This window comes from Nycticebus coucang, chromosome 9, assembly GCF_027406575.1.
Source record: "Nycticebus coucang isolate mNycCou1 chromosome 9, mNycCou1.pri, whole genome shotgun sequence".
NCBI lineage: Eukaryota > Metazoa > Chordata > Mammalia > Primates > Lorisidae > Nycticebus > Nycticebus coucang.
The window spans coordinates 91,499,312-91,639,340 of record NC_069788.1 but is presented as its reverse complement, the minus strand read 5'-3'; the positions used below and the strand labels follow the sequence as shown (position 1 = coordinate 91,639,340).

At 40.9% G+C, this 140,029-nt stretch overlaps 3 protein-coding genes and 1 pseudogene across 6 annotated transcripts; 1 reads left to right on the top strand and 3 right to left on the bottom strand.

Moving 5' to 3' along the window:
* Window positions 1–7,192: 7,192 nt before the first annotated feature.
* On the bottom strand, window positions 7,193–47,969 carry LGMN (legumain). 2 transcript variants are annotated; one of them, XM_053600951.1, is made up of 14 exons: window positions 47,846–47,969; window positions 31,265–31,431; window positions 19,706–19,803; window positions 18,415–18,496; window positions 17,160–17,245; window positions 15,944–16,019; window positions 15,311–15,373; window positions 14,505–14,571; window positions 13,224–13,342; window positions 13,045–13,134; window positions 12,123–12,323; window positions 8,991–9,161; window positions 7,659–7,726; window positions 7,193–7,367 (listed from the first exon to the last, which is right to left on the bottom strand). In XM_053600951.1, exons 2-14 carry the CDS (start codon window positions 31,400–31,402, stop codon window positions 7,325–7,327), a joined length of 1,302 nt encoding a protein of 433 aa, XP_053456926.1. In that variant the 5' UTR covers window positions 31,403–31,431; window positions 47,846–47,969; the 3' UTR covers window positions 7,193–7,324. The 2 variants fall into 2 exon arrangements, with proteins under 2 accessions (XP_053456926.1, XP_053456927.1); XM_053600952.1 differs by having other exon boundaries at window positions 47,860–47,967.
* Window positions 47,970–69,008: 21,039 nt separating this feature from the next.
* LOC128594769 (40S ribosomal protein S16-like) lies at window positions 69,009–69,745 on the bottom strand (annotated as a pseudogene).
* An 11,865-nt stretch (window positions 69,746–81,610) lies between these two features.
* On the bottom strand, window positions 81,611–83,005 carry LOC128593602 (actin-related protein 2/3 complex subunit 2-like). Its single transcript, XM_053601712.1, has one exon. It carries the CDS (start codon window positions 82,953–82,955, stop codon window positions 82,053–82,055), a length of 903 nt encoding a protein of 300 aa, XP_053457687.1. The 5' UTR covers window positions 82,956–83,005; the 3' UTR covers window positions 81,611–82,052.
* A 4,203-nt stretch (window positions 83,006–87,208) lies between these two features.
* GOLGA5 (golgin A5) lies at window positions 87,209–130,992 on the top strand. Of its 3 annotated transcripts, none has more exons than XR_008382385.1 (14): window positions 87,209–87,551; window positions 89,305–89,429; window positions 90,029–90,605; window positions 99,895–100,119; window positions 101,439–101,658; window positions 104,770–104,893; window positions 107,588–107,791; window positions 113,325–113,495; window positions 115,579–115,707; window positions 118,060–118,158; window positions 124,923–125,148; window positions 125,909–126,030; window positions 126,679–126,784; window positions 129,019–129,035. XR_008382385.1 is itself a non-coding variant. In XM_053601710.1 (14 exons), the coding sequence occupies exons 3-14, from the start codon at window positions 90,059–90,061 to the stop codon at window positions 130,601–130,603; spliced, it is 2,196 nt and encodes a 731-aa protein (XP_053457685.1). In that variant the 5' UTR covers window positions 87,225–87,551; window positions 89,305–89,429; window positions 90,029–90,058; the 3' UTR covers window positions 130,604–130,992. The 3 variants fall into 3 exon arrangements, 2 of the variants coding, with proteins under 2 accessions (XP_053457685.1, XP_053457686.1); XM_053601710.1 differs by lacking the exon at window positions 125,909–126,030 and adding an exon at window positions 130,523–130,992 and having other exon boundaries at window positions 87,225–87,551; window positions 129,019–129,082; XM_053601711.1 differs by lacking the exons at window positions 89,305–89,429; window positions 125,909–126,030 and adding an exon at window positions 130,523–130,992 and having other exon boundaries at window positions 87,226–87,551; window positions 129,019–129,082.
* The last annotated feature ends 9,037 nt before the right edge of the window (window positions 130,993–140,029 follow it).

Below are 140,029 nucleotides of genomic sequence, written 5' to 3'. Positions count from 1 at the left end.
GAAGAGGGTCTCACTCTTGCTCAGGCTGGTCTCGAATTTCTGAGCTCAAATGATCTATCCACCTCAGCCTCCCAGAGTGCTAAGATTACAGGAGTGAGCCACCTTGCCCAGCTCACTACAAAAAAATTTTAAAAATTAGCTGGGCATGGTGGCATGCCCCTGTAGTCCCAGCTATTCAGAAGGGTGAGGGAAGAGGATTGCTTGAGCCCAGGAGTTCAAGGCTACAGTGACCCACAGGTGACAGAATGAGACCCTGTCTTAAAACAAAACAAAACAAAAACTGTTAAGAAAATGAATAGACAAGCAACAGAGAGAATGTATTTGCATAGTGCACATATGATAAAGAACTTGTATCCAAAATATACAAAGAACTCTTAAACCTCAACAATAAGAAAACAACCCAATTAAAAAATAGGCAAAAGATCTGAATAGACACCTCACAAAAAGAGATATACAGATGGCAAATATGCCTATGAAGAGATGCCCCACGTGATTTCTCATTAAGAAACTGAAAATTAAAACAAGATAGTCCTACACACCTGTTTGAATGGCTAACACTCCCAAAGAGACAAAGGTCAATGAGGAGGCAGGTGAAAGGAACTCTCATTCATTGCTGGTGCCAATTCAGAATGGTGCAGCCACTTTGGATGACACTTTGGCAATTTCTCACAAAGCTAAATAATCTTACCCTATGATGCAATAATCAATCTCCAAGGTAATTACACTACCAAGTTGAAAACTAAAGTGGACACAAAGGTTGGATTAGTTGAAACACAGGGAATTTTTAGGGAGTGAACCATGCAAACATAATGGTGGATACTTGACATTATGCATTTGCCAGAATAGATAAAAGTTTATAGCACAGAGAGCGAGCCTCAATGTATCAAAATTTTAAAATATTACATAGGAAGTTAAGTGACCCCAAGATGGAATGCAGATTGCAAAAAAGAATCAAAATAATCTAATTCCAAATGTTTGAAACAACCTTACTGAATGGGGGTGAGGGTGGGGTGGGGGAAGCTGCCCTAAGCAATTTGAGAAATGAGTCTGTAAAAGTAAAGGCAAACAGAACTACATTTAAACATTGTATTCTAGTCATTCCCAGTGGGGGACAATTCTGACACTGCTGTACAGGTATACTGGAATCAAATGATTAATTAAATGCATGGTGGGTGGCAGGTGTCACGTTTTTCCCTGATGGAGTGGGAGTTCACAGGTAAGAAAGGGCAGGAGGCAATTCATAATTGCTAAGTCCTGGAAGAAGCCCAAGTGCCCATCGACCCACAAATGGACTAGCAAATTGTGGTACATGAATACCATGGAATACTATGCAGCCTTAAAGAAAGATGGAGACTTCACCTCTTTCATGTTTACATGGATGGAGCTGGAACATATTCTTCTTAGCAAAGTATCTCAAGAATGGAAGAAAAAGTATCCAATGTACTCAACCCTACTATGAAGCTTAATTATAGTTTTCACATGAAGGCTATAACCCAACTATAGCACAAGAATATGGGGAAAGGGCCAAGGGAGGGGAAGGGAGGGGGGAGGTTTTGGTGGAGGGAAGGTAATGGATGGGGCCACATCTAAGGTGCATCTTAGAATGGGTACAGGCGAAACTTACTAAATTCAGAATACAAATGTCTACATACAGTAACTAAGAAAATGCCATGAAGGCTACGTCGAACAGTTTGATGAGAATATTTCAGATTGTATATGAATCCCACACATTGTACCCCTTGACTGCACTAATGTACACAGCTATGATTTAACAATAAAAATAAAAAATAAAAAAAAGAAAGGGCAGGAGGCCAGAATGATCCCTGTGGTGATGGATTAGAGTTGAAGACAGCAGTATGAGTTCACATTTAGCTTAATATAGATACATATGTTTACATATAGAAATATGTAACACCCCCAGGAGCACATCTAGCACTCAGATCTTGGTTTCTTTCTTTCTTTCCTTTTTTTTGAGACAGAGTCTCACTTTGTCACCCTCAGCAAAGTGCCATGGTGTCATAGCTCACAGCAACCTCAAACTCTTGGGCTCAAGTGATACTCTTGCCTCAGCCTCCTGAGTAGCTGGAACTATACGCGCCCGCCATGGCATCTGGCTATTTTTAGAGACGGGTTCTCACTCTGGGTCAGGTTGGTCTCGAACTCCTGAGCTCAAACTACCTGCCTAGGCCTTCCAGAGTGCTGGGATTACAGGTGTGAGCCACTGTGCCCAGCCCCTACATCTTGGTTTCTAATAGAAATTTTCCATTAAAAAAGAACCAGGCTCCTTGGAGAAACAGCTGATTCTAGGCCTGGGGTTGAAAATATAAAAGTTAAGCTTGGAGCATTTGTAGTGATAGATAGTAGGGAATTCCTCAAAGACAAATTCCCTTGCCTTGAAGAGGCTGGGGTAAAATGTCATAAAGATCCAAAAGTGAAAGACCTCCCAGTGGCCAAAACTGGAATAATTTGAGCAACAAAACAAAGTATTGGATTATAGCCCAAGTGTAAAATCCATACAGATAGGTACCTTGACCTGGGACTTTCTAGCCTCCAAACTATGAGAAGTAAATTTCTGTTGTTTATAAGCCACCTAGTCTGAGGTTTTTGTTATAGCAGCCTCGGCTGACCAAGACAGAGATCTAATAGAAAATGGCTCAATACAAGGGACAGAGAGCCCATTTCTACTGGAGCCTATGAACCGTTATGAAGGGGGAAAAAGCCATGGCCTTATGACTTATAAAATTGTCATTCATTAGAGAAATGAAACATAGCTGCTTTTAACCTTTTAGAACATTCAAGTTTCTATATTTATTAAATAGTTAAATATACTTTTGTTCTACTGATAGACAAATACAAAGAGAGAAGCAGGGCCATAGTTGTAGTTAACAGTTCTAGAAAACAGAGGAACAGATTTTTTACCAGCTGTATCTTGAGGCTTTTTAAGACTCTCCCTGTAAACCTTCTACTTTTCAGTATTTGCCCTCAGAATTGCCTACTGTTGGGCATTAACAACAGCGAATGCAGTTGCGTCTTGTGCTTACTGTCTAAAACAGGGGTCCTCAAACTACAGCCTGCGGGCCACATGCGGCGGTGTGATTGTATTTGTTCCCATTTTGTTTTTTTTTACTCCAAAACAAGATACGTGCAGTGTGCACAGGACTTTGTTCATAGTTCTTTTTTTTTAAACTATAGCCCGGCCCTCCAACGGTCTGAGGGACAGTGAACTGGCCCCCAGTTTAAAAAGTTTGAGGACCCCTGGAAAACCTTAGGCCTCCCCAAATCTGAGGACATTAAAGCTCTTTATCCCAAAGTCATTTGATTAGTCATATAGGGACCTCTTTGAGAAAGGATAATCTGTGCTGTGAAACAAAGGTGTCACCCCAAATTTGTCACAGGTGTGACTCTATTTACCTGTTTCTCAGCTAATTGACCCTAACTCCAAACGTTAAAGGAGTCAATCATTGCTAAGCAAGATAGGTGTTCCTAAAGTCAGGTGGTCGGAAGAGTCGGGGGTTCTGTGCTTTCTCCCTGTCTATCCAAAAAGCCATATAGCTATATGGCTTTTTTTTTTGTAGAGACAGAGTCTCACTTTATGGCCCTTGGTAGAGTGCTGTGGCCTCACACAGCTCACAGCAACCTCCAGCTCCTGGGCTTAAGCGATTCTCTTGCCTCAGCCTCCCGAGTAGCTGGGACTACAGGTGCCCGCCACAGCACCCAGCTATTTTTTTGTTACAGTTTGGCCGGGGCTGGGTTTGAACCCGCCACCCTCGGCATATGGGGCTGGTGCCCTACTCACTGAGCCACAGGTGCCGCCCAGCTATACGGCTTTTTAAAGCAACTTTCTATCATGTAATTCCCCCATTTAAAGTGTGCAGTTTTGTAGTTGTTCACTACCTATGGAGGGGCTGGCGGGAGTGGGGGTGTGGAAAGGAAACTCTCACACTCAGTTATTTGTCGTGCAATAAGTGATAAGTGCCGAGGTTCAGAGAGGCAAGCAATTCACATGCTCAGAAATCAGCAAGGAAATGCTGCACCAGTGAAGACCTCAGGGGTCTTTTATTGAGCATGAAAATTGTATACATGTAAACACAGCACAGAACAAAAAGTTAATTATAAACAAAAAGAAATTCTAACCTCATCACTCAATGTAAGGATAAGAGTCATTTTTTACCATGACAATAAAGAACAAGGAAGTGATAGGAAAAAGCAAATGAGAACATCTTAAGACTGTCACATAATCATAAGGTGGTCAGACAGTTAGAAAAGAAATGGGTACAATGCTTAGGGGGTAGACTTTGACTTCCTTGACTTTCCCTGGGTCCCATTCTATAACGGGAAATGCCCAGCAGATCTTAATTTCTAATCGCTAAACATTCTGTTTAAACCCCCAAGTTGTTCCCAACCCTATGCTCCATACAGCTCGGGGTGGGGCGTGGGAGGCTGAGGTGGGGGTTGGGGAGGGGTGTCTGAGGAATCCGGGATCTTGTCAACCAACTCTCTGGAATGTCAGTTTAAGCTATATTCTGGCCCTGATCTTTTGCCCATATCTCTAACTCACGCAATTTAATAATGTTTAGTATATTCAAAGTTGTATAACCATCACAATTGGTTTTTTATTGTTTGTTTGGGGAGTTTTTGGGTTTTGTTGTTGTTCGAGACAGAGTCTCACTCTGTTGCTCAGGCTACAGTGCTGTGTTGTCAGCCTAGCTCTCAGCAACCTCAAATCATGGGTTCAAGCGATCCTCCTGCTTTAGCTTCTGAGTAGCAGCGACTATAGGCCCCCGCCCAACCCCTACTAATTTTTCTATTTTTTGTAGAGACAGAGTCTCACTTTACTGCCCTCGGTAGAGTGCCATGGCGTCACACGGCTCACAGCAACCTCCAACTCCTGGGCTTACATGATTCTCTTGCCTCAGCCTCCCGAGCAGCTGGGACTACAGGCACCCGCCACAACGCCCAGCTATTTTTTGGTTGCAGTTCAGCAGGGGCCGGGTTCGAACCTGCCACCCTCGGTATATGGGGCCGGCGCCCTACCCACTGAGCCACAGGCGTTGCCCCACTTCATTCCTTTAATAAAAAGCAGTCAGCTGCACAATATTCCACTGCATGGATATGTGGTAGTCTTCTCTTATCCATAGTTTTGCTGAGGTTTCAGTTACCCAAGGTCAACTGTAGTTTGAAAATATTAAATAGACAATTCCAGAAATAAGCAGTTCCTAAGTTTTCAACTGTCTACACTACCCACCTGTTAGTCACTGGGTAGCAGTCTCAGCGACCAAATCCACTGTGAAGGTAGCACAGTCCTCGTGTTCTAGTCACTCTTATTTTACTTCGTAATGGCCCCAAAGGACCAGAGTAGTGATGCTAGCAATTCAGATAGGTCAAAGAAGCCATAGAGTGCTTCCTTTAAGCAAAAAGTCATACGCTGAGGTTGATAGGATCTATGGTAAAAATGAATCTTCTGTGAAATTGTGAAGAAAGAAAAAGAGAATCGTGCATAGTATATATAAGGTTTAGTCCTACCTGTGGTCTCACGCATACGCTGGAAGTCTTGGAGTACATCCCTGCTGACAAGGGGGATCTCCTGTAGGCAATGTAAGTACCTCCCTGGGGGATGCAGGGCCCAGGAAACACAAGACAGGCAGCCTCTGCCCTCACGGAGCCCAGAGGAAATCCAGTGAGATTTCCCCTCCTTGTCCTGTCCCTGCCCCTGGTAGAAGACCCTGACTTGTGTTGCTCAAGATGCAACAAAAATGCAAATGGACAGAGGAGATGGTATTTTTGTAGTGAATTCTTATTTTATGTTTCCCTGACATCTACTTTGAATATCCAGTAAGTTGGAAGGTTCTCAGTTACCCTTGACACAGTTCCTAGTTCTCATCCTCTTCCCAGTTCCTCAATGTGGCTTCCCCCTGGTGACCACCTTCCTAGGGGATAGCTTAACCCATCCCCACCCCCACCCCCACCCCCTCATATTCTGCATGGACTATACAGACATGTTGCAATGACCACCTTTTTTTTTTTTTTGAAACAGTCTCACTGTGTTGCCCTCCATAAAGTGCTGTAGCGTCATAGCTCACAGCAACCTCAAACTCTTAGGCTTAAACTATCCTCTTGCCTTAGCCTCCCAAGTAGCTGGGACTATAGGTACCTGCCAGAATGCCCAGCTTTTTTCTTTATTGTTGTAGTTGTCATAATTGTTTAGCAGGCCAGGGCTGGGTTCAAACCTGCCAGCCATGGTGTATGTGGCCAGCACTCTAACCGCACAGGCGCCAAGCCGTAATGACCCCTTTTCAGTCACACTATGACCTCCTAGAACTCACACCTGCTTGCTCTAAAACCACCAAGCAAAACCCCCATGGGAAACCTTTTTGGATAATACCCTGGACCCAATAAAGGCATGAGCCCACATAATCCCTGACCTGTGTGTGGCCTCCAGGTGTGCTGTGTATGCCCCAGGATGTGTAAGTAACAAACTTATTTCCATCTTGTGTCTCCCTTGGTCATTGAAGGGGCGCTCAACACCTGAAAGACCCTAAACTAAGACAACTTTTGATGAGTGAGGAGGAGAAGTTGAGGAAGGCTTGAGGAAAAGGGGGCACTTCAAGGTACACCCTGAGGATCTGTGGAGATGAGAGGAAAGGCATTCCAGGACAAGCAGCAAGGCCACAGGAGGCTGCAAGTCCAAGGGATGTAGAGGAGAAGAGAACATCAGAGCATGGAGATGAGGCTGGAAAAGACAAATTGGGGGCAGCTAGGAGGGACCAAGAGCATTCAGCCATGAAATCAGGGGCAGAAGTCAATACCCACGTTCCATTATAAATCTTTATTTTTTTAAGATTTGAACATAATTGCAGAATGATACAAAAGCAATCAAAAATCATAATTTTTCTAAAAATAGTTTTCCATTTGGAGCCTACAGTCCTCTTCACTAAAATCATTCTGAAGAATTAAAGAGGTTTTAGCTTCAAATTTCTCCAAAGATTCTTTCTGCGAGGGGCTACAGCAGCCTCCATCAACTTCTTGCTCCTTAAAACTAATGAGCAAAAAAAACCTCCTAAAAGCATATATGCGTTACTGTTCTCAACACGGCTTTACCCACCCAAATTTGTAGTATTTCCAGAGAAGACTGGGTAAGTAGGTAAAGGCAAAAAAGCCATCCTGTGAAAGGAAAGCCTGGAGTGAGCCTGGAGTGGGCTGGCAGCCTTCCCCAGGGGGCCTCGAGCAGTGGGGGCTTCCCTTTCACGCCACCTCTTCGGTCTCAGATTAGTACACATTCGAGGGATGGTGTTCACACTTAGAAAAGCACCCAGAAGGCAGATCTTCAGTAGTGACCAAGGCACACGTTGTCCATGGTCAATTTTATCCTGTAAGAGACAGGAAGAAGAATTTGGTGGACTTTGTCAACCCTGACGAAATGAAGACAAGAAATTAAGCCCTGCTCCCACATGGAGCAGGTGGTCATCCGGACAGACCCACCCAGCAACTGTCACTGAGAATGCAGCTTTTCTGGATTCCACTGGCAAATGCTTCCAGAACAAAGCTGGAGGTGGAGGCTGCCAGAAGCAAGACTGCCCACTTGCAGAAGAGGACAGCACTGCCGTCCCCTTCTCCTTTCAGAATGGCATGGACCTTTCCAGTGCCATGTGCTGATTTACCTGTGAAGTGGGTAAGGTTTTTCACAAAGGTTGACTAGCACGTACAGATATTTCAGCGCGTACTCATACTGCAAGAAAACAGGACAGAATCGGCCATCATTTCGTCATACGATCAACGCTTCACTTGGGAGTACTCTACTTTTATAATTACAGAGGCAAAACATCTTGGACAATAGTTCTCAACCTTTTTGGGTCCTGGATCCCTTCCTACCTATTGATAATCTGGTGATATTTACAGACTATCTCCCAAGAAAAATGCACAAGTGCACGGGTTCACATACAACCTTGAGGTTTAGCAGGCCTCCTAAAGTGCTCTTGATCCCAGGTTAGGATCCTGATGGAGGGCTCCCTGTGGCTCTGCTCCCCTCTAGTACCTGGGGCCCCTGCTGCGAGTCTGACTTTTGCTTGTAGGAACTTAACCCTGGAAGGGGCACAATGACATGAGAGACGGCTGCTGCCAGATGGGTTCACACCAGGTAAGACTGACATACCAGGATTTTTTTTTTTCCTAGTTTTTGGCTGGGGCCGGATTTGAACCCGCTACCTTCCGTATATGGGGCCAGCACCCTACTCCTTTGAGCCATGGGTGCCGCCCAATACCATGAATCTTTATCTTGAAAAAATCTTCAGGGAACCTAAGAACTCTTATGAAGATAAAGGAAGAGATTCACTTTGTGTGACTCCAAAGGGCAAAAAAAGGAAGACTGTGGAGAAAAGTACAGTTCTCTCAGCTGCTCAACTCTGCCCCAGGGTGAAAACAGCCATGGACAACAGGTTGCCAAGCAAGGCATAACTGTGTTCCAATTTTATTTATGAAAACAGGGTATGAGAGGGAAATGGGCTGTGGACAAGATTTGGTCTGTAGACCAGTCTGCTACCCTTTCTCTAGAAAGAGCTAAGCATCACAAGGTAACGACCAACCCTGATATTCCACAATCTGCAGAAACTTAGTATTTTCACAATAAATCTTAGGGAGGTGTCAAAATAGACGCTGAAGGGAGAAAATGAGCAGCTAATATGAGAGGTAGGAGGGAGGATGGAGTTTAGCAGGGACAGCAAAACTTCAAAGAAAACTAAGCTTCGAAGCAGAAATGAGAGCAGTCATGTAAGACTCTGGTAAACCCTCCCACCCCCTGGGACAAGAAGAGTGTTCTAGGGCCAAACTTATGGTCCATGAACTTGGACAACCTTCATGCTCTCTGAAATGAGCCCACTGTTCCCTCAGCCTGCATGGAACCAAATAATGCATTACAAGGTACTGCATCGGATATGATTCCAAGGGACGATATGAACTTAGCTGTTGGCCCCAGGAGCACAGCCTGGGCTACTCACCGTGGAGGAGTGCCAGTTGAAGCAATGTGTGCGGAAGTGCGCCAGGGCTGCTGGGTAGCAGCTGTGATCTGTGAGCGAAGCTCTCTCGGTCAGAAGCCTCTCCACCTCAGCTGAAGATTCTGCCAGCAAGGAGACAATCTTGTGCACGGACTTCTCAATGAGCTTCTGAGCCTGGGAGAAACACTCCATCAGAAAGGACCTTACTGGACCCACGGATGGTTTAAAGACTTCTCTCCACTCGGCCCCCACCCCAATAGATGCCAATAAATGTGTTCTGAGGAAAGCCAAAGAGATGTGCAGACATGGATTCCGTGAAAGCTAAAAAGATCTTGCCTCTCAGAGATTTTTCTGGCACGATAAAGATTGAGTTTGGCCGCTGTGAAGAAAGGAGGTTGGAGAATCTGAGCCCCAAAGCAGACTCCTGTCCCGTGAAGCCCACTGTGTGCTTAGGGCACATTTGCCCATTCAGGAAACCATTAAATGGTTAGGTGGCAGGGTACAGTGGGAGACATCTGTTTTCTTCCCAGTTGTGAAAAACAGCATTGTAAGAGAAAGAAGCGTCTATGTCACACAAGCGCTCTGTCCCACCCGGTCCAGCCAGAGCTTGTTTCCTTACATCTGAATTCCACAGACTCACTGCCCACTGTGTGTTACATAAGCAGGTCCCCAGGAGCTCCCATGGGCTCAGTGATGTCTTCCCTTTCTTAATACATTAACTACCGCATTAGAAATTTTTTTTTCCTGGAACCCAGGGTGTTTTATTAGGTCAAGATAGTTCACAAGATGTGTGAGTTATGTGTTTCATGAGGCCCTGGGCTCAAAACTAGCATAAGTTAAATACAACTCACATGGCAGTTAATGTGTTAACTACATAACTTTGCAATGCTGGATTTTCTTCACATATTTCAGCCAAAACAACAGTGAAAGCAGAAGCAGGTACAAGAATCTGTCTTCTATTATGCTAGATGTAACAGATTTGCAGGCTGAGCATGGTAGCTCACACCTGTAATCTTGGCACTCTGGGATGCCAAGGCAGGAGGATCGCTTGAGTTCAGGAGTTCGAGACCAGCCTGAGCAAGAGTAAGACCCCATCTCTACTAAAACAGAAAAATTAGCCCGGCGCTGCGGTAGGTGCCTACAGTCCCAGCTACTTGGGAAGCTGAGGCATGAGGATCACTTGAGCGCAAGAGTTTGAAGTTGAGGTTGCTGTGAGCTATGATGATGCCACAGCACACAAATCTAGGGCAACAGAAATAATAATAATTTATTATTTGTCTCAAATAATTTATAATATAATCTCAAAAATAATAATAATAATAAATAAAATAAAAGATTTGCAAAAATGTAAAGCAATGTCACTCTTCTTACCAAAATGGTTTTGTTTGGTTATTTTTCATAAAATTTACATTAATGCAAGATGGGTTTATTATTGTTTATAAATGAGTTAAATATATTTTAAAATCTCAGTCTTAATTTTTTTTTAATAACCTTTTATTTTACATAAAAATGTAACTATGCAATGGTTATCAGGAAAGTTAAATCCACTAACAAGTATATAGCCTTGGAAATAATGTTCAAATTTGCAGCAGATAGCAAAGAAATCCTATGATTTTCACAGTTGTTCAAGCAAAGACAAGAAAACTCTGGTTCAGTTTCTATGACCTATCAAAAGGATAAGGACAAAATGCCCTTCTATCTTATTTTAATTTCTGATGCAGCTACTGCATCATTCAAAATGACCCACCACAAAAAAGAGCTCACTGGGATCAAGAATTTAAAGAACGTAAAGAGGCCCATGACTAAAAAAGTATGAGAACTGCTGTTACATCGTGTATGACAACAGCTAAAAAATAATGTCCCGGTTAATAAGGTTGTTGCACATCGGGTACTAACTTTGGGGGTATTTAGATAATGCATTTAAAACAAACCATATAGGTTTATTGATGTATTTATTTATTTTCAGACATATTCTATCACAATGTCTAGAGTGCAGCAGGATCATCACAGCTCACAGCAACTGCAAACTCCTGGGTTCAAGCCATCCTCCTGCCTTAGACTCCTGACTAGCTGGAACTACAGGCACATGCCATCACACCCAGCTACTGTTTTCTAATTTTTGGTAGAAAAAATTAGACAGGGGTCTCTCTCTCTCTCTTTTTTTTTTTTGTGGTTTTTGGCCTGGGTTGGGTTTGAACCCGCCACCTCCGGCATATGGAACCGACGCCCTACTCCTTGAGCCACAGGCGCCGCCCAGGGGTCTCTCTCTTGCTCAAGCTGTTCTCAGCCTCTGACCTCAAGTGATCCACCTGTCTCAGTTCCCCAGAGTGCTAGGTTTACAAGCATGAGATACCACATCCAGTCCCACAGATTTATTTTTTAACCTTTCATGCTCTATTTCATCAATCACTGTGCTGATGACGGGGACAAGACTGGCTGTGTGGGAAGGGGCAGGCAATTCTTTTGCCTGGCATTCTGGTGAATGCACAGCTATAATTTAAAAAGTAATTCTTCCAGCTCCAAAATAACCAATGAACTACTAGAAATAAAGTCCATAATCATAAAGGATAGCTCAAGAGTTTTAGGAAGAATTTTAAGCTATAACAATGTCTTCCTAAGGCAGCAGAAGTTTTTGTGAATTGGATTTTATTTTATTTTTTTTAAGATTAGGGTCTGACTATGTGGCCCAAGCTGGCCTCAAACTCCTGGGCTCAAGTGATCCTCCTGCCTTAGTCTTCTGAGTAGCTATACTATAGGTATGATCCACTGTACTTGGCTCTGGATTTCTTTTAAGTAAGTATGATTAGATAATAACTTAATAAGCAACAAAATAAAAATGTCATCTAAGCAACAAGGTATAAAAGAGGGAAACAGCCATATGCCATGACTTCTCAGCAACATACAAGGGAGACCAGCCCCATTCCATTGCTCCCTGATATCAAGGAGGTCAAGGTTAGTTTCCTGGTAAAGAATGAAGACAAATCACTGTTTTGCTCACTGGCCCTATTTCACATAGAGCATAGATGCCAGGGTTTCCTTTCCCACCTACTCACATGTGGCAAGGACTTGCTCCTGCACAGTGCCCACCGAGGCCAAGACCAGCACCTGGGACTGGTTCCTTTTACCACTACTCACATTCAGAAGCCACTGCATCTCCTTGATAAGCTTCCTGGACTTCTCCAGATCATTGGTGCTCATTAGTTTCCTTTTCATGATCTCAAGGGGCACATCAGGGCTAGGAGTGAGGTCAACACTCGTGACTGGAGGCAGAAAGACAGGAGAACAGGCTTTGTGCTTCATACCCTGAAACTGCATCACTTTCATGGCAGAGATGGACTGTAGGGAGAAAGAGGCGGAGACAGAGACTGGTTTGAGTGGGATCAGCAGATGTGCCCAACATGCCCTAGGCCAAGGCTTTCTTTCCAGTAGAGACTCATAGTTCACTCCTCATGGTTTCAGGACCATTGCAGAGGAGACACATCTGAGCACCTGAGAGCTACTGAAGAGTAACTTCAACGGTGCCTGGCATCCTTTGCTGCAGAGCTGCTGTTCTTTCAAAAATGGAAGGCGACTGTTAAGCCACAGTCAAGCAGAGCTTGGGCCAGAATTGTTTCAACTAGCAGCAATGTGAATTGTGTTCTTCTGCCTGGGCTCCCCTGCCTGTCCCTGGTGACTAGTAGTGAGAAGGTGCAAACCACCTGTCTGGGTCAGAGCAATGCCACAAAGTGTAAAGGAGATGCTCTGGTTTGGTAATCACTTACAGTGTGCTAGCCCTGTGCTCAGTGTTTGTAATGTACAGCCTTCTATCATGCTCCTAGCCACCTGTACACTAGGGTTCTGACCAAGGACGGCTCAGAAATTTAGAGAGATTAAGTCACTTGCCAAAAATCTCACAATTCTGCAAGTTTGAACCTGGAGAGATCTGATTCCAAAGCCTGCAGGGTTCCTGGGATTGAGTGGTTGTGAGGGGAAGAGCCATCCCTGCCTCAACCATTCTTCACTGGACCCTGTTTCTCTGTACCAAGAGACACATACTCCAGGTGGCTCCCCCACTCACTTTGTTTCCATACTGCATGACATGACTGGTGTTGGTGTGGGATTTTACCAGATGGTACTGCTTGTGAAGGGTCTCTTTAGTCAGATCCTCCTGCCAAAATGAAACAATTAAAATCCTTCAGTGATCACAGCCTGACAGTCAAATCACAGCTGAACAGGTGGCCCCCCAGAAGCACTCACCACGTCTGAGTCTTCCATCCAGTTGACGCTATACCAGTCCCCCAGATACGTAGACCTAGCTTCATCGTAGTAACAGGCATAAGATGACTCCCTGGGGTTGGCGGCAGTAGTTGCATAGACTGTGAGGAATTAAAAATTATCTTCTAGTTGTATTTTATTCCCTGCTTTGGATTACATTTGAAGCTCCAATCCTTTTTACTTCCCTGATGAAATCAAAGTGTGCTACTAATAATCAGTACACAGAGGTAGGGACTGTACCTGCATTCAGCCCTGTCCATTCAGTTACAATAACTCACCTAAAATTAAATATGGAAGAAAGACAGTTTCTGTAGCAATAAGCAAATGCATGTGCTTAGGACATCATGCTAATTGGGAAGAACACTGACAGATTTTAATAGTTCAGGACACTCAAAGAATACGGGCCTAATTTGGCTTCCAGAGAGAGAGTTAATATTTATTGAAGAAACATTTAGATTGACTTAACTTATACAATGGCTACCACTTACTATCTCTCCTACCATGGGATGTAAGTCAGAATTGTGCTGGGACAAATGTTTTCATTTAAAATGTAACTCCAGGCACTGTGGCTCATGCCTGTAATCCTGGCGCTCTGGAAGGCTGACGGGGGTGGATTTCTTGAGCTCAGGAGTTGGAGACCAGCCTGAGCAAGAGTGAGACCCTGTCTCTAAAAAATAACTGGGTGTAGTGGCAGGTGCCTGTAGTCCCAGATACTCCAGAGACTGAGGCAAGAGAATCACTTAAACCCAAGAGCTTGAGGTTGCTGTGAGATATGATGCCATGGCACTCTACCCAGAATGACAAAGTTAGACTCTGTCTCAAAGAATAGAATAAAATATAGAAAATGTTAACTCTCCCAACAAACAGGCACTATCTTATCCCCACTTTACAGAAGGGGATAAGTGAGGGCTAAAGAGGGTCACCTGTTCAAAAAGAGAGAACCAATAATCGGCACATCACAGGGGAAGGAAGCTGGTCCAACACCCATGTGGTTTTGGACCTAAGTGGCTTTACTAGAACCTAGAAGAGCACTGTAGAGCTCACATACAGATTCTTTATTCCCCGACTACTAAGGCTCAAGGAACAGAGGAAGCCCAGAACTGCTTGCAAGTATCTCCCCACTTCTGTATACCAGGCTATCCTCAGGGGCTCCTGCTTATGCAGAAGCCTTGGATCTACATCAGCAGTATCTGAGGGTGGCTGACAGCAGCTGCACAACCTGCTCACCAGTCTGGCTCAGAGGCCAGTCCTCCCACCACCTACCATTGATGTCTTCAGGCAGGTGGTTCATCATGGACCCAGACTCACAGGCTTCAATGTAGAACACCATCTGTGAAGCAGACGAGGCAAGTGAACTCACACCCCAGCCAGACACAGCCCTCATGCAAATCCTACTGGGGTTCTGCCTACTCTCTCCGCCTGTTCTTAAAGAGCCTTCCACATGTGCTTTTGGGAGACATGACTGCCGTAAGAGGCTGCTGCCAGAGGCTATGAAAGCTGCTGTCACACAAACCAGAAGTCATCAAATTTATTCATCACTAATAGAAGAAAACCACCTACTAGTTGAAATAATGCAGAAAAATGCAGTGATGTGATGCTAAGAAAAACTGTTTCACCATCAGGGAGTGGTTTCAGACAGCAAAATAGCATGGCAGGCCATGTTTCTGCACTCCCATCATGTACACACCAACCTAGACAGTTGTACAAAGGTGCTACAGGGATGAGAGAGGGCCAAAGGGAGCGTATGACGGTGGCATTTCCTCCTCAACTATCCCAGACTGGGGACAGTCCTAGGAACCATCCTCAAAGTATGATCCCCAGATTAGCAGCAGCAGCTGTTACATGGAAACTCAGAAAGGCAAATCCTCAGGCCTCTCTCCAGCCTCTCTGGGTCAAACTCTGGGAGTGAAGCCACATTCTGTTCTTACCTAACAGATAATGCCAAAAGTTAATCCTGGGAAACCAGTGATCAGGACACTCCTCCCACCACAGAAGGTCAGCACAACATGCGCTCTGCTGCCCTGGCCTTTCTTGCACAGCTTAAGGGCAGCCTCAAGGGCTAATGTTACCTTCTGGTACATTTTGTGTTTATGCATGTAACGGATGGTCTCATTCAGGTCCTTTACATAAAGCTGAAAGGTAAGAAAATCAACATTCAGACCAACACATCAGGAGAAAGCATTTTCTGGGTAATCTGCTAATAAAGTCCTAATGTTGGCTTATACATTCTTTTCTACCAGTCTTTAGAAGTAATCATGGTGAACAGCATAAGCTCAGGACATCATCTCAAGTGTTTTATTCACATCCTTAAAAATGGAAGAGAACGTGGTTCTTTACCTGTAATTTTGTCCAAAGCATATGGAAGCATTTTTACATGAAATTTACAAGATTTTATATTTCATGATAAATTGCATTAGACATGAGACTAGGACGTGTCTTTTGTCCTAGTCTCATGTCTAATGCAATATATCCAAGTCCTGAGACAGCTGCTGATGTTGTGATATGAACAGAAAAGCAGGGAAAACCGGCTGGAAGAGACAGATTTCCCTGGGTTGATTTCAAGCTGCTACACTTGTCCCTCACACCCACCCACCACATGTACAAACCAAGGTTAGAAAACATGCACTACAGGTTTAATCTCAACATATAGGCTTTGTTTTCTGTTCTCCTACTTTGCCCTTAAAATGTTAAGAAAAACTCACATCATCATTAGGAAAAACCAGTATTCCAGTAGATCCGTGATCAGTGAAATAAACGAACACATGATCCTGGGGGCCGCTGCCAAGAAAGAGTCAGAGGTCAACGGTTTCTTGTTTCTATTTCTACTTCCATTTCTCTGAAAACTTGCCCTAACCAAAAAAAAAAAAAAAAATCAAGAAGTTTGAGGTTGACAGTTGCCCAACCAGATCTGAAGAAGAACACAAAGACCCAGTGTCCACCTGTCCCTTCTTCTGCTCCCCTCAGCGTTATTCTGAATGATGAGGTGTATCCTAGAGCCTCAGAACTGTAAAACATGGCCAGAAAGGCAGAGAGACCTTCTTGGGTCGCCTGTCAGACAGCTCAGGTGTGATACGGATAGTGAGATCCTTTGACAATCGGGATCCACACTCTCCAACTAGATCCTCCCAAAATGAGTAAGGGAGGGAGGACACACAGTCAAATACAGCCAACACCTTCCCCCACAGGGTCCTCGCCTAGCACAGTCAGGGATGCCCACCTGCCAACCTCACCAGGGCTTCTGCCAGAAGGCACTGCTTCAAGGAGGCGGAGATGTAATAACTCACTCAGAGTCAGTCTGGTGCATCCTGTACGGATGTCTATCCCTGTGCAGACTCACATGGGCTTACTGTGCCCACGTCTCACTTCTAGCATAAAAGAAATACGCTACTGAATTCTCTCTCTTTTACATTATGTAAAACTGCTACCTAAAGAGACACTAAAGATAAGATGTCTCTAATCCGCAGCCTATAAGGCGAACACTGGGGTTCCTTTTCCCTAATACAAAGTTTTCTCTGTATTTGTAAATGTGCTTCTCCTCAGGGGACTGAACTATGACTGGCACATAGGATTTGTGGCAGGCTGGGGCCCATTAGGAGTCCACACCTGTTTCAGTATGCTCCACTGGTGGTGGGACGTACCCACACCACAATCCATGGACAAGGACAATGGGTTTAAGTGATAGAGAACATGATATTAATAATGAGAGATCCTGGGTCATAGGTTTAATTCAGTACAGAAATGTGCTGCCAAGAGAAGCCATTGGAACCTCAGCCCCAGGCAGTCTAAGTCAGAACAAATGTCCCCACTGTAATTTCTCACAGATAAACAGGCCAGAAGCAAAGAACAAGATCTGTTTAAAGTCTATCCTGGAGCCTCAGGTAATGGAGAGAAGTGTGGCATCTGTGAAATAGACATTACCTCTTCAGGACTTTTCCAGACCCTTTGCCCTTTACCGCTTCTTCATCACCTCTCAGCACAGCAAGGAAATTCTGTGGGGTAACATCCTACAAAGAACGGGGAGCCAAAATCAGTTGCTGCTGTTATTCTAACCCAGAGTATTTGCTGAGTCTGTAGCAGACCCAGGCCCCTCACCTGCTTGTCTCCACGGCTCAAGGCTTAAGAGCAAACACGTTGGAATTGAGAAGGCCCCAAAGCAAGGGCTTTGTTCTCGGGTCATGTGCTTAGCCTCATCATCTTGGTTTTGGCTGACAATCCTTCTTGACCATTATAAAGTGGGTGTGGAGAAGCCCAAAGATACTGCTAGACATGGAAAAATAGCAGAGGAAGAGACCACCACCTCAAGGGGACAGAACATTAGCAACTGGGTCCACCCTCTCACCCAGCTTGCTGCCTATAAGGCTGAATCCCAAAGACATTCGATGCCCTTGAAGAGCAATTTATAAAATTATACCTCATCATTAAAATCAATACAAACCAGTACAAAGGGGAAAAAGTCACCAAAATATCATCTAGCTTCTAAACATTTCCTTACATAACTATAGAAAGAGAAACAGCTGCATAAAAATCAGACCATCTATTTTACATGCATGATGTCTTAAATTTAACTGTATTTCAAAGAAAAAAGATGAAACTGAAAAAATTACTAACTTCAGATAAAAATTTCTTTATTACAGGGATACTGGTTCCCAAAATGTCCTTTGGAAATTTTAAAAAAGCACACACACACATGAAAACCATGAGACTGAAGTAATCGGGAGCCTAAAGTCATTATGTCAATTTACACAGTCTCAACCAACTTTGAGGTATCTAAAAAGTTTTGTAAGTGATATACTATAGTAGTAATTAATGAAAAACTATCTTAGCAAAATCCTGAGATAGTGTGCACCAGGACTGCAGCTGACAAAACTGATTTCCATAAAAGAACACAGATAATCTATTCAGATTAACAGTAGTATCTCCAGAAAATCAGTGGAAAGAAATACATTAACAGGCTTAAGTATCTGTAGACTGCAATTTTTCCTTGGCTTTGCTTTCTTTCAAAACTCTCGTAAGTTGCTTCTCAAGCACAACTTCAAATACAAACATGAAAAACTAATTAGAAACTAGGGAGGTTTTGATTCTCGAAACACAAGAAAGAGGGAAATTTCATCACTAAAATGAAAACAAAACCTGCTGGCTCTGACCCCAGGGTCCCCGCCTGCGATTCCCTCACCTCTCCAGTGTAGTCCTTCGGGACGCCCTTATATACATCTGTGCCATTGGGCCTGTTGATCACGATCCCTGGAGTGGGGTTGCTGAAAATTAAAAGGACACACTTGAAATGCAACATGTGACATGTCCCTGAAATCTCTCTTCAAAAATATTCTCCTGTGGGTCTGAGCATGGTAGCTCACATCTATAATACTAGCACTCTGGGAGGCCAAGGCAGGTGGATTGCTTGAGCTCAGGAGTTCAAGACCAGCCCCAGCAAGGGTAAGACCCCATCTCCAAAAAGGAAGAGAATACCTTTCTTCCTTCCTTCCTACCTGTGGCAGGTACCTGCAGTCCCAGGTATTCAGGAGACTGAGGCAAGAGGATCACTAGAGCCCAGGAGTTTGATGTTGCTGTGATCTGTGATGCCATAGCACTCTACCGAGGGTGACAAAGTGAGACTCTGTCTCACACACACACAAAAATGCTCCTCTTACATAAAAACATAGTAAAGTACTAAGTTGGTTGAAGGCACACGCCATCGCCGGCACAGCTGCCTGTGTGTTAGTGCTTTGAGCAGCTTGGGGATCTTGGGGTTCCCACAACTCAGGAGTTCTTGGCAGCAGCAGTGAGGGGTTGAGCTTGAAAAGCTTAGGACAGGGGCCAAAGCCTAGGTGTCCCCTGGCCTCCTGATGGAAACCAGACAACACCTGGGGGGAAAGATCTCGTCAAAAGATCTCTCAGGGGAAACTACTTTCAGAAAGAAAGAGGACAGGAAAGTAGACTTTATTTAATACAAGAAGGTGAGGTGTGTAAGCCTCAGGAAGGATTATGTCTGAGCTGAGCGTGTGATCACCGTAATCACCACCATCCTTCACAGGAACCACAGCAGGGTGACTGCAGAGCTGGGAGGTTAGAATTGGTTTACGCCCATACTTGCTGCCTCTGACCTCCACAAGAAATGAGATAAGGGCCTGAGAGAACTATGTGTAAGGGTTACAGAGGGAGACTCTGGTCTCAAAAAACAAATAAATAAATAAACTGAATAGGTATAGAAAAGAGTCCTCTAATGTGAGAAGCAAGTTATGCTTTAAGCCTTTGAGTGCCCAGCAGCACCCATAGGCTGTGCCTCTGCCATTCCCAGGGCAAAAAGAGGGGTCTCCCGGTCTTTCATCTGGGTATTTGTTTATATTCTAACGTTATGCCACTGTTCCAAGGATCCCTGTGAATCTGTACGTGAATATGAATTTTTTGTTTTTGTTTTTATTGCCCTGAAATTTTTTATCACCAAGTTCAAAGTGCTCCCTACTTACTCTTCAGAGTTGGCAATGTCGTCATACATCATCACGATGATCTGCTCGTCAGGAATCCCATTTCTGTGAATGATCTGGTAGGCATGGCACGCGTCTGCCTGGGAGAAATGATTTAATCAAGTTGCACCTTTTGCCTAGGAGGCCAATTCTGGAGTTCTAAGGAACAATAAGTCTGTTTCATGGAAGACTTGCCATGAATCATTCCCTATTGGTCACACATTTAAATTACTATTCCAAAACAGATATTTTTTTCATCTCAATTTTACAAGATCCTTCACCCACCCAAATTCTCCAAAATCTTATTCCTCAGGAAGTTAGTGCACATGTGGGCCACACACACATGCACACCACCATATCTATAGGCAACAAGAGCCTTTGAAAACCTTAAATAACTTATTTTCATTTTTCAGACATTAAAGTCTTCCGAAAGCAGGGATTCAGGTCTCAAAAACAGAATGACTCAGAATGATAAACCAACAGATCATAATTTAGCAGATAGTTTTGTTTCACAAAGGATTCTTCTGATTCAAGTAGCTTGGTCTTTCATAGCTACTGTTCAGGGAATTGAACAAAAACTCACAAGTTCATTAACATACTGAAAGGAGAAATTGTTAACTTAAAAAAAAATAACGGTAATACAAAGGAAGACAATATTAAGGATAAAAGAAAAACTTCCCTAATGCAATTCCCTGCCCATGCGTGGGTACGGATAGGCTTGCTTCTTTATTTCAGATGATGTATACTATTACTTCATGACATGAAAATCATTTGAAGACAAAAAGGAAAAAGCTACCTAATTTTCTGCTACATTTGATTACATTCTTTTCAAAGACATAAACAAGCATAAAGAGAGGAGTGTACCCAGCTAGTTAGCTCTCTAAGAAGACAGCTTTAGGAGCCTGTACACATCACATTCTAAACAGCACTTATGCACAACAATAAAGTTTGTTACCCATGAAACCTGGCATTTTGTCTGTAGATGCCACAAACAAATGGACTTATTTTATGGCAAAGAAGGGTGCTCAGTATGCAGTTGAATGGTTGGGTCCAGGGCCTGGCACTCAAGAGCTATTATGATGAATGGATGACTGAATAAGTATGAAAATTAACAGCTACTGATGTTCTTCTATTAGTCCAGCACTATGCTAAGACTTTGTACGCATTACCTCATTTAATCAACCAACCCTGGGTGATAAAGGTAATAACCCCCATTTTATAGATAAGGAATAAGAAGCTTAGGGAGGTAAGGTGACCTGTCCAAGTCCCACACAGTTCGTGGTGAAACAGCCCACACATTCTGACTCCAGAACTTGACACTGCTCCACGCAGGGACCATAGAGAAACCACTGAAATTACAGAAGCCCCAGGAAAGAGAAGAAAAGGGTGAAAGTCTAAACATAGATCATTTTAACAGTCACTAAATATTTTACACACACAAACTGTTAAAATGTTTAAGTTCCCATTTCTGTGGAACAATGAGGCTCTTCAAACACCAAGAATAACAGAATAACAGCCCCCCAAAGATGTCCACATCCAAATCCCCCAAATGTGTGAAGATGGCCAGGGGGAATTAAGATAGATAATCAGCTGCCCTCAAAATAGGGAAGTTTCCTGGATGATTCCAGGGGGTCAGATGTAATAGCAAAGGATTTTTTGCATGCGGAGAAGAACGCAGGAGAGTATCTCAGTGATGCAATGTAAGAAAGACGCAACTGACCCTTGCTGACTCTGAGAATGGAAGAAGCAGCCGTGAGCCAAGGAATGCAGGCAGCCTTCAAAACTTGCAAAAGCCAAGAAAACAGGACTGCCTCTGGAGCCACCAAGGAATACAGGCCTGTCAATCCCTTGGTTCTCCAGTGAGAACTATCTCAGATTCCTCACCTCCAGAACTGTATGACAATAAATTTATGTTGCTTTAAGCCTCTAAGTGTGTGGTAATGTGCTCAAGCAGCAATAATAAACTAATAAAGCCACAATGAAAGTATTGTGCTTGTGATAGGCACTCCACTCTGGAAAGCACCCTGACCTTACCCACTAGACTGAGGCACATAACCTCCAAACCCAGCAGTTCTACACCCCTTCTAGTCTACCTCGGGAAACGCTAACCCGTGGATAACAGAGGGATGTTCACAGCATCACTTTTGCAATAAAAACACCAGTGACCATTAACAGCTGGAAAAATAAACTGCCATAGGCTTACATGAATGAAATACAACCTGGCCTCCATGACAAACTAGATGACTCTCAGAAATATAATGAGCAAAAGAGTAAGTCACAGAAAAATACCTTCACTATGATTTATATTCATATAAAGGTCAAAACAGGCGAATGTAAACATTATGCTATTTACAGTTAAATCCGTTAAATACATATATAGTAAAAATATAAAGCAAAGACAAGGAACGAGTGACAAAAAATTCAGGAGGGAAGAAAAGGGGAGCTCATTAGGCAGGGACAAAGTATTCAAGGTACACAGGTATTCACTTTAATATTGTTTAAACTGTACACATATATACAGACATTTGTCTGCTACTTCATAAAAACAATTAAGTCAACCTCATGTCAGATTTAACCTATTCCTAGCATGAAAGTGGAAGTGAGCAGGCACACTCGCCCAAGACCAGACATCCTGTTATTTATATCTCAGTGTAGACAACAAAAAGAAGCTTCATCCAAAAATAAAACAAAACACTATACTCAGGAATAAATTTAACAAAAGAAGGATAAGACTTTACATACTGAAAATTATAAAACATTACTGAGGTGAATTTAAAGATCTAAATAAACAAAGAGACATCTCATCTCACAGATCAGGAGACTAAATGCCATTGCTTAAAACTTTTTTAAGCTAAAAAAAGAAGACAATATTGTAAAAATTAAAAAAAAGATCAGTAGGCTTTTTGCAGAAATTGACAAGGAGATCCTAAAATTATGTAGAATTGCAAGAGACCTAGAATGGCCAAAGAACAAAGAAAGTACTCTGTCTTGAAAAAGAACAAAGGCAGAGTACTTTCACATCTTGATTTCAAAACTTCACAGGGGAAAGAACAGCAAAAAGATGAGCTTAAGCCCTCACCTCACATTATATACAAAAATTAATTCAAAATGGATCATAGACTTAAATGTAAGGGCTCAAATAAAACTTCCAGAAGATAACACAGGAGGAAATCTTTAGGTCCTTGAGTTATAACTACAAGGATATCATAAATATAACACAAAAAGCATAATCCATAAAATAAACAAAAATTGAACTTCATCAAAATGACAAACTTTCGTGCCTCAAAACACACCATTAAGAAAACAAAAAAGCAAGCAACAAATTAAGAGAAAATATCTGTAAAAAACATATTTGATAAAGGACTTGCATTCAAACATGTAAAGAACTCTAATACCTCAATAAGACAATCCACTGATTGAAAAATACACAAAAGATTTGAATAAACATTTTTATCTAAGAAGATATACAAATGGCTAATAAACACATGAAAAGTTTCTCAATATCATGAGTCATTAGGAAGTGAGAATTAAAACCACGATGAGATGCCACTCACGGTCAGATGGACATTAACAAGTGTTGGTGAGAATTGGAGAACCAGGAGCCTCTACACACTGCTGATGGGAATGCAAACTGGTACACCCACTGGGAAACAGTTTAACAGTTTCTTAAAAAGTTAAGTATAAATTTATCACATGACTCAATGATTCTGCTCTTAGTTCCTACCCAAGTTCCTACCCAACATAATCATTCAACCACACAAAGATTTGCACACAAATGCTCTTAGTAGTGTCACTCATAATAACCCTAAGTTGGAAACAACTCAAATGTCCATCAGTTGGTAAATGGATAGGTAAAATGTGCTCTATCCAGACAATGGAATACTACTTGACAATAAGAAATATTGCAGTACTAATGCATGCTCCAGCATGGACAAACCTCAAAAACATTTTGCCAAGTCAAAGCCAGACACAAAAGACCACGCATTGTTTAGTTCTATTCATATAAAAAGTCCAGAATACACAAATCCATAGAGTTAGAAAGTAGATTAGTGGTTGCCTGGGGCTAGAGGTAGGAACTACAAACACCCTAAAGGACTTCCCTGGGATGATGGAAATGTTCTAAAACTGATTTGTAGTGATGTTCATACAACTTGATAAACTTACTGCAAAAATCAATAAGTTGTAACTTGAAATAGGTGAATTACAGGTGATATGTACACCATGCCTCAAGGGCCAGGTTTAGAGGTCCTGTGTGAGCGCTCTCCTGCACAGTTCGGAGCCCTCAGCACTACCCTGAGAGGCAGGTGCTTTTATCCCGTTTATAGATGGAGACAAGCTCAGGAAAGGCTATGGCATGTTCAGGTATTCAAACCCTGCTCTCCCGCCCTGAAGTGCCTTGCACCCCTTCCTCCATAGGCAGTGGACTCTAGTCAGGCAGTGACTCACTCCTGGACCCTCAGAGGTCCTTGATTGCCTCTATCTTTGTTAATTCAAAGAGGTTCTTCATTGAAGTCAAGTATTGACCAGCACTGAAAAGAAATAAAAGTTCAACTAACTTGAATAATTTGAAAATGGTGTTAAAGACTCCCTGAATTACTCCCCTTGAATGTATCTGATCTATATGCATTTTTCCCCCTTAAAAACAGAAAACCCGGGCGGCGCCTGTGGCTCAGTGAGTAGGGCGCCGGCCCCATATGCCGAGGGTGGCGGGTTCAAACCCAGCCCCAGCCAAACTGCAACCAAAAAATAGCCGGGCGCTGTGGCGGGCGCCTGTAGTCCCAGCTACTCGGGAGGCTGAGGCAGGAGAATCGCCTAGGCCCAGGAGTTGGAGGTTGCTGTGAGCTGTGTGACGCCACGGCACTCTACCGAGGGCAATAAAGTGAAACTCTGTCTCTACAAAAAAACAAAACAAAACAGAAAACCCATGTGAAGCAATACTTGAGAGGAAGATATTGAGCAAGACTTCATAAAAAGAGCAGAACCCTGTGGAATGACAAACAGAGATTGCGGTGACTCAGCTGGTTTCATAGCCTGAGTTAGGAGTTCTGATGGGCTTAACTAATGCATTCTGTAATGTTCTCATCTGGCCGCTGTCCTCACATTGAGTGCCTGTACTACCTCCTGCTCAGCCAGCTTTTGGCTAAATAAAGGCAAGGGGCTTGGAACAAAGTCTAGATGTAGTTGGCATGCTCCATGTCACGGTCACTGTGAAGGCATCCACTCTCTGGCCAGGTCTGCTCACCCAATGGGTGCATATACATTATCACCTCCAGACACACATCCAATCACCTCAGAGGCTTGGCACCCGGCTGGGATTTTGCAGGGAACCTTGTTGAGCCCACCACTAACCCCAGAGGAAGAGTCTGAGGTTTAAAGTGAGATCATGTAATCTATCACATACAGGAGGTAATTGGGGGTGGGGGTGGGGGTGGGCAGGAATTACACCTGAGTCTGTGCAAATTCCAAAGCCACGTTCTTTCCCTGGTCCTTGTTGCCTCTGGCATTTTTTTTTTTTTTTTGTAGAGACAGAGTCTCACTTTATGGCCCTCGGTAGAGTGCCGTGGCCCCACACAGCTCACAGCAACCTCCAACTCCTGGGCTTAAGCGACTCTCTTGCAAGCCTCAGCCTCCCGAGTAGCTGGGACTACAAGTGCCCGCCACAACGCCTGGCCATTTTTTGGTTGCAGTTTGGCCGGGGCCGGGTCTGAACCCGCCACCCTTGGTATATGGGGCCGGCGCCTTACCGATTGAGCCACAGGCACCGCCCGCCTCTGGCATTTTTAAGGATGGCCCTGCTGCACTAACCACCCCAGGCCTTACCCAGGGCTCAGTACACTAGGTCCTGTTCAGTCCTCTAGCCTAATCCCTTCCCACCATACCTCTTTTAAAAGCAAGTATGCTTTCTTAAATATAAAAGTGATACCTCACAACAACATGGATTAACCTCAAGAAATGAAGAGCTTGTCAGAAGAACAGATGGTGAACTGTCACCACGTGGTGCGGCTTGTACTTTCCAAGTGCTCCCTCTTGTCTCTGCTCCCTGCAGTCTGCATTCTGCCCCACCACCCTCAATTTCACCTCTTGGCCCATAAAGTCTTAAATATTTACTATCTGACCCTTTATAGAAAAAGGTTTGCAGACCCCCAGACTTAAGCCAAATGATAGTGGTGAGGATCTGAGTGTGCAGGGGGTGGGGAGGGGGCTTGCCAGGAACGCATAAAGTGCTGGAGCCCCTCCTCACCCTTGTTGGTACACGAAGTCCAGTCCAACTCCTTTATCTAGTTCTCAGTGGATAGGTGCTTCCACAGGGAGAGAAAGGCAATGCTGTGAACTGGTCCTCTGCCTCTCACATCCCTTACTATGCCCTCACCCTGCCTTTCCAGCCTCATTCTTCTCCGCTCCTTGTTTCAGTCTATCTGGACCATGTGATGTCCTTGCACGCCCTGTAGCTGCTTTCTTCCTATCAGGGTCCTACCTTTGCTTAGATGACCTGCTCCGCTCCAGTGGTCAGGAGCTTCCCTGAGTCATAACTGGAAATCTCTTTCCCTCATCAGGCACTGACTTGATCGTGACCATGTGATACAATTTTAACCAGGCAGACATGGCACAAAGTCCACCTGTGTCTCCAATAAAAGGTCTATATTCTGATAAAGAGAAGATAACACACATAGATAGCCTCTTTTTCTTCTATGGGAGTTCAATGTGTTTGGATGTGATACCTGCAGCTGCTGCAGCCATTTTGTGACTATGAAGAGAGCTCACCTGAGGACAGGTCATCATGATGATGATGGCAGAGTGGAAAAATGAAAAGGACCTAGGTTCAGAACAACAGGACTGAAATGCTTACTTATCCAACGCTGGAGACTCCATATTCATTAAGATTCAAACCAGAGGAGCGTTTTGGTTATAGCACTTGAAAGCACCTAACATACTGGCCATTCCTTTCACTGTGGTTTTATATTCCTGCTGCCAAATCATGTTCTTTTCTCCATGTGGAATACTCGTGCTTTGTTTCAGCTCCTTCTGTGGAAATCCCATCACCCTCCACGAAGCCACACTCTTAATACCGCTCCTGATGGAGCTCACCTACTCCTTGGCCAAGACCCAACACTTGGAGCTCCTGTGGGAACTAGTCCTTCTCAGCCTGTGTTCAAGTATTTATATACCTATCCCAAAGGCCGGGGGCTCCTGACCCAGGGCCCCTGACTCAAGGTTCTCCAAAACTCCCCTCCCTCCATCCCTCTACCCCTTGAAAGCCTTCAAGTGAAAAGCATTAAACTAAATTGACCAATATGTCAAGTCTGTTTCAGTATAGCTGACTGCTCTTAGGCTACACACCTGTACAACACGCTGCTGTGCTGAGTACTGTAGGCAACTATGATACAATGATCAGCATGTTGTGTACTTACACATATCTAAACATAGAAAAGGTACACTAAGAATATGCTATAAAAGATACACCTGGATAGGGCACTTACCATGAATGGAGCATGCAAGACTAGAAGTTGCTCTGGGTGAGTCAATGAGTGGTGAGTGAATGGGAAGGCCTTGGACATTACTGTACACTGCTGTACACTTTATAGACATTAGACAGGCTACACTAAATTGATTTAAATTTTTTTTTCTTTCTCAATAATAAATTAACCAGCAAAGTGCAATGGCTCACACCCATAATCTGAGCCCTGTGGGAGGCTAAGGAGGAAGGATCACTTTGAGAGGCCAGGAGTTCAATACCAGCCTGGGCAACAGAGTGAGAGCCCATCTCTACAAAAGTTTTTTTGTTTTTTTTTAATTCGCTAGGTGGGTGTGGTGGCTCATACCCATAGTCCCAGCTACCTGGGAAGCAGAGGCAGGAGGATCACTCCAGCCCAGGAGTTTGAGGCTGCAGTGAGCTATCATTGTACCACTACACTCTAGCCTTTTATTTTTGTCTCTAAAAAATAAAAAAAAAAAGTAAGTTTAAAAATCTGTATAGGTTCCATGGGACCATGCTTTCAAATACTCTAATGACTAGCCTGTAAAGTCAAGAAAGCAAATGCTGGCACTGGCTGGGGACAGAAGCAGCCCAGCAGGGATGCGGACCGAGTGGCAGTGACTTGGCAGAGCACATCATCTCTGCAAGGCCTTACTGCTACCATCGTCTTACTTGGGGATGAATGCTGCAGTTGGTGGCTACATCTTTCACTCTGTTTCCCTTTATTCTATTTCAATATTGAGTATTTTACTCAGAGAAACTAGCAATGCTTTGAAAAAAAAAAAAACAGTCTCCAGGAGCAAAGGGTAATTGGATAACCCATACTTGATAATGTTTACCAAAAACATGTTTTTAAAGTGGCTGTATAAAAACCAGGGTGGTTGATGAATCAGCATGCTCACTATCTGTGATCTACATTTAATAGCTTATCTTTCCAACCTGTGGTTAGAGAAAGAGGAGAAAACCAAGGGCTGAACAGTTACGTGCTCAGGTTGTTCCACTTTAAATGGGTCAGGTCTGTGGTTAAGTAGCAAAAGGAGAAGGGATCATTTTGCCAAGATAACAACATCTTAATCAAGCTAAATTTCCTATTAGGCTATCATATAAAAACCACTCAAGAAATGAGTCATTCATTCATTCGAGTGCAAATACACACTGGATTTCAATGGCTTAGTACCAAAAAAAAGTAATGTGGCTCATTATTACTTTTATTTATTTATTTATTTATTATTTTTTTAAATTTACCATCTTGACTTTTTTTTTTTGCAGTTTTTGGCTGGTGCTGAGCTTGAATCTGCCACCCTTGGTATATGGGGCCGGTGCCCTACTCCTTGAGCCACAGCCGCTGCCCACAGTTTTATTCTTTTAGAGACAGGGTCTCACTCTGTTCCTTGGCCTGGAGTGCAGTGGCTATTCATGGATGTGAGCCCAGCCTTGAACCCCTGGGCTCAAGCAATTCTGCCTTCACCTCCCAAGCAGCTCCAACTATAGGCACATGCCACTGCACCTGGCTGTTATCTCGTTATTAAATTTTTATATTGATTATGTGTTGAAATAGTAATGAACATACTGGTTTAAGTAAGTTATTTAATTTCACCCTTTTACTTTTTAAAAATGTGACTACTAGAAAATTTACCACACCAACTGTGGCTCTCCTATTGGCCAGGGTGCTCTCGAGACAGTTCGGCCTGGGTTTTAAAAATGGCCATACCACTTGTTAGCTGTGCCACGGTGGGCTAACTGTTGAACCAGCCTATGCCTTAGTCTCATGGTTTCATATTCCCCAAGCAGGAATACGAACCAGACCCACTGCATGTAACCCCACTGCAGGGGTTGAAGGAGTTCATGGGTGTAAAGTGCTCTGAGAAGAGAACCCAGCACAGCACAGGGATGCTACGATACTCTGAGCATTTTGTTTCTGAGACTGAAAACATTAAATGACTTCTTAAAGGTAATAGCTTTTTTGAAATGCAATTCACACACCATCAAGTTAGCATTTTAAAATAGACAATTCAGGGCAGCGCCTGTGGCTCAGTCGGTAAGGCGCCGGCCCCATATACGGAGGGTGGCGGGTTCAGACCCAGCCCCGGCCAAACTGCAACCAAAAAATAGCCGGGTGTTGTGGCGGGCGCCTGTAGTCCCAGCTACTCGGGAGGCTGAGGCAAGAGAATCGCGTAAGCCCAGGAGTTGGAGGTTGCCGTGAGCTGTGTGAGGCCACGGCACTCTACCGAGGGCCATAAAGTGAGACTCTGTCTCTACAAAAAAAAAAAAAAAAAAAATAGACAATTCAGTGGTTTCTAGTTTATTCACCAAGCTGTGTATCTATAACCACTAATTCCAGAACATTCTCAATACCCCCAAAAGAGACCTTATAACCATTACCAGTCACTCCCCATTCTCCTCTCTGCCCAGCCTTTGACAATTACTTACCTTCTCTATCAATTTCCCTCATTTGGACTTTTATTTAAATGGAATCCTACATAAGATGTGTGGTCTTTGTGACTAGTTTCTTTTACTTAGCATGGTTTGAAGGTTCACTTACATTGAATTCACATGTGAGTACTTCATTCCTTTTTGTGATCAAATACAATCCCCTTTTATGAATGAATATCCCACATCGTATTTATTTGTTCATCATTTGAAGGACATTTAGGCTGTTTCTACCTTTTGGCTATTATGAATAATACTGCTATGAACATTCATGTACAAATTTTGGTATGGACATGTTTTCATTTCTCTTGGGTACAAACTTAGCTGTGGAATTACTGATCATATGGTAACTTGATGTTTAATTTTTTTTTTTTTGAGACAGAGTCTCACTTATTAACCCTTGGTAGAGGGCCGTGACATCACAGCTCATAGCAACCTTCAAATCCCTGGACCTAGGCGATTCTCCTGCCTCAGCCACCCAAGCAGCTGGGACCACAGGGGCCCACCACAATGCCCGGCCATTTTTCCATTGCAGTTTGGCCAGGGCTAGGCTCAAACCCGCCACCCTCAGCACATGGGGCCGGCACCCCACCCACTGAGCCACAGGTGCCGCCTTGATGTTTAATTTTTTAAGGCCCTGCCAGACTGTTTCCCAAAGTGGTTCCACCATTTCACATTCCCACATGGAGGCTGTACTTTGAATGGGTGCTCAAATATGAATTCTTTTCTTTTTCTAACTTTTTTTTGAGACAGAGCCTCAAGGTGTTGCCCAGGGTAGAGTGCCATGGCTTCACAGCTCACAGCAACCTCCAACTCTTGGGCTAAAGTGATTCTCTTGCCTCAGCCTCCCAAGTAGCTGGGACTACAGACGCCCACCACAACGCCTGGCTATTTTTTGGTTGCAGCCATCATTGTTGTTTGGCGGGCCCGGGCTGGATTCAAACCCACCAGCTCAGGTGTATGTGGCTGTGCCTTAGCTGCTTGAGCTACAGGCGCCAAGCCATCTTTTTCTAACTTTTGACAGGCTGATCTGGCAAAAATCCAAGAAAGATGGGGGAGGAGGGTATGAGGAGAGGTCAGCAGGGCAGAGGCCTGGAGGGCAAAGAAGCCTGGTGATGCTTTCACGGGGTCAGTCTTGTCTAGCCTTTACCTGCCGTGTGGACTTGGGCAAGTCACTTCCATTCTCCAGTGCTCTGTTTCCTTACCTATAAAATGAAGGTGTTAGAACGGTGGGTCTCAGCCTGGGTAAGTTTGCCCCTAGGACACTCAGCTCTGTCTGGAAACATTCTGCCTTCTTGTGATGCTACTGTCATCTAGCAGGTGGAGGGCAAGGCCGCTGCCAAACATCCTGCAGTGCACAGGGCAGCCCTGACAACAAAGAACTACCTGGCCCCCAACTAGCAACAGCACCAAGGTTGAGAAGCCTTGCATCAACTAAGGTGACCCTGTAGAAGTTCCTGAGGAACTACTGTTCTCTAAAATGGCTATGCCTTCTTATAATCCTCCTACCAATGTACAAGGGTTTTAATTTCTCTACATTCTTACCACACATATTTTAGCCAGCCTAACAGGTATGTAAATGGCTTATCTATTAACAACGTCCAGGATTATTTACAGAATGCCAGTGTCATAAAGAAAAAGTTGATTCATTTTCTTACCTGATGTCTATAATTATACCAGCCATTTGAACCCGCAACAATCACCACCCAGTGCTTGCCTCCATCCTCGGGATCATCTATGGGAACAGCACCAGTTCCCAGGACCAAGCTGAGCAATATAGCTGCTTTCCAAATCATTCTGTGCCTTGGAGTTCAACTGCAGAAACCTGAAAAAGAAAAAGGCAGAGTCAAGTAAAAATGAACAACAGGTGAACATCATCAACTCTAAGCAAATGTGGAAACATTCAGGGTTGGTACTATGGTAAATGGGTCAAAAAGATAACCATTTAGCCACCAGGTAGAGCATGTTGAGGATAACAATAAAAACAGAGAGGAATTCTATTTTTAGCTCTGCTGCCCCTTTCATCACATGGAAAAGGGGGCTGTTCATGTCTCCCGTTCTTCACTATAGTTGAAGATAAATATATAAACCAAGGAGGGCGGTGCCTGTGGCTCAAGGAGTAGGGCGCCAGTCCCATATGCCGGAGGTGGTGGGTTCAAACCCAGCCCCGGCCAAAAAAAAAAAAAAAAAAAAAGAAATCAGATTATAAAAAATATTTGGGCAGCACCTGTGGCTCAAGGAGTAGGGCGCCGGTCCCATATGCCGGAGGTGGCGGGTTCAAACCCAGCCCCGGCCCAAAACCACAAAAAAAATAAAAAAAGATAAATAACATGACAACTAACTTTAAAAAAAAAAAAAATATATATATATATATATATATATATATATATATAAACCAAGGAACATCCAGGAAGTTCTTTGGGCACCTTTTAAAGTCTTGGTCACAACTCAAGACACGGTAGATAAAACTCATTCACAAAATTCACTGTGTCAGAAAAATATCTACCACATATTACAACAATTGCTTTATTTGTATCAATAGAGAAATTAAAAGAAAGCCACATAATCTTGTGATTAGCCCTAAAGATGCCCTTGACAAAACTGAAGAACAAATTATCTGGTTTAAAACAAGATTAAAAAAAAAAATCTTTTGAATACTGCCCCTGTGGGAATAATGAGGTCAGTTTGTCTCATAGCCTAATAAAGTTCTGTATCTTCGACTCAGCAGCCCTAAATTTGATTCTCAGACCAAAAAAAGGGCCCATTTTTGTTTAATATTTGCAACTTATGCCATTCATTGATCCTTTTTTCTTGTGTACACAGCTTTTACTTTCCTATATTCTGTAGATATATATAGGACTTTTAAGTATTTATGTAGGAATGATCAACTAAAAAGCTAGGACCCTAGAAATAAGACCAGATCAAATTGTAGGTTACATCTTCTTCATGACTAGTAAGACATTTCTTGAAGTTGCTTTTACGATTTTTCTAGATCTTGTAAAAACTGTTGTCCCCATCTTAAGATACTTCTTACTTCTTCAATTAAGTAATAACCTTGGTTAAGGCTTATTGGTTTTACTTACAAAGTTTCTTTAGTTTAAAAAGTCAAAAGTATAAATGTCAGCTAAAGTTTGCTCCATTCATCCCTCCTTTCTACTCTTTCCTCTCTACAGATCATAAAGTGTTGGCCATTCAAAGGTGGCCAGTCATCTAAGCGTAAGTAAGACAAATGCTGAGCTGTAAACAATCCAGCTGTTTTTATATCTCACTTTCTTTTTTGTTCATAAATCTTCTCAACGTTAGAGTCTCTCTAAACCACTTATAGTCCAACTAACCAGTTTGTAAATGACTCTTTGCTTAAATAAACTCCATTAAATATAATTTTTATCAAAAGTAGATTCTAAGATAGAGCTCCCAGAGACTCCCAGGAACAGAGAGCCCAAACTTCAAGAGTCCGTGTAAGGTACCTGCCAGACCTGTTTACTCTCTCACTGCAACTGAGGCTTGTGGGTAAGTTCCCTCTGAGATTCCAAAATACCACAGATTTATGTTCTTAACTCTGAGTTTTTTAAGCAAAATTTTTGATGTCTTCAAAAAATTGTAACAAAAACTAAAACAAGCCTAAGATTAAATTTGATAATTAAATTAACAGACTCGGTTAGAAACCTCTAATGTTTACATCAGGCAAAAATAAACAGTAGTTGATAATACTTCAGGAGTACAAACACCAGCTTTCAAGAATTTGCAGAGATTTCTGTGTTTTCTCCATTTGTTCCTTTTCTTATATGTTTAAACAAGAAAAATAAATCATTGCCTAAGTTAACCATAAAAATCCAAAAGTTTGAGCGGTGCCTGTGGCTCAAAGGAGTAGGGTGCCGGCCCCATATACCAGAGGTGGTGGGTTCAAACCCCACCCCGGCCAAAAACTGAAAAAAAAAAAAAATTCTAAAAGCTAAATCCAAGATTTATAATGAAGATAAGATCCTTAATTTCTAAAAACCTAAGTACTCTACTTTCTGACAATGCCTGCCTACCAGTACATGTATAAATAATAAGTCCCTAAAAACAGCAAATACTTGCAGAAATAACAAAGTCTTACTAAAAGACATATTATTGCCTAGCTAATAATTGCTTAAAACAATAAAATAAATAATTCAAAGATTAATAGTCTAAATAAAAGAACAGTAATATTTAAAAGCCAACCAGTAAAAATTCTTTGTAAAAATGATTAAAACTGCTTCTGTCTGTATGTCTATATCTGTATATGTCACTTATACGTAATATTTTACTACCAAATTATGTTTTAAAAGTTCTAATTAATTGGCTTAAAATAATTAATGTTCAAATCAAATATTTTATTAAGAAACCAGAAACTAACTCATAAATTTAGTTCAAATAACTTTAAGAATATAGTGATTGACTTCTGCTCAGCTTTCTTTTTAATTCTGTTACACTCTGATTCACAATTTCTCTTTAACTATTACTTAATTTAGATTTAAATACCTAAGAGATGCTGTAATTCTTGCTTCAGTATTCTCTCAGTCTCTAAACTGATTCAGACTCTATAACCTTTACCCAAAGATCCACTTCTGTTCATTATGTTAATAAGCTTTTGCTCTATAATCAAAATGCTGTCTTAGACTTGTTCTTTTAAAGACTTTAGCTGAATAAAGCCATAAAGCCTCTGGGTCTAAACTCCAATAGGTCCAGACAATGGTTGCTTAGGACAAATATCTCAAGGCACTCAAAAACTTACCCCAAAATGCCTTAAATCAAACTTGGTATAGCCCTTATAGAATTTGCACATTAGCAAGAGGAAAGCTGCCACTATGTACACAGACTCCAAATAGCCTTTGGAGTCTGCGACGCTGTTGACACAATTGAAAAATCTTATTTCTTAATTTCTACTGACACTCCTATTGCTAATAAATTTACAATATCCACCTTTTGGGGGCAAGACACGATTGCAAGAGGGCCTTTGCCTAAGAAAAACAATCAGTGTAACCTGGTTTCTTGTACCCTCAATGAATCCCCAACAATTAAAATAAATAAATAAATAAATTTACAACATCAGAGAGATTACATATTAGGCTAACAGGCTCCCTGTGGTCCCCTTTTAACTTTTGACTATACTTATCTCCCATAATATGGAAGATATGCACAAATAAAAAATAATTTAAAATATATAGTTAATATTACCCTAAAATGTACAATATCTGACCAAATAATATCCCAATACATGATTTATAAATTTCATCAAATATCTAGAGAAAAACTGTCCCCCCAAAACTCAGACTCTCTTTTTAACATTCTAAATAAATTTTACAAATTTACCTCCAAATTTAAACTTTTCTCACTATTAGTTACTATTTTTTTTTTTACTTTTTGAAAGCATTTTTCTATAACTTGTAATTATTTTTTATTAAATCATAGCTTTGTATATTGATGCATTTATGGGGTTCAGGGTACTGCTTCCATATACAACATGAAATGTTTACATTGAACAAAGTAACACATTCATCACAATTATACTCATTTCTTAATGAGTTTTTAAATGTACCATTGCATCATATATATTAGGTGAGGTCCCCCCAAATACTCTCCCTCCTCCCATATCCTCCCTCCTCTCCCCTCTCTGTTATTAGTAAATAGACTGAATGTTGTTTAACTAGATGATCTGAAGCTACAATGATAAAAATATCAATAACTAAGATTATCTCATATTTTAATATCCCTTGATAAATTAAGTCAAATCAATTTGAACCACTTACAAAGACTCTGGGATACTTATTTACATTTCATACCCTATGTCATCCCCAATCCTCAAGGCAAGTGAAATATGAAAATCTAGCAATAAAAATGATTTTGAAAAAGTCTGTCAAGACACTAAACTTCAATGGCCAAAAGCATTACCTTTGACCTTTATTTTTATTTATCTTTATTACCTTTGACCTTTATAAAAACCTAAAATATTCCAATTAAAAAAACATAGTTTAATGTCTTTTGAAACAATGTTCTATCACCTATACTTACAGGTACCTATAAACCTGTTCCTAGACTGAATAATTCTATACCACAACTAGCTACATAAAGATACTAATATGTTTACAGTATATCATCAACAAATGCAAAGAGCATGGCCTCCACCAACTAATAAGCCTTGTCATCCTTCTTGACTAAGATTAGATATACATCAAGGGTCTTAAAACAAATACAAGAACAACAACAACCAACAATTAGAGGACAGCCCCTACACGTGACCTGAACATAAAAATTTCCAGGGCCAGTTCCCAGGCCCCTGAAGCTGACAACTTCCTGTAGACAGCCTTTCCCCAAATCACAGATCAAGAAACCTCACTCTTTCATCTATAAATTCCTTTTTTTCTTTTAAAACCTTCCCCATGGTCCTTTTAGGCACTTCTTTTTAAGCCTCTCCCTTCAACAATTGCACACTGGAAGCTGAAGGAAAATTGCTCAACCTACTTCATTTCCCTTTTATCTTCCACCGTGGCGATTCTTTCAGACTATGCCTTGCTTACACTAACCCTGTTTTTTCCAGCAGATCAAACACAGAGCCACCATCCCTTTTTTTCCAATCTTTCAAATCCTGGCCACACTAACTAATAAATCTAATCACTGGCTATACCAACATCTAGATCATATAAAAAAAATCCTAAACTGATTTTGTTTCTACCAACACGGGTGCCTCGTGAAATCTGTCTGGAAGATAGCTGTATGACAAGATGTAACATCCACAACCAAAAAAGAAATATCATGCTACTTCTTCTGTTAGTAAGTCAACTACACACAGAAAAACCTCTGCAGAAGCTTAATGGTAAAGTTATTTAAAAAATGTGTTCTCTTGCATGAAAAACAGAGATGATGCTTGATGTTTTTTAAACGACATACCAAAAACAATATTATGATCAAACACTATGGTTTAATTCCACAAATAACATCCTTACACCTCTTAAAATGATATTGACACTAACCCGCATGATTGTCAGATTACCAGATGTTATAAATAACTCACATACCAGACTTCTGTAACTTAAGATAACTCACTTGCTCTTCTTAAATTGCCAGATGCTAAAGATCATATATGGACAGAGAAAAAGTCTAGACTGACTTAATTAAATGATAAAACCAAGCCCTATGGCTTCCAGAACTAAACCAAAAACCTTTTAATATCAAATATTTTGTAACCTGCTCCCATAAAATAACAAGGACACACAGACACTGAAGATATAAAAATGCAAATAAAACAAAAGACACAACAAACTCCAGACTGCAAAGTCAAAAGTTCCAACCTGACCTTATCTGTAAATTACACTAGTCTTTTTATTATATATAACCAACACAAATGATCCCCATGTAAATATTCAAAATATTATAGACTTACTTATCTAACATCCTTCATTACCAAGTATACTTGGTAATCTGCAAGCCAACTTACAAATTTAGACTTTTTGTTCATAAAATGGTACTAAGCAAATATACTAAATATAATATGTGTATTATAATTCTAAATTATTTTAATGCTTTTTACCTGCCATTTTAAACTCATAAAATTAAGACAATTTTTAATCTCTCCATAGTAATAGAACAAAAATTCAAATATCACCATGCAAACATTAAAAACATTTCAGTTAAAAAAAAAAAAAAACAAAACATTTCAGTTAAAAATCAGCAAGAGCCCAGCCTCTGTTATATTTGAAAACTGCTGCCTCCTAAATGCCATAACAGCCCAACAGAAAGAAAAAAAAACTTAATTGTTGCCAGAATTTCTCTCTAAGCCAAGTCTTTGGTCTTGAGGTTCCAAGAATGAAACCACAGACCATGCAGATAAATGACAGGATACAGTTTATTTACAGGCAGAAAGAATGATGAGCATGATAAGCAAAAGAGGGCTAACAGAACCTCTAGCAGTAGAGGGAGGAATCCTCGTAGGAAGCCCCTCTAGTCTTCAGCACAGGGGGTTTAGCTGCTTTTCCTATCCTGCAGGCAGGCAGAAAATAATCCTAAAATTAGCAGGAATGCGGGATTGCAGGCAAGGAATTAGGGTGCCTTGCTCTCTACTCAAGGAGAACCTGCCCAGAACCTTTCAGGCTGCTTTATCCATGACTAGCTGGAAAGGGAGGGGCATTTGTGTATAGAGATAGGGGTCTGATTACTGAGATCACCCAGGCCCAGAGAATGCAGAGGGGTCCCTGTCCAGTCCAGAGTGGGGGAACCTGGAATCGTAATTATTAGTAAAATAACTTAGCACTCAGAGCAACTAAAAACTATAATCTACACTTCTTAAAAGATAAGATAAATATTCTCCATCAAATTAACAAAGACCTATTTCCAAAAATAGGAGACTAGTTTAATAAAATATAAAAACATATGCTCAGATCTATTCTTTTCTACTTATTTATTCTCATTCTCCTTTATGTTCTTTTCTCTCTTTTAAAATCTCTTGTTACCAAACTACTGACCCAATTTCTTCTCTCCACTACTACTGACTCAACTATTTTTTTTTTATTTGTTTGGGACAGAGTCTCAAACTGGCCACCTGTCACTGTCAGCCAATATACAGAGACAGGCATAAGTCCACCAAACTTTGTCAGAAGCCCAGCAATTCTGGAGAATAATGAGAGTAGCCTAAGACCTATTCTGTTCTCCCATTTCCAAAATCACAATTTTATACATAAAAATAAAAAGCAAGAACCCTATTAACCTGTACCTTAAACAACAGTAATTAACACTTACTTAAACAGTGTTAACCTTAAACAGTCATTGCCATAACCCGTCACCCATAATAAACAGTAATTGACATAACCCATGACCCAAAGTTAATCTCCTAAATCAATTGCCATAAACTACTCAAGATACATACTTTTAGGTTAAAACTGAGTTTATAAAACAACAAGAATGGGAGACATGAGGTGAAGGTCCCGTAAGACATAAACTGACCAGCCCAGCCATGTCATCTGGGCCCTAGCCTGACTCACTCCATCTTATTTTTACTACATGTGCTCTCAAGATCACCTGGGGATTCTGTCAAGAGGCAGGTTCTAATTCAGCAGACCTGAGCAGGACCTGCAACAGAATTTCTAACTTGATGCTTGACTACACTGCAATGCAGCGGCCCTCTTCACTAACACTGAGGGCTCTAGTGCACCTCTGTCCTAAGCCTGGCATCCTGTTCGACAGACTACACCCCCATGTAGTCAACAATTTAATTCTTTTTTTTTTTTTTTTTTTTTTTTTTTGTAGAGACAGAGTCTCACTGTACCGCCCTCAGGTAGAGTGCCGTGGCGTCACACGGCTCACAGCAACCTCTAACTCCTGGGCTTACGCGATTCTCTTGCCTCAGCCTCCCGAGCAGCTGGGACTACAGGCGCCCGCCACAACGCCCGGCTATTATTTTTTGGTTGCAGTTTGGCCGGGGCTGGGTTTGAACCCGTCACCCTCGGCATATGGGGCCGGCGCCCTACTCACTGAGCCACAGGCGCCGCCCAACAATTTAATTCTTAACAAGCCTGAATTGGTGCTAAATTCTGATTTCTTTAGCTCCACAGCAATGTCTATGGATAAGTAGCTACAGTCAGGTGCCCCCAGATGTGTTTTCAGAGTTATTGTTTATGGTACATAATAGAGGAGGTCAGTGATACGCGTAGGCCTCCAATGCTAGAAACCACTGGTCTGTAATTGTGCACCTGAGGAGGCTCATTGAACGTCCAGACAACATGACCTGGGCTCACTGGGGGGCTGGAAGGCAAATAACCAAGAAAAGGTACAGTCAGATGAAGGACAGAGAGGTTGGGGAAGAGAGAGTCAAGGAGCAGAAACACCCATCGCCAGGGGTCTCCAGCAGCCCCCCAAGGGAGTTATCACAGTGACTATTGAGCTGTTCCAACCAACAACTCTCACCACTCTTAGCTTCCTGACAGCAATTAAGTCTCTGTGAGAACCCTTCCCCTAAGTAGGGGTCAGCAAACTTTTCCAGTAAAGGGCCTGACAGGAAGTATTTTTGGCTTTGCAGGCCATGCCATCTCTCTCACAACAATCCAACTCCGCTATTGTATCTGAAACCAGCCAGAGACAATATGTAAACATATTGTGGATGTGGTTATGTTCCAGTAAAACTTTATGAAAACAAAATTTGTTTGGCCCAGGGCCACAGTTTGCTGACCTTGTCCTAGAGAGCAAGAATGTGCCCCCAGCCCACACAGCAGGTACAGCCGGGCCACTTATTATCATCTTTCATCAACAATCAACGGGCTCCCTAGTATGCACACAAGTCTCTTCTGAATTTGGGTCACATGACCTAGTCCCCAAGAGTCTCCTTCCTCTGGGGAACTGGTATATGACTTTTCCTGTCGTATTTAGGGTAACAAAGAATAAAATACTAAAACCAAGTGGCTGATATGACTGAACAACAGAAGGGACATCACCCAATGAATTGCCTAAATTAGCAAACAATGCAATAGGACCAAAAAAGCACCAGTTGGTTATTTTTACAAAATCAAGTTTATCTTTCATTCTTCTAATATACTAACAAGTTACTCCTCAGTGAGAAAAAGGTGACTTGTTAATACACAAATAGTATTTTCATAGTTAAAATGTGGTGATGATACCTTCTACCATTCTGTTTTTTTTTTCCTTGAGATAGAGTGCTTACAAATTAGCTCATAGCAACCTCCAAATCTTGGGCTTGAGAAGTCCTCTTGCCTCAACCTTCCAAGTAGCTGGGACTACAGATGCCCACCACAACGCCCATCTAGTTTTTCTATTTTTCTTTTTTTAGTAGAGATGGGGTCTCACTCTTGTTCAGGCTGGTCTCAAACTCCTGAGCTCAGGCTATCCACCTGCCACAGCCTCCCTGAGTGCTAAGATTACAGGCATGAGCTACTATACCCAGTCCATTCTTTTTTCTTATAAACATAATTTGATCTTTGAACACAACACTAAGTTAAAAGACTCACAGTACAGGACTGAATAGAAAATGCCACTTAGAAAACCCATACACTAATGCTATTTTGGGAAACATGGAGACATGGGTGAAGATGAGACATGAAAATAAAATAATCATTCCACCACCCTCAGCAACAAATGCACCTGAAGCAGCCAGTCTTAGATGGTGATTTCCTGATCTACACTACCAAATAATTTTTGACTTTGTCAAAGTCACAAATAATCTTGCAGCATCTCTATTATTCTTGTTTTACCAAAGTGAAAATCTGATGGAAAAAAAGTGAAGGATCCCTGCTAAACTAACTCTTTGTGACTCAATTTTGGACCGCTTCCATGGTCCCAGTCACACAGCTGTCATCATCTACTTCTCCCTTAACTTGCCTTCCTATCTACTCCCTCCAACATCCACTCACCCAGCCATCCAACCACGTGGACTGAACACCCACTAGCTGCTCACAGGCACTGAACAATGAACCAAACAGACAAGACCTTCTGCGGAGTTGAAGGAAGAGACAATCGTTTAAATACACAGGTTGTCAGATGGTGATGGGAGCAATGAAGAAAAATAAGGCCGGAGGGCGGCGCCTGTGGCTCAGCGGGTAGGGCGCCGGTCCCATATGCCGGAGGTGGCGGGTTCAAACCCAGCCCCGGCCAAATTAAAAAAAAAAAAAAAAGAAAAATAAGGCCGGAGAGGTAGGGAGTCACTTTTAAAATGGGATGTGTCACTTTTTTTTTTTAATTGTTGGGGATTCATCGAGGGTACAAGAAACCAGGTTATACTGATTGCATTTGTTAGGTAAAGTCCCTCTTACAATTGTGTTTTGCCCCCAAAAGGTGTGGCACACACCAAGGCCCCACCCCCACCCTCCTTCCCTCTATCTGCTCTTCCTTTCCACACCCCTCCCTCATTCTTTCTCTCTCTGCTCTCCCCTTCCTCCACCCCCACGGTGTCCTTAATTGTCATTAATTGTCCTCATATCAAAATTGAGTACATAGGATTCATGCCTCTCCATTCCTGTGATGGTTTACTAAGAATAATGTCTTCCATTTTCGGGATGTGTCACTTTTAAAAGGAGAACATAGGAGGTGAGGGAGCCATCCTATTTGTAAGAGCAAAGCACTGGAAGTGACATAAATGTCTAGCTAAACCAATTAAGGTACATCATTATAATGGGATACTATGAAATGTTTGAAAAGAGTAAGGCAGGCAGCTTCCGTAGCTCAGTGGGTAGGGGGCCAGGCTGGCAGGTTCGAAACCAGCCCGGGCCAGCTAAACAACGACAACTACAAAAAAAAAAGAAAAAAATCAGTCTCCAGAAAGTGCCACGTGCTGATATCACGTATGTAGGTGCACAGATGAGGGAATGGAACATTTGTAGGTACCTACCATGTGTGAGAAACTTTTTTTATACGATGCTCACAACTGTCCTATGACAATATCATCACCCTTTTCATACAGGCAAGGAAACTAAGGCTCAGAGATGGAAAAACTTGCTGGTAACTAGCACTGCTGGGACCAGCACACAGATCCAACTGCAAAGACTGTGCTTATTACAATAAGCCACCTGCTTGTTACCAAAAATACAACAAAAAAAAAACAAAAACCCCAGCTGCTTATGTGGAAAGTCTGGGAGTCCCCCAAACCACAAGCATTGTACCCTCACCCCAGGGCCCAAGCACATAGCAGGCTTTCACAGCCTCCTCTGGCAGTAGGACACCCACGGTGCTCTTCTCTGCCCTGCTATTTTAAGACGCTCATGGGCTCTCTGTATAAAAAGCTCTTGTCTTAAAAAAAAAAAGCCATCAATGGAGAACCTGAACCACACAAAGTCAAAGTGAACAGACAGACTTTTATGAACTTCGCCAGCCTCTAAGGGTAAGTCTTCTGTTCCCACTTGGCCAGCTAAGGCTACAAGGTACAGGGTTACACTAGGTCAACGATTAACTTTTTTTTTTTTCTGAAACAGAGTCTCACTCTGTCAGCCTGGATAGAGTGCCAAGGCATCATAGCTCACAGCAACTTCAGACTCCTGGGCTCAAGGAGAGACTCCTCTTGCCTCGGCCTTCCTCAGCTGGAACTACAGGTGCCCAACAGGATGCTCAGCTAGTTTTTCTATTTTTAGTAGAGATGGTTCTTGGTCTTAACTCAGGCTGGTCTCACACTCCTGAGCTCAAGCAATCCACCTGCCTCAGCCTCCCAGAGTGCTAGGATTACAGATGTGAGCCACCGCACCAGACAGTCAGTGATTCCCTTAGAGGACACCACTTGACTTCAAAATTGTACCATAAAGTGGGGTTTAATCCTTTTGGGAGGTTTAGGACAGAGTGCCCATTCTAGATAAACTGTGACCAGCAATACAGGTAATTAAAGCCAAGGTTACAGGGCCATCTAAGTAGCAGAGTCAAGCAGAGTTGTTTTTAAGTGCAATTTCTCTTTATCACACAAAATCTCCTCTTTGGGCCCTACAGCCATCAGGCACGACCCTCACTGCCAGCCCTTATCTGCTACTGGCTCTGGATAAGACACAGCAAATCAAAGCCAAGCAAAGCACCTAGTTAGATAATGGTATCTGTAAAGAGCCTTCCAAACCTAAAGGTTTGATCCTACTCTCTGCTCTCTAGGTATTTAGAATAAAATTATCATGCGACTGGTGTAGGCTGACTACATACAAGAGAAACAAGACAGATGACAAGGACTATCTCCTTGACCAAACTTCAGTCAGGCTCCTCTGAGCCCTTGACCTGTGAACCCAGTTTCAGCAAGAATTTCCCCCACCTTTAATATCTAATCACATTCTTTTTTTTTTTTAAACCTTATTCAAATTAATTAGAGGGTACAATTTTTAGGTTACATTGTTCTCACTTCCAGGGTAAAGTTCCATGTGTAGAAGAGCCCCTCACCTAGGGAGGCTCTTACACACCCTCACAATGTGCACATTAGGTGTGATCCCGCCTCCTGCCCCCCTTTTGCCATACATCCTCCTCCCTTCCGCCTCCTGCTTCCCTCTACCCACAAACTGGACTATATTAGTGTTTTATTGTTCTAATTGGTTATATATTGATTCATATTAGTATGGGGTACATTGTCTAGTCACATTCATCTTAGTAATTTTCCACTGATGAGGATCAGGACAAGCTACTCTTTGACCTATAGAATAGTTTAAGCCAAGAATTCCACTGACTCCCTCACCTTGTCTTTGGACTATACAAACCCCAGCTGACCTTGCTATACTTGGAGCTGACCTCAGTTCCACACTTCTCCCCTACTGTAGTAGCTAGAACAGTATTTTCTATTCTTTTTTATCTCACAGCACACTTGAATCTATAAACCTCCACGGCACACTTAAATTATGTTGGGGAAAAAAAAAAAAAGAATATATTTATTGTGCTTTAAACTACCTTTGAAAATAATTCAATTGATGATCTTTAAAAATTTTCGAGGCACATGGGTTGAAAAATCACTGAGCTAGAAGAAAATTCATCTTACTGATTTTAAAAAGTGCCTGGTATAATTTCTCTTGAACACAAAACACACAGCCACTAACTATGAAGGGTCTCTCTGAACCTTGATTAGCCATCTGTGAAATGAGGGAGAAGTTAATTATCATTCGGTCTTCAAATCTTTCATTTTCAGGTTAAATACAGAATTAAAATAAAATCCAATGAGATCTCATCTAAAATTTAAAAAAATGTATTTTATTCAGGTTCGTTTATCATTTATTGTTCCTGTAGAGAAAAATGTATGATACAGTGGCAAACTAGATTCTAGATTACAGCATACATTTCATGGCTATCCAATTCTGATTCTGCAGGAGTTATTTTATAACTGTATACTATGGATGACAACAATGCAAATAATTTGAGTCTAGACATACAAATAAATCCCATTAAGGTTCAATTGACTTCCTTCCCCCATTGTAGAAAGTAGCCAGTTTTGCCTTCCATTTGCAGTATTTCTAGTCTACAAATGCGACTGTACTTTGGCATTTCCAACACCTCACCAAGTTCCTTCACTAATGAGTTAAATAAAATCCTTAACCAATGTTCACTTTTCTATCTGTACAGAGTGATGACTTCATCTTTTTTTAAAAAAAATTATCTTTAAACATTATGGAAAGTGCAAGCAACTAACATGTATTTCAAAACAAACAAAGGAAAAAAAATTTTTTTTGATCTACTAGTGGTTAGAAGAATTTAGGTATCTAGCAGAGTACATTCCGGCCAGCGGTTAAATGGTTCTCCACATTCTTATTTTCAATGATGTGGCATTTGATTTTTTTCATTCTCCCAAATTACTACTTTTGAAACCTATAACCTGGTAGCAGTGCAGTTTGTAGTCTTTTGCAAAAATAACATAACTTAAGAATTAACATGTAGCTAGAAAAGTCAAATATTTACTTAACGTATAATTTTTATTTTAAGAAATTGAGTAGACATTAACTATAGAAATGTATAAAGAATAACATAAAACACCTGTTTTCTATCATCCAGACCATCAACTGCTAATTTTATAAATTTCTAAGTTTTCCCTCACGAAACAAATAAAACATTTCAGATGAAAACGTTCCTCATTCCTGTTCCCTCCTTCACATGCTGGAAAGTAACCACAATTCTAAATTGGCATCGCTTTCCAATCAATTATTATAAAAATATATATCTACTCTAAAAACAGTCCCCTGCTAATGGAATTTAGGCTGTTTCCTATTTTTTTAATGATTATAAACAATGTTGCAATAAACAGCCTAACATCCCTCTCCTTGTATACAAATGTCTCTGTTTCTCTCAGGCAGAGATTTTCAACACTATGCTGTGAGAGGATCTTAGGTGTGCCTTGAAAAATCTTTAAGATTATTAAATTATTTTCAAAAGAAGTTCAAAGCACAGTAAGTCTTCTTTTTATTCTTTTTTAAAAACATAATTTAAGTGTGCCGAGGAAGTTTAACTATAGGTTCACTAGTGCCGTGAAATAAAAAAGTTTGAAAAACACTGCTCCAGGGTGTTTTCTAGAAGTAGAACTACTGGGTATTTGCTTGTGGCTATATTGTTGCTTCTAATCAGTGTGAGAGTGAGACGGTCTCAAAAAAAAAAAAAAGATAAACTTTCATTAGTAGTGAATGAGAATCTCATTTTCTTCAGACACCTATCTCTTGATAGTCTCAAACTTTAAAATTCCTATTATGATGGATGTAAAGTGATCTAATTATGGTTTTAATATTCATTTCATGGATTACAAGAAAATTTGAGCCTTTGCGACAGAATCTCACTTCGTTGTCCGAGGTAGAGTGCCATGGTGTCATAGCTTATAGCAATCTCAAACTCTTGAGTCAAGTGATTCTTTTGCCTGAGACTCCCAGGCATCTGGAACTACAGGTGCCTGCCACAACACCTAGCTATTTTTTTTTTTTTTTTTTTTTTGTAGAGACAGAGTCTCACTGTACCGCCCTCGGGTAGAGTGCCGTGGCGTCACACGGCTCACAGCAACCTCCAACTCTTGGGCTTAAGCGATTCTCTTGCCTCAGCCTCCCAAGCTGGGACTACAGGCGCCCGCCACAACGCCCGGCTATTTTTTTGTTGCAGTTTGGCCGGGGCTGGGTTTGAACCCGCCACCCTCGGCATATGGGGCCGGCGCCCTACTCACTGAGCCACAGGCGCCGCCCAACACCTAGCTATTTTTAAAGATGGGGTCTCACTCTTGCTCAGGCTAGTCTCAAACTCCTGAGCTCAGGCAATCCACCTGCCTAGGCCTTCTGGGATTATAGGCATGAGCCGCCACATCTGGCCCCAAATTTGAGTTTTATATGTTTATTTTACCAAATTTCAAAATCCTCAATCATGTGACAATTTCCCAACATAAATTGAGATTTGAATTATAACATACCAAGCAACTTCTGCAGTTAAAAAAATGCTGGCATTTCTTCAAAAGATAGTCATAGGGTGGAAAACTCAAGAGACAGAGTTTACCTCAACATATTTTTACTGAACAATACTGGGTATCGTGTATTCCACCTGCACACAGTTCTCAAATCTCCTCTCCCTCCCCACTCCAATTGTCTTTAAAACCCCCTGTAATTCCCCTGTGTTGGGTGTGGCCTCTCTCCAACATTCTTCCACATTAGAGAGTATTTAAGGTATGGATGTACGCTAATGGAGCTTCCTGAACATTCAGGACAACATCCAAAGCTCTCAGAGCAGCACAGGAAGCTCTGCAAGATGTACCGCTCTATTCTCATAGCTCATGATATCAACTACCCACGTGAAACCTCTTGCTCCTACAAGACTCCGCACTCCAGGTCCCAAAGCACTGCTCTTTCCGTGCCTTCGCCATGCTATGTTTTCCAGATGAAATGCTCTTCTCTATCTCACTAGCTCTCACTCAATCTTCAAACTCTGCTCAAGAATCCCCTTTCTCTGGAAAGGCCTACCCACTCCCACAAATCAAGGTTAGATGTTGTCGTGTACTTCCTGTCCTCCAGCCCCTTCATACTGGAATTGTTCGCTAGAGACTGCCTCTGCCTTTCATGAAATAATCCCTGCCCGAAATGCTTAGTAAGGCTCAATAAATGTTTGTTATGCAGCTCTACAGTAAATAAACCTGGGCTACTCCACTCACATATACTATAGTGCTAGTCTCAAACCCTGGGCACTCATTTTCATCGGTAAAACAAAGTATGAGTCACAAAGTTACTTCTTCCAACCCCCAGATACTACTATCCTTGGCATAGAATAATCCACGTAGTTATAACTTCAAATCTAAATTAGGGGTAGGGTATGAAACCTGCTAAGTTTCACTTTTTATGGTTGATGTCAATCATCCTGAAATTCTCATCACCTCAAACCTCAGAGAACCAAACCTTCCCTGAATTCTCGGAAGGGATGTCTTTACAAACCTGGGTATTTTTGTTGTTAACAACCCACGAGTGCAATCCTCCATGTTAAAAGCATCAAAAAGCCTGCATTGTCCCTTGATTATAAAGGTTGGAACCACGCCCCAGAGCCTGTAGGGTACCCGTCTCCTTTCCGGCCTCAGTTTCCCTCTCCAGAGAAACGCACCCTTCCAGCCAGAACACGCGTGACAAGAGAGCCCCACTTCTAATCCCCACCCTACAGGATTCATCGTTTCCCGAAATTCCCCTTGGCAGAGTGAGAAACTCATTACTCAGAAAGGGCTGTGGGAAATGAAAATCCCAGCCGGGTGGCCAAGAGCAGCGGCAGACAGCCGGAAGGTCCTGGCCTTGGGCATGAGGTCTGCCCTTTCCCGCGCTGGGGCCTGTGGTTACCTGCAGCGGGTTACCTCGGCTGCGGCGGCGGTGGCAGGACCGTGGGAACTCCCGGCGATGCGCAGCCTCAGACAAGCCACCTCTGACGTCCGCCCTGCTGTGATTGCGGCGGGGGCGCCGCCACTCTCCTCTTTGAGGCTCCACTGCGCCACCGTGATTGGCGGAGCTTCGGGGCGTGGTGTCTGCAAAAACCAATGAGAGGCGGGTCGAGGCCGGTGAGCCAAAGGACTACAAATCCCAGAGTATGTGGGGACTGAGAGCCTAGAGGTTTCAGAAACGTCTACCGGAGGATCAAACTAGCTCTTGGATCACTTCAACCCACTGGTTTCCAAACTTGTCTGTGCTTTAGACTCACCTTGGGAAGCTTCAGAAGTACTGAAGCCCCTGTGAAAATAAAATTTAAAAGCTGTTGGCTATCAAAAGAAACATTGTAACCTAATTGTCCCCTCGTGTTAATCTGAAGTAAAAAAAGAAAAATATATGGCATTAAATGGAATAATTTTTATTTCTCCAGAAAACAAACAAAGCTGTTGAAACTGCCCAGAACACTTTAGCTTTTAAGGAAAGATATAACTGTCAACTGAGTCACATAAGGTTACCACTTCTAGTCTCAAATTATAGTTTAACTTGCTTTCTTATTGTATAAATACTAGAGAGAATTAAATAATATCAATGACAAAAACTTTGCGCCTTCTTAATTAATGACCCTGGTTATAGCTTAACTCTTCCCGTCTGTTTTCCTGCTTTGCCTAGAGCAGGTGATGGAACCCGTGATTAATAACACCCTCTGTAAAAAAAAAAAAAAAGTTATACGTACCTTTCCCAAAAAAGAAACACAACCTATAATCAATCAAGTTGTTCTAAGTGTCAACCTTGTATGAATAATGTTGTAATCCTGCTAAAAACTCCTCTATCTCTGCCTGTATAAGCGAACTCTTAATTTCCCTATGTTGGAACACTGACTCCATTCCTCTGAATTTGGTGTTTCTGAGTGGCACATCCTCATAAGTTGGCTCACAAAAAAATTTTAGATTGACACCCTGTCTCATCCCCAGAGACTCTGATTTTGCTGGCCTGCATGTAACCTGAGTTTTGGAATCTTTGAAGAACCCTAGGGGATTGGGACCCATATAATACTCATAGCAACCCTAGAAGAGACACTGTTATTGTTATCCCAACTTTACAGACAGAACAACTGAAGGAGATTAAGTTAGGGAGGTTAAATTAATTTTGCAAAGATCACATACATCTTAAGTGGCAGAGCCAGAACTAGGACCTAGGCATTCTGGTTCCAGAATTTCAAGCTCTTACTTTCTATATAATGCTACTTCTCAAATGTTTGGTATTCTTATCTCACAAGGAACTGGAAAGAAAAATAAAATACTGTACATACAGTGCCATGAGGTGGCAATCAGTAAATTGAATTGAATGGAATTGAAGTAATGGAATACAGGCAATCCTGCCCAAAGGTATTAAGCCCAAGATTTAGGGATACATTCATGAGTTGTGCCATTTGAGATTCTTTTATAATTTTTTTCCAGTGAGTTGTAGATTGGCCTCCTGCTCCAGGCCTATTGCTTATGTTTGTAAGTAAAAATTTATGAGAACACAGCCACACCCATTGGTTTAGGTATTATTTCTGGCTATTTTTGCAAACAGCAGAGCTGAATAGTTATGTGAGAGACCATATGATCCACAAAGTTGAAAATATCTACTCTCTGACCCTTTCCCCAAAATGTTGCCAACTCTGGAGTCAAGTACATGACCCAAGATCACAGCTTGGAAGTCAAGCCCAGGTCTACACATGTCCTGTCAGTCCTCAGGGCCACTGTGCTTTTACAATCCTCTGCAACAGGGAGCATCAGGAGTTCATTCATATGTTTCTTCAACAACAGATTTATTAGGTGCAGATGCCAGGTGCAGCTGAGCATTGAGATATGTAGGATTCTGTTCCTTCTCCTGGGAAATTCACTGTCTGGTAAGAGAAGCAAAAGTGTGTTCTTAACCACCCCCTAACTCACCCAGAAGAAATAGCAGCCTTTGAGCTTGGCGCCCGAAGCACAAGTGGTTATAGTGCCAGCCACATGCACTAAGGCTAGTGGGTTCGAACCCAGCCTAGGCCAGCTAAACAATGACAACTGCAACAGAAAAATAGCCAGGCGTTGTGGCAGGCACCTGTAGTCCCAGCTACTCCAGAGGCTGGGGCAAGAGAATTGCCTAAGCCCAAGAGTTTGAGGTTGCTGTGAGCTGTGACACCACAGCACTCTACTGAGGGTGACATGGTGACACTCTGTCTCAAAAACAAAAAAAGAAAGAAATGACAGCTTTTGGCTGATTAGAACTTGAAATGCAATAAAAATGATAACCTGATGCCTGGCATATCTTGACAAAGAACAGGGATAGTCCTCTTGGTTTCCCTCAGCAAGGATGTAGGCTGAGTGCTCAGAGTATGGAACAAGAGAAGGTGGCTGAAAGTGGAGGGCCAATGAGAGGGTTGCTGGAGGTTGCCATGAGAACAGCACTCAGGAGTCATTTTAGAACAAGGTTCTTTTATTTCTAATCTAATAGTGGGAGATTAAGGAAGAGATTTAAGACTATAAAGCAGGGCGGCGCCTATGGCTCAGTCGGTAAGGCGCCGGCCCCATATACCGAGGGTGGCGGGTTCAAACCCGGCCCCGGCTGAACTGCAACCAAAAAAAATAGCCGGGCGTTGTGGTGGGCGCCTGTTGTAGTCCCAGCTACTTGGGAGGCTGAGGCAAGAGAATCACTTAAGCCCAGGAGTTGGAGGTTGCTGCGAGTGTGATGCCACGGCACTCTACCGAGGGCCATAAAGTGAGACTCTGCCTCTACAAAAAAAAAAAAAAAAAAGACTATAAAGCAACAAGAGTTGAGGAATGTGAACATATTATTTTAAGATTTATTTATTTATTTATTTTTGAGACAGAGACTCTGTCACTCTAGGTAGACTGCCATGGCATCATCATAGCTCACAGCAACCTCAAACTCTTGGACTCAAGCAATCCTATTGCCTCAGGTTCCTGCCTAGCTGGGACTATAGGCATGTGCCACTACGCTCAGCTAGTTTTTCTATTTTTAGTAGAGACAGGGTCTCACTCTTGCTCAGGCTGGTCTTGAGCTCAGGGTCTCACTCTTGCTCAGGAGATTGCCTGAGCTCAAGCAATCTCCCAGCCTCAGCCTCTCAGAGTGCTAGGATTATAGAAGTGAGCCATCATTCCTGCCCTGTTTTAAGGTTTAGAACAGAGTTTCTCTACCTCAGCACCTCTGACATTTGGGGTGGGCGTTGCGTGACCGGAGACGTGAACGAACAGCAGCTTTGCCGTAGGTGTAAACTCGCTCCTGTAATTATTAAGTCAAGAAACTGATTACACAAGATGAGATGAAGTGTAGCAAAGATCTTTATTTAGGGGTTTGAATTTATATCTTTCTAGTCACATACACACTTAATCTATTATCTATTAGTTTTATCATTACCTCCATTTACCTATCTGAAATCAACTAAAAAGGAAATATCCTGTTACCACATCAACATAATCACTTTTGCAGTAAACATCTTCTTCTAAACACTGACTAATCTCTGGGCAGGTGTGTAAACAAAATCATAAAGAAGAAAGTAGCCACAGGGGAACAGAGTTAATGGAAAAATGTCTTCAAGCATTCACTCAGTTTACTCAGTATGAAGTAATGACTGTGTCCTTCCCTCAGGGCAGAGCACCTGTAGACCTCTGACAATCTGTTGTTAACATACTCAACCCTCTGGCCTGTATCTCTGAGGAAGGGCGGCATGCCCTTTGATCTCAGGCTTCACAGGGTGTACAGCTTCAGAGAAAGGGCTTAAGGAATTTATAACTCCAAGGAAGCCAACTCTGCGTGTAGCCCAGGGGGGTCCAGGAACCTTAAACCTCTGGAAGAAAAGCAAGTCATTTTAAACTCTCACTGAATTCACTTTATGTGCTTGATGTAGGATATGTTTAATTCTAAATATTATCCTACAGTGGGTGATTCTTTGTTGTTGGAGGCAGGTGTCCTGTGCATGGTAGGACGTTCAGCAGCACCTCTTGCCTCTGCCCATCTGATGCCTCTAGTGCCCCTCTCCCAAATTGTAACAACCAACTATGTCTTCAGACATTGTTAAAAATGCCCTGGGGGGCAAAATTTGTGTCACATCCCCCATGTTCAGAATCATTGGTTTAGCAAAGGGACTAAACATATTCATTGATTCATTCTGTTTGATGTGATGGTTAAAGGCATTGACTCTGGATCCAGAATGCCTGTGTTTAAATTCCAGCTCATTATTCACTGGCTGTGTTGCTTTTGGACAATCACTTTACTTCCCTGTGCTTCAGGTTCTTCATTTGTTAAATTGGAAACGATAGTTACAGTGCTCTATTTCACAGGGTGGTTGAAAAGATAAAATTAATTAATATATGCAAAGAAGAAACTCAGAACAGGATCCAGCCATATGTCAGCTCTTTACTGAGTGTATAAGTGCCAAACACTCACCTGTGTTCTCAGGGTCCCTGCAGTCAGTTCTCACCACTGCAGATGGAGTTACATGTAAACATTCCAATAGAGGTATAAAATACATAGAAAAAATGCATGAATTATAAATGCATGGCTCAATAAATTTTCACAAAGTGAATACCTCTAGATAACTGACACTCAGATAAAAAACTGAGCCTAGGAGGTACCTTAGAAGCCTCCTTCGGCCTCCTCCAAGGGATTTTTTAAATGTTACATACCCTCCCTTCCCCTGGGCATTCAATTATGCTGTTTTCTTTGGCTCCCAACTCCCTTGTTTTATTCTAACCAAATATTATTTATTCTTTTTTTCCTTTTTTTGTTTACTTCTTATTTTATTGTGATATATATATCACAACCTCTGTAAGTTGACCACCCAAAGGACTATAACAAACTGGTCAACCTATGGAGGTGGTCAACATAAGGAATTAGGCCTTCTATACTGACACATACATGTGGTGTATGTGAAGTCTATGATAATTAGGTCAACTTAAGGAGGTGGTCATTGTAGGGAAGTGGTCAACCATGGTGGCTGTAGTATATACATAAGGTCTGACAATTAAGTGTGTGAACTCATTCTAAAGAACACACTACATACCTCATTGCTGAAAATCACTATGGTCACTTTCAAAGTACTCCCCTTGGGAAGCTATGCACCAATGCCAGTGCCTAGTCCATCCTTCAAAGCAATTTTAGAACTTATTTTCTGGAATGACCATCAGAGCTGTCATAATATGTCACATAAAAACACACAGTGTCAATAATGATCAGCACTCAGCAAGACACCACAACATGTGGACATGAACACAGCTGCGAAACGCTGATACATCAACTTTATGAAACCTCACCAGGTCCTTTGTACAGTGCTGCCAATGTAAGTGGACAACAGCAAGTTTGCGAACTAATTGTCAGACCTCATGCGATGACAGCTTTTGTGTGTAGGTAGAGAAAAAAACCATGAAATTTGCCATTTTAACCATTTTTAGGTGCAGAGTTTGCTGGCATCAGTTACATCTCCATTGTTGTACAATTATCACCACTTTTCCAAAACTTTTCTTCGTAATTCCAACTTAAAAACTATTCCATCCTTTTCTAGAATAAAACCCTGCCCAGTGAGCATCACCTGAATCTGCCTTCCCCCCACCTCATTTCCTGCCGCCTCACTTGCTCCCTTCCAGCTAAAGTGGCCTCCTCTTCTTTGCATTTGCAGTTTCCAGTTCCCTGAAAGCCCTTTCCCTTCCAGTCACACAGCTGGCTTCTGCCCAGATGGTACCACCTCCTCACTGTGCTGAGCCAGTGGACCCAAGACAGCACACGAATCTCCATCACTCTTTAGCCTTCTACCATGCTTTGCTATCTGACTTCACATTTGTTTTGTTAATTTCCTGGCTCAACACTAAAATTTAAACTGTTTGAGGGCAGCGGCCTAGCCTGTCTTATTTACTTCTATACTCCCAGTGCCTAAAACAGTAGCTATCCTAGAGAAGGTGCTTAATAAACATATCAATTCAGACAATCAATAAGCATTTATTTAACTCTGTGGCAGGAAGTATTCCAAGAGTGACTCCTCTCCCCCACCAAATTAACCCTCATCTATGTATAATCTCTTCCTTTTTGAAAACGGGTGAAACCTTATAATATGATAGCAGTCTTGTAATTATGCTATGTTTTGGTAAAAAGGAGATTATCTGGGCAGGGGATCCTACCCTAATCATATGGGCCCTTTAAAATCTGACTGTTTTCTCCAGCAGGTGCTACAGAGGTTCCTTGCTGGTTTGAAGATGAAGGGACTAGAAGCTTGCTGTCAGCCTTAAAAAGCTGAGAGAGGCCCCCACCTGACAGTCAGCATGGAAATGGGAACTTCAGCCAATGACCTGAAGGAGCTTGAAAGGAGATACTTTCCCAGAGCCTTCAGATAGGAGCCCAGATAGGGCTGGTATCAAAGAAAAAAAAATCATTCAATGACATTTGTTAAACTATGGTAGGGAAGACTTTATTCAGCAATATCAAGACAGGTATAGAAGGTTGGACATAGTGGCTTATACCTGTAATCCTAGCATTTGGGGAGGCTGAGGCAGGGGGATTATTTGAGGCCAGGAGCTTGAGGTTGCAGTGAACTATGACAATTCCAGTGACAAAGTAAGACCACCCTGTCTCAAAAAAAAAAAAGGTAAGTATAGAGAGCCCTACAATGGGATTTTGCAGTGGAAAAGAGAAATTGAGCTCAACTTCAAATACAGCTCAACTCTGAATACAGCACGTGGGAATTTAGAGCTTTCTTATTTATCTTCTGCTGCTATAACAGAATACTGCAGATTGGGTAATTTATAAAGAAAAGAGATTTCTTTGGCGAGTGATACTTGAAACTAGAAAGTCTAAGATTGAGGAGCTGCATCTGTAAAGGTGTTCTTTTCTTGCTGAGTCACGGCTGCAGGCATCACGTGGTGACCAATCCTCCCCTCAGCCGCTTGCCTCAGCCTCTCAGAGTTCTAGAATTTAGGCTTGAGCCATCATACTCAAGCCTCCATTGGCTTCTTCCTCTTCTGAAAGGCTCTTCTCACTGAATTTCCAAGAGTTGTTTATTTATTTAAATCGCAAGATATAATGTAGGGTTTCAAAAAACAATACCCCAAAACAAAAGCTTCAGAAGGCCTCCGACATTCTCTTTCCCTTCCATCTCTGGGCCTTTAGTTTCTCCCATGACTAGCCAAAGAAACTAGAATCTCTCTTTCCAAAGTGGGTCATACAAACCATACAAACCTCTTTCCCAAAGCCAGCCATAAAACCAAAAACCATTAATTGAACTTTCCTCCTACTTTTCTTTTTTTTTTTTTTTTTTTTAAGAGACAGAGTCTCACTTTATGGCCCTCGGTAGAGTGCCGTGGCCTCACACAGCTCACAGCAACCTCCAACTCCTGGGCTTACGCGATTCTCTTGCCTCAGCCTCCCGAGTAGCTGGGACTACAGGCGCCCGCCACAACGCCCGGCTATTTTTTTTTTTGTTGTTGCAGTTTTGGCCAGGGCCAGGTTTGAACCCGCCACCCTCGGCATATGGGGCCGGTGCCCTACTCACTGAGCCACAGGCGCCGCCCTCCTCCTACTTTTCTATGTAAACCTGGCCATACAGAAAATATCTGACCTACCATGTTTGATTGTAGGTCCTAAGACCCCATTCCACTAGGAGTTCTGCCTCATACCCAGAGGTGAAAACATATGCTTGAAGAGGCCATGAAGAATCTAGACAGATAGGCCTTGTTGAGTTTCCCTACTCAGTCTCAGCTCCTTGGGAGGCTGAGGCAAGAGAATTGCTTAAGCCCAAGAGTTAGAGGCTCCTGTGAGCTATGATGCCAGGACACTCTACCCCAGGTGACATAGTGAGACTCTGTCTCAAAAAAAAAAAAAAAAAAGAAAGAAAAAGAAAATAGACAATTTACTCTCTCTCTGTGGGTCTTGAGTCTAAAGGCTCCCATGGCATATAACACTATTAGCAAATAAATGTATATACCTTCTCTCCTATTAATCTGCTCTTTCTTTTAAGACAGAGTCTTGCTCTGTTGCCCCAGCTAGTGTGCATTAGCGTCATTATAGCTCACTGCAACTTCAAACTCCTGCGGTCAAGCAATCTTCCTGCCTTAGCTTCCCAATTAGCTGGGACTATATGCACCTACCACCATGCCTGGCTAATTTTTCTATTTTTAGTACAGAAGGGTTTTGCTCTTGTTCAGGCTGATTACAAACTCCTGACCTCAAGTGATCCTCCTGTCTCAGCTTCTAAGAGTTCTAAGCATGAGCCACCATGCCTGCCTTTATTTGCCTTTTGTCAGTAAATTTTAGGAAACCATTAGAGGGTGAAGGGGAAGTTTTCTTGCAACAATAATAACACAGAAAAATGTATAAAAAAATTTATATATGGTTGAATTAATAATTAAAAAGCAAATTCAGCCAGGCATGGTGGCTCATGCCTATAATCCTAGTACTTTGGGAGTCTGAAGTATATAGACTGCTTGAGCTCAGGAGTTTGAGACCAGCCTGAGCAAGAGTGAGACCCCATCTCTACTAAAAACAGAAAAAAAAAAACTAGCTGGACATGGTGGGCTCCTATAGTCCCAGCCACTTGGGAGGAGCAGGCAAGAGGATCACTTGAGCCCAAGTTTGTGGTTGTTGTGAGCTACGTGGCCATGGGAGTCTACCCAAGGTGAGACTCTGTCTCAAAAACAAAACAAAACAAAGCAAAGCAAAATCATCCATGTGCCTACCACCCAAGTCAAGAAGAAGCATCATCAGCAACTCAAACTCTCCCGTGGGCACCAATCTGATCACAATTCCCTCCTCACCACACCCCAGAGACAGGACTTCTGGGTTATGAGAATCATTTCTTTGTATTTCTTTATGTGATTAGTACCCAAGTTTGTATCCATTAACAATATAGTTTGGTTTTGCCTTTGAATTTTACAGGATTGCTATCATACTGATCTTGTGTGCTTTGCTTCTTTCAATAAACATTATGTATGACAGGCTTCCATGTGGCTGCTATAGAAGTAGCACATTTTCATTGCATCACCTCAAGCTGCTGATTATATATCACAGTCTATCTTCCTGTTATTGATAGACATTTGGATTGTTTCTAAGTGTGGGGTGGTACTGATAGTAATATGATTCATGTATACCAGTGCACATATGCATAGGTTTCTCTTGGTTAAATGCCTAGGAATACAATTGCTGCATTCCAGGAAAAGTGCGTTTTCAACTTTCTTTGTAAAACCCACCAGCATGTATGCAAGTTTCAGTGGCCCCACAACATCACCAACACTTGGTATTGGCAGACTTTTTACGTTTTGCCAATCTGATAGGTTTATAATGGCATCCCATTTGGGGTCTCTAATCCACCTGAAATTGATTTTTGTCTATGGAATGAAGTTATTTCCTCACTTTATTCAGTCTCTGTTCAAACATCATTGTCTTAGAGAAACTTCTCTGAATGTGCTACAAAATAAACCCCCCTGGACTCTCTTCAGTCACTCTCTATTCCCTCACCTGGTTTTATTTTTGTTAACTTGTGACATTATGTTATTGATATCTATTTATTTCTCTTATAAAATTATACTTTACATGGCTCGGTGCCCATAGCACAGTGGTTATGGAACAAACCAACTACACCGAAGTTGGCAGGTTCGAACCCAGCCTGGGCCAGCTAACCAATAAAGACAACTGCAACAAAAAATAGCCAGGCATTGTGGCAGGCATCTGTTGTCCCAGCTACTTGAGAGGCTGAGGCAAGACAATCGCTTGAGCCCAAGAGTTTGAGGTTGCTGTGAGCTGTGACGCCCCAGCACTCTACCGAGGTGGCATAGTGAGACTCTGTCTCAAAAAAAAAAAAAAGAAATTATATTTTAGAGTATTTGGTTGAGTTCATTTTCTTAAAAGATAACAGCTGTGGCCTAAAGGCTCTGCATATACCAATCCTTTTAGCCCTCATAAAAACTCTATGAGGAATAGGCCTATGTGGTAGGTGCTAGTATTAGCCTGATATTGTAGATGAAGAAACTGAAGCCGGATAGATTAAGTAGCATGCTCAAGGTCAGACAGCTGATACACAGCAGAGCCAGGCAACAGCACAGAGTTCATTATTTATTTATTGTCCAGTTCTCTGCTAGAATATGAGCTGCAGAAGGGATGATTTGTTTTGTTTGCCTCAGTACCTCTGATACCCAGAACAGGAGGTGCTCAATTAGTACTTGTTGAACAGCCTTGGAAAAGACCCAATCTTAGTTCTTTTCATAGCTGAATGCTATATTTGACATTCATCTGCAGCTTGTAACAGAGAGATTATTAAACCTAGTTGTTTATCATTCTCTTGCAAATCATATTGCCTTAGGGTACTTCCTCAATGAAGGCCAAGCCTGGGTAATTCTTTGTTGTGACATTCCTTTGTGCGTTTTTTAAAGATGTTTAGCAGTATTCCTGGCCTCTACCCACTGGATGCTAATAACACCCCCATTTTTCCCAATCATAACACTAAAAAATGTCTCTAGACGTTGCTAAATGACACCTGGGGGACAACATAGTCCCCATTTGAGAACCGCTGAGACAAGCCTTGATGTTTACCCTGCAAGTGGAATGTGGGGAGGTGCTGGAAGTGCCACAGAGTGGGGGGAAGAGAAGAATCTGGAGATACTGCCATCCAATAGAAATGGGTTAGAGGTCAAACTGCAAGTCCCACCATTTACCCTCACTGCCCCCACAAGGCTCAGCTGTGGAAAGTGGGGTTCTAGGCTTCGGATACATAGGGATTTTCTCTCTACTTCTCAGCAAAGGCCCACATTCATTGGGTAGTTCAGAAATGGCTGAGGAGGGTGTCTAGGCAGGTGTGCAGGTGCGCTGGAGGGCAGCCCAGAGAGATCTACATACCCCAGCTGAGGGCTTCTGAGCCATTGCAAAGAGTAAAAATGCACCATGGTGCAGCAATATGGTGCTGGCAGCAAGTCCCAGGTGAAAACCCAAGTGCACCAACTGAGCATGGACCAGGACCATACACCCAAGAGCTAGAGCAGGCAAGTCTCAGGCTTCAGAAGCCAATAAACCCTAGATCAGTGGCCCCCAATTTTTCCTTTTTGGATCTGGGAACTAAATTCATAAAAGACAATTTTTCCACAGACCAGAGGAAAGTGGTGATTTGGGGATGATTCAGAGGCATTGTATTTATTGTATGCTTTATTTCTGTTATTATTACACTGTAATATATAATGAAATAATTACACAACTCACTACCATGGCAGAATCAGTGGGAGTCCTAGCTTGCTTTTCTGCAACTAGATGTTCCTAGGGCTAGCATCACTGCCTTAGCTCCACCTCAGATCATCAGGCCTCAGATTCTCACGAGGCGCACACAACCTAGATCCCTCACATGCGCAGTTTACAGTGGGGGTTGCTCCTATGAGAATCTAATGCCACTGCTGATCTGATGGGAGGTGGATGGAGCTCAAGCCATGATGTGAGCAATGGTGAGCAGCTGTACATTCGAGAAGCTTCCCTCACTTGTCCACTGCTTCCCTCCTTCAGTGCAGCCTGGTCCCTAACAGGCCCAGACTGGTACTAAGTACCAGTCCATGGCCTGAGGGTTAGGGACCACAGCCCCAGAGGACAGCATGTGGGAAAGGACCCTTCTCACACTGGCCTGAGGCTTTGGAAGCCCACCCTGTCAAGGGGTATCATCTCAGAAAAGAGAAGAGGGAACAAGACATTTCATGTATTCATTAGAATGCAGAGTCAGCTGCCATGACAAAGACCAAGTGACCGTGACATAAACAAGAGAGAAGACTGCGCTCTCTTGTCAAGCACTCCAAGTATTAGCAGTCCAGAGCTGATGCAGAAGCTCCTTCTGTCTTGAGCTCTTTCGTCCCTAAAGTGTTGGCTCCACCTGGTCCAAGATGGCCCCACACCTGTCAGATTCCAGGGTGACTCTGTCCTGCTGGCCAGAACTGAGTCACATGCCTGGAGCTGGCTTCAAGAGAGACTGGGAAATGTAGTCTTTAGTCGGGCAGCCATGGGCCTGGCTACAGCTCAGGGATTCTGTCACTACAGGAAGAAAGGGAGCCACCAGGAAGACAGCCTGGAAGACTAATCCACTTTCCCCAAAGAATCTGAAGCAAAGTGATTTACACCAGAAGAACTGAGATATCTCTAAGGGCCAACTTCAAGCCATCTCCTCACCATGCCCTGCCCTTTCCCCCTACAACACTGTGCTCAGGATCCAGATAGCAGCTAAAGGGAACAAAAGGACACAATATTTTTGCATAGCTGGGGTTTACTGAATGCATTTTAACCCTTCTGAGAGGAAGCTTGAATTCTAGCTGCTATGTTCCAGAGAAGCTGGACAAGACCTCAGCTCACTCCTGGGAGAGGGAATGGGATGGGGCTCTGTCACCAGCATGTGTGGCACCCACAGCAGGTGTAGGGAGAGGCCCAGCCTTCTGCAGAGGGCCCATGAGTATTCAAAAAATGCCAGGTGATGGTAGGATAGGAGGAGGTTGTGAGTTGATAGAGACAGGCCTCAAGTCAAGGTCTCCATGAGCCTGATTTTAAATTGTTTCCCCCCCCTTGAGTATTAGAGGAATGTTCGTACTTTTATTGTTTTTAATACTCACTCAGGACCTATTAGCAGAGTATGATTTTATCATTTCTTCTTTATAACAAATCTATGAATCAGCAAATCTATGAATATTACTATTACCATTTTTACAGATGAGAAAACTGAATCTCAGAGAAATGGTCTTTAAGGGAGGGGAGCCTGGAGAGCACCTCCTGGTGAGTCAGGAACCAAGCTGGGCTGGATTCTCCTTCCCCAGGGATGCTCTCAAAGATGTTTCATTGCCTGGTGATTTTCAGAAGGACCAAGGTAGAAATTCCTGACAGGTCTTCATACAGTGTTTCTTAAAGAGGAGACAGTGATTCATATAAATTAACAAGGGGCGTGCGTGTGTCTCTGTGTGTGTGTGTGTTGATAAATACAAGGCTTATTGCAAAATCCGTGACCCACCCAAGGAAATCTACAGTTTCCAGACTCATTTCATGTGTATGTCACCGCCCATGTTGTTTCTTCTTCTACTTCCACTTTTTCCCTCCAAAGTCACTCTTTTAATGTAAAAACTCATTCTTGGGAGGAAGAGACTTGATGCTGTGGAGTCAGGCTCAAGTGCAATGTGCTGAGTCTCAGGCTTTTAGTACAAATGGGGGGAAAGCCCTTAAGGTCTTTTGTTGTGTCAAGCAACACTACGGACAATGAATTTCATGTCTCTACTATGACAAACTTCCATCTAATATTTTGCAGAACGAATCAGGATATACTAGGAAGACAGAGGTAGTCCATAGGACTTGTGATAGGCCAGTTCCCTGGAAGCAAAGCCTGAGAGGTGATTCCCATGCAAGTGAATTATTGAGGTGTGCTCTCAGGAGAAACCAGAGGGGAGTGAGGGGGATAGACAGAACAGAGGAGGAAGCTCTGCAAAGAGGTAGGTCCAGGAGAAGGTGGGCCTCAGCCAGATCCCATAAAGAGCTCTGAAACATGGTTTGTACCATAGAGATTATTGCACCCAGAAGCAAGAAGGCTGAGCTGTCACACACGCACACATTAGTCAGTCATTGGCCAATAGGGGAGATGTGACCTCCCAGCCATCTCCTTCCGGGGAGGGGAGGGACAGCTTTCCACAACCAAAGACAGAATGGGGACTGACCTGAGAAGAATGCGGAGTAAGCTAGTAGCAGCAGGCAAGAGGCAGTGTACAGGCTCAGTAAAGGGGAACTGGACATGGTGCCAAGAGCATCCACTACATGGAGCCATCACAACTAATACGTGATGCTAAAGTCAGGTTTATAGGATAGGTTTTTAGTTATGCTAACTATTATGTTCATTCATTTTTACTTTTAAATGAACTTTATTTTTTAGAGAAGTTTCAGGTTTACAGCAAATTGATGGAAAGTTCAATGTTTTCTTAAACTGTGTTGAGCACAGAGTTTCCATATACCCTCTCTTTGGCCCTTGACCTCCCTTCTATCAGCATCCCACAGCTGAGTGGTACATTTACAACAATCAATGAACCTACACTGACACATCATGATCACCCAAGTCTTGGGTTTACATTAGGCCTGACTCTTGGTGTTGTACTATGGATTTGGACAAATGCCTAGTGGCATGTATCTGCCATTATAGCATCATACAGAATAATTTCATTGCCCTAAAAGTCCACTATGCTTTACTATTCATCTCTCCCAAACCCAGGAAACTAGTAATTATTTTTAGTTTTTTGAGACAGAGTCTCACTATGTTGCCCTCGGTAGAGTGCTATGGCATCACAGCTCACAGCAGCCTCAAACTCTTGGGCTTAAGCCATTCTCTTGCCTCAGCCTCCCGAGTAACTGGGACTACAGACACCCACCACAATGCCCAGCTATTTTTTGTTGCAGTTGTCATTGTTGTTTAGCTGGCCCGGGCCGGGTTTGAACCTGCCACCCTCGGTGCATGTGGCTGGTGCCAAAACCTCTGTGCTACAGGTGCTGAGGCAAACTTGTGACTTTTTGCTATCTCCACAGTGTTGCCTTTTCCATATGTGCAGGATATAGCCTTTTCAGATTCGCTTCTTTCATTTAATAATATGCATTTACATTTTCTCCATGTCTTTTTACAGCTTTATAACTCATTTCTCTTTAGCACTGAATCATGTTCCCTTGTCTGGATGTACCGCAGCGTATTAACCCATTCACTTATTGAAGGACATCTTGGTTGCTTCCGAGTTTTAATGATTATAACAAAAGCCACTGTAAACATTCGTATATTTTAGATTTCTGTGTGGACATAAATTTTCAGCTCCTTTGGATAAATACAAAAGAGTGTGATCGCTGAATTGTACAGTAAGAGCACGCTTAGTTTAGTAAGAAACCATCAAGCTGTCTTCCAAAGTGGCTGTACCGTTTTGCATTCCCACAACCATGAGTGAGAGCTCCTGTTGTTCCCAGTCAGCATTTAGTGCCGTCAGTGCTCTGGATTGTGGTCACTCTTTTTTTTTTTTTTTTTTTAATTTAACAATGTTTATTATATACTGAAATGATAACATTTTGGGGATTTGGATAAAATAAATGTATTATTAAAATTAACTATCTGTTTCTTTTTACTGTGACTATTAGAAAATTTAATATTACATTTATGGTTTACATTCTGTTTTCATTGGACTGTACAGTTATAAACCCTGTTCCAGTTTACAAAGGATATTTGGAGGCTTAAATGTTGCTATTTATTATCAATGCATTTCTTCTTCTTCTTTTTTTTTTTTTTTGGTAGAGACAGAGTCTCACTTTATCACCCTCAGTAGAGTGCTGTGGCGTCATGGTTCACAGCAACCTCCAACTCCTGGGCTTAGGCGATTCTCTTGCCTCAGCCTCCCGAGTAGCTGGGACTACAGGCACCCGCCACAATGCCCAGCTATTTTTTTTTTTAATTAAATCATAGCTGTGTACATTGATATATTCATGGGGCATCATTCACTAGCTTCACAGACCGTTTACCAAGTTTCACATATACCCTTGTAAGATGCACCACTGGTGTAATCCCACCAATTCCCTTCCCTCCACCCACCTCCCCCCTCCCTCCCCTCCCTTTCCCCCTTCCCCCTATTCTTAGGTTATAACTGGGTTATAGCTTTCATATGAAAGCCATAAATTAGTTTCATAGAAGGCTGAGTACGTTGGATACTTTTTCTTCCATTCTTGAGATACTTTACTAAGAAGAATATGTTCCAGCTCCATCCATGTAAACATGAAAGAGGTAAAATCTCCATCTTTCTTTAAGGCTGCATAATATTCCATGGTATACATGTACCACAATTTATTATTGCGGTCACTCTTAAAGGTGTGTAGTGCTATCTCCTTGTTTTAGTTCACCTTTCCCTGATGACATCTATTCATATGCTCACTCCCTACACATATATCTTCTTTGTTGTCATGTCTGTTCAGTGCTTTTGCTCATTTTTCAATTGGGTTGTTTGTTAAGAGTTCTTTATATATTTTGGATAATAGTCCTTTACCAGATATGTCATTCTTAAATATTTTCTCCTACTCTGTGGCTTATCCTCTAATTCTCTCAATTTATTCATATTTTAATGTCATTTTGTTTTATTTTTAAGAGAAGTTCTCCGCTCTGCCATGCAGAGCTGGAGTGAAGTGACATGCTCCTAGCTCACTGCAACCTCCAGCTCCTGGGCTCGATTGATCCTCCTGCCTCAGTCTCCCACAATGCTAGGATTACAGGCGTGAGCCAGCACACCCAGCTAGTAATATTTTTAAAAAGTGTTCTACTCACTGCGGATGAACCTTGAAAACACTCTAAGTGAAATATAGCAGTCACAAAAGGCCATATTATTTTATCTACATTTGTAGATCAGCAGTTGCTAGAGGCTAGGAGAGAATGAAGCGTGACAGCTAATGGGTACAGAATTTCTTTGTGGGGTACTGAAAATGTTCCAAAATTAGTGGTGCACAACTGTGAATATACTAAAAACTTCTAAGTTGTACGCTTTAAAAGAGTGACTTTTATGACATGTGAATTGTATCTCAATAAGGTTGTTTTTTAACTTTGGACTACAGAGTTAAAAGGCATAACAAATTTAGTTAAATATTTTCTAAAGAGGTTCACTCTGTTGTCCTGGATAGAGCATGTGGCTTCACGGCTCACAGCAACCTCAAACTCTTGGGCTCAAGGGATCCTCCTGCCTCAACCTCCTGAGTAGCTGGGTCTACAGTCACCCACCACAACGCCCAGCTAGTTTTTCTATTTTTAGTAGAGATAGGGCCTTGCTCTTGCTCAGGCTGGTCTTGAACTCCTAAGCTCAGGCTACCCATCTCCCTTGGCCTCCCAGAATGCTAGGATTACAGGTATGAGCCACCACACCAGGACTCTAAAGAAGTCTCACTATGTCGCCCTGGGTAGAGTGCTCTGGCATCACAGCTCACAGCAACCTCCAACTCCTGGGCTTAAGCAATTCTCTTGCCTCAGCCTCCCAAGTAGCTGGGACTACAGGCACCCGCCACAACACCCAGCTACTTTTTGGTTGTAGTTGTCATTGTTTGGCAGGCCTGGCTGGATTTGAACCTGTCAGCTCTGGTGTATGTGGCTGGCGCCTTAGCCGCTTGAGCTACAGGCACCGAGCCTATTTTATGCATTCTTGAAAGCTGCCTCTAAATGTTCTGGAATAAGACTTGGTGTAAACAAATAGATAAAGCCACAAACACCTAATTCATCTGTGCAGTCCCCAAGTGCCTTGAGCCTTGAGGGTCTGGGCATTTTTACAATTGTTTTTATAGTGTATTTCCAGCAGCAAGAATAAAACTGAGATTGTGACGGTGGGGTCCAACCCCCAGGGTTGCAATCACATGTTCCACTCTGCTGAGTCTTGAGGAAGTACCCTTAGATACAGAAATTTGTAGTCAACATTTTCTCCTTTGGACCAGTAAGCATTTCTTAGTCACTCGCCGATGCCTTTTACAGACTTTGGCTGTCATGTGATGGTGTGAGCTGGTCAGGTGATTTATCTTAATTAGGTCAGCTCTGTTGAGGCAATCTTTTCTCCTAGAGCTGTGTCTTGGTGAAGAGCCTCTTAACACCTTGACCTGCCCAGAATTTCATTCTCTATAGTGTGCTGATAGGTTAAAAAAGAGTTCTTAGAACTCTGGGAATCAGAAAGCACCCTGGGGGAAGCAGTGACAGTTGGAACTGCATAAACTCCTCCAAGACTGGCTATGTAACTTTAAATGGGTGGCTTCATCACCATAGGCCTCTGACTGTTTTTGACGTTGAAGGTAAAAAGTTGAACTCCAAGGTCTGTGCGATCTTTTCCAGTAACATCAGCTGGTCTAGGGCTTGCCAAACTCTTGGATTTCACAGGTCAGTATAGTTTTTCAAGAATTAACAGAGCGTATTTACTTTTTACTTTCCAAGGAAGGATAGTAAAAAAAACAACTACTACTACTATTGCCATTTTCTGTCACATCATTTCCAGAAAGAAAGGATATATTAACTTAAAAAAGGAAATAGGAGGAAATAATCTCATCATTTACCTCCTAAGAAATGAGGGTTGGCAACTTTTCCATATGCTCTGTTCACTGGCTCTTTCTTCCTCATTTAAAAAAAAAAGTGCTTTAGTGAGGAGTGAGGTATAATCTACATATCATACAACTCACTCATTTTAAGAATGCAAGTCAATAACTTATAGCAAATATATAGGGCTGGGCAACTACCCCTACAATCTAATTTTAAGACATTTTCATCACCCCCACAAGATTCCTTATGCCCCTTTGCAGGCCATTCCTACCTACCATCTCTAGGCAACTCACTAATCTACTTTCTGTCTTTATAGATTGGCCTTTTCTGGATATTTTGTATAATGGATTTATGCATTATATGGCCTTTTTTATCTGGCTTCTTTCAATGAGCATAATGTTTTCAAGGTTCTTTCATGTATCAGTGCTTTGTTTCTTTTTATGGTTCAGTGATATTTCATAGTAAGGATAGATCACAATCTGTTCATCCATTCATTTGTTGATGGACACTTGGTTGTTTATTCATCAAGGGACATTTGGGTTGTCTCCACTTGTTGGTAATTTAAATAATGTATCATGAATATCTACATACAAGTTTTTATGTGGCCTGTATGTTTTCATTTCTCTTGGGTATACACATGTACCTATCAATGGGATTGCTGAGTGTGGTAGGCCCCCAAAAGAAGTTCACATCCTAATCTTGGAAATGTGTGACTATGTTACCTTATGTGCAAAAGGGGTTTTGTAGATGTCATTAAGGATTTTGATATGGGGAAATGATTTTGGATTATCAGGGTGGGCCCAATATAATCCCAAAAGGGATTACAAAAGGGGTTTTGTAGATGTCATTAAGGATTTTGATATGGGGAAATGATTTTGGATTGTCAGGGTGGGCCCAATGTAATCCCAAATACATTGGGTGGGCCCAATGTAATCCCAAGATTTCTGGGCAAAAGGGAAAGTGTCAGGGTGATGCGGCTTGAGAAAGACTCATCTGGCCATTGCTGGATTTAAAAGTAGGAGGAGGACATGAGCCAAAGAATGTAGGCAGCCTTCAGAAGCTCCAAAAGGCTCTCTATGGAGCCTCCAGAAGAAATGCAGCCCTGAGAACACCTTGGTTTTAGACCTTGAGTGAGATCCATTTTGGACTTCTGGCTTCCAGAACTGAAAGAGAATTTGTTGTTTTAAGCTACCAAATTAGTGGTAATTTGCTATAGCAGCCACAGGAAACTGTCATATTGGGTTATATGGTAATCCCAACTTCACCTTTCCATCACTAATAGACCCATTTAGGAACTCGAATGGGTTCAAATTTCCAGCCCTGGGACCTACCGTATATAGGTACTTGAGTAAGTTAATTAGCTTTTCTGTGCCTCAGCTTCCCTATCTGTAAAATGGGACTCATAATAACATCTCCTTCACACTCTCTTGTGAGGATTAAATGAGTTGATCTATGTTGAATGAAGCTTAGAACAATTCTTGGCATATGGGCAGCACTATACAGAATCATTTGTTCTCATCATTATTCCCAGGGCCTTCCAGGAACAAAGGAATAGTGATAGTCCCCCTGCAGACGAAACCAAAAATCAGCTTAAACCTTTCAAAAGATATTTTCTTCCTTTCATCAAATCCATTCAAATCTCAAACTTTTTAGTACCAGATTTACCCTAGAGCTCAAGCAAAAGGATTCCAGAAAGTGCCCTCCCTTGAGAATGATCTGTGAAAACTCTTTGCCCAAGCTCCTGGCTGAGGAAGATTTGGGAGTTCTGCCAAAATCTTCTGGATGAATTTCCTGATTCCCTCCACCACATCTTAGAAATAACTTGTTAGTCTATGGACAAGAATCTGGCATGTGTTTTTGTCTAGTTCCTCAAAATATTGTAACCACTTACCAAGTGTTGGCTGAGTATCAAATGAGTAAATGAGACTTGAGAAAGTCTCATCTCAGAAGAGGCCTCTGGCTCCAACTTCTGGGGACTTTTTAGAATGAATGAAATCCCTTTCTGACTTTAGGCTAAAGGATTCTGGAAGTGAAATAACTTTGAAAATGATATAGCCCAGGATCCTGGGTCTGTAAACAAAGAAATTGAGACACTGAAGGAAACATAACACCTAAGTCTTGTAGCAAATTAGCCACAAAGCAGCTGTTCTGGGTTCCCACCCAGATGTCTCTCTACATGTTGCTGCTGGTAAAAAAGTCTAAGACTCTGGTCTAAATCTAGGCTGATCACCAGACATCCCCTGAGAATTACTTGTTAAACTAAATTTCTGGTTCCTTGTTGAGACAAGTTCCTTGTCTCATTTTCTTGTACTTTCTCTCCCAAATAAAACTTCCTTTTCAAATTTAGGGTTCAGTAAATCAAGAAATACTATCAATATTATCTCTTGTCCCATATTCTAGTTTCAGTGCCTCATGAACATGAAAAGACATTGACAAAAGCTACTGTTACTTGTGCCCTGGAACTCTGGATTTCCCAAACCAGAGCTGAATTGCATATGTAGTGAGACTGGCTTGTCATGTTTAAAAAACACGCACAATAATGAACATTAGCCCCAAAATAAAAATAGATAAACATGAGAACAGAGTTCCTCTTTTTTCCTCTTTCTGTACAGCAAAGCTTTTGGTTAAAAGTGAGATTGCTGACTGAGGAAGTTAAAGGAATCAAAACAGGAAGAAGTAAGTGCTAGCAAAGCATTGTATTTAATAAAAGACTTCCAAATAACTTTACGCTCTCCTAGATGTGTGGCAGTCCCTACATCAATGAAAAAGTTATGCAAGGTTTGTGAATAAATCCAACCCCCATTTTCTTAGGGATGCTTTACGCTAACAAACTCCTGTTTTCTCTTACGTTCCTTTATATCATTCGGCTCTGGTGTCTTCATGTTATTCCAACTCCTGAACCAACAAACAAAATCCTTTACCCAAGTCTCTGAAAAGATGTCTTATTTCAGGTAGTATGTTAGTATGTTGGTAGTGTGTTAGTATGTACAGTGGATCATTTGCAAGAATTTTATTATTGTATTTTATTCATTTCAAATCTTACAACCATTGTTTATTGTACAGGTGAACCCTGACGCTAGTGATGGGCATATCAGTAAGATTTCTGGTAGCAGCTCCGGCACCAGAGCCTCCAAACTTTTTGGATTCTAAGCGATGGGGGTCAGCTACAAGCAGGGTCTGGATTGAATGTCTTCAATCTCCTGGGAAGCCTCATTCACATATTTCTGGTAATAGGCCACCAAGGCTTTGGATGTAGACTGACGAATAGCATAAATTTGGGCCACATGACCACCACCCTTCACACAGACATGGACGTCTACACCAGCAAATCGCTCCTTGCCCAGAAGCAGAACAGGTTCCAACAGCTTGTACTGCGATGTGCGCCTCTGGATCATCCCCAGGTGCCCTGGTTCACCTTGATGAGGCCATTGCCATGTTGCATTGCGCCAGGGCAGTGGAGGTTTTCTTGTGGCCGAAGTCCTGCACGGACTGCAGCGGGCTCCGGGATGGCATGGCTTTTGGTGTCCGTACACTGGCGTTCCTCACCCTGCAGCTCCACGGTCCAAAAAGGCCATTCGCAGGAATTTAAAATGTTTTATTACCTTTTTGTTTTTTGGAGACTGGGTCTTACCCTGTTGTCCAGGCTGGAGTTCAGTGGCACAACCACAGCTCACTGCAGCCTTGAACTCCAGGGCTCAAGTGATCCTCCTGCCTCAGCCTCCCAAGTAGCTGGGACCACAGGTGCCTGCCACTGTGCCTGGGCTTCTTCTTTTTTTTTTTTTTGTGGTTTTCGGCAGGGGCTGGGTTTGAACCCCGCACCTCCGGCATATGGGACCGGCGCCCTACTCCTTGAGCTACAGGCGCTGCCCGTGCCTGGGCTTCTTTTTCTTGTTTTACTATCTGAGACTTCTAGTACAGTACTGCACAGCAGTGAACATCCTGACTTTTTAAGAAATCATTTACTTTGTTATTGTGAAACATTTCAAACACAAGACAAGACTATAGAGAAACACCCATTTGCTCCCCACCAGCTTTATCAAATGATAACTTTATGCCATATTGTTTCTGATCCTTAAAAAATTATAAACTTGTATCTAAAGGCTTCTCTGTCCCCGATTCCTCCAAGCAGAAGTAACCGCTATCATAAATTAATGTTTATTTTTCCTGTACAATTTGTATATTCTTAATGTATATTTCCATATCTATAAAAATTACATATATTGTTTTACAGATTAAAAAAATTTTAATATTATTATGCTATACATATCCTTCTGCAACTTTTTTTCCATTTAAAAAATTTTTTTTTTTTTTTTTTGTAGAGACAGAGTCTCACTTTATGGCCCTCAGTAGAGTGCCATGGCATCACACAGCTCACAGCAACCTCCAACTCCTGGGCTTAAGCGATTCTCTTGCCTCAGCCTCCCGAGTAGCTGGGACTACAGGCACCCGCCACAACGCCCGGCTATTTTTTGGTTGCAGTTTGGCCGGGGCTGGGTTTGAACCCGTCACCCTCGGTATATGGGGCTGGCGCCTTACCGACTGAGCCACAGGCGCCGCCCTAAAAAATTTTTTTATAATATTAGCTATCAGCTGATTTTGACCAACCAGGCAGATATATGTCAAATGCTGTGTAAGGCCTAGAGAAAAAAGTAAACTTGGGGCTCAGCACCTGTAGCTCAGTGGCTAGGGTGCCAGCTACATACACCGGAGCTGGCGGGTTCAAACCCAGCCTGGGCCTGCCAAACAACAACGACAACCACAACCAAAAAATAGCTGGGCGTTGTGGCAGGTGCCTGTAGTCCCAGCTCCTTGGGAGGCTGAGGCAAGAGAATTGCTTAAGCCCAAGAGTTTGGGGTTGCTATGAGATGTAACACCATGGCACTCTACTGAGGGTGACAGCTTGAGACTCTGTCTCAAAAAAAAAAAAGTAAACTTGGTTTTGGGAACAGCAGTTGCTCTGCTCTGGCTAACTAGGAGAACTCTCGCTTTATATCACATTATCTTTTTTGTTTTAACTTTTTATTATTAAAAAAGCCTCATACTAACCTGGCTTATTGTACCCTCAATGCATCCCCAACAATATAAAAAAAAAAGCCTCACACATTTACTACTGCACAGTTTAATGGACTCTATGTACTGATCAACTGGACTCAAGGCTGATGGATGATGGTCATTCTTGTTTGATTTGTACTTCTACCAAGTCCCTCTAGTCCAGACGATTTTCTGGAAAATTTCAGGCTTTTTCTTCTGCGTGGTAGTTGGCCCCCAAGACAACCCATAAAGATCTTCACCTTCTAGGACTCATGTCCTATGTGTCTTTCTATGTTGAATTGGGGATGGTCTGTGTGACCAGGAGAAAATGGTGGATGTGTTTGCTTCTGACTTCCAAGGGTACGTCATAAAAAACCTGGTGGCTTCCTCGCTAATCCCTTGGGTTGCTGGTCATTGGAGATAAGCCTGGGATCATGATGTGGTAAGCAAGGCACCTAGGCTGCAAATTCTAAGGACATATTTGCTCTTGGGTGTTGACCCCTCACTTGCATGGCTCTGAGAGCGAGAGCCTTGCTTACCTCACTGAGTCCTGGCCTTGGTGGAGAAAGCCAGGTGCCACTCCATGAGGACACTAAGACATCTCTGTAGAGAGACCCATGTGCCACCCACTAACACGTAGCACCCAGTAAGAGAGCCACCTTCACAGCAGATCCCCCAGCCTCAGTCAAGATTTCAGCTGCCTACACCTAATGAGAGGGTCCCATAGGAGAATCTGAGCTGAAACTGCCTTACCAAACCACTCTCAAGTCTTTGTCCACAAAAACTGTGGGAGATAATGTATGGACATCATGTTTGTCTAAGCTTTAGGTTGTACAATAATTTGTTACACAGCAATAGATAACTAATACAGAGACTGTTATCTGAAAGTGGCTGCTGCCCTAACAAAAATCTAAAAAGGTAGGAAAGGCTTTGGGTTCAGGCAAAGAGTGAAAACTGGGAGGACTTTGAGGAGTGTGTACTGGGGGCCAAAGGGTCCCAAAGAGGTAGTTAGAAGTGGCCTAATGGCCTTCAGCAAAGCTGACAGTGAAAGTTTAAGCAAAAACAAAGAAAACATCAGACACTGCAAGAAAGGAGATTTTTGGCATGTAATGAAGAAAGATTAGCAACATTGTCACCCATAGTAATATGAATAGTTGAAAGTGCACTTAATTAAGTGGGCAATCTGACATATTTAGCAAAGGATTGAAATGTGTCACCTGGTTTCCTTTTGCTGACTATAGTAAAATGTAAGAAAAAAGAGATAAGCCAAGGAAATAATTCTAAAACACGAAGTTGCCAGGAATTGCCAGATTTGGAAATGCGCAGCCTCTCTAGACAACAAAGAATACTAAAATTAAGAAATGTTTCCCATGGGGGCAAGACATGATTGCAAGAGGGACTTGACCTAACAATTGCAATCAGTGTAACCTGGCTTATTGTACCCTCAATGAATCCCCAACAATAAAAGAAAAAAAAAAAAAAGAAATGTTTCCCACTGGGGGCAAGACATGATTGCAAGGGGGACTTTGCCGAACAAATGCAATCAGTGTAATCTGTTTTATTGTACCCTCAATGAATCCCCAACAATAAAAAATAAAAATTAAAAAAAAAAAGAAATGTTTTCTAGGTAAAAATCAGAACACAGACAGAAAAACTAGTTTAAAGATGAAACCAGGGGTAGATTGTAAAATGTTTTGTTAACACATTGAAAATATCTAAGGCAGTGACAAGAACCCTTTTCTTAGGTGGTCTCAAGTGAAGCCTAAGTAGAAAACAGCTTATTTCAAAGGGATTTGTGGGGGTCGATTTGTCTAGTCAATTCCTATGTGACTTATAGAAGACCCACAATGTTTTAAAAAGAATTGTGTTTGGACTGCAAGAAATAGAATAGTCCAAAATTAAGAGAAATTCGGACTCCCAAAATTCCATAGGCAGGCTGAGCACAGTGGCTTATACCTATAATCCTAACACTTTGGGAGTTTGAGGCAGGAGGACTGCTCGAGGTCAGGAGCTCAAGATCAGCCTGAGCAAGAGTGAGACTCCATCTCAACAAAAAGTAGAAAAATTAGCTGGGTGTTGTGGCGTGCTCCTGGAGCTGCAGTTTCTTAGGAGACTGAGGCAGGAAGATCACTCAAGCTAAGGAGTCTGAGATTGCTGCGAGCTATGATGATGCTACTGCACTCTAACCTGGGAGACAGAGAAAGATACTATCTCAAAAAAATTCTATAAGCAGAAAGCAATCTAAGAAAACTAAGTTGCAAAAACAATCTAGTAAAAAAGCAATCTAGTGAAAATAGGCCATTTTTCATGGGATAAGAAACCAAGAGCTCTAATGAATCTTTTTAGGCCTTCAGCCCCAATCAAGGAACTAACAACACATATCTTGCTGGATTTTCAGAATCTATTGCTATGAACCAGGGATGCCTATGTGCTCCTATTCTCCCATTTTTTAATAAGAAGATCTTTGTCAGTTATCCTATGCCTGTTCCACCATTGAATGTTGGGGTAGATACCTTTTAGTTCATAGGTTTTTGGGATTTTGCTTGTTTTGGAGATAGGGTCTCACTCTGTCATCCAGAGAGAAGCAAAGAATTACAATCATAGTTCATGGCAGTCTCCAACTCCATGGTCAAGCAATCCTCCTGTCTCAGCCTCCCAAGGATTAATAGCTGGGATCACAGGTACACACCACCATGCCCAGCTAATTTTGTTTTAGTTTTAATTTTCTTTTACAAGCAGAGTCTCACTATCTTGCCCAGGCTAGTCTCAAACTATTGGCCTAAAGTAATCCTCCTGCCTCAGACTTCTGATTCACTGGGATTACATGTGTGAGCCACTGTGCCTGGCTAGTTCTTAGGTTTTTAGACTAAGAGTAACTTTACTTGAGGAGCCTGAATATGATTTAGAAGTTAAGATTCTGCACTTTGAATTGATACTGTGATGGAATGAGATTTTTGAAAGCTTTGGGAGGTGCTAAGTGTATTTTTCATGTAAGAAAGACTGAATCATTGGGGACCAGCCTCCTGACCCATAGACTGTGAAAGATAATGAATGTGTACTGTTGTGTTAAACCAATATGTTTTGATAGCTTGTTATTACACTAATAGAAAATTAACATAGCATCCATTAATATTTCAACATAGGTATATCTCTAAAACATAAGAGCATTGATCTTTTTCATTTTTAATTTTTAAATAAGTATAGACTCACAAGCAGTTGTAAAAATAATACAAAGAGGGCCGGGCATGAGGACTGTAATCCCAGTGAATTGGGAGGCTGAGGCAGGCGGACTGCTTGAGGCCAGAAGTTAGTGGTCACAGTGAGTGTGATAACACCACTGCACCCCAGCCTGTCTCCTTAAAAAAAAGGAAAAAAAAGCAGTACAAAGGGATCCAGTGTATCCTTCACCAGCTTCTCCCAGAGACAACATTTTATATAACTACAGTGCTGTATCAAAACCAAGTAATTGGCATAGGTACAAGGCTATTAATTAGACTACAGACCTTATTCGGAGTTCCCCAGCTTTTGCGTGCATTCGTTTGTGTGTGTGTGTGTGTGTGTGTGCGCGTGTGTGTGTGTGTTTCTATGCAATTTTATCACGTTTAAATTCATGTAGCCACCATCACAGTCAAGCACAGAACTACTCTATCACTGCAAAGGGACTCTTTTTAAAAACATAACCTCAATATCTCAATGCTGTTATCACACTTAATAAATAACTACAATTGCTTAATATAATCAAAATCCAGTCATTGCTCAAGTTTCCCCAGTTGTTTCAGACGTTTTGCCTTTTTGTTCTTTTGCTTGCTTGAATCAATATCCAAGTAGGATTTTGTTCTTTTGCTTGCTTGAATTGGAATCTATAGGTTTCCCTCTCCCCTTCCTCTGTCTCTCCCTGTTTTCGTTACTATTTCTGTTTGTTTTTCACCTTGAAATATGTTTGTTGAGGAAATCAGGTCATTTATCCACAAGAGTTTTCTCATTTTTGATTTTGCTGATTACATCTCCATGGTGTTGTTTAACACATTCCTCTCTGAAGACTCGAGTAAGAGTCAGATTCTAATTTTTGGCAGAAATGCTTCATAAGTGATGTGTGCTTCCATTAGGAAATATGTCATACTTACAGGTCTTTCTTTCTCTTTTTTTTTTTTTTGACCGGGGCTAGGTTTGAACCCGCCACCTCCAGCATATGGGACCGGCGCCCTACTCCTTGAGCCACAGGCGCCGCCCCTTTCTTTCTCTTTTAAACACTAATTTTATTAATATATGTAATTCGTATACTATAAAATTCACTTTAAAGTGCACAATGTGCTGAATTTTACCACGTTTACAAAGCTATACAACCATCACTGTTGTCTAATTCCAGATAATTTTGTCACCCCAGAAAGAAATCCCATACCTAGTAGCAGTCACTCCTTATTCTCCTCTTCCCTGCAACTAACCGACTTACTATCTCTTCTATAGTCTGAAAGTGTATGCCTCCTGCAAAAAAATTCAGATTTTGAAACCTAGTACCCAATGTGATAGTATTAAGAGGTGGGGGCCTTTTGAAAAGTGATTAAATTATGAGGGCTACACTCTCAAGAATGGGATTAGTGCCCTGACAAAAGAGTCACTTTAAGCCTATAATCCTAGCACTATGAGAAACTGAGGTGGGTGGATTGCCTGAGTTTAAGACTTCGAGACAAACCCAAGCAAGGGCGAGACCCCCGTCTCTTTTAAAAATAGAAAAATTATCTGGGTATTATGGAGGGTGCCTATGTTGTCAGCTACTCAGGAGGCTGAGGCAAGAGGATCTTTTGAGCCCAGGAGTTTGTGGTTGCTGTGAGCCATGGCACTCTAGCCTGGGGCTTTTGTGAGATTCTCTTTTGGAAAAAAAAAAAAAGTTGCCTTGCCCTTTCCACTAGTTGAGGACAAGCAAGAAGATGCCAGTAAAATACCTAGGAATACACTTAACCAAGGAGGTGAAAGATTTCTATAAGGAGAACTATTAAACTCTGAGAAAAGAAATCACAGAGGTTACAAACAAATGGAAAACTATATCATGCTCATGGATAGGTAGAATTGACATTATTAAAATATCCATAATACCTGAAGTGGTTTACAAATGCAATGCAATCCCCATCAAGTTACCAAAGTCATACATCAGAGATCTAGAGAAAATAATCCTACACTTCATTTAGAACCAAAAAAGAGCCGAAATAGCCAAAGCAACCTTAAGCAAAAAGCATTACATGACCAGATTTCAAACTATTCTATAAGGCTATAGTAAGCAGAACAGCATGCTATAGGTAGAAAAAGAGAGAAATAGACCAATGGAACAGAGAACTCAGACATAAAATCATCTACCTACAACCAACTGATCTTTGATGAAGCAGACAACACACACTGGAGAAAAGAAGACTTATTCAATAAATGGTGGTAGGAAAATTGGATAGCCCCATGCAGAAGAATAAAACAAGATTGATATCTCTCACCACTCACAAAATTAATTTAAGATGAATAAAAGACTTAGATATAAGACATGAAACCATAAGAATTCTAGAGGAAAATGTAAGAAAAACTCATAGATGTCAGCCTAGGCAAAGAATTTATGATAACAGCAATCATGGCAACAACGAAAATTAGTAAGTGAGATTTTATAAAACTAAAAAGCTTCACATCTAAGGAACAGATCAAATAGGCAACCTACAGAATGGGAGAAAATATTTGCAGGCTACACATATGATAAAGTGCTAATAACCAGAATTTACAAAGAAATGAAGCAAGTTGTCAAGAAAAAAACCAACCCTATTAAAAAGTATGCAAAGACATGAACAGAAGCTTCTCAAAAGAGAAAACACAGATGACCAGTAAACACATGAAAAAAAAATCAATGTCACTAATCATCAGGGAAATGCAAATTATAACTACAATGAGATTCACCTTACCCCAGTTAGAATGGCATTTTATTAAAAAGTCAGCCAGGCATGGTGACTCATACCTGTGATTCTAGTGCTCTGGGAGGCAAAGGTGGGAGGATTTCTTGAGCTCAGGAGTTCAAGACCAGCTTCAGCAAGAGCAAGACTCCATCTCTACTAAAAATAGAAAAATTAGCCAAGCATCATGGCACACATTTGTAGTCCCAGCTACTTGGGAGGCTGAGGCAGAAGGATTGCTTGAATCCAGGAGTTTGAGGTTAGCTAAGCTAAAGGCATGACACTCTAGCCCTGGCAACAGAGTGAGATTCTGTCTCAAAAAAAAAAAAAAAGTCCAAAAACAACAGATGCTGGCATGGATGCAAAGACAGAAACACTTATACACTGTTGGTAGCACTGCAAATTAGTACAACCTTTATGGAAAACAGAAAACAACCTTTATGGAAAACAGAAAATCTCAAAGAACTCAAAGTAGCCCTATCATTAGATCAGCAATTCCACTATGGAGGATTTACCCAAAGGAAAAAAAGTCATTTTATCAAAAAGATACCTGTACTCAAATGTTTATTACAGCACAATTCACAATCGCAAAGATGTGGAATCAACCCAGGTGCCCATCAATTCACGAGTGGATTAATGAAATGTGATATATGTACACCCTTCAGTACTATTCGGTCATACAAAAGATGAATTACTACCTTTTACAACAATATGGATGGAACCGGAGACTATTCTCCTAAGTGAAGTATCTCAAGAACAGAAAAACAAACACCACAGGTACTCACTATTGAATTGTAACCGCCTGATAACCACACATGAGCACAGAGTGAGGCAAAATTCAGCGGAAATAAACCAGAGGAGAGCAGGGAGAAGAGGGGGGAAAAATCTACTTAATGGGTACTAAGAACACTATTTGGGTGACAGATACACCTATAGCTGGGACTCAAGCCTTAGAAAAGCAATCCATGTAACCTAAAACATTTGTGACCCTTTAATACTTTGAAATTTAAAAAAAGGAAGATGTCATCTTTGAAGCAGAGAACAGCCCCCACCAAACACTGAATCTGCTGGTGTCTTATCGTTCCTTGGTGAAAATATAAAAGTGAGACTTTTTAAGGACCCTATTTTTCTCACTTTCCTACCTTAGGAAGTCCACAGCTAGAAAAGAGGTGGTATGAGGTTGAGAATCCAGTTCTAGACTGGTCTCTGCTACTACCCGGGATGAGGTGGACAGAAGGCTGGTCATGCCATCCAGCTGAGGCCACCAAGTTGAGTTGGTTGAGGTACATTCAAACAGCCAGACTTACTAATTTATTAATTTACCAATTCATTCATTCCTCAGACCTCGGGATTTACCACCTTGTTTGTAACTGTCAGCTTGCTTGTTTACCCTGACCATGCAGACTTTGAGATTTTTGAGAGCAGACCTTTTATCTGCATCTTAAATGCCCTGTGCCTCCCATAGACTGGAAACTCAACAAAAGTGGAGTGGAGGGGATATAGATACATTGGTCATTGTCAAAGAAGGCTGGGATATATTCTTCAGAATGGTGAGGAGATCATCCAGATGGAGAGGTTATCTGTTGGGGAAATAACATCAGATGGGTAAAGAAGCAGAATTTTATGGTGTAAGTAACAATCACCCACACACATCTTAAAAACCACTAACTGAGGCCTTGAGAGAGAAAAAGAGTGGTCCATGGTGTCATGGCAAGGCACAACAATTGTTTGTTGATTCCTAGGCATGTGCTATTTCCAGGATGACACAAAGCTGCTTCTCTACCCAGCCCTGCTACCAGCATGGGGATTGGAGGCTTCTCAGTAGGGCAAAAACAGCTGAGGATGTGGGGGACTTGGGAGTCTGGGGAGGTTTCATCAGGGCCTCAGTAGTGGATGGATTCATCTTTGGGAGCAGTTTAGCAGCCCAGATAATATGGAAAACACCAGAACTGGCCTGTCCCATGTAGAGGAACTCCCCAAAAGGTGTGGGAATATGAAACTCCCTTGAGTCATCCAAGGTTATCATGGAATTATTATACCCTGTGCTCTACAAGCAAAAGGTCACACCAATATTCATTTTACTTGTCAATCCAGATAGAATAGATGTACAGTACATATTTTTAAGTATTAAGTGCCCCCTGCTGCTGGACGATTAAAACTGCACAAAGACGCTCCCAATTTTGTTCCTCAGATCTGTGTGACAAAGCAGCTGAATCTTAGGACCAAGGAACTGAAGGAACATAGGCTGCTTCTAGAGAGGGACACATAATCCCTACAGGAAGCCTGCAGGGTGTGGGCAGTACCTGAAATGGGGAGTGTTGAGGATTCAGACAGGTGGGGCTGTGAAGACACAGTACATTCAGTCTCCCAGGGAATTCAAAGTTTTAAAAAAAGTTTTTTAAATGTTATTTATTTTCAAAAAATAAGATTCTCATGGTACAGAGTTCAAAGGGTACATGCAAAACAGGATACACTGAAGAATAAAATCCCCCTCTTCCCCTCTGCCTAGGCAAGTTCTCCTCCTCAAATAAAAGGTGCCCTTCAGACTCCACCCATACAAGGTATTTTTACACAAATGATACGGACTATATATACCTTTTTCTTTTGTTTTTTCCCCCCCCTAACTTAACATACATTGTTAAGATCTTAGAGCACTTTTCATATCCCTGCAGAAGAGCTTCTGTTTGTTTATTTTTTTGAGACAGGGTCTCACTATGTCACCCTCAATAGAGTGCAGTGCTGTCACAGCTCACAGCAACCTCCAACGCTTGGGCTTAAGAGATTCTTTTGCTTCAGCCTCCCAAGTAGGTGGGACTACAGGCGCCCAACACAACACCCAGCTATTTTGTTGTTGCTGTCATTGTTGTTCAGCAGGCCCGGGCCGGGTTCAAACCCACCAGCCCCAGTGCATGTGGCCAGCACCCTAACCCTTGAGCTATGGGCACCAAGCCAGAGCTTCTGGCTTTTAAAAAACAGCTACATCGGGGCAGCGCTTGTGGCTCAGTGAGTAGGGCGCCAGCCCCATATGCCAAGGGTGGCGGGTTCAAACCCAGCCCCGGCCAATCTGCAACAACAAAAAAAAACACAACAACAAAAAAAACAGCTACATGATATTCCATTGAATAAGTGTTGTATAAGATCTGACAGTTAAGTTCCTGATCATGCCACTATGTGCTTACATAGGCAGCGCTGTACAAGCAACTCGGTAAGGTTTCGTCCCCTTGGTATACGTGCACGTACCAGTGTGTCACAGCTATGTTCACGTTGCCGTGTGACATTAGCTTGCTGAATGATGTTTATTAGTGTTCTGTGTTTTTGTGTGCCATTCCAGAAAGCATTCCAAAGTTGCTTTGAAGGGTGGTCTAGGCACTGGCATCCATGCATAGCTTCCCAAGGGGAGTACTTCAAAGGTGACTATAGTAATAGACAGAGCAAGACTCTGTCTAAAAGAAGAAAAAAAGAAAAAATAAAAAAACGCAGAGATAAGTGAAAGATACAGAAAGGGAATCATGCCGCTGCTGGAGGAGGCAAGCATGCTGAGATATTAGTGTAATTACTTTATTAGGAAGCCTCAACTCACTGGGGGCACTGCTTAATTTCTTCCAATAATTCTCCTCACCCATACTTGTACCAATTCCCCCTTTTCCCCTCTGAATCATAGTTTCTTAGGTAACATCTTGCCCGATTCTGTAATTTTCCGCCACTTTCGTAATAAAAACAGACTTGTTCTAGATTCTAACACTCAGCTTTGTTTAATTTCTTCCCATAGATTAAACGCTTGGTGACATTCTTTTCAGGTTGAATGTTTTTTAATTATTTAAAATAAGGCAGGTTTGCTACTCACAACTTCTCACAGTCTCTGTTTTCTGGGAATGCGTTTCTCTTGCCTTCATTTTTAAAGGATAGTTTTGCTAGAAATAGAACTCTTGGTTCACTTTTTTTCCCCTTCAGCACTTTAAATATCCATCTGCTTTCCGTCTTCATTGCTCCTAATGTGAAGTCAGCTGTTATTCATCTCCCCCCCCTTAATCTGTGAGGACTCATTATTCTTTTTTAGCTTTTAAGATTTTCTTTGTCTTAGGCCAGGTGCCTATAATTCCAGCAATGGAGGCTGAGGTGAAAGGATTACTTGTGCTCAGAAGTTTGAACCAGCCTGAGCAAAAGTGAGACCCAAGACCCTAGACCTGGTCTCTACTAAAAATAGAAAAACCTAGCCTGGAGTGGTGGCAGGCACCTGTAGTTCCAGCTACATGGGGGATTGGGAGGCAGGAGGATCTCCTGAGCCCAAAAGGTTGCTGTTAGCTGTGATACCACAGCACTCTAGCCTGGGGCAACAGAGATAGACTGTAGCAAAACAAACAAAAAGGGTGTGTGTGTGTGGTGGGGGTCAGGCATTTTGGGACACCAAAGAGGGTGGATCGTCTGAGCTCAGGAGTTTGAGACCAACCTGAGCAAGAAGGAGACCCCATCTCTAAAAAATAGCTGGGCATCATGGCAGGTGCCTGTCTCCCAGCTACTTGGGAAGCTGAGGCAAGAGTCTTGCTTGAGCCCAAGAGTTTGAGATTGCTGTGAGCTATGATAGCATAGCACTCTATTCAGGGTGACAGAGCAAGACTCTGTCTTAAAAAAAAAAGTGGAAGATGAAACACTATTATGACACTAATGTCAAAGATTTTTTTATCTTTCTTTTTTTTTTTTTTTTTTTAAGATAGAAAGATTTTTCTTTATTAATGACCCCAACCGTATTTCTTTAGATACAGGAGTTTTGAACTCAAATACTTAGAAGAAAACAAGTTAAGATTGCATTATCCTGCAACTCATTACCAGTAACATATTGCAAAGCAAAACAGCTTGGAAAAGAGGGTAGAATGGAAGGGGAGTGAGGGAGGGGAGATAAAGAAAAGGAATAAGTTGATCAAGTGGAATTTTTTTTTTTTTTTAATTCTTGGGAACTATGAAGTCCTTGCAAGCACAGCTCATTTCTGCAGATTATTTTCCAAACGTGTACAAAATGGAACCAAAATGGAGAATCCCTTAAGAACCTGAAGAGGTGCAACATTAAAAGCTACGATTATCCAGTAGCAAGTGTTCCAGCCTTCAGTTGCTAGCCGCTTCCTCCTCTTATTCCCAAGAGTTAGCGGGATGAAAACGTCTTCCCCATGATTGTTTTCATTTCTTTTTTCTCGGCATCTGGGCGTGCACGGTTCAGCACCTTGAGGAAATCAGATGTTTTTGCCCGCATACGTGTGTGAATATAGGCCTTAGAGCACTTGATGTGGTAGTGCAGGTAGTCCCGGAACGTGTGGATCAGATTTATGGTGTTGTCTCGAGCACTGGCGTTGGTGTGGCGAGGGAACAGCACAAAGGTGATGTAGCCAATGTTGTCACCCACGGCGGCATCTGTATCTTTCAGCTCGAGAGGAGGTTCCCTGTGGCTAAAGAGGACCTGTGGGGCTGTGTGGCTGGCTCTGCGTCCTTCTTTGAACTCCTGCATGAATACCTTTCCAATGACCACATCGTCATCATCCTTAAACACTGTGCTGAAGACTACCGTGACTCTGTCCTTTTTGGATTCAACATACATGGTCTCATCATCCCTATAATGGATAACTGCCCTGTTCTCTCCTTCCTTGCCTTCTTCTTGGAACTGGAAGTACTTTTCAAAGACAGAGGCAAAACAATTTCGCTTCAACATGCCAGCCTGATGTACAATGGAATCCTTGGACGTGGGCAGATTTTCAAGGTCATATAGCAAGGAGACATTGTATCCTGATTCTGGATTTACCAAAAAACTCCCGTATACCCTCTTTAGTAACTCATCAGCACCGTGTGCCTGAAGTTCCTTGTAGAATTTCAAAGAAATACTGACCATCACTTTTGTTTTGTCTCCATTAGGATTTGAAATATGATAGAGGACCCCATCAAAATCTGCAAATGTTACTTCTACTGCTTCTGGTTTGTTTCCGGCGGCCGCGTTCTCGAACTTGAGCGCGAGCGTCTCCTCGATGATGCGGTTGTTCACCTCTAGCAGGATCATGGCGGCGGCTGGCCCCGAAGCCTAAACCCGCCTGCCGAGCCGCCGCCGCCGCCGCCCTTGTTTATCTTTCAACAGCTTAATTATTGAGATTGCTGTGAGCTATGATAGCATTGCACTCTATTCAGGGTGACAGAGCAAGACTCTGTCTTAAAAAAAAAAAGTGGAAGATGAAACACTATTATGACGCTAATGTCAAAATTTTTTTTGTTTATCTTTCAACAGCTTAATTATTATGTGCCAGGTTAAATCTCTTCGTATTTATCCTATCTGGAGATCATTGAGCTTTTAGATGTATAGACTGTTTTCATTAAATTTGGGGATTTGGGAGCCATTTTTTCTTCAAACATCCCCCCATCCCTCTTTCTGTGATTCCTATCATACACATGTTGGCATGCTTGATGATGTCCCACCGGTATCTTCTGTCTTTATTCTTTTTCCTTTTTGTCGATTGGATACATTCTATTGATTGAGTTTCCTGATTCTTTTTTTCTGGCAGATTAAATGAAATTTGATTTCTAGTGAAATTTTCATTTATTATTTATTGTACTTTTCAACTCTGGAATTCCATTGATTTCTATAATTATCTGTTTTCCTGTATTCTCTGTTTAAAAACCACTGTTGTCACATTTTTATTTATTTCTTTGGACACATGTATTTGTGACAGCTGCTTCAAAGTCCTTATACTTTGTATGCTAAGTCCCACATGTCAGAGCATTTGTGTTGATTCCCTCCTCTCCCACTTTATGACCAGTCACATTTTACTGTTCATTTGGGCATCTTATTTTTTGTCAAAAACTGGACCTTCTAGATAATATATTATAACAACTTTGGTTCTGATGTGCCCTGGAGGATGTTTTTTGTTTACATATTTGTTTGTTTAGGGACTTGGATTAATTCTGCAGAGTTTCTCTCCTATATTGTGTTGACCCTGATATTTCTGTTCAGTTTTTCCCTCTTTTATGTTTATTTCTAAGGTTGGTTTCCTAAGGTGTCCACCAGAGTCAACATAACTTAACATTCAGTAAATGATTAGTCAGAGGTGGTGTTGAAACATCTTGAACTGATAAGACTTTTACCCTTTCTTGATGGATCTGTACCATTTAGATGGATTGGAGAACACATCCAAAATTCAGTTTACAAGACTTTCCTGGCTTTATATTCCTGCGTCTCCTCTGCATCTACGCAAGGCTTCATGTTCAGCCAGGAATAAGTAAACGACTAGGGTTATTTGCCAGACTCTCTTGAGCTTACACAGGCTTCCAGAACACCAGTGTATGTGGGAGCTTATCAAAGTCCTCTATAGCTATCTCATGACCTGATATCCTCGCTAACCTTCCAGCAGGTCTTCTAGACACTTGTTTGCTCAACCAGTACTGCAGCCAGGTAACTGTGATGATAGCATCCCCAATTGAACCTTTCCCTTGGTCATGGTGCTTTTCTGGCTCCACCCCTTATCAAGTTAGCCCCCTTCAGCACCCAACATGGTGGTTTTCAGTTTACCTACAAGAACACTCCCCTGGAGCTTGGGGAGAAAGCTTGGGAATTTCTCCAGGCTAAAATGTCACAGACTCTTCACTCTTCTTCTTCTTTTTTTTTTTCTTGAGACAGAGTCTTACTTTGTCACCCTTGGTACAGTTCCATGGTGTCATAGCTCACAGCAACCTCAGTCCCAAGTAGCTGGGACTACAAGCACCTGCCACAGGCTGGTCTGGAACTACTGAGCTCAGGCTATCCACCTGCCTTGGCCTCCCAAAGTGCCAGGATTACAGGTGTCAGCAACCACACCCAGCCCTTCACTCTTCTTATTAAGGTTTAATAGTTTTTCTTGGTCAGGGTTTGTGGTTCATGCCTGAAATCCCAGCACTTTGGGGAACTGAGGCAACAGAGAAGAATCACTTGAGGCCAGGAATTCAAGACCAGCTTGGAGCAACATAGTGAGACCCCCCCCCCCATCTCTACAAAAAATGAAGAAGAAATTAGCCAGATGTGGTGGCCTACACCTGTACTCCTAGCTACTTAGGAGGAGGAAGCAGGAGGATTGCCTGAGCCTAGGTGTTCAAAGCTGTAGTGAGTTTTGATGGTATCACTGTAATCCAGCCGGGGCAGCAGAGTGAGATCATATGTCTTAAAAAAAAAAAAGGTTTTCTTGGATAAATTCTTTTTAATTTGTGTTATGCACCCATGGTCAATTTCCAGGGAGTTGAAATGGTTGTTGTTTTTTTTTTAATTTTATTTTTGAAATGGTTGCTTTTACAATTTTATTATTATTTTTGTGGGAGAGGATTTTCTGAGCTCCTCATGCTGCCATTCCAGAAGCCTAGCCCCAAAATTTTTGGCTAACCTAGCCTTGGCAGATGTCTATATGGTGACTCTCTTATGGGACATACATGGGAATTTTTTTTTTTTTTTTTGAGACAGAGTCTCACTTTGCTGCCCTCAGTAGAGTGCTGTGGCATCAAAGCTCACAGCAACCTCCAGCTCTTGGGCTTAGGCAATTCTCTTGTCTCAGCCTCCCGAATAGCTGGGATTACAAGTGCCCACCACAACACCCAGCTATTTGTTGTTGTTGTTGTTGTTGTTGCAGTTTGGCTGGGGCCAGGTTTGAACCTGCCATCCTTGGTATATGGGGCTGGCACCCTCCTCACTGAGCCACAGGCACCGCCTGGGAATTCTTAAAATACTGTTTCTGGGGCCTACCCACTGCTGAATTTTTAACATGGACGATTTGGCTGTGCCTCAACTTCTTTCATTTTTGCCACCCCTTCAATGGTTAAGAACAACGTTTCCAGAGTTACACTAATCGAATTTTGAATCCCAGATGTTCTATTCATTCCTTGTTACAACTAACCCTCACTGAATCTCAGTATCTTCATCTGTAAAATGGGGGAAAATCTTAAGTCAGATTTCTTTAGGTAAGGCTATGTAAGAAAAAATCCTCAAACTCAGTGGCTTCTGAGAGTAAAGGTTTTTTTTTTCATTCATGTGACATCTTTTAAATGTGGCTTGCTTCATATTTTTCCTTCCAGGGTGAAGCAGCAGCCCCATCTGGGAGGGGGCCCTTCTCATGAGAGAGGAAAAAGATCTACAGAGCTGGTGGAAATGGATAAGGGCTCTTAACACTTCTGCTCAGATGGGATGAAAGACATTTCTGCTCCTATTCCTTGGCCAGAAGAAGATCATAGGATCAAGTCTGACTTCTGCTAGGCTGGGAAAAATACTCCTCCTCTAGGATGTGCTACAGTCACATGGCAACAGGAGATGATGTATAATTCTTAACTAGAAGAGCAACTTAATAGTTGGAAACAACAACCTTACCTACCACACGATAACAGTACCTTCCTTAAGGTTTTTGTGAGAATTAAATGAGGTTAAGCATTCCAGTGATTTACACAGTATTCTGCATTTAATAAGAGCTCAAAAAATGTTAGGTGCCATTATTATTATTACCTCCTGGGGCTGCTGAACGTTTTTATTTTCACTGGACTGGGCTAAACCTAACTTGAAAGGGAAAAAAGCAGGAATTGTAACTATTCCCAATATGTTAATAATTTGGAGACAACAAAACATTGAGTCTAAGGGGCACAGGCTTTGGAGCAATGTTCACTTCTTATGGCAAAGGATCTTAAATAAGTTACTTAACCTCTTTGAGCCTTAATTTTCTCAACTCAAAAATGAAAACATTTGGGACTATGTTGTAGGCTTGTCATTAGAGCCAAATTAGCCCAATCCTGGGCACATAGTAAGTGCTGAGTATTTGTTGGATTCTTGAATCTGGATTTTAGACTCATTTCAAATATTCAATGAGTTGTACATATACCATAACCACAATATTCCCGTTGGCCTTTTCCATCCTTTGGGTCTCAGCTCAAATATCACCTCCTCGGAGACACCTTTCCTGACCACCTGATTTAAAGTACTTTCCCCTGCCTCCTGGCACTTCTCCCTGCTGTCTTTACAGCTTTGGCAACATTCTGAAATTATTTGTTAACCAGTTGATGTAGTACCTGTTTTCAACTAGAAAGTAAGCTCCATGAAATTAAGGATCATGTTTTCTGTATTCCCACTTTCTGGCGTGGGCCTCTGCACTCTCATCTGTAAAACTAGGACAGACTGCAGGTGAAAAGAATCTAGGTAAAGGATAGCCAGCCCACCTAGGTCTCAGACCCCACCCAATTCAAGCTTCAAATTCCTCCCAGGCGGAACAACGCCTCCGTCACTCACGTGGCCCACAGCGAGGCCCCACCCTTTTGTGGGCGTGGTCACCGATGTTGTACCGGCCCCACGCAGGCCGTCGTCAGACGTGCGCAGACCCCAGTCCCCGCCGGTGGCGCTGCAGAAGAAAGAGAGGTGTGGCCAGGCGCGAGGACCCTGTAGCCACAAGGCGCCGCCGCCTGAGTTGCCTGCAGGTGGCTATTCTTCGTTTTCCGCCGTTCAGGCAGCTCGAAAGGCACTCTGTTTTGGGGTCCTCGCCTCTCTTCCACGTCTCCCGGAAGCGGTAGCAAGGCCTGGGCGGGTTGGAGAGAGTATTTACTCAGCCTGGACGCTGTCCGGGCCTGCTGCTGAGGGGGCGCAGTGCAGTCGCTCCGGAGTCCTCAGGTAAGGCAGAGGCGAGGGTGTCCTGGACTAGACGGGTCCGCGTGGGGGGTGCTAACGGTCCTTGGCGCTCACCTTCGCCCTGTTGGGGGCTGAGCAAAGGAATGGGAGCGACCTCTCGGACTTCATTTGACGTTGTTTACTGCTCTTCCCTTCCCTCCCTCCCCAGGCCCTCGCCTGGGCTGGCCGTTCTTCCCACCCCAGAAGCTCGAACGAGGTGGGTGGAGCGGGGGCCCGTACTATCTACCTAGGATCTACAGACTTGACAGACTTCCAGGGCCCTGCCGACTGGGCCTCACGGACTAACCTTCAGTCTCCCTTCCTCCGCTCACACCTGGCCTTCAGAGCAGGCCCTGCGACCGCGGTCTCTGGACCTATCCCACGCGCTCTACCTCTGGGCAGTGTCAGAGGAATTACTTGAGGGCTGTGTATCCCAGAAGTCTGCGCCACTTGTCAGTGGGGCAAGTGCCCAGGCTCATCTTAGTATTTGTTCAGTTAGGTAATCAACATTGAAGTACCTACTATTGTTTTAAACTCCTGATAACTTTAAAATGGGAGAAATTCAGAAGTGTGTTTTGGTTGTTTCATTAAGACACATAATTTGCCCTCAATCGCCATCAGTGTTTGAGAACAGTACTTCACGATGTCTATCTGGGGTTTTATGTTACAAAGCATTTCACCTCCATTTTCATTTGATTTTTACACGGACTCTGAGACATACAGGTGCGTAATACCCACGTTTTGTAATGAATAGGTTTAAAGGGTGAGTTTCTTGACGTTATTTAGATTTGGAGAGGCTAGATATAGAGAGGCATAGATTAAACGGTGGGTCTGGCACTAGCTCAGTGAGATTTGAGTATCTGAGCGGCCGTCTTAACTTAGGGATCTTTCTAATCTTTTTCCACTTTTTCAAAAAATGATATTGCTATTTACTACATAGTGTGGCTGTGAAAATTACATGTGTACGTATGCACAGCATCTGGCAGGTGAAAAACAATTTATTCAGCAGTATTAATGAGTGTCTACTGTGTGCTAAACACTGGGAATTCATTGGTGAACAAAAGACATGGCCTTTTATTCAGCCATTCTCTCTTTTTCCCCAAGAAGGAGAGAAAGATGTTTTAAAAAAAGAAAAAGGTGAAACATGATGGGCTGTGAGGCAAAAGAATAGAGTATATACAGAGAATAATTAATCTAACTTAGATGGAAAGAAGGAGCTCTGAAGCAGATGACATTTAAGTAAAAATCAAGAACAAGGAGGTTAACTATGAAAAAGTTCTTGGCAGAAGGAATGATGTGCACATTCAGTAAATGGTTGTTTATTATAGTGGTCTTCAATATCATGAGGATTAATAGCTTTGTTGTTACTTTGATTTATTGTGGCACACAATAAGTACTCATATGTATGGAACAAATAGTAATGCAATCATATTTTTATTCTGAACTTAGCTTAATGTATACATGGTATATATTGAGTGTTCGAATTATTGAAAATATATTTTAGACACGTATGTGCACACCTAAATTATCCCTAATAGTGCTTCAGTTTAACATTAAGATAACTTTTTATATTTATCAGAGGGAAATTTTTTTTCAAGTTTTAGCACTTCAAACAAACTTCAGTAAATTGTTTTTATTTGGTTGTGCTGGAATTTTCCATATTTGCTATTTGGATGCTGTATTAACTTGCCAGGACTACCATAACGAAGTACCAAAGACTGTTTGGTTTGGATAACAAAAATTTATTTTCTCACAGTTCTGATGGCTAGAAGTCTGAGGTCAAGGTGTTGTCGGCAGACTTGATTTTTTTCTGAAGCTTCGTTCTTTGGCTTGTGGATGACTGCATTCTCCCTGTCCTGTCACATGGTCTTCTCTCTGTAGGTCTGTGTAGAAATTTTCTTTTCTTATGAGGTTATCAGTCATGTATTGGGCCCACTCTAATCCAGTAAGAGATAGGGTTAGGATTTTAGCCTGGGACTGTCTGACTCCAGAATCTGGTCTTAACTATTGGATTCATTTTAAAGACTCATTTTAATTTCCTCTTTAGAGATTCTGTCTCTAGAAATATTCACATTGTGAGGTTTGGGAGGTAGGACTTCAGCATAGTAAATTGAAGGGGATACGTTTTAGCCTATAACAGCTGTTTTGCTACTTGCCCTTCATTGAAATGGTAATAAAAACAGTAGCAATAGTTGTAATGATTGTAGTAGGAGCCATTAAAATTAGTGCTTATTATGTGCCAACCATTTTACATAGTTGTTTTTTAATATTTCATCATAAAACTATTAGGTGGGTACACTTTCTTTTTCTATTTTCTAGATTAAGTTTCTCAGTCTCATTTAAGTAATTTGCTCAAAGTTACCTAGCTTGTAAGAGGTAGGGCTGGGATTTCAACCTAGGACTATATGACTTCAGAATCTGGTCTTAACTGTTATACTCTGCTGTTATGCCACACTGATCATTTTCTGTCCTTTTTACAGGTTCATCAATAGGATTATTCCGCTGCCATCATGTCTTGGTTTGTTGATCTTGCTGGAAAGGCAGAAGATCTTTTAAACCGAGTTGATCAAGGGGCTGCAACAGCTCTCAGTAGAAAAGAAAACACCAGCAACATTAAATATAGCAAAAATACTGACTATTCTGAACTTCACCAGCAAAATACAGATTTGACTTATCAGGCTGGATCTAAAGCTACTTATATTTCACCAGCAGCTGATAACATTCGAAATAAAAAAGCCACCATCTTAGCTGGCACTGCAAATGTAAAAGTAGGATCTAGGATCCCAGTGGAGGCCTCCCATCCTGTTGAAAATGCATCTGTTCCTAGGCCTTCATCCCATTTTGTGCGAAGAAAAAAATCAGAACCTGATGAAGAGCTGCTATTTGATTTTCTTAATAGTTCACAGAAGGAGCCTACTGGAAGGGTAGAAATCAAAAAAGAAAAGGGCAAGAGACCTGTCTTTCAGAGTTCTCGGACATCAAGTGTCAGTTCTGTGAACACCAGTGTAACCACCATCAAAACCAGTGAAGAAAATTCTTTTGGGAGCCAGACCCACGGTAGTTAATCAGTCCTCTGTTTCTTTTAGAGATAAACAAGGATGTGTCATCATAGCCTAAAATGTTCTGATAATGTTATTTATTCACTGTTACAGGACGTGTCCCCCCTGTGTAAGACCAGGCTCTCTGTAAATGCCTGGTGTAAACAAGGGACACAGCACCAAATACTATAAGTCAATATATAGGGATCTTTGAATGTGGTCTGTAGGGTAACTTTACCCAATCCAGCTTCTAAAAAATTGGGTCGGGGCAGCTCCTGTGGCTCAAAGGAGTAGGGCGCTGGCCTCATATGCTGGAGGTGGCATGTTCAAAGCCAGCCCCGGCCAAAAACTGCAAAAAAAAAAAATTTAAATCAAATTTAAATACATTTTTTTTTTAAAGAGACATTGTTGCCCTTGGTAGAATGCCTTGGTGTCACAGCTCACAGCAACCTCTAGCTCTTGGACTTAGGCGATTCTCTTGCCTCAGCCTCCTGAGTAGCTGGGACTACAAGTGCCTGCCACAGCGCCCAGCTATTTTTTTGTTGTTGCAGTTTGGGGCCAAGTTCGAACCCACCACCCTTGGTATATAGGGCCAGTGCCCTACTTACTGAGCCACAGGTGCCGCCCACTTTTTAAGACATTTTAAGATTTTAAAATAAATACTTGAAATCTGAAAGAAAACGTGATTTTGGATTTGGGACTTTCTCAATTCATTTTATTAGTGGGATCATAAAAATGACAGGCTGTACTTTATATATATTTTCTGGGTTTGTCCTCCCCATCCCCCATTCTCCAGAAATAAAGCTGAGAGACTGAACTTTGACCCAACTTGAATTGTTGAAGGCATTGACTTAGTAGTGAAGTAAGAGCTTACAATTTTGGTTTTCAGTTTAATTTGCTGTGAAATTATCACTATCACATCTTACTTGCAAAATGAGGTTAAGTGTTGTAAAATAGCAATAAACACAATAGGTTTTTTGCAGAAATTATGGAGCTTATGATTAATGTAAGTTCAAGTGTTGTACCTTCTCTCACTGTCTTGGCTGTTAGTGAATAAAATCTATCTTGGGTCTTTAAGAAGTTGTATAGAAGCAGGGGTTTGAAGCTTCCAAGATTAAGAGCATGCAGTAGTGTAGTGGTAGATTAATATGTTCACACACTCCTAAATTTATTCTCAGCTGTCTTTTGGTGAATTATATAAAGAACCTACTAGGTGCAAGGATACAGAAGTGACCCGTGGCTAAGATAGATATATAAACAGATCATTTATATGTAGTGCAGTAAACGCAGTAATGAAGTATGGCCAGAGTGTTGTGGAAACAGAAAGAAGTAACTAATTGCCTCAGGTATTCAGGAAAGGATACACAGAGGGTCTGTATTTTGAGCTGGGTCTTAAAGGATGAATAGGAGTTTTCCAGGTAAAAAAGGAAGAGGGGTTGGAGACAGCATTCCATGCCGAGAGAACAGATTCTTAGAGTTGGAAGAGTAGAAAAAGGTAATAAGAAAATTTAGGAAATACTGAGAGTGATAGACAGCAATGAAGAAAAGGAAGCTAGCAGAGAAAGTTAGAACCTTATGTAACACTGTTTACTTGTTTAAAGCCATTATACCTATAGATTATTGTTACAGATAAGTCTCTGAACAGCTTGCATTAGCATCACTTGTGTGGTGAGTAGAAAATGAAATATTAAGTTCCTCTTCAGAGTTAACTGAGTCAAGCCTTCTGGGGATGCGTTCCAGAACATCTTAATTTTTTTGTTCCTTAGGTGGCTTTTAGGCCAATAAAAGTTGAAAGTGACTGCCACAGGCAGTGTGATGCTAGTAGAGGTCTTTAAGCCAATAGTTGGCATGAGTTATTTTTTCACTTTTAAGAAAAAAAAGTTGCATTTAATTGTCCGAAGAGAACCTGGTTGACAGGGAAATGAACTAGAAACAGCTGTAATACATAGGTTATAGTTATAAAAGTTTTTTGTTTCTCTTGGGTAGGTTGAGAACAGAACAGTTGAAACTGTTACCATATGGGGCTGAATAATTCATTTCCGTGGGAAGCTGTCCTGTCCTTTCTAGGATGTTAGCAAGCATCTGTGACCTCTTAATTCATTAGATGTTAATAGCATGCCTCTTGTGACAGCCAAGTATGTCTGGGCAGATGCAGGGCAAAATCACCCTAGGTTGAGAATCAGTGCCTTTAGGATGCTTAGAAATGCCTAGAAATGGAATTGTTGAGTTTTAGGGTATGACAGTATTCAATAACATTAGTAACACCAAAGTGATTTTCTGCAAAACTTGTCCCAATTTATATTCTAACCAGTTGTGGTTAAGAATTTTTTTCTTCTACATTCTCACCAATGTTTAACTTTTTCAGTATGACTTTTCATGTTTTGCTAATCAGGTGTGTCTTTGCTTTTATTTCCTTCATTACTAACATGGTTGAGCATCTTTTCAAATATTTGACTATTCAAATTTCATTTTCTGAGAAGTGCCTATTCAAGTCTTCTTACCATTTTTTTCTATTGGCTAATTTGTCTTTTTCCTTATTAATTTCATGGACATTCTTTATATGTTCTATTTTTTTTTTTTTTTTTTTTGTAGAGACAGAGTCTCACTGTACTGCCCTCGGGTAGAGTGCGGTGGCGTCACACGGCTCACAGCAACCTCCAACTCTTGGGCTTACGCGATTCTCTTGCCTCGGCCTCCCAAGCAGCTGGGACTACAGGTGCCCGCCACAACACCCGGCTATTTTTTCGTTGCAGTTTGGCCGGGGCTGGGCTTGAACCCGCCACCCTCGGCATATGGGGCCGGCGCCCTACTCACGGAGCCACAGGCGCTGCCCTCTTTATACATTCTAACCGCTAATTCTTTCTCACCCTCTTCCAGTTTTACCTTGGTTCTCCCGCCCCCAATGATGTTTCAGTGAATGGAAGTTTTCAGTGTAGATGAATTTATCAATCTTTTCCTTATGGTTTGTGTTGTTTGTGTCTTAGAAAATCTTTCTTTACCCGAAGGTCATAAAGATATTTTTCTCTATTATCTGTAGTGTGAGGTAGGTATCCAGTTCCATTTTTCCCATATGGAAATCAGCTGTCCTAGCATCATTTCTTGAAGAGACTGTCCTTTCCCTACCCCTTTGCAGTACCATCACTGTCATAAATTAAATGTTCATCTATTCATTAGTCTGTTTGGGGGCACTTAATTCTGTTTCGTTGTATTATTTGTATATTCTTGTGTCTGTGCCACGTTGTTTTAATGTAGTTTTATAATATGTCTCAATATCTGATAGGGCTACTTCTTCTACCTTGTGGTAGTTCTTCAAAAATGGTCTGGCTGTTCTTGGACTTTTGCATCCCATATGCATTTTAGAATTTACTTGTCAAGTTTCACAAATGTTCCATTTTCTTCTTACTGGGAAATCATTCTATATAGTTTGGTGAGAATCAGGACTTTTACTATATGGAGTTTTCTGATCTGTGAATGTGGTATAATTCCAATTTTTGTTGTAATGTCTTTTATTAAGATTTTGTTTTCTCCATGAAGTTCTTACATACTTCGTTAGATTTATTCATAGGTAGTTTATATTTTTTTGAAGCTTTACAAATGTACTTAAAAATTTTTGCTTCTTGTTGTTGTATATTGCTTTATGTGTATATACATGGCAACCTAGATAACGCTTCATATTTTTCTGGACATGCATTTAGATTTTCAACAACACAATCATATTATCTGTGCATCATGAATTTGTTTCTTCCTTCTCAGCTCTTTCATCTTTTTTTTTTGTTGTTGTTGTTGTTTGTTTTGAGACAGAGTCTCACTCAAAATTTTGCCCGGGTTGGAGTGCAGTGGTGTTGTCATAGCTCACTGCAACCTCAAGCTCCTTGGCTCACGTGGTTCAGCTTCCCAAATAGCTGGGATTACAGGCATGTACCACCATGCCCAGCTAATTTTTCTATTTTTTATAGAGATAGAGTCTCATTCTTACTCAGGCTTGTCTTGAACTCCTGGCCTCAAGCATTCCTCCCAGCTTGGCCTCCCAGAGTGCTAGGATTATGGAGGCTTGAACCACCTCACCTAGCCTCTGCCTACCTGCCCTTTAATCTTAAAAAAAACTTCTTGTATTAGCCAAGGGTGGTGTTGCAGGCCTGTAGTCCCAGCTACTCAGGAGGCTGACACAGGAGGATTGATTGAGCCCAGGAGTTTGAGGTTGGTGTGAGCTAGGCTGAGGCATGGTACTCTAGCCAGGTGACAGAATAAGACTCTGTCTCCAGGAAAAAAAAAAAATCTTTATTGCTTTGGACACAAAAACCAATTTCATATCTTTTTTTAGAGACAGAGTCTCACTTTGTCACCCTTGGTAGAGTGCTGTGGCATCACAGCTCACTGCAACCTCCAGCTCTTGGGCTTAGGCGATTCTCTTGCCTCAGCCTCCTAAGTAGCTGGAGCAATTTCATATCTTGTTTCTTGCTTTAAAATCATTCTGTTTAAGAATGATTTTGTATTAAACTTTTTAATCAGTTTAAGGAATTTCTCATATATATCTAGTTTATCATGTTGTATTTTTCCTTTACCTCTGGAGATGATAATATGATTTTTCTTTTCTTTTCTTTTTTTTTTTTTGGAGACGGAGTCTTAAGCTGTTGCCCAATGCAGTGGCGTCACAGCTCACAGCAACCTCAAACTCTTGGGCTTAAGCGATTCTCTTGCCTCAGCCTCCCAGGTAGCTGGGACTACAGGCACCCGCCACAACACCAGGCTATTTTTTGTTGTTGCAGTTACCACTGTTGTTTAGCTGGCCTGGCTGGGTTCAAACCTGCCAGCCTTGGTATGTGTGGCCAGTGCTCTACCCACTGAGCTGTGGGCACTGCCCTGATTTTTCTTTTTTAATAGAAGATGCGAGTCAGTTTTTTTAAAAACATAAAACTAAACAACTTTCAGTTTGCTAATAGTCTGTTTAGGATTTTTGCATTTATTTTATAAGGCAAATTGTCCTGTAATAGTGTTAGGTTTTAGTATTACAGTTATGTTAGCCTTATCAAATGAATTGGGAAGTGTTCCCTCTTTTTCTCTTGTCTTAACTGGTATAAGACTAAGATGATTTATTCCCTGAATGTTTGCTAGGAGTCTGGTAAAACCATCAGGGCATGGGATATTCTTAGTGAAAGATTGTAACTATTGATTCAATTTTTTTTTTTTATTTCTTCCCGAGCCTGTTTTTGGTACATTTTGGGGGATCATATTTATTTAATTTCAGGAAACTAACGAAGGTGTACTAACTCTGCAGAAACCAAAGCTTGATAACGTATACTGCTTTAAGAATATCCATATCTGGCATCTAATGAACCTTACCAGGTTCTGACACTGTGCTGCCTATTTAAAAAAAAAAAAAAATTGTAATGACATATACTAAACTGTATTTATTTAAAGTATACAGTTTGGTGAGTTTTGGTATCATGTACATTTTAACATTTATAAGCCTTATGTTGTTTATCTCTCCAAGAACTGCTTTTGGTTGTGTTGATCCTCTCTACTATGTTTTCCTTCCTATTTTGTTAATTTCTGCTTTAAGTTTATTGTGCTGTTCTTTTGTAACTTAAAATGTATATACAATTCATTCATTTTCCTCTTTCATCTTTAACCCACAAGTTTGGTTATACATATACTTCATTTCTTTAAAATCTTTATTTTGGGATGGTGCCTGTGGCTCAGTGAGTAGGGTGCTGGCCCCATATACCGAGGGTGGCAGGCTCAGACCCAGCCCCGGCCAAACTGCAACAACAACAACAAAAAAATAGCCGGGTGTTGTGGCGGGTGCCTGTAGTCTCAGCTGCTCAGGAGGCTGAGGCAAGAGAATCGCCTAAGCCCAGGAGTTGGAGGTTGCTGTGAGCTGTGACGCCACAACATTCTACCGAGGGCGGCAAAGTGAGACTGTCTCTAAAAGAAATAAATAAATAAAAATAAAATAAATTCTTTATTTTGGAAATTTCAAATGTACTAAAGTAGAGAGTGACGACCTCCTATTACCCAACTACAGTAATCTGCAGCTCCTGGCCATTCTTGTTTAATTTACACTCTCCCATTTACTTTCCCATTTTCCCATCCCTTTCTTTACCTCCACTTTCCACAGAATTATTTTGAAGTAACTAATTTTGTAGATTTCGTATCATTTCATTACTCCAAAACAGATGTTAACACCATTATCACCTTAAAATAATTCCTTAATAACTAGCTGTGCTCTTTAAAATTCTTTTAATCTATAAGGTACCCCTCCTGTCTTTTTTTTCTTGCTGTTCATTTGTTAAATAAATATTATTAAAAATTAAGTCCTGAATGTATTCTAATCTTAATTATGATTTTTTTCTTTGATCCATGACTTATTTATACTTTTTTTTTGAGACTGTTTCACTCTGTCACCCTGGGTAGAATGCCCTGGCATGATAACTCACAGGCGCCTCAAACTCTTGGGCTTGAGCCTCAGCCTCCCGAGTGGAGCTACAGGCACCTGTCACAGTCCCCAGCTAGCTAGCTTTTCTATTTTTAGTGATGGTGGTTTCACTCTTGCCCAGGCTGGTCTCAAACTCCTGAGCTCAAGCAATCCACCCACCTCAACCTCCCAGAGTGCTAGGATTACAGGCATGAGCCACCACTCTAGAAAGCTTTTTATTTTCTTAATGTAGTTTTTCTAGTTTTGTCATATGATTTATGGCTTAATTGCACTGAGGCCAAATAGCCTGGTCTGTGTGATACTAATTCTTTGAATTTTCTTTTATGTCCCACTAAATCAGTACTTCTTTTTTTTTTTGGAGACAGTCTCACTTTGTCACCCTTGGTAGAGTGCTGTGGCATCACAGCTCACAGCAACCTCCAACTCTCGGGTTTAAGTGATTCTCTTGCCTTAGCCTCCTGAGTAGCTGGGACTACAGGTGTCCACCAAAACACCCGGCTATATTTTGTTGCAGTTCTCATTGCTGTTTTAGCTGGCTAGGGCCAGGTTCGAACCTGCTACCCTCAGTATATGGAGCCAGCGCCTTCCCCACTGAGCCACAGGTGCCGCCCCCTAAATTAGTACTTCTAAGTGTTCCATGTACCCTTCCAAATGAGATGTACTCTGCATTTGGGTGCTATGTTTTATATGTGTTCTTGCATTAAAGTTGTTAATTATGCTTTCAAATCTTTCTTTACTCACTTTTTTTGCTTGCTTGACCTAACAACTTTTTGCAGTCAACTTTTTAAAGAAATGTTTTATGTGGAATATTTACAGCGTATACCAAGTAAACAATGAATTCAATGTTCATCATCCAGCTTCAATACTGATTAACACTCCCATTTTTAAATCATCTTCATCTCTAGCCCATTCCCTATCCCACTTAATTATTAATTTTTTATGGTTGTTGTTTCTTTTAGGTACATTTATAAATATTAAAATGCTAAAAAAAATCTAAGCTACGCATACAATGCCTATACTTACAAACACCATTATCATGATTAGATTTCCTTTGCCCCCAGAAGTTCCTCATGTTCTTTTTCCAGTTAATCTCCCCACCCCATTCCTGAAAACATCTATTCTTCCAATTATTTTCACCTTAGATTAGTTTTTGCTTGTCCTAAAACTTCATATAAATGGACTCATATAGTATGTACACTTTCTGTTGCCCAGTCTGGAGTGCAGTGGTGTGATTATAGCTCACTGCAACCTTGAACACCTGGGCTCAAGCGATCTTGCCTTGGACTCCTGAGTAGCTAAAACTGCAGGTGTGTACCACCAGGCCTGGCTAATTTTGTGTGTGTGTGGAGATGGGTTCTCACTAAAGTCCTAGCCTCAATTGATCCTCCTGCCTAGGCCCTCCAGTGCTGGGCTTATAGGCATGAGCCACCTTGCCTGGGCCATGTTATTGTTCTTTTTTATTGTTGTATAGTATTCTGTTACATGGCTATATCACAGCTTATCCATTGTCCTTTGTGGACATTAAGATTATTTCCAGTTTTTATTTATCATGAATAAAGCTGCTATGAGCAGTTTCATACTTGCCTTTTTGTACGCAAATGTTTTCATTTCTCTTGGATAAAATACCTAGGCATAGAATTGCTGGATCAAACTATAGGTGCATGTTTAGTTTCATAAGAAATTGTGAAACCTTTTTTCACCGATGTTTTGTAGTCTCATCAGCAATGTAGGACCGATCCAGTTGCTCTATATTCTTGTCAGTATGTAGTGTTTTTCATATTAACCATTATAGCAAGTGTGTATTGGTTCTCACTGTGATTTTAATTTGCATTTCCTGAACACTAAAGATGTTGAGAACTTTTAAAATTTGATTTTTTTTTTTTTTTTTTTTTTTTGAGAGCGAGAGTCCCACTATGTCACCTGGGTAGAGTGCTGTGGCATCACAGCTCACAGCAACCTCAAATTCTTGGGTTTAAGTGATTCTCTTGCCTCAGCCTCCCAAGGAGCTGGGACTATAGGCACCTACCACACCGCCTGGCTATTTTTGTTGTTGTTCTTGTAGTTGTCATTGTTGATTAGCAGGCCCGGGCACAGTTTGAACCCTCCAGCCCCTGTGTATGTGGCCAGCGCTCTAACCCCTGAGCTACAGGCAACGAGCCTCATTTGATTATTGACCATTTGCTTATCTAACTTTGTAAAATATAAAGGCTTTTGCCCATATAGTTAATGTTTTATTTGGTTTTACCATTTGGATAAAGTTTTCTTAATCACATAAATTTTAGGGTAATTTAAAAGTATACTTGCGTTACATCGAGTAACAAAAACAAGATTAATCTGAATTAATGAGTCTCTTATTTCTTTTGGTGAGACATTTTAGATTCCAGTTTAATATATAACAAGTTGCTGTGACCTGTTACTGTTGAAACAATTGTTCTTTTGTTCCATCCCAATATTTTCAATGTTGGAACTTTTCCCTTCCTCCCTCCAAAAACATGCTAGGTACAAAAGGGATTCTGAACCCCTTTTTTTACCTGAACATAACCACTTGAATTATCTCTGGTTTTCTCCTTCCCGGATCTATATACTTATATTCTCTATTTCCATTCATTCAGTATATCCAGACTTGTGAGATCCATAGGCTCCTTTTATGAGAATAGATTTCAGTATATCTAGACTTGTGAGGTCCATAGGCTCCTTTTATGAGAATAGATTTTCATCAGGAGGAAACCTATTGAGAATTTAAGTTTAATTTTTATGGTATTTTAGCTATAGCAGCCAACTTGAGCCAAATGGAAGCCTACCAAAGTAAACTACTAATCCATATGTAGTAACCATGCTAATCTAATGAAAAAAATTTTTTTGTTGTTTTTAGACAGTGCTAATAATTTAGATTCTGGTCCTGAAGGCCAAGGGGATTCTTCAAAGGAAATTGTATCATCAAATGCTACCTGCAGTGATCACAACCCACCCAATGATGATGGCAAATCACATGAACTATCTAATCTTCGACTGGAGAATCAATTGCTAAGGAATGAAGTTCAGTCTTTAAATCAAGAAATGGCTTCATTACTTCAAAGATCCAAAGAAACTCAAGAAGGTAGAGCCTTATTCAAATTATTCAAGTTAGGAATTTAACTTTGAAATCTAAACTAAAACTTTTATATCCAGACTATAAGAAATAGCTTAGGTAAGACTTATGAAATGGTATTTTCACAGAAATGGAGGGCCAAGATTTGGAAATGGTCCCGATCACCCTCCTGCCATCCTGAAATGTAGAATATTAGCTTGTTTGGTCATTCTTTGGCAACCATGAAATTTAGTACACTTTTTTAGTGTACTAGAATTTTCTAGTTTGTTTGATTTATTTATTCTGAACTTTCAAGGGGAATTCTTCCATTAACCAAAGGTGGATTAAACGAAGTATTGGACCTTAATTGTTAGGGTTATAAAACTGCTATTCCAGAGGACATAAAATTTACATGGAATTCACTTTGAATAGTGCCCTTAGGAATTGTGCAGTAAGGTGACACTGGAGTAGAAAATCTCAGATTCCTTAAAAATGAGTAATCAAAAAGAAAATAAATCTCATAACTGAGGTAATGACAGGGGAAGGTGTGAATGTTATTGTAAGTGTAGCTGAGGAGAAAACGAGACAGATGAAATCATTGCCTTGGTTCCTGGGGCTTATTAGAAAGCAGTGGATGGACAGTGGAAAAGTTTTCCCAAGACATGGATGAAAGTTCAGAAGAGTGGAATATGGTTTAAGACTAACTACTCAGGCTGACTTAGAAAAAACTTCACTTTACCAAGATTAAATTTAGACGTAGAATTAGAACTTTTCCTGACACCCGGTACGGTTTGTTTCAGTATCAAAACCTTATTTTTATTGGTGGCAAACTGCAGTTACAGATGGTGTATGAAGATGTGAAAATGCCATTGTATTCTGAAATATATTCCTCTTTTTGCACTGATTTCCTAGGTTAAAAGAATAACATCATTTTGTAACAGTAATTGAAAGAAGTAGCCTCTTTCCTGTGTTTATCCCGTGGTTTGTGGGTTTACCTTTGATCTGCATTTCCATTCCTCCCCTTGTCTCTAGCAGAACTCCACAAATCCACTGACCATTTTAGGGTTATTAATACTGTGCCATCATCTGGTTTTGGCTCCCATCATAGAAGAGCAGCTTGCTTCATGTCCCTGTCTAATCTGTTAACTATCATATGGGTATGAATATTGGCCTTGAAAAATAGATGCCCCATTTGGGGGCAAAATATAATGAAGGTATTCATAAGCTCCTAATTTTGGCAGTAAGGTACTAAAAAGACTTAAGAAACTTATGTGTGCTCTGAGAAAGATTTGTTTGGTTTTGCTTATATAGAGAAATTTCTTTTTCTTTTCTTTTTTTTTTTTTAATAGAGTTAAACAAAGCAAGGGCAAGGGTTGAAAAGTGGAATGCTGACCATTCAAAGAGTGACCGAATAACTCGAGAACTTCGAGCCCAAGTAGATGACCTGACTGAAGCACTGGCTGCCAAGGATTCTCAGCTGGCAGTCCTGAAAGTGAGACTCCAGGAAGCTGACCAGCTACTGAATACTCGCACAGAAGCATTAGAAACCCTACAGAGTGAAAAATCACGGTAGGTAATTTAACTAATAATGAAAAAAATGAGGTGGAATGACTCTCTCCTTCCATTACAAGTAATAGTAAACATTATGGTGTATCCTATCTTATCTTATGAAATTGTAGGCTCGGCTCCCGTAGTGCAGTGGTTACTGCACCAGCCCCATACACCGAGGGTGGCGGGTTCGAGCCCAGGCCAGCTAAAAAGAAAGAAAGAAAATGTAGCTTTTTGGAAATTTGGAAGAAGGAAAATTTTTTTGGTAGTGTTGAAAATGTGTATGATTAAAATGAATCCATCATTTGGTGCGTCCGTGGATCCTCTGCCTTTTTCTCTCTCGTGTCCCGAGTGCTTGATTTGCTAAGTGCCGTTGGGTCCGGCAGGTGCCAAAAATCTGGGGTCTTGGACCCCGGCCAAGCCTTGGCAGCATGGAGTGCAGGGTGTAGCTGAAAGTGCAGGGCCCTCACTCCTGCCACGGCCCAGCCGTGACTACGCCAACCTCACCATTCACCCTGCTGGTGATGTGCCCCTGTGGGGGCAGGATGAGGCCCTAGCCTTGGGAGCAGCATCGGGGCATGCTGGCCGCAAGACCATGACCCAGGTGGCCAAACAGCGCAAGCCCTGGATGTGCAAGAAACACCCCAACAAAAGGACAAGGACCAAAGGAAGAGCGACCAGGCCCTGAACTGTGGCTGGCAGCGCAGGAAACGTCAAACTGGAGGAAAGTACAGATAACGTACTCTCTTTGGGGGGTGTCCTGCAAGACATACACTTTTAGAACAAGTGTTAAGTCAAAAAAGACTCATTACTGAGAAGTCCAGAAGTAGTGCAGTTTTTACAGAAGCAACAACAACTATTAAATCAGCAAGTTTTGGAGCAAAGACAGCAGCAGTTTCCAGGAGCATCAGTGTGAGAGAACTTATCAAGAACATCTTTATGTTTCTTATGTTATTGTAACAGATGAACATATTTTATACTTAAGATAAATGGGGTAATAGATGTTAATAGAGCATAAACATTTTCCTGTAAATGTGTGCATGGATTTGGGGATGAATAAGTATTGCACTTGGTGCATCTGATCCTTTTAGATCACCATGAGATTGAAGAAATCAGCTTACCTTCCCAAAATAACATTTAATTACAATGTTGTTTATAATATGTTCCTCTTCAGTCATCATTACTGAAGATAATGAAGCAGTTACTTTCTGTGGAAGTCATGAAGTTAGTAAATATTAATCTTGAATCAGCTAGCTCAGTGGTTCTTATTAAAGGGCAGTTGGAAGTGTCTTTTTTGATTGTCACAGTGACTTTGAAAACTCCTGGTTTTTAGTGAGTGAGCCAGAAATGCTAAATGTTCTGCAGTGTCTGGAGTAGTTCCACACACTACAAATTATCTCACCTACAATGCCAATAACATTTTTCTTAATAAATACCTGTGGTAGTTTGTGGTGGTAACATGTAGTCACGGCACCTAGAATTGGGTTTTCATAATAACCTTTGTCAAAGAGGTAAGCATATCTTTTTTTTTTTTTTTGGCCGGGGCTGGGTTTGAACCCACCACCTCCAGCATATGGGACCGGCGCCCTACTCCTTGAGCCACAGGCGCCGCCCAGCATATCTTATTTATATCTGTAAGGAAAGATATCTTACTTATATCTGTAAGGAAAGATGACTTTCCTTATAGACCATTGTTTAATCTCTGTGGAATTAGGACATAGATCTCTTTTCAGAGATGTGCTATAAAACATAAGAGAGGAATTAACTAGAATGACTGCATCTCTTATAATTGGCTACTCTATTTCATGTTACCCAATAGTGTTGCTCTCTTTTAAAGCAGACACTATTGTGTGTTGAATTTATGAACAGTATAGATATTAGCCTACCAATGCCAGAACAAAATTGCTTTTATTATATTCATTTTTCATCAAAGATATGAAAAATAGATTCTTTTCAAAAAGAAAATCCTGAAAATAAGTATAACATTTAGCATTTTGTCATTGTTTTTAAAATTGAGCTATTTTAAGACTATGTTATTCCTAAGTAATATTAAAATACAATAGGTAACCTGGTTACTTTTTCTTGTGTTTTCTCCTGGAAAAATTTTAAAAAGGCAAACCTATTAATAATAAACCAGATGTCAAGAGAATCTATCCATTGTTAGCATAATAAATGTACATGTCTCAAGTTTAACTGCAAAAATTTGTTACTTGGTTTTTAAGCTCTGAGATATATATCAATTTGAACCTAGTCTTGATTGTTCTGTGAAGTACTTATGGAAAAAGTGTTTTCATTCATTTTTTATATGTTTTATATCCAAATATCTGTTCAAAAATGTTTTTACCATAATTATTCATTAAAGTCTACTTGTTGAAAAAAATAAAAATGGATCCATCATTTGAACTTAGAGATGCATTGTTAGAAATTCTGGATTTAAAAATATTTAAGGCCGGGCATGGTGACTCATGCCTGTAATCCTAGCACTCTGGAAGGCGAAAGTGGGTGGATCGCTTGAGCTCAGGAGTTTGAGACCAGCCTGAGTCACAGCAAGACCCCATCTCTACTAAAAGTAGAAAAACTAGCTGGGCATAGTGGTGCATGCCTATAGTTGCAGCTACTTGGGAGGCTGAGGCAAGAGGATTGCTCAAACCCAAGATATTTTTTTTTGGTAGAGACAGAGTCTCACTTTATGGCCCTCGGTAGAGTGCCGTGGCCTCATACAGCTCGCAGCAACCTCCAACTCCTGGGCTTAAGCGATTCTGTTGCCTCAGCCTCCCGAGTAGCTGGGACTACAGGCACCCGCCACAATGCCCGGCTAAAAACCCAAGATATTGAGTTTGCTGTGAGCTATGATGTCAGGGCACTTTACCCAGGTGATGGAGTGAACTATCTAAAAAAAGATAAAGAATTAGAAAAAATAAAATTATTTGAATAGTGTTATTAATCTCCAGTGTTATGGCATATGCTTAAATTTGGATGTCTAAAAATATAGAGAAAGGGAAAGATTTTCTTTCAGAGTGTTTTAGTCAAATTTTTGTGCTTGACTAATAAGCTGATGGTATAAATGATATTCTGCCTTATCACTTGTACACCGTAGAAACACATTATTTCACATGATGCATTTTCTTTTAGAATAATACAAGATCAATGTGAAGGTAATAGCCTACAGAATCAAGCTCTGCAGACTCTTCAGGAGAGACTACATGAAGCGGATGCCACTCTGCAGAGAGAGCAGGAGAGCTATAAACAGATGCAGGTTAGAATGGGAAACGACAGATTTCTACTGTTATTTGGACAAGGAAAAATGACTTTATGCTGTTCCATAATATTTACTCTTTAACGAAACTTTGCATCTCAGGAGATGCTGTTTCTGTGACAAAAATTTATTTTTATGTTGAGGTATAATTTTAAATAGTTAATATGCATTAGAGATACACATTTTTTCCTTATTTTGATTATGCAGCAGTCGTCATAATTTCATTACAGGCTATTTTGGGACGTCTTGTTTATTCTTTCTATTTAGGCTTTTTCTGATTTCAGTTTAATCTGATTCATTTATTTCAAGAGAAGTATCATACATATTATTATTTCGGGTTTTACTCTGAAGTGAATTTTTATGTCTAGTGCAGTCTCAGCTTTGTCTACACAGTTGAATCACCTGTGTAATATTTTCTGCTGTCTGTCTTCACTCCCAGAATCTTGATTCCATTGTATGAGGTAGGGCTTAGGCATTGTTTGGGTTTTATAAGATTCACAGGTTGCAGTGAAGATTGCAAACATCTGGTCTGGGCTGTCTTTTAAATAGGTAAAAATAGTTCAGCCTGAAAGTAAATATTATGTAATATTTTGTTTAAATTTTAACTTATCTTAACCCAATATGTCCAAAGTGTTATCTCAACATGTTGTTAATATTAAAATTTTTTGAGCTATTTTATGTTCTTTTTTTGCATACTGATTTTTAAAAATATGGTATAATTTACACTTATAGCATGTCTCACTTCAGTCATTAAGCTTTCTTCAGGAATATTTGATCTCTATTCAGATTTAATAAAATTTATAAGTGAACAACAACAAAAAAAAATTTATAAGTGAACAAGTAGATTCACATACCCAAGCTTCTCTAACTATACTCAGCAGTTTTCCCAGAACAGGCAGTTAAACATTGTGTTACCACATGATCCAGCAGATCTACTCGTAGGTATCCACCTGAAAGAATTGAAAATATATGTATACATAAAAACTTAAACACTAATATTTATAGCAGCATTATTCATACTAGCTTCAAAGTGGGAGTAATAGAAATGTCTGTAAGTGGCTACATAGATAAATATCATATATCCATATAAAGAAGCATCATTTAGCCATAAAAAGGAATGAAGTGTTGATACATGGTACACCATGGATGAATCTTGAAAACATGGGAATTTAAAGAAGACAGATGCATTATATGGTTCCATTTATATGAAATGTCCAGAATATGTAAATCCATAGAGAAAGTAGATTAATGGCTGGTTGCTGGGGGGAGGGAGAAAGGAGTAGAGGATTTTGGAGCGAGTTGATTAAAATGTTCTGGAATTAAATAGTGCTAATGGTCTTCTAAATCAGTGAATACACTGAAAACCACTGAACTGTACACCTTTTAGAAGGAAGTTATGGTGTGTCACTTGTATCTCAGTATATCTGTTAGTTAAAAAAAAAGTTTCCAATAACAGAACTGAGTGTTAGTTGTTATGTTTCCATTTAAATTAATTTCAATGAATAATAAACTTAAAATTTTAGTTCCTTGGTTGCATTAAACACATTTTCCATTCTCATTAGATTCCAGCAGTAGTCCTTTTGCTTCTTTTCTCTAAAATAGAAGTTGATCTCAGATTAGAACTTTGTGGGCAGGCTAGATGTATGCATGCCTATAGTCCCAGCAACTCAGGAAGCTGGGGTGGGAATATTGTGCAAGTCCAGGAGTTAAAGGCCAGCCTGGGCAGCATATTGCGAGATCCTGTCTCTTAAAAAAAAAGTTTGTAGGCTTTAGTTACTAATGTGTACTATAAAAGTTTTCTGACTTCTGAGATGGGAGTTTTTGAGAATCAAGGTAACAATTCTGAAGTATTTATTTCTAAATAGGCTATAAGTGACAGGCAATGTGCTTTTTAGAGTATACTTAAGCTAAAAATGATACTGAATAGCTTATTAGAAAATTTAAAATAAGGGGAAGATATTAGCCATAATATTAGAAAAAAAATCTAGCTATCTACTAAGTTCTTCTATTTATTTTCTCCCCCAAACCCTCCCAGGAATACTGTGTTGAGACTCCTCTTTGTTTCTAACAGACTTCTAGTTTTCTGTAGACCTGTTAACCATTGATCAGCTGGTATCAGACCAGACCTGGTATCCAAATGACCAGGTACCTGGGAAATTTTCTTTGAAAACAGATTCCTAAGCTCAATCTTGGAAATTCCAAATTAGGAATCCTGGGAAAGGCCTTTGATGGCTGTATTTTTTTTTAGAGACATAGTCTCACTTTGCCATCCTCAGTAGAGTGCCATGGTGTCACAGATCACAGCAACCTCCAGCTCTTGGACTTAGGCAATTCTCTTGCCTCAGCCTCCTGAGTAGCTGGGACTACAGGCGCCTGCCACAACACCTGGCTATTTTTTTGTTGCAGTTTGGCTGGAGCCAGGTTTGAACCCACCACCCTTGGAATATGGGACCGGCACCCTTCTCATTGACAGGCACCGCCCGATAGCTATATTTTTAATAAACTTTCTAGTTAATTATGATGCATTGCTATGTTTGGGAGCTACAAACTTAGATTTCCTATTTAGCTCCTAACAAAGAGTTTTTTCCTCTCCTTATGTTGTGGGCTAAGTTAATAAGATATCTGAATGGATGGTTGTAAAATACGTTTCAAAGCTAAATGACATAATACGTTTGATATAAAAATTTATCACAGAGTGAGTTTGCTGCACGCCTTAATAAAGTGGAAGCAGAACGTCAGAATTTGGCAGAAGCAGTTACTGTGGCAGAAAGAAAATACTCGGATGAAAAGAGGAGAGTTGATGAGCTACAGCAGCAAGTCAAGCTATATAAGTCTAACTTGGAATCCTCTAAGCAGGAATTGGTTGACTACAAGCAAAAAGCTACTAGAATACTCCAAGTAAGCATGAATTGTACACTTTTGGATGTTAAGATGTGCTACTTAACCAAGAGAACCCTTGAAACTATGTAGATACTGTGAGATGGTGTGTTCATGTTTGGCTGGATTGGCTCCCTTCAGGTGCCCCTTGCTCTACTTAGAAATTTTATAAAAAACATGAAATGTCTCCTGTACCTACTGCTTTCTTTTTTTTTTTTTTTTAATTCATTCTGTCACTATCTAGTTCAGGTCTTTAACCTATCACCTTAATCAGCTTGATGATATTAGGGTGTTGTTGAGCAGTTGTTTTATTCTTCGTTGTCAATCCCCTTTTGAATGTTTTGCAGCACCAGCTCTAGGCCTCATTCAGCTCTCAGAGTCACCTCCCTTAGATCTAAGGTGACCTTACCCTCTGGTAAAAATGACTGCAGTTGCAGTTTTCAACTTTTCTTTCCTTTGCCTCTCCTATCAAAGGGAAGACATGTTCTTTCATTTCTTCCTAAGATGGCTTTTCTGCCTGTTCATTGATCCCCTCTCCTGCCTCATTTAATCCCTTTCTCCCTAAATTGATCTGCTTTCTTCTCATATATGCCTCATTTGCCTCATTTTGCTGCCTTCTGGCTCAGCTTAATCAGGAGCACATGGTTACTTAACGGAAGAATGAAGACTAGATAGATTTTAGACTCTTGCCTAAGAAAACAGTCTCTTTTGGCTTTGTAACCACTTTGAAATAATTCCCTGTCCTCCTTTCTTTCAATGTCATGCTTACCAGAATTGTTCTACAGGCCGTCCCCAAGTTACAAGCATCCAACTTACGTACAACTCACACTTACAAACAGAGGCTATTGTAGGTAATAGGTAAACGTACTTTCCACCTTACATACATATCAGCATAAGAACAAACCTACAAAACCTGTCTTGATGTAACCTAGGGACTGCCTGTGTACATGCTCTCTTCGTTTCTGTAGAACTTTTTAACTTTAACTTCTTCATATAATTTCTGTCCCTGCTGCATCTCTAAAATTATCTTCTCAGAATCTTTAATTACCTAAATACATATTCTTTGTCCTTTTCTTCGTTTCCATGCCCTTGATTTTGGTAGACCATTTGGCACTGCTAACTTCCCTGCCAACTGTGCCACTCACATCACCTTGGCTCTTTTTTGGTCATCTCCAGCTGTCGCTTTCTCCCTTGGGCCCGCTTCCTAATCTCTAAGGAGTAAGGGTCCTCTTAAATTGTCCTAAACCCTCTTTCATTGTTCTTTTTTCCCTTGCATTGTCATATGCTCACTGCTAACCTCCTGACCCCAGTTTCCAGCTACATGTTGTACAGGCTTGAGGTATTCCAACCTCCAACCCAGCTTCTCCTCCATTCTCCTATTTTGGTAAATATTACTGTCAGCTGTCAGTAAAGCTTGAAACCTGAGGTCATTTTTGACTTTACCTTTTTCCTTTAACTCCAGTCTCCCATTGGCTGTGAATACCTTTTTGATTCCACCTCCATGACCTGTCCTACTTCCAAACCCATCACTCTGATTTGTTAATGCACTGACAAGCTACTTATTTAGCACCTAACTATTCACTGGTCAGTCACTGTGATAGGTACTGAGGATACAAAGCTCAAAAGACATGTCCTCTTCCTATAATGGAGCATTCACTTTAGTAGAAAGAAGCCGAGCTAATTGATATAATAAAGTTATTGATGCACTATAATGGGGCCTTAGAGAAGAAGCCCTTAACATTTGCCTGGGGATGTCAGAGATCACTGCACTAAGGAAATGCTGTGTAAAGAGAAATTTGAGGGATGAATAGGGAGACTTATGCTGCTGGGGAAGAGGTTTCAAATAGAGGAGCCTGTGCCAGAGCAAGGGGGCCTGGGAAAACAAACATGTCATATTTGGGGAACTGCAGCTAGTTCTCTGTTGCTTCATGACATATTAGAGATTAAGAGGTAGAAGATAAAATTCAATGATGAGCAGAAGCCAGATAGTGGAGGACCTTGTATACCATGCAGAGGAGTCTTGACTTTATCCCGTAGGAGACAGAGGTGGTGGGTATTAAAGAATTTGAGTAGCATGATCAGATTTGAGTGTAAGTGATACCAGAATTTTGCTCTTCAGTAGGTTCTTGGTCTCAGTGATTTGGAGAATGAATCCGCAGACCACAGATCAGTGGTAAGACAGGGTTTATTTACAGAAAAGAATACAGAAGCACCAGAGCTCCTGGCAGAGAGAGAAAACCCAAGTCCGGAGGACTGCGTTCGCGCTTTCTATAAAAAAAAAGAAAAAAAAAATAGAGAAAAGCTCTCTATCTCTCTCTCTCTGGGCTCTTTGTCTAGGGGTATATATTAGTCGCATGGGGCCCTGGGTGGTTACATTTAGCATGTCTGGGTTGTGTCTGGGACAACGTGTATGGGACATGTCTGGCCCTCTGGAGTTACACCTAGCGTCTTGGTAGTTACATTTAGCATGTCTAGGATATCACGTCTGGGACATGTCTGGGTGGTGTCTGGGACATGTCTGGGTCATGTCTGGGTCGCAAATGAATGGCTACAATCACTTTCCTTCCCAGGCCTAGGAAACTTACATGCAATTGACCAGGGGGGTTGGTCATGCAATTGAAAATGGGGGTTCCCTGTTCAGCCTAAGGTGCTGGTGTCTCCCCAGCAGTTGTCTGGCCCCTCTGGATACTGGAGCCTCCTGCAGGGCCCCCCTACTTACCCTCCAGCCCCCTGGTTCCTCTGCTTGCTGCCACCGCATCAACACCACCAAGGCGGAGGCAGCCGGTCTGTGCCTCCCTCCCCAGCTCCACAAGATGGCTGGGATGCCACTTGTCCTGTATCATAAGGACTGTGGCAGCAATGAAGAGGTTAGAGGAGAGACAGATCTCTATGTTGTATCCCTGACACAGTGCCTGGTACTCAATAAATTATTGAATGCATCGAAAGGATGAGGGTTGGGATGGTGAGATCAGAGGCATATACATGGTAAAGAGGTGATTATAAGAAATAATGAGGACCTGGTGTAAGTTTGTGGCAATAAGGATGGCAGACAAGCAACATGTAAGAGATGTGTAGGAGATAGACATATGAGACTTGGCGATTTAATCAGAAGGAGGGGAACAAAGGCCAGTGGAATCTAGGAGGACTCCAGATTTTGGTTTGAGTATATAAATGATGTTTCCCCGTATTATAAAAAAGAAACCAGGAAAGGTAAAGGTTGAGTGTTAAAGAAAGTATGACAAATTGTGGTGAGTTTGCAAAATTGATGTGATGTTGAAATGAAAGTATCAGGAAGGTAATTAGAAATACAGGCCTGAAGCTCAGCAGAGAGGTGTGAGTATTAGGTGTGTGGAGATAGCCATGTCAGTTAGGAGAGTACATGAAATTAACCAAGAACAACGTGTAGCCTGATTGGGAAGAAAGGTCAAGGTCTAAGAACATGGTCTCACATATCAGCATTTATAAATTTGGCAGTGGGAGAAAGTCTGCAAAAGGAAAACACTGAGAAGGAAAGTGGTCAGAGATGGGTGAGAACCAGGAGGAGACTGATGCCCTCCAGGGAAGCCGAACAAAGGGAGAGTTTCAAGTGGAGAATGATTGCCACCTGTGAGACACAGCTCCAATGTGCTGAGAACTGAGCAAAGTCACTGGATCACCTAGGACAGTGGTTCTCAATCTTCCTAATACCTCCTCATGCCGTGACCCTTTAATACAGTTCCTCATGTTGTGATGACCCCCAACCATAAAATTATTTTCGTTGCTACTTCATAACTGTAATTTTGCTACTGTTATGAATCGTAATGTAAATATCTGATATGTGTTGCTACTTCATAACTGTAATTTTGCTACTGTTATGAATCATTATGTATTTTCATTGTTATAAAGGGGTCGCAACCCACAAGTTGAGAACGGCTGACCTAGGAGGTTCCTGGTGACTTCACAAAGGCAATTTCCAAGGTGCATTGAGAGCTGGAAATGTGCAGGCAGGGACAACGTGACTATGAACATGAGGAAGGGTAGTTGCTACATGGGAGTGTGAGTTGGGAGGTTTCTGTTTGTTGATTTTTTAAAAATAACTTAAAGATTCACGTTCATTAAGAAAATTTGAAAAATACAAAACAGTTTGAAGAAGAAAATGGAAATTACCCACAATTTTACCACAAAGAAAAGGAAAACATATTTTTGATGGAGGAAAGTGACTTTAAAATACTTAAAGTGAAAGAACTGTTGGTTCTTATTGTTACTGGTTTAGAATTAACACCTTATAAGTTGGTCTTTGCCATCAAATTTCTTCCAACTCATTTTTTTATACCAAGGGTTGGCAAACATTTTCTATAAGGGGTCAAATAGTAAACATTACATAGGCTTTGTAGGCTATATATGGTCCCCATCACATATTTGTTGTTTCTGTTCTTTATAATCCTTTAATATTTGAAAGCCATTTTTAGGTACAAAAACAGGTCTTTGGGCCATAGTTTGTGAATACCCTTTTTATAGCACTTCCACATTAATCCTCCTAAAATAGGTCTCTAGTCATATCACTCCGCTATCTACTTTTTGATAGTTTGTTTTAGCCTACCAAATAAAATATTTTGTCCTGGAGTCTGAAGCATCTCCAGATTGGTCCTGCCTTACTATCTGAGCTATAACTTACAATACTTTCTTGAAGACTTTCTGTGCTTTTGCATTTTTATGTTTTGCCCTCTTTTCTCTTTATACTTTGAAATATTCTGGACATATTTCAAGGCCAGCATAATTGCTGTCTTTCAAGTAAAACATCTTTCCCCAAAGCAGTTTTTCCTTCTCAGAATTCTTCAAATTCTGCAAGAAATCTGACCATATATCTCTCTCAACTTGTTTTTTTTTTTTTTTGACAGAGTCTCAAGCTGTTGCCCTGGTTAGAGTACCGTGGCATCACAGCTCACAGCAACCTCACACTCTTGGGCTTAAGCAATTCTCTTGCCTCAGCCTCCCAAGTAGCTGGCACTACAGGCAGCTGCCACGTCTGGCTATTTTTTGGTTGCAGTTGTCATTGTTGCTTAGCAGGTCTGGGCCAGGTTCGAACCCACCACCCTAGGTGTATGTAGCCGGCGCCCTTCTGACTGAGCTATGGGTGCCGCCCTCAACTTGTTTTTATTGCCTTCTCCTGGATACGTGTAACTTCCCTTTTGGTTTATAAGGCAGAGGATACTAGCTAGAGTAACAGACATTATCTTTATTACACTGAACGCTTATCACAGTGTCAAACCCATTGTAGGTGTTCCATAAATACTTGTTAGATAGAATATGATAGAAAAAGCAGGGGAAGAAATATGAGAAAAGTCTTGTTTGTAACAAGTTTTTGACTATAATATGATCATGGAGACTAAAATCCAAGGGCATAGTACAGCAAGCTCTATTGCATTTTTATCCCATGGATTTAATAATCTGTAAACTTTCTTTAGAGATAATAATTGGAATGTTTCTGTAGTGGGTTAGTTTCTATATGGTAGAGGATATTTTTTAATATACAAGCTAATCTCTGCTTTGCTCAAACTTTTTTTTTTAATAATAGTCTAAGGAAAAATTGATTAACAGCTTAAAGGAAGGCTCTGGTTTTGAAGGCCTAGATAGCAGCACTGCTAATAGCATGGAGCTGGAAGAACTTCGTCATGAGAAGGAAATGCAGAGGGAGGAAATACAGAAGCTGATGGGCCAGATACAGCAGCTCAGGTCTGAGTTACAGGTAAGATTAGTTGCTGAGATTCATTCACTTATCCCTAGTTACTAACAGTTGAGAGGTGTTAGATTCTGTACTATTGGGAAAGGGCATTAATGAAATAACGTATGAAAGTTCTGCTGGAATATTATTTACCATATAGAAGTGATTCCAAAACAGTAAGTTTCTTGTCCATTGATTGGCTGTAAAATTATGGGAATAAGAAACATAGGCAATCAGATTCCCTCAATCAACAAATACCTACCAAGTACCTGCCTAGGCCTAGAGTTACAACAGGGAACCAGACAGAATCTTCATATTTCTGGGGCTTGTATGTGAAACTGAGGTATTTTCTGATATTATAGTGGGCTCAGGGATGGTCTTTTAATTATAGTTTTGTTTGTAATCTTAGAATTTATAGTTTATGTATAATTACTATATTAATCTAAAATAAAATCAAGTCAATTATTTTGATTAGACATGGGGTCTTTGACACAAATATCAAAGGAGGGAGTGTCTGCTAAGTATGAAAAAAGATAAAGCAGGGTAATGAGCCTTTTTTTCTTAAAAAAAATAAAGAAGGAAAAGAATTTTGCATTGAACACTCCATCTTGCTGAGCCTTAGTTTGCTCATCTATAAAGCACAAATAAACAAAGGTTCTCTAGACTATAAGGGACAATAATGTAAAGGGCTTAGCATTGTCTCTGACATGTACTAGACCCTTAGTAAATAATTGCTGCTATTATTTCTGGATTTATTCTTATTCTTTAAGTAGAATTTTTTTATCTGTAAATAATTTTGAATTACAAAGAATTTGGTTCTGTGAAATTAGGGTACATGCTCAACTTAGTCATACTTGTTCATGTCTTTTGAGTGAGATTATGAAAAATATGATTTGTTTATTTAACATCTCATCCCAGCATCATTAATGACATTGACCCATTTTCTTACCCCTTCTCACAAGTTTATGAAAACTGTAGTAAAAAATATTTATTAGGTCTAGGAGACTGGAAGAATTGTTAATAATTACAATTTCTATCATTTGCTGAACACTTAAGTTTCAGATACTATACCAAATGCTTAACATATAACCTTATATTTATTCTTTACCATAACCCTGTAAGGGACATGATGATATTCTCCCTTGACAGTTAAAAAATTTGGGCAAAGCAACTTGCTGTAAGTCTAGTGAAGTGTCAGAGCCAAGATTAGAACCCTGGTCTAACTCCAGAACATGCGTTGTTAACCACTATGCCCACTGTCCATCTCTCAAGAATTCATCTGATTTAGTCAAATTAATGACAAAGATTAATCTACCTTCTAAAGTTGCGTAAGTTTAGACAATTACATTGTGATCATCTGAGAGTATTGTTAATCTCAATTTTTTCAAACAGTGTGCAAAGTTCCAGAGTTTGTGGAGATGAGTATAAAACTGAATGTACCACAAGATAAAAAGCAAAATTAAGACATAAGTTTCAATATCTTATATTACCATATAAATAGACTCATACTTAACTCAGGGAAAATGTGGAAACCTAGAGCTATGCTCTTTGCCACTAGGAGATTAGATAGGAAGTGTAAGAAGGTGGCTTTTGATTTTGAAGAAGTTTGAGTAAGAAATAGGGAAAATAAAAAATATGGGATAATAATAAAGCTAAAAGCAAAAAAATTATATGCTAACCTTAGGTAACATGTGAGAAAAGTTATAGTCGTACCATATATTGATTACTGGAGCATTACTGGGACACACATGCACACAAAAACTAATTACACCTGCTGTTTCAGGGGACTAATGCAGTGAACTCCTGTTTGCTGTTATATTTCTGTTCTTTTTGAAATTGTTAGCTTTTGAGTAGAGGCAAATCTTCTGGTGAGCCATGGTGTACTCAAAGTCATGAAACCAGATGACCAAGGTGCTGTGGCTGTTGGAGCATCCTGCTCATTCATAGCATATAGCCGTGAAGTTACACACTCCTTGTAGGCTGAAACCACGTTCTCAGTTATCCAGATTGCTCCATGCTTGCTCCATTCATAGCACATAATAGTTGCTCAGTAATGCTAAACTGAATGGTTAATTATTGCTTTTACACGTAAGGTTCTTATTTTTAGGATATAGAGGCTCAGCAGGTTAATGAAACAGAATCAGCAAGAGAACAGTTACAAGATCTACAAGACCAAATAGTGGTACAAAAAGCCTCTAAACAAGAACTAGAGTCAGAATTGGACCGAATGAAACAGGTAAGAATTTTAAGTTTATGATTACTGAGAAAGTAGTCTCTTTATGTGACTATTCTGTCCTCTAGTAGTCATATAAGCAAACCTCACAGTAAAGCAGCTTCTGTGAAATTCTTAAACCAAAAGCTCAAACTTAGATCAAAAGCTCAAGCTCTGCCACTCTGCGTGGGTTTTGTTTTTAAGAGACAGGGTCTTACTCTGTTGCCCAGGCTGGGGTGCAGTGGTGCAGGGGTGCAGTCGCAGCTCACTGCAGCCTTGAACTCCTGGGCTCTAGTGAGCCTCCTGCCTCATCCTCCCAACTAGCTGGAACCACATGTGTGAGTCATTGTGCCCAGCCTTGTTTTTTGGTTTTTAATACATGAAAAATAGAGGCACAAAGTGGAGATGACACTTGCCTAGTATTGTATAGCTAATTAGAGAATAGAACCTAGGGTACCAGTCTCAGAGCCCAGAATCATTTCTACTAATTACCCTGTCTGTCTTTTATTATTTCTTCATGTATAGAAAACTTAAAAACATACTAATATGAGTCAGTAATTTTCGTAGTTTATTATATATGTACTTGGTAGGAACAACAGTAAATATTTAGTAGAAATACAAATACAATATTTGTGCCATATTGACTGTTCTTTTCTGCTTGAGAAAAAATTCTTATACAGACTGTTCTTACAAATCATATTTAAAATTATGTCTCATTGTTGAATTAACTATTGTCTGCTCCCTAAGCCAAATTATTTTATTTTAATGTACTTAACATAATAGTTTAAATAATAACAGACACATTTATAGCCACAGTTTCAGAATATATTTCTATATCTAATATTAATATCCCTAATTTATGAAGTAGCTACATTGTTAGAAGCATTTAGTATATATCACCTTGTTTTATACTCACAAGAAGATCACTACTATTCTCTTCATTTTACAAAAGGGATGTTATAATTCTTTGTGTATCACTTAGAACATTTCTGGCTTGGTTTTTAAATTCTTTGAAAATTCTTTCCATTAGCATTTAGCATTTCTGAAACTGGTTCTATTCTCAGAAAAGTGTGTTTTTATTTCAAAAGTAGTACTTTAAATACATTTCTTAAGTAGTAAAGAAAAATTTACCAAGTAGCAACCTGCGGGGTACTCACAGGCTGTTTTAGATAATTAACTTATAAGAGGAACTGTCCTTTCAGAAAATGCATTTTAATTTATTCAAAGAACTCTCTTATATTAAAAGGCAATTATTTGGTGTTCTTGATGGTTAGGTGAGATAATTTTCATTTTATTATGGTAGATGGTTTTCCTGTACCTCTTCCCAGTACCCTTTTTAAAATGAAGGAGTTAAAGGAAAATGTAGCTGAATGTAACTGTGGGCTATTTAGTAATCAGATGTTCTACATGTGAAGTACTTCATGTTGAGATCAAATAGTCCTTTAGTGTTCTTTATTAATGTAAGTAATTTCAACCTTAAATTTTGTACTAGCCTAGAGCTTGAAAGAAATCAGGCATCCCTTCTTGTTAAGTGTGATTCTCCCACCCTAATGATCTAATGATCTCTTTTCTCACTTATCTCAAGTTTTCTCAATTTGTGAAAGAGCAGGTTGAGCTAACCGTCTAAAAAGGAGTCTGTAGGACAGCAGTTCTCAACCTGTGGGTCGCGAACTGTATTAAAGGGTTTGCGGCATTAGGAAGGTTGAGAACCACTGCTGTAGGGGTTTGCTGCTTTATCACCTTAACAGCTTCAGACAGCTCCTGTGAACTGGTTTGCTCCTTCACAGTCTGCACTGTTAAGCACAAAAGTTTTGATAGTAATTCTAATTACCCTTTTTCCCCTAGACTACATTGTATTTCAGTGATTTGGGCATATTTTTGGATTTGCATGTGCTTTGCTCTTAGATTCCAACCTGACTCTGACTGAGTGTATGCATTATACAAACTACCAATGCATTAAGTACAATTTTTGGAAAATCTGTAGGCATTTTTTTTTTTCTCTCTCACTTTCTTCTATCAGTGCCCAAGCAAAACAAGTACATGACATTGCCTGATATGAGTAAGCATAGGAAAAGCTGTTCAACATCATTGTTAGAGAAATGCAAATTGAAATCACAGTGAGATATCACAATATACCCACCAGAATAGCTACACTTATAAAGATCGACAATACCAACTTGTTAGCAAGGATGTGGAAAAACTGGAACTCTCTCTTATTTTCACTTTTCTCGTCAGACCCATCCAAATCTGTTCATTTATTCATTCAGTATATACTCAGCAATACTGATTGAGTGCCTACCATGTGCCAGCCACTATTTTAGGTGCTAAAGATGGAAGATGGGATGACTTAGCTTTTATTTGTGCCTCACGTTGTAGGAATTCCACTATATGGAAGAAGATCTGTATCGAACAAAGAACACATTGCAAAGCAGAATTAAAGATCGAGAAGAAGAAATTCAAAAACTCAGGAATCAGGTATGAATCAGCATTCACAACTTGGGAAAGGATATGATTGTAATGCTGCATTTTTAAAAAAGGATACAGGAAGACCTTTTCCCATGTTTTCACCTGAGTTCTGTTGTTAAACAGTAGTGAGATAAGTTATTTTCAAACTGGTATATTATTTTCATCCAGTACCATTTTAATCTACAATTTGCTCTGTTCTATGACTTATTATAGAAGTATCTTGTAGCCAAAGTCACCAAAAAGGTGAGAATTACTCCACAATTTCATACCTGCTGATTGCCAGTTTCCTAATTATGGATTCTTTTTTCTAAAAAAAAAAAAAAGTAATGATAAATCTTCCTATTAACAGTTGATAGTTGATAGGTCTTCCATGAGACCTTTTTTTAATTCTAAAAATGTAAAACATGTAGAAAATGGTGGCACCCATGTGCTTACTACTCAGATTTACAAAGCCTTTATCGTTATCTGAGAGAATCACACAATCACTTACCCTGTAAATGTACGTGGTCATCTCCTCCCTTGTATTTAAATACTTAATATATACTGGGTTTATCAATTATAGCTAAAGTTTGACCATGAAAAGTCAAATAATTTTGTTCTTTTCATTTCTCAGACTTGATAGTAGTCCATAATTTCAAATGTTTTAGAGTATTTTGTCTTAATTTTTATGAGTTGGGAACAGCTAACTGATTTGAGTGGTCCCTCTCCTTCCCCTGCCTATGTCTGTGAAATATCTTCAGGTGGTGACATGACTTGCTAGCAGAAAGTCAAAGAAAAAAAGGAGCAAAAATTACCAATTGGTTTAATTCTTAAAAATCTCTATATTTACTAAATACCTATTAAATACCTACTAGGTCTAAAATATTGTGCTATTTTTATTAATGAAGAAGTAACCGTAAGATTTCTTTTGAAGATTTTTCATCTAATTAGAACAGAGAAAAACCTCTGTATGATAGAATAAAGTTGACTTGTATAATTTAAAACAAGATTAGCACTGACTGGGTATAGTGGCTCATGCTTATAACTGTAGGGAGGCCAAGGCAGAAGGATCACTTGAGGTTAGGAGTTTGAGACCAGCCTGAGCAAAGCAAGATCCCCATCTCTATTAAAAATAGGAAAATTAGCCAGGCTTTGTGGCACATGCCTATAGTCCCAGGCAGGAGGATCACTTGAGGCCAGGAGTTTGAGGTGGCTATGAACTAGGTAGAAGCCATGGTCTCCTAGTCTGGGCAGCAGACCAAGACTTTGTCTCAAAAAAGTAAAAAGAGATCAACATCTGAACACATCTTAAAAAAAATCACAGAGAGTCACACTGTATGGGCGCAAGACATGATTGCAAGAGGGACTTTACCTAACAATTGCAATCAGTGTAACCTGGCTTATTGTACCCTCAATGAATCCCCAACAATAAAAAAAAAAAAAAATCACAGAGTAAGTTTAGATTTATTCTAAATGAACAATAAAGAATTCAGCTTCTGCTTATTTTATTACCTTTGGCCCTCCTACGAGAATAACATGTTGGTTAAAAAAAATTTGGTTGCCAGTTTGAATATTTTTTCATTCTTTTAAACTATTGCATGGATATATAAGAAGTTTTAGGGAATCTTTGTAATTTAGAGGAAGACAGATTTTTTTAGAGGACACAAAAAGCACTAACCATGGAAGAAAATGATAAATTGCAATTCATCAAAATTAAACTATTCTGCTCATCAAAAGACATCATTACAAAAGTGAGAAGACATGAGCCACAGACTGGGAAACGATACTTACAAACCTGTGTCTGACAAAGGATTTATAATGAGGAGAGGAGTGCTTACTACTAATAAAAAGATTCACACCATTTCTTTTACATGGGCAAAAGACTTTCCAAAGGAAGATTCCAGCACACCTCATTATATTGTGCTTCGCTTTATTGCACTTTGCAGATGTCATATTTTTTACAAATTGAGTTTGTGCTGACCCTGCATCAAGCCAGTCTATCAACACCGTTTTTCTAATAGCATATGTTCACCTCATGTCTCTGTGTCACATTTTGGTAATTCTTGTAATATTTCATTTTTTGTTATTACATCTGTTATAGTGATCTGTGATCAGTAATCTTTTACGTAACTATTATTTCTTTAGGGTGTCACGAACTGCGCCCACATTAGACAGTTAAGGTAATTGATAAATATTGTGTGTTCTGACTGTCCCAACTGGCCTTTCCCACATCTCATTTCCTCTCCTCAGACCTCTCTATTCGCACAGAAGGCACAACAATATTGAAATTAATCCACTTAATAACCCTACGATGGTCTCTAAGTGTTCAAATGAAAGGAAGAGTGGCATGTCTCTTACTTTAAATCAAAAGCTAGAAATGAGTAAGCTTTGTGAGGAAGGCAGTGTTGAAAGCCAAGATTGGCCAGAAGCCCAGGCCTCTGTGCCAATTAGCCAGGTTGCAATGCTAATGGGAAGTTCTTGAAGAAAGTGAAAAGTGCTACTCCAATGAACACATAAATGATAAGAAAGCAAAACAGCCTTATTTCTGAAAAAGAGAAAGTTCAAATGATCTAAATAGAGGACCAAACCAGCTACAATATTCCCGTAAGCCAGGGTCTAATCCAGAGCAAGGCCCCAACTCTCTTCAATTCTGTGAAGGCTGAGAGAGGTGAAGAAGCTGTAAAAGAAAAACTGGAAGCCAGTAGAGGTTGGTTCATTAGGTTTAAGGAAAGAGTCTATCTCTGTAATGTGAAAGTGCAAGGTGGAGCAGCAGATGCTAGTGGAAAAGCTGCAACGTGTTGTCCAAAAGACCTAGCTAAGATCATGGATGAAGGTGGCTATACTAACAACAGATGTTCCATGTGCAAAACAGCCTTCTTTGGAAGAAGAGGCTATCTAGGACTTTCCTAGCTAGTGAGGAAATGACAGTGCCTGGCTTCAAAGCTTCAAGGACGGCCTGATTCTCACTAGGGATTAACATGGCTGGTGACTTTAAGTTGAAGCCAATGCTCATTTATTATTCTGGAAGTCCTAGGACCTTAACAGTGATGCTAAATCTATTATTTCTGTGCTCACAAATGGAGCAGCACAACTTGGGTGACATCACATCTGTTTTCAGTGTGGCTTATTTTTAGCCCACTGTTGAGATCTAATCTTAGAAAAAAAGATTACTTTCAAAATATTACTACTCATTGACAATGCACCGGGTCACCCAAGAGCTGATGGAGATGTACATGGAGATGAATGTATTTTCATGCCTGTAGCACAGAAAGCAAGGCACAGTTTTGACCTTCAAGTTGTATTATTTAAGAAATGCGTTTTTTTTTTTTTTTTTTTTAATTTCAGAATGTTACAGGGGTATAAATATTTTCGTTACATAAATTGCTTTTGCACTACTTGAGTCAGAGTTATGAGTGTGGCAATCACCCAGGTAGTGTACCTTGTATCTATTAGGCCTGATTTCACTCATTCCTTCCTCTCCCCTCCCACCTACTTGATTTGTATTGAGTTTTACTTCTGTCTGTGCACCTGAATGCTGATCAATTAGTTCCAATTTAATAGTGAGTAAATGTGGTGTTTGTTTTTCCATTCTTGCGCTACTTGGGAGAGTGGTCTCTAATTCCATCCAGATTGCTCCAAAAGGTATTAATTCATTTTTTATGGCTGAGTATTACTCCATGGTATACATATACCACATTTTATTAATCTCCTCTGAAATTGTGCTGCAATAAACATTGAGTCCAGGTGTCTTTGATAAAATGATTTTTTTTTTTCCTTTGAGCACATACCCAGTAGTGGGACTGCTGGATCAAGTGGTGGGTCTACTTTTAGTTCTTTGAGGAATCTCCATACTATTTTCCATAAAGGTTGCACTAGTTTGCAGCCTCACCAACAGCATATAAGTGTTACTTCCTCTCCACATCCCCACCAGCATGTGTTTTTGGGGGACTCTTTGATAAAAACCATTTTCACTGGGGTCAGGTGATAACCTCATCATGGTTTTAATTTGCATTTCCCTAATGATTAGTGATGTTGAGCATTTTCTCTTATGTTTATTATCCATTAATAAGTTTTGTAAAGCTATATTTGCCATAGATAGTGATTCCTCTGATGGATCTGGGCAAAATAAATTGAGAACCTTCTGAAAAGGATTCACCCTTCTAGATGCCATTAAGTATATTTGATTTATAGGAGGGCAAAATACTAATCTTAGCAGGAGTTTGGAAGAAGTTGATTCCATCTCTCATGGATGACTTTGAGGGATTCTAGACGTCAATGAAGGAAGTAAATGCGGATATGGTGGAAATCACAGGAGAACTAGAACTAGAAGTGGAGCCTGAAGATGTAATTGAATTACTACAATCTCATGATAAAACTTGAACAGATGAGTTGCTTCCTATGGATGAGCAAAGAAAGTGATTTTTTGAGATCTAAGTCATTGCTGGTGAAGATGCTGTGAACATTGTTGAAATGACAAAAGGGGGGATTTCAAATATTACTTAAACTTAGTTGGTAAAGTAGCAGCAGGGTCAGAGAGGATTAACTCCAATTTTGAAAGACGTTAGACTGGGTAAAATGCTATTAGGCAGCATTGCATACTACAGGGAAATCTTTCATAAAAGCAAACGTTGGTCAGTGTACAAACCTCATAGATGTCCTATTAGAAGAAATTGTCACAGCCACCTCAGTCTTCAACGCCACCACCCAAATCAGTGAGCAACCATCAACATCAAGACGAGACCCTCCTCCAGCAGAAAGATTACAAACACTGAAGTCTCAGATACATTGTTTCTTTAGACATAATACTATTACATACTTAATAAACTACAGTATAGCGTAAGCGTAACTTTTGTAACTTTTATACACACTGAGGAACCAAAAGTTCGTATGGCTCACTTCATTGAAATACTCACTTTATTGTAGTGGTCTAGAACAGAACCCGTAGTGTCTCAGAGGTATGCCTGCATATCAGTGGTCAAATAGGCACATAAGTGGGTGCTCAGAATTATCAGTAAGGTACACTACCACATACTAGAATGCTTGAAATGAAAATGATTGTCAGTGCCAGCTGTTGGTGAGGATGCAGCGTAACTGGGACTTTCTTACTCACTTTGAAAAACTGGCTACTTCTGATAAGGTTAACATTTAACCTGTGACCCTCGATATTTACTCCATAGAAATGAAGACATATGTCCACAAAAAGATTCGTACGTTAATATTTCTAACACGTTTGTTCATAAATAGCTCAACTGAGAAACAACCCACATGTCCATCAACAGGTGAATGGGTAAACAAATTACCAACCACTTGTCAGTTTAAAAAAAAAACACACACACACACATATAACAATTTGGATGACTTTGTTTTTAAAAATCCACCCACAAAAGTATTCATACTGTGTCATTCCATTTATAGGAAATTCAAGGCAAAACTAAATTCTGGTGATAGAAATCAGACAAGTGGTTGTCTGGCGTAAAGGAAATATTTTAGGTTTAGACCTAGGTATTGGTTATATAGTTACATATTTGTCAGAACTCAGTGTATACATAAGATCTGGGTATTTCACCACTGGATGTCAATTCCTTTTTTCCTTTTTTTAAGAGAGAATCTTGCTGTCACCCAGGCTGGTGTGCAGTAGTGCAATCATAACTTATGGGGACTACTGTAAGAGATTCAGAAGAAAGGTAGCTAATATTTTAAGAGCCTACCATATGACACATCCCATTTGAGATGTTTTATGTGTTACTTCATTCTAGTAAATATCACATCCTGTGATCAAGGAAACTGAGGCTCAGATGTAATAGTTTTCCCAAGATCGTAGCTAGGAAATGAAATGACAGTGCTGGGATTTTAAACTTAGATCTGACTATTGGCCTTTTTCAAAACGGTATTGATGTGTTAACAGTGTTTCTTGTCCTCATGGAGCTGATTTAATAGTTTCATTGAGGAGGCAAAATTGACTCCCACTGTGTTGTTATCAGAGTGATAAATACTAAGACAGAAGAAAGCTGAGGTCAGCATGCTCTGGAGTGTTTGGAGAGGATTCCCACAAAGAGGCTTTGAAGGCAGGGAGAGCCTGGATGAGAGCCTGAACATGGGAAATGTGACCAGCAAAGCAGGTGCTGGGTGGGAGTAGAGGAAGGTGGGGACAGACAAGACACAAGACCAAATGGAGGGTGGAATGAAGAAAATTGTTAAGTACCAACTATCAGCCAGACCCACCATGAAAATGCTCTCATTTCATACCGTAAATACCGTGGGCAACAGATGCTGTTATCCACTCTTACAGATGAGGAAACAGATTCAGAAGAGTGTAGCAGTTTGTCCAAATTTGAATAGTAGAGGTGAAAACCTACGGCTGTGGTCTCTGCACTGAAGCAGAACTGTTAAATTATGGACACTTTTGAATCCTGACTGAGAAGTTTCAACTGGGTCCTATAAACCCATGTTATGAAATATTCTTGACCATCATGCTTCAGTAAGAAATACAGTTTACATGTACAAAACCAAACAGGAGTTTAACAAGATATTACTCTCATGTACTGTGTATTACATGAATACCAGAAAATGACCCATTCTATTTTATTACATTTTTAAAGGCTGGTTTTGACCCACGAAATTGGTTTTGTGACCCTGCTAATATTTTTGAAAATGACTTCTGTGGACAGTTAAGAATCAATGTAGAGTTTTGGAAAACCAGTTGATGCCACGATTTACTGTAAAAATACAGTGTGATTTCCATATTGTTTGACTTTCATTTTATGTGATAATTTTCTGAACACTTTGCCTTTCAGCTTACCAATAAAACATTAAGCAATAGCAGTCAGTCTGAGTTAGAAAGTCGACTCCATCAGCTAACAGAGACCCTCATCCAGAAGCAAACCATGCTGGAGAGTCTCAGCACAGAAAAGAACTCCCTGGTCTTTCAACTCGAGCGCCTGGAACAGCAGATGAACTCTGCCTCTGGAAGTAGTAGTAACGGATCTTCTATTAATATGGCCGGAATTGACAGTGGCGAAGGTAAACAAACAGAAAAAGAATCTCAGAACATTTCATTCAGACATAATTTTGAAAAAACAACAGAGAGACTATTTTTATTTGAAAAGAAAAAAACTTGTATCCAATGAAGGACTCAGTTTGCTGATGTGAGACCTGGACCATTTAGTATTGTCACTAGTAGACTGGATAATGGACTGATTACTATCCCTCATTGGTATTAGACTTGGAGAAAGGAGGCCTGAGGATTGATAACCATCTTAAAATGTGTAAAATACGTAGTAAGATAAATGATGCTAACAAGACAAGTAATTCAGTAGTGGGGAAGTTTCAGGAAACATTAAGCAAGATTTGTTAGAATAATCTTTCAATAAATAAGTCTGAGTATTAAAGCTAATATATAGTTCACATAAGTATATCCATGCTCTGATTTTAGGAAATCTATAGGTTCCTAAAATATATAATCTAAAATCTTATAAGCATCAACAGATCAAATGTTTAATCTTAGAACTTCATAAAATCTACAAGAAGTCATTCACTAAATCTCTCAGTTTTTTGGCTCTAAGTTCTTTTTAAAAACTTAAAAAATATACAGTTTTCAGGAATTACTGGGTCCAAGTATGGGGATGGGATTATAATTTAAATAGGGTGGTCGAGGAAGACCTCATTACTAAAGTCCCAAAAGCAGTAAGGTAGTGAAGTGAAGAGGCCTAGAGGGAAGGTGTTCCACACAGAGCAGAGCAGGTACAAAGGCCCTGAGGCAGGCATGTTCTGGCTGTTTCAGGAACAGCAAGGAGGCCAGTGCAGCTGGAATGGACTGAGTGAAGGAGAGACTAGTGTGAGATGAATCCAGAGAGCTTGGAGGAGGCTGTTTAGGCCTGTGTGAGGACTTTTACTCTGAATGAGGTAGGAAGCCATGAAAGATCTTGACATGGGTGACTGATCTGACTTGCATTTTAACAGGATGCTTCTGGTTGCTGTCTGGAGTACAGACTGCAGAGGGCTAAGAGTGGAGGCAGGGGGACTGGGCTAGGGGAGGCAGGGGAGCCATTGCAGACCAATGGGATTGTGGGATGAATTGAGATGTATTTTAAAGGTGAGCTGACAGAATTTTCTAGCAGATTAGATATGCAGTTTGAGAGAAAGAAAGGAGTAAAGGTTTTTGCTTGAGCAGAGGGGTAGAGATGTTGTATCCTAAGACAGGGAAAGTAGTAGAAGAGGCAGGTTGGCAACAGGGGCAGGAAATCAGAATCCTAGTGTGCATGTTGTTTGAGGTGCCCACTCGCCATCTGGAGAAAGGTGAATAGGCCATTGGATGAGTCTGGCAGGGATGGGGGATCTGGGCTGGAGTACTAAGTTTGGAGTCCTCAGCCCAGCCTCAATCCTGTTAGTATAGGAACAAAGGGCTCATTTATCTGTCTTTATGATTTCATCTGCTTTGGTGTGATGCTTAGTTGGCCTTGAGAATTTCTTCCACATGTATTTCTAACTATAATTTTCTGAGAAAGTTAGTTTTTGGTGTCAGTACATTAATTTATTTTCTTATTTAAACAGGTACACGTCTGCGAAATGTTCCTGTTCTTTTTAGTGACACCGAAACTAATCTGGCAGGAATGTATGGAAAAGTTCGCAAAGCTGCTAGTTCAATTGACCAATTTAGGTAAGAAGTGCCAATGAGGATGAAAGATGGACTATCAGCTGTTTTTATAACATTTTTCAGTGGTTGAGATCCAGAGTCCTGTTAGACAGACCTAGTATTTAAAGTGACATTTACTGGCCAGGTGCGGTTGCTCACACCTGTAATCCTAGCACTCTGGGAGGCCTAGGTAGGTAGATTGCTTGAACTCAGGAATTCCAAACCAGCCTGAGCAAAAATTGAGACCTTGTCTATACTAAAAAAAAAAAAAAAAAAAAAAATACATATATATATATATAAACTAGCCCAGCATAGTGGCTCACACCTGTATTCCCAGCTACTTGGGAGGCTGAGGTAAGAAGATCTCTTGTGCTCAAGAGTTTGAAGTTGCCCTGAACTATGACGATGCCATGGCACTCTACCAGAGCAACAAAGTGGGAGTCTGTCTCAAAAATAAAAAATAAAAATAAATAAAATGACATTTACCTTATTTTTTGTGTAACATTTCAGTACCATGGAATGCTTCATGAGGTCTGCCAGTGCCCACATTTTATTGAAGACAATTAACACCAACTCTTCTTTCTGTAATAAACTCTATTAAAAAACTAATTAAATGGGCGGCACCTGTTGCTCAGTTGGTAAGGCGCCGGCCCCATATACCGAGGGTGGTGGGTTCAAACCCGGCCCCGGCTGAACTGCAACCAAAAAATAGCTGGGCGTTGTGGCGGGCGCCTGTAGTCCCAGCTACTCGGGAGGCTGAGGCAAGAGAATCGCTTAAGCCCAGGAGTTGGAGGTTGCTGTGAGCTGTGTGATGCCACGGCACTCTACCGAGGGCCATAAAGTGAGACTCTGTCTCTACAAAAAAAAAAAAAAAAAACTAATTCAATTTCATTGAGACAGCCTGTCTCATATAAAACTATACATTTGTATTTTATCCTAGTATTTTATCATGTGATTAGAATAAAAGATGCTATTATATGTAACTGAACAATACTTAATTTTAATATATATCTTATATGTGTTACATAAATAACATAATTTATGTTCTGTACAGTTACATACACATTTTTAGACCAGCAGACATCCAACTTCTCAAGAAAATATTTTAACAGTTTACATATAGCTTGATAAAGTTCATGTCTAAATAACATATTACACCCTTTTTCCTTTTAGTGTTTATAATTAAACACAGTTTTAATGAATTGTTTGCACAGTAGTTCTTCTCTACATTTTTTAATGTAAGAACCAAACAATGGTATTAAAAGTAAGGAGAATGATAAAGTAAGATTCCTGAAGCTGTGGTACTAGGATGCTGTAATTATTATCTCCAAATTAGGCACTTCTGTTTCAACTATTCATTTTTCAACATACGTAATTTTTGGAGAATTTATATGGAAGCCATTCTACTAGTGGCAATGAAAGAAGTAGAAAGGGGCGGTGCCTGTGGCTCAGGGGGTGGGGCGCTGGCCCCATGTACCTCGCGAGGGTGGCAGGTTTAAACCCGGCCTCCGCCAAACTGCAAAAAAAATAGCCGGGCGTTGTGGCGGGCGCCTGTGGTCCCAGCTACTCAGGAGGCTGGGGCAGGAGAATTGCCTAAGCCCAGGAGCTAGAGGTTGCTGTGAGCTGTGATGTCACAGCACTCTACCGAGGGTGAGAAGGTAAGACTGTCTCTAAAAAAAAAAAAAAAAGGGAGAAAGCAGAAAGGTATATTTGCCTGTACATATATCCATCTTGATAAGGGAAAATGTTGCAAAGAGGCATGGGTTATAAGGTCTAGCATCATATTACCTCTATTACTTGCTCAGGTGTCTTCTTGAGTTTCTATAACTTTGTGCATTTTAGAAGCATATATCTGTGCACAAGCTCCCAGATGAGCTATTTGCAGGTTAATGCCAACCAGACTCTTGTTTTTTCTCCATTCACGTGGTTGACATCCACATCATCTTTTGTAACTTCTATAGCTCCTAAAAGAAAAATGATTTAGAGTGGAACCAAGTTTGCCTCCTACAGTCGTAGCCATAGAATTAAGAGAAATACTTTGTACTAGTACTAAAGTTTAATAAGTCCCAAATAATCATAAATGTATTTGTTTGCTATTATGACGTTTCTATATAGTTATTTTCCAGCAATCATGTAACAGTCTACTACAAAAATCATTCTTCCACATGAATAGAAATTTAAGAAAAAAAAAAAATCCCTGCTATTACAGGAAGATTTGTTTTGAATGTAACTCTCTTCTCCCACTCCCATTTGCACAGTATCCGCCTGGGAATTTTTCTTCGAAGATACCCTGTAGCACGAGTTTTTGTAATTATATATATGGTAAGTAAATGAGTTTGAAAAAATAATGCTGCATTTGATTTTTCACTAGTTTTTTCCCAGTGCTGATCTTACTGATATTTTAGCAATACATTTTGAAAGAATGAACTCATTTTTAGTCATTAAGATTTTTTGCTTTAGCTGGGCATTGTGGCAGGCACCTGTAGTCCCAGCTACTCAGGAGGCAGAGGCAGGAGGGTCACCCGACCCCAAGAGTTGGAGGTTGCTATACGCCAGGCTGATGCCCTGGCACTGGGGCAACAGGGTAAGACTCTGTCTTTAAAAAAAAAAAGATTTTTGTCTTTAAGTAGTTATAATTTAATAATTCATTATGTATAGAAAGCAGATTTACTCAAAAGGTTTAACTACAAATAAATTTAGTGCATTTACTTCCATTTTTAAGCCCTTCTAATCTTAAAAATACAATATAAAATAATTGGTTCTATTTTATCTTGGTATTATAAAGTTACTGTGTTTTGCTTTATTTTCTAAAAGGATCTCAAGGTTGATTTACTTTGTTCTATATTTCTTAGCTCTAATAAAACGTTTACAGTAGTTGGGAGTGCCAGTTCACGTGTCCTTTGTGCTTAAAAGCTCACTAGCTATTCTGAGTGGGTATGTCTAAAAGTGGTTGGGTTGAATTAAGATGGGCTGCTTTCTTAAAAACAAAAGCCTACTTAAAAAGAAGTTTCTCTGTGATCCACTAGAGGGAAGACTTACTCCTTTAAATAAACCTTTGTAAGATAGATAGGGAAAACAAAAAAGGAATCGCATCAGAGGGGTTGATTTTCCAGGTGTTAGTCATTATGAGTAACACAGCACTCAGTACATGATATGTGATTTTTTGCACACTGCAAAGTGGTGAGGCACTTAGTAATAGAATCTCGTATCATTTTGGTACTGCCACAAGGGAATTAGTGGATATTTATCACTATGATCATGTACTAGATCCTAAAATCAGCCTCTAAAACCTGACACATTATTCCTGGCAAGAACGTTTTTCCATCTTTTCTTCACCAAACTTTGGCTAAACTCCCTCTCAAAACACAACTGTAACTCTGTTCTAAGTCTTCCCAGCCAAGTCCTGTATATCTAGCAGGTTAACGCCTGCCATCCACTCTGCATTATGATCACCTGAATGGCTGTTTATGTGTACATGTGCATGTTATGAATGAATTCAAGACTTCACTCCTCTCAACTGCATTCAGTAGGAATAGCTACTCCTTACTACCCTCCATTGCACTGAGCTCATTTAATTGTTTATTCATTTGTTCCTTCATTATTTACCCAGTCCTATGTCCCTACCAGGTTTCAGACACAGTGTATTCTTTAGGGGACACACAGACAAATAAGACAAAGTCCCTGCCCTCAGTGCACTGTGCAGTGGGTATTAGGTAAAGATGGATTGATTGACTAATCCACAAATTGTTTTTCTTTCTTTAGGCTTTGCTTCACCTCTGGGTCATGATTGTTCTTTTGACATACACACCAGAAATGCACCATGACCAACCACGTGGCAAATGAACCAATCCTGATAATTGCGCTGATTGGTCGTTTTTTTCTGGACTTGGGATCTGCAAAAAGGCCAATTGCCTAAAATTCCTGAGAAGAATGCACAAGATTATTTTATCACTACAATCTTTTAACTTTTTAAGTTATTATATATATATATATGTATAAAGTATTCTGCTACCTAAATCTTCCTCTTATTTCCTTCAAATGGTAAGAGTTTCTAAAACAGAATAACCTCAGCTCTGCTTTTTCTGAGTGTTCCTAATATATATAGAGAAAGATACTGAGGTTATTCACTTCTGTACAGACCATCCTGTATTTTAGGAGACACTGATTATGGGTATAATCAGGGAAACTAATTGTACTTAGTGCTAAAAATAAAAGATTTTCTGTTTTGATAATTTAGTCTTTCTTTTGTATTTTCATACATTTAACTTTGCAAGTAGAGATTTGCTTTTTACATATTATAGGCCTGATTCATGCAAGTCTTTTTATAAATACATAAAATTTACTATACATTTTTATTTTTTAAAATAATGGCTTTTCATCCCCATTAAACAAGACCTTTCCAGATGGACTTTAGTGAGGAGAGCTGGAAGCCAGCAGCTGAAGGCCCTTGTGATTCCCTGTGGTTTGCCCTGCTCCCCAGTGCACGCTTCTGCCTTTCCTCTCCATCCCCCTGTGCTGCCTTCCCGGATTTCTTATCCCTTTACTCCTTGTTTGCCTCCTCCTGTCCTTTTCTCTGGTCTGTACATTCAGTAAGCCCATGATGTCCATAGCCCCTGCCAGTAGCATTTAGGAGTCAAATTTGTTTCACCAACCTATGTGTTTTTAAAACACTGTAGTGCTGGCAGGATGTCGTGGCTCACACTTGTAATCCTAGCACTCTGAGAGGCCGAGGTGGGTGAGCTTGAGCTCAGGAGTTCAAAACCAGCCCAAGCAAGAGAGAGACCCTGTCTCTACTAAAAGCTAAAAAAGCTAGCTGAGGCAGCGCCCAGAGCTCAGTGGGTAGGGCTCCAGCCACATACATCAAGGCTGGTGGGTTTGAATCTGGCCCAGGCCAGGTAAAACAACAATGGCAACAAGAACAACAGAAAATAGCCGGGGGTTGCGACAGGTGCTTGTAGTCCCAGCTACTTGGGCGGCTGCGGCAAGAGGATCACTTGAGCCCAAGAGTTTGAGGTTGCTCTGACATAGCATTCTACTGAGGGTGACAAAGTGAGACTGTCTCAAAAAAAAGAAAGAACAGCTAGCTGAGCATTGTGGCAGGCACCTGTAGTCTGAGCTACTTGAGAGACGGAGGCAAAAGGATTGCTCCAGCCCAAGAGTTTGAGGATGGCATGAGCTATGATGCCACAGCACTCTATCCAGGGAAGGAGAGTGAAACTCTGTCTCAAAAAAAAAAAAAAAACACTAGTGCAGAGGTACTATAGATTTATTCTTTAAGTTCAATATAGTATCTGTATTGACTTTCATCTTCACATCTGAATTCTTAGGTTATTTTGTCACACAGGTACTGGTGGCCTGTCTTCACGTGAAATTAATATGTGTAGCTCTTGGTCTGTGCAAGGGTATAAGCCCTCCTATGGGGGAATGTCTTTGAAGCAGTCTGCTTGGTGCCTAACTGAAAACCTGACCAAAGTTTCTATTCTTAACCATCTCTCTACCATGACTTTAATTGACATGAGCCCTGTAAATCCTTCAGAAGTTTTGGTACTGTAGGAGATGTGTATGTTTCTTATTTTTCATTAGAAAAGGTCATCTTTGGTGTATTTGGGCTGTTTTTCTTCTTGGCAGCAATGAAAAAGGCAGAAAGTTCCACACAATATAAAAGCAAATGTTGGAGGTTGGCAGTAGGGACACTTGACTAGGTCTGCATAGGATTTACGGCACAGTCTTTCTCAGATCTGATAGCCCCAGAGTATCTGAACTGAGATCAGGGCTGATCTCAAACAGAATAAAGTAAGAGTTAAGTCTTGTTAATATATTTTAAAGGTTTTTTTTTCCTTCCCTCTCCTAATTTGGAAATATTTCTGGAAAATGATTAAAACTAGGTTACGTACTTAAAATGGAAAACAACACATGCGTCTCCATTGTGGATTGCCAGACTTTCTGTCTCCATGTATGTCCTCCTGGCTTTTGTTAGGAGATCTCTGAGTCTTTTGTTCAGTCTTTACACATACTTGGCTTTGAAAATAGTTTGACAGTATGCTTCGGGATTATTCTTCTGTAGTTACATAAATCTTTAATTGTGTTTCATTTTCAGTACTCTTGACCATTAACTGGGGAATTTTCTTTTTTTTTTAATTTTTTTTTAATTCAATCATAGCTGTGTACATTAATGCAATCATGGGAACTGGGGAGTTTTCAAAAGTCCTCTTATTCACTTATCCTCAGATAACAGAAAACCTACTTGACCTAATTAAAGGGGTTGCATGAGAACTAAGTTTCCCCTTCTTAATCCAATGTATTTAAAGATATTTTAAATGAATGTGTATGTGTATAGATGTAAATATATTATCAGAGCTCTTATACTGGTTTGAATTTATAGGTGTCAATTGGAAAATAAAATTTTAAAATTTTAAAATTTCCCTTTCTCTAGACCTTGTGCTGAGTAGAAACTACCTTTCCTATTGCTACAGAACAAAAACTTCAAAGGACAAGCACGGGTTTTGTTAAAATATGATGGAAATAGGCGTTCCCTGTTATTTCTGTAGATGAGGAAGTAGGCTACGGAAGGAGGGGATGGTAGAAACAACGGAATAGGCTTCCCGAGGCTCCCTATTGCAAGAGACCCACTGCGTGCTGGAAAAGGCCAATGAGGGCATCTTGGTCTGGGTGGAAGTAGAAGGAAAGAGCTGGTGAAGCCTAAGGGACAGCCAAGAAGTAAAGCCTAAGGAACGTCAGACTGTCATTGGCCAGAGGAAAGAAATGACTGAGAAAGAGGTCTCGACAGTGATTATTCTGCACACATTAAGACTAGTACTATATTCCTGTTCTTTCCTGGCTGAGAAGAATATGGATTAATTGAATCTGAATTTCCACACTTCTCCATGGTGATCTGTTCTCCAGATACACTCAGAACCCACAAACACCTCAAAATAAGTGAAGCTCTTTTTGTAAGAACACTTGAATGTCAAATGTGTTACATATACACACAGAAGTTTTATTTATAGAAGATGTCTCAAGGGAAAAAAGTGGGCAGTAAACTAATTTTATTTTAAACCATATTAAGACTACAAAGTCATTTGAATTATGGGTGCCTTGTGCACAGGCCACTTCTAGGGAATGGGGTGGGGGGACGTCACTGCCCTTACATTGTAGAACTTACATTGAGGTGGGGAGAGCAGACTATGAACATAATCATAATACACCACTCCGTGTTCAATGCTGTGAAAAAAGATTAGATGGGGTGAAGTGGGTAACAGGGGACGTCCTCTCTGCAGAGATACCCATGCAGGTCCTGAGTAAAGTGGAGAGCCCTAAAAATAAAGGGTGGGTTTTCCAGGCAGTAGGTTCAATAAGAAGCACAAAGCCTTTGAATGGGAATGTACTTGGCACGTTCAAGGACTAAAACTGACCAGGCACGGTGGCTCACACCTGGAAACCTAGCACTTTGGGAGGCTGAGGCAGGAGGATCACATGAGGCCAGGAGTTCAAGACCAGCCTGAGCAATATATAAAGATGCCATCTCTATGAAACAGTAGAAAAAAATTAGCTAAAAATTAGCTGAGTGTGGTGGTGTGCACCTGTAGTCCCAGCTACCCCAGGAGTTTGAAGCTGCAGTGAGCTGCGATCATGCCATGGCACTCTAGCCTAGGGATAAAGGGAGCATCAAGCCAGTCCTGTGGGCCAAGGTAAGGATGTTGGATTAAACATTCCATTTTGTTTCTGGTTGGTAACCCCCTCTGCCCTGAACCACTATCTTTTTGGGGGAAGAGGGGAGACAGGGTCTTGTTGTGTCACCCAGGCTGGAATGCAGAGGCGTCATCATATCTGGCTGCAACCTCACACTCCTGGGCTCAAGTGATCCTCCTGCCTTAGCCTCCCAAGTAGCTGGGACTACAGGCACCTGCCACCACACCTGGTCTTGCTCTTGCTCACTCTGGTCTTGAGCTCCTGACCTCAAGCAAATCCAAGCCTTTTAACATCGCATGTGATCAGACCCTCACTACCCTGTGCACTTTGAGCCACTCCCCGCACCTTATTCTGCTGTCATCTCGTGACCACTGTACTAGCCTATTCCAATTATTCAATTATTCTCTGCTGCTTCTCATGGGAGGATTTTACTTCCCATTCCACTGATGTCAGCCTTGGCCATATGACTGGATGTGCTTTGGGGAAATATTAGTGGAAGAGACGCTCTAAGAAAATCAGAGTCATCTGTGACTCCTCCACTGGTTCCTTCTCCGTGAGTGTCCCAGGTGGGGACTGTTCCTTCAGGCTAGGAATGGTTTGAATGAAGAAAACACGGAGCAAAGTGTAAACATGGAATGTGTCCTCAGTGGGCATGTAGCCTGAATGAATGGCGAATCTTTGCTTTTGTGGGCCCCTGAGATTTTGGAGGTTGTCCTTGCAAGAGCTAACTGGTGTGCCCACTCACGTGCCGTGCTTTCTCTTCCTCCAGACCTCCCCTCTGCTTGGGACACTTCACTTCTTGACTCTTGCCCCCTCCCGGCATCACCTCAGATGCCACTTTCTCTGTGATGTCAGAAATCCTCCCTCTTCTCCTCAAAAGAGAAAAAAAATTACAAGGCTAGGTGATAATAGGCAAAATAATGGCTCCCCCAAAAGATGTCCCTGTCCTAATCCCTGGAACCTGTGAATATGAAAATGGTTAAGGATCCTAAAATACAAATTATTTAGCTATGTTGACGTAATCACAGAGGTCCTTAAAAGGTGGAAAAGGGAAGCAGAGGGGTTAGAGAAGATGTAACAATGGAAGCAGAGGTCATGGCAAGGCCACCGCTGGCTTTGAAGGCCCTGAGGTGAAGAATGCTGGAAAAGACCAGGAAGCAGATTCTCCCCTGGAACCTCCATGAAGAAATGCAGCGAGACCTTAGTTTTGGCTCAGCGAGACCCACGTCAGGCTTCTGTCCTCCAGAATTGGAGAGAATAAATCTGTGTTGTTTTAAGCTACTAAGTTACTGGGAATTTGTGATAGCAGCCCTCAAAGGCCGTGACAGGTGCCTGTGCACCCCAAGGTGCCTCATCACGCTCTGTCCCTCCAGGAGGTCTCCACAACTGATATTTCTCTTCAGAGACTAGACTAGTGCAGGGCACTTAGTAAGTCCTCAATATGGACTGTGCAATACACAATTTTCAAAACTAGGACTAACGAGGCACAGGGATGTGTGACCAAAAAGGAGTATACGCTTAAGGCTGGATGCTGGAATATTTTCTGGTTTGATCTCTCAATTACCTGAGGTGCTGGTTAAACCACTCAGAGTCTCCCATCCTCAATTTCCTTGTTTTTAAAAATGGAGAAAATGCCACCATCACCAAGAATTTCCCCACAGGTAAAAAGAGCATTTTCTAAGTTGTAAAGTGTATTCAGATGTTACTTTCACTGGATGGTGTGTGAATTTTAAAGTTGGATGAGACTAGGAAAGTGAAAAGTGGCCCTGCTGACAACCAATCCACCATGTTCCCAGTTCCCAGCGGAACATACACAGTACTCAGAACAAGACATTGACAAGGTGGCTCTGGTGAGCACAAAAATTGCTAAACACTCCTCTCTGCAGACAGGCGTTGCTCTTTACTGAGCGTTCGCTGTTCCTGAACCCATAACAAACTCGAGCCCCATTTGAACCCTCCTTGGAGATAGCAATGACTGAGGCCCCCAGTCACGGAATGGCCCCTGCTTTTTGACAGCGTCGAATCCAGACCCCACACCAGTTCCTTCTTGTGCCTCGCAATCATCCAGCACAGGCCCAGACCCTGAGAAGCCCCTGTCATCGCCCCTCACTGACACGCTCCTGAGGACACATCCTCCCTGGCTGCAGCAAGCCCAATGAACCTATCTTTGGAAGTTTGTTGTGTTTTGTTTCTTGTTTGTTTTGACTACAGAGATGTTCTTTGCTCGGCTCTAATGGACACCCCTCATACTCAGTTATATAATTTTACAGACAAGCAGATAGATCCAAAGACCTATCAAGGTGCTCCAACCAGTAACAAAGATGAGATCAAGTAGGTCTTTTGTCTGTTTACATAGAGGCCTGGTTTTGGACTATGCAGTTACTGAACATGTCAGTTGACTAAATCTGGCGCAGAGTCTTCTATTTCCCCTCTTGACCTGGGCTTTCCAATAGCTTTTAGTCGCTGGAGGAAACCTGCTATATCTTTTCAAATAATACTTAGTTCTGGGACAAAGCCAGGTACATTCTGGTGAGAGTTAATGGTTCTTTATCAGTGTGAGAGGAAGCAGGTGTGTGTTCCCTGTTGCCATCTGATTTATTTCTTGGAGCTCTAGGAACAGTTACTCCACTAGCCACCCAAGCAGGAAATTGCCTTCCTGCAGAAGGTAAACAAGAGGGTTTGCTTTATTTTTAGCCATAAAATCGGACCTCAAAAGCACTTCAAATCACTCAGGGTTTTTTTTATTACTAGAGTAATATTCCTTAATTGTTGGGAAATACAGAAAATTATAAAGAAATATCATTCACCCACACATCCATACTATAAACTAATAAGTGGTCCCATTTTGGCCATCTTCTTCCAGTTTTTTTTTTTTTTCTAATTGTGAATGTGTATGTTATGTCTGAAGGTCTGGAAGTGGAAGGAGAGCAGCTTTTAGTTGAAATCGTATGTGGTTCATCGTGAAAGGATACAGAAAAATCAGGAAACGTAAAATTCATGTGGATGAAAACAAATGAAGCCCTCCCAGCAACACCGATAAGCTAAACAAGTTGAAATTGCACTTGTGAATAGGTGGCTCCTGTGGCCCAGTGGGTAGGGCGCCGGCCCCATATACAGAGGGTGGCAGTTTCAAACCTGGCCCCGGTCAAACTGCAACAAAAAAATAGTGGAGCATTGTGGCGGGGGCCTGTAGTCCCAGCTACTCAGGAAGCTGAGGCAAGAGAATTGCCTAAACCCAGGAGTTGGAGGTTGCTGTGAACTGTGACGTCACAGCACTCTACCCAGGGTGACAAAGTGAGACTCTGTCTCTAAAAAAAAAAAAAGAAAGAAAGAAATTGCACTCATGAATCAGAAAGGACGCTGTCGACTGTGTTTCTTGGAAGTGAAATAATGGGCCATAACACAGTCTGTCTCAAAACTTTTATAGTGACCTACATACTATATATATAATTTCCATTTTTAATTATATCTTTAAATTGTATAACCCATGAATACAAACTTACTGTAAAAAAAATCCCAATGACACATGCAGAGCAAAAGTCCTAGTGCCCTTCACACTACACCTTTCTCCCATTTCCCAGTGATAACTACTATTAAATTATCTTAATAAATAATATTAAGTACTTGTGATACTTTAGTATTCACTCAATAGTACTCAGTAAGTAAGTGCCTTGCAGTGTGTAGGATTGGCGTGGCAGGATTCACTAATGGTGAACAGATTGCACGCTGACCTCAAGTGATTCCCCACCTCCTGGTGCCAGGTCTTTGTGTAATTCCCTCCTTGTCTGTGCAAACAGGACCTGTGACTTGCTTCTGACCAACAGAATATGGCAAGTGTGAGGGAATGTCTCTCCCATGATTTGGTTTTGTTCTATGGGAAAGGCAATAGGCAGTCAGCCTCGTGATTACGTACATTGTAAAATGTACTGTTGTAGCTGATCGAACTCTTCCTGCTGACTTGATAAAGTGAGCAGCCACGTGAGGAAGCCTATGCAGCAGAGTGCTCCAGATGGTGTCAAGGGCCTTGGGCAGCCTCCAGATCACACAGCAAAAAGCCGGAGCCCTCATAACACAAGCACAAGGAAATGAATACTGCCAACAATGCAAATGAGTTTGGAAGTGGATTCCTCCCCAGTCAAACCTCCAGATGAGACCACAGGCCTGTCTGACATAGTGACTATGGCCTTGTGAGATTAAAAAGAGAGGACCCAGCTTAACTGTGCCCAGACTCCTGACCCACAGAAATTGAGATGATTACTGCGTGTTGTTTAAGTAAAGCTGCTGAACTTGTGGCAATTTCTTATGCGCTGATACACCTTTTCTATGCATTTTCATACTATGGCCATCAGGATGCCTTGAGTTTAAGCACCAGACACACAACTTAAACTGGAAGAAGCCAAAAGGAAATCTGTAACTAACTTCAGGTGTGTTTAATTTCAGTGTCACTCTCCTTCTCTTACCTCTGGTTTGTTGTGTGTAGATTCGAACCACAGGCAATCACTCCCCAAACAAAGGTGACCATGCTGACTCGTGTGATAGCTCTGTCACTGTGTAGAATTGTCAAGTGATAGTTCACATCCTAGCAGCCTGGTGGCCTCGGTGGGGGGAACACTAGCTTGTCCCAATATGTTTTGCAAAAGCCCTGGGGTTGGTGTCTGTTGGCCTTGGTCGGACTACACTGAGACATGTGCTCACCAATCCCTGGAGACAGGTGGGCGTGGTTCATATGCCCACACCCAAACCTCATAAACTCAAAGGGAGAGGAGTAAGTGCTGAAAGAAAACAAGGGTGCTCCTGATTGGAGGTAGAACAGAAGCTGAGTGATACAACAAGAGCTGTCCGCATCCACAGTGGATACTACGAACCTAAAGGAATAAGCAACTTTGCTTCCTACTTTGTTGACATACTGGTAAACAACAGTATCATAGCAATACCGCCCATAAAACTTTCTGCAGTATTTATGAAACTTTTTAAACTTACAGAAAAGTTGAGAAAAGAACATAATAAATATCCATACACCCTTCACTTAGACTTCTTCATTGTTAACATTTTGGCCCAGCTCTTCTCCCTCCCTCCATCACCCGCAGAAGGACTAACAGTAATGTTCAGGTCTCATCACACTCCATCCTGGGATATTTCAGCATGAGCCTAAGAATAAAAAGTAGTCTCCCATGTAACAACAAAACCATTAACACATCCAAGAAATCTGACATTGTGCAATGATATTACCTTAGACAGAGTCCATGTTCAGTTTTTTCTAACTGTCTAAAACACGTTCTTTGCGTGCTGTTTTTAATTTTTTTTCTGATCCAGGATCCAATCCAAGATCGCATATGTCTTCAGTCTCCTTAAATCTAGAACAGCCCTCCTCCCCTTTCTTGGCCCTTCGCAGGTTGATATTTTGAAGAGTGTGGGCCAGAGAGATAACTTGGAGGAGGCCCCAGGACATGAATTTGTTTCCTCATGATCAGATTCAGGTTAAACATTTGGGGGAAGAATACCAGATGAAGGGTAGGTGGCGCCGGATTGTTACATGATTCAGGAAGTATGTACCGCCAGTGAGGCTACATTCCTCCACTT

Bases quoted from the DNA above. Each gene is read 5' to 3' on its own strand.
- GOLGA5 (XM_053601710.1), top strand. From the start codon at position 90,059: ATGTCTTGGTTTGTTGATCTTGCTGGAAAGGCAGAAGATCTTTTAAAC. The intron at 101,659-104,769 runs GTAGGTAATTTA...ATTTTCTTTTAG, and splicing joins CTACAGAGTGAAAAATCACG to AATAATACAAGATCAATGTG. The intron at 118,159-124,922 runs GTATGAATCAGC...TTTGCCTTTCAG, and splicing joins TTCAAAAACTCAGGAATCAG to CTTACCAATAAAACATTAAG.
- LGMN (XM_053600951.1), bottom strand. From the start codon at position 31,402: ATGATTTGGAAAGCAGCTATATTGCTCAGCTTGGTCCTGGGAACTGGT. The intron at 19,804-31,264 runs GTAAGAAAATGA...CATTTCTCCCAG, and splicing joins GGTATAATTATAGACATCAG to GCAGACGCGTGCCATGCCTA. The intron at 7,368-7,658 runs GTAAATCAGCAC...TGTCTCTTACAG, and splicing joins AAACCTTACCCACTTCACAG to GATAAAATTGACCATGGACA.
- LOC128593602 (XM_053601712.1), bottom strand. From the start codon at position 82,955: ATGATCCTGCTAGAGGTGAACAACCGCATCATCGAGGAGACGCTCGCG.